The 121,896-nt window shown below is 37.9% G+C and overlaps 2 protein-coding genes across 6 annotated transcripts; one reads left to right on the top strand and one right to left on the bottom strand.

Annotated features, from left to right (window-relative positions):
* Positions 1-9,367: 9,367 nt before the first annotated feature.
* On the top strand, positions 9,368-12,407 carry LOC129738104 (dynein regulatory complex subunit 7-like). The gene is made up of 2 exons (XM_055729289.1): positions 9,368-9,979; positions 12,243-12,407. The coding sequence occupies exons 1-2, from the start codon at positions 9,395-9,397 to the stop codon at positions 12,405-12,407; spliced, it is 750 nt and encodes a 249-aa protein (XP_055585264.1). The 5' UTR covers positions 9,368-9,394.
* Positions 12,408-20,245: 7,838 nt separating this feature from the next.
* On the bottom strand, positions 20,246-80,645 carry LOC129738826 (protein distal antenna-like). Of its 5 annotated transcripts, none has more exons than XM_055730306.1 (3): positions 80,631-80,645; positions 48,007-48,629; positions 20,246-23,639 (listed from the first exon to the last, which is right to left on the bottom strand). In XM_055730306.1, exon 3 carries the CDS (start codon positions 23,611-23,613, stop codon positions 21,532-21,534), a length of 2,082 nt encoding a protein of 693 aa, XP_055586281.1. In that variant the 5' UTR covers positions 23,614-23,639; positions 48,007-48,629; positions 80,631-80,645; the 3' UTR covers positions 20,246-21,531. The 5 variants fall into 5 exon arrangements, with proteins under 5 accessions (XP_055586281.1, XP_055586424.1, XP_055586139.1 ...); XM_055730449.1 differs by lacking the exon at positions 80,631-80,645 and having other exon boundaries at positions 20,246-22,646; positions 22,713-23,639; positions 48,007-50,362; XM_055730164.1 differs by lacking the exon at positions 80,631-80,645 and adding an exon at positions 48,863-50,361.
* Between the last annotated feature and the right edge of the window lie 41,251 nt (positions 80,646-121,896).

The following is a 121,896-nucleotide window of genomic DNA, read 5'->3' as shown; positions in this document are numbered from 1 at the left end:
TTAGTTTTTGAGTTATGTATAAAAATATGAAAGAGGGCCCTTCCCCATTTCAACTGCAAAGAGGGAGGGGTCTCAAATAATCATTGAAATATTTTTCGTATCAAAATACCTATCCATGCCAAATTTGGTTCCAATATCTTGATTAGTTTTCGAGTTATATGAAAAATTCTAAGGTAGCCCCCCTCCCCCCTTCCTATCACCCCACTGAGAGGAGGGAGGGGTACCTTATATTCATATAAATATTCCCCGTCCCCAAATACCACCCCATGCCAAATTTGATACCATTTACTTGATGCGTTCTCGATTTATGCGAAAAATTGACTTTTGCTTGGGAGGCCCCTCCCCCCCTCCATGAGAAAGGGAGGGGTCTCAAACCATAATAGGAACCTTCCCCTGCCTCCAATACCCCCACCTACCAAGTTTCACGCAAATCGGTTCAGTAGTTTTCGAGTCTATAGGGAACAGACAGACAGACAGACAGACAGACAGACAGACAGAAATTCATTTTTATATATATAGATTTTTGAATTGCAATTCGGAGCTCCAGCTGCAGCTCAGCTCTCATTTCAAAGTTGTTGAATCTGAACTATGATGAGATTTGATTTTAAAAAATGCTTACAAAAATCTAAATTTGAATAAATTTTTACAAATTACATTTATTTTTGGAAGGTGTAGCAAAGCACACCAGGTCAGCTAGTCTATATATATAAAAATGAATTTCTGTCTGTCTGTCTGTCTGTCTGTCTGTCTGTCTGTTCCCTATAGACTCGAAAACTACTGAACCGATTTGCGTGAAACTTGGTAGGTGGGGGTATTGGAGGCAGGGGAAGGTTCCTATTATGGTTTGAGACCCCTCCCTTTCTCATGGAGGGGGGGAGGGGCCTCCCAAGCAAAAGTCAATTTTTCGCATAAATCGAGAACGCATCAAGTAAATGGTATCAAATTTGGCATGGGGTGGTATTTGGGGACGGGGAATATTTATATGAATATAAGGTACCCCTCCCTCCTCTCAGTGGGGTGATAGGAAGGGGGGAGGGGGGCTACCTTAGAATTTTTCATATAACTCGAAAACTAATCAAGATGTTGGAACCAAATTTGGCATGGATAGGTATTTTGATACGAAAAATATTTCAATGATTATTTGAGACCCCTCCCTCTTTGCAGTTGAAATGGGGAAGGGCCCTCTTTCATATTTTTATACATAACTCAAAAACTAATAAAGCAAATGGAACCAAATTTGGCATGGGAGGGTATTTGGATACGACAAATATTACTATGATTATCTGGGACCCCTCCCTCTTTCCAGTAGGGAGATATAAAGGGGAGAGGGGGCCTCTTTTATAATTTTTACATAACTCAATAACTAATTAAGCAAATGGAACGAAATTTGGCATGGGCGGGTATTTGGGAACGTGACATATTCTTATGATTATTTAAGACCCCTTTTTTTCCAGCGGGTGAAAGGAAAGAGGGAGGGAAGTTTCATACAGTTATTACTGCATTTCTCAAAAACTACAACAGCAAATGAAGCCAAATTTGGCATGGAACGATATTTGGGTACGAGAAATTCTTCTATGAATATTTGGTATCCCTCACTCCTTCAAAGAGGTGGATGAAAAGGGGGAGAAGAGGTCTCCCTTACAATTTTCAGTATAACTAGAGAGTTGATCGATCAAATTGAACCATATTTGGCATGTGAGGATATTTGGATACGAGAAATGTTTCTATTATAAATTGAGGCCCCATCTTTTTTAGCGGAAAGATATAAAGGAGGAAAGGGGGGCTTCCATACAATGTTTTTGCATAACTCGAGAATTAATCGCGCAAATGAAACCAAATTTGGCATCAAAAAGCATTTGAGTACGAACAATACTTTTTCTATGTGAAACAATTCCTTTCTTGCAATAGGATGATAGAATTAGGAATATAGGAGGGGAAGAGGAGGCTTACATTTAACTTTTTTTTTTACAAAATCCGAGAAATGGACAAAACTTAACATGAAAATCTTTTTGGTATGATTCTATGATTATATGACACACTTTCAGTGAGTAGGTACAAAGGAGGAGGGAGGTTAGCCCAATACAATTTTATTAGCATAAGTTCTCAACGAATAAGTTCTAACGAAACCAACAAATGTACACAAATATGACATGGAAAAGTACTTGGTTACGAGATATGTTTCTACGATTGTTTTAGACCCTTACGCTTTACAGTGTAGAGAGAGGAAGAAAGGAGAAGGCTCCATATACATTTCGTTGTAAAGCTTAAAAACTTATCAACCAATCAATGGAACTATATTTGATATAAGAGGATTTTCGGGAACGAAAAAAATGGGTATGATTATTAAAGATCACGACCACCATTTAACAGGAGATGAAAGAAAGAACAGGGGAGGGGGCTCTCTTATCAGTTTTTAGCATAAATCTAGAACATATCAAGCAAAAACAACCATATTTTATAAGTTAGATTGTTTGCGTACGAATATTTGGGCCCTCCCAGCTCAGGGTGAAGTTTAAAGAAACAGATTAAAATTATCAGATCTTTAACACAAATTTATAGCTCAAGATTCAAAAAATTTGTTTTAGTCATCTTTGTACTGCAATTCAAAACTCCAGCTGCAGCCCTCATTTTATAGCGGTTGCTTTAGAATTATGTTATAATTTGATTTAAAATAATGCCAACAAAACAATAAAAATTTGGATAGTTTCTGAAAATACTATTTGTTTTTAAAAGGTGTAGCAAAGCACACCGGGTCAGCTAGTACTAAATAAAAGTAAGAAAGAATATTATTTAATTCTAAATCTTCTGTACTCAAAAACTGATAATTACTGTTACTTATTCAAATTTTGACAAAGCTAAGAAAAAGTCATGTTTCATGTTGAAAATGCTTCAAAATCAAAACCTGTACATAGTACCGTAAAACGAGGTAACATTGATCATCGGGGTAGCTTTGATCAACATAAAATTTTGCCACATAAAATCATCAATAACTAAGTCTTAAGTTAAAATATCTTAAAAGTTTTTTCTGCGTTTAAAAACCCACACAATGAGTTTCAAATTGGGTAAAACTTGGTTTGTTTTTGAAAATTTCTAATGTAAGTTTAAATGTTATATCAAAATCTTGAAATATCTATTTTTTGAAGGCTCGCAAACAAACACCCTTCCTGATGAAATCAAAGCGTTTAGAAGCAACAGGTTGATTTAAGTGACAGTTCAACTTTTTTCTTTACCAAATTTATAGTTCTGGTGTAGTTTTTTTTTGTATTTTGTGGTAAATTTTTTATATTTAAAAAATAAGGACATTTTTCAAGAGTAAGCCAGTCTAGGACAAAAGGCTAGAAAACCCATCAAATGGTAAAGTTTGAAGGAAAAAATTAAAGAGGAATAGTGCGTAGGCCTAGAGAATTGAATGAAGGCAAATTTTTTATTGTAGTTAAGCCCCTTAATTTCTGCAGCATCATGATCCATCTTTCGAATTTAATTGTTGTTCGGCCTTAACACACGAACTGCCTTAGTTTATCAATTTATTACTAGCATTTGTAAACATTATGAAGATGTTTTGTATCCTCTATGATCAACAAAACTCGTGAAAACCGTCAAAATAGATACTGATCAATGTTACCCCAAAGCATCAAATTCTAAACAAAGACGAAATCGACTTTAAAATCAAATTTGAAGTATTCTTATTAATTTCTGCAATCATTTTTTACGTTCAAAAGGAGTTCAGTAGGGGAGATGAGGGCATAACGAGCACCCAGGGCATAATGAGCACTACTCTTTTCTACGAAAGTACGTATTTTCTTAAATACATTTTCATGAGGATTTGTTTCGTACTTCCTATAGTATTAATTTTTCACAAAAAAAGGAATCTCCTTATCATCTTTACAGAGATATTTAAAAAAAAGTAGCTTGGTTCTCAAGTAACGAAAATATTATAATTTTTGAGCACCACGAAATAAGCTCTTATGATCTTAAAATAACCTTGATCTATAATGTACGCACTGCTACATGATGTACACATTGTTTCTCAATTTTTACCATCATAAATTTTTTGATTTTCAACTTTTATCAATTCTAAAACACGTTTTTACTTAAATTTGTTGACTAGGGGCATATAGAGCACCATATTATCGAGGCATAATGAGCATTTTCTGCCGTAGAATCTAGCAGCGAATTAAAATTGATTTATAGCGCCACACCTTGACTAGTTTTCATCCGACGATTTAGCCTATTGGCAAGGTGTCGGAGAGGTAATCAAAAGACTAGAGTAAGATTTCTGTTCGAGGTGATTTTTTTCCATTTACAATTCATGATCGATTTTTTTATTGTTACATTATACGGCTAGTAGCATCATCCTCCAAACAAAGCACATAATGTATGAGCGTGCGTGAATTGTTTGTATTCTACAAACAGACCTAGATTATTTTGTTATTGCTTTGTTTGATGAAACTACGACTCACCTGACTTCATCGAATTTAATTCGCTGCTAGATTCCCCGGCAGAAAACGCACATCTTGCCCTGATTAATGGTGCTCATTAGACCGCTGCAAAAACTGACTTTTTACTCCCATGTGTTTTTTCGATTCTATTTTGCTCTCCAATCATCTCTGTTAAATATAAAAGGATTTGGTTCATCCCTGAATTAGCGCAACGGGTTTTAAATTTGTATGGAAATTAGTATGGGGAAAGTTTTTTTTTCCGATTAAAATCGCTAGGGAAGCGATTTTGGATTTTATGCAAAAAATAACTTCTTCAATGGGTTACTGTATTCTTAAACTTCAATTTTTACTAAGGTTACTTTCAGCTAGATGCCACCAGAAAAAAGTTAAAGCAATCTGTAAAAAAAAATCATTCATAGTAGATCAACATTGGGCTTGTGATATAGCTCAGTTGGCAAGTCTGTTGTCTCCTGAGCCGATGTCCGCGAGTTCGAGCCCAAGAGTAAACATCGAACACAGTTGTACCGGATAGTTTTTCAATAACGATCCGCCAACTGTAACGTTGATAAAGTCGCGAATGCCATAAAGATGGTAAAACGACTATAATCGAAACAAAAAAAAAAAAAAGTAGATCAACAGTCAGAACTGTCAGCAGCACTGGAAACCTGAACTTGCATGCAATATTTCTAGATGAATTCTTGAATACAAGCTAATGCGTGGCATACACAAAGGCGTTTTTAATCGGGTAACGCAGATAGAAAAACATGCATACCGCGAGCGGTCAAATGACGGCAAACACTTTCCCCTAAAACTCTCTTGTTTCTCGACCGATTTCTACAAAGTTTATAGTTTTGGAAAACTCGTAATGTGACTCAAATACGATTTTCAAACAAAATTTAGCTACAATTATTTTTCTCAAAGTTATTCAAAATCAAAGAAAAAAATTTCGAAAAACAGGCTTCGGAAAAAGGCTATAAATCAGTTATTAAGTACTCGGAAATAATTTCACTTAGTGCCTGAAAACGCTGCGCTCCAGTGCAAAGCCAAATCTAGGTGCTAGAGTAGTCTCAGAAAAGGCAGATTGATAAAAAGCAAAAAAAAGAAACAGCTACCTTTGAAAAGTCGTCAAAAATTCTGTGTTTAAGAAATCTAAAGATGCCAAAATGTCAATTACGTCAAATTTCCAGTTCACTTTACAAGAATTTTCTACTGTAACGAGAACAGCTTTGGTAGTTGATTTAATAAAAATTACGATTTTTACACCACTTTTTTACATTTTTATTGGCCATGATCTTAAGAAATTTTCAAAAAATATTTCCATATGTGTAACATATAGCTTCTAACTTCAGCGTTCTCAGACACTAAGTGAATTTTTTTTTTCGAGTAGTTAATAACTGATTTATAGCCTTTTTCCCGAAGGCTGTTTTTTCGATTTTTTTTCTTCAACTTTGAATAACCGTATTTGAGTCTCATTACGAGCTTCCCAAAACTATAAACTTTGTAGAAATCGGTAAAGAAACAAGAGAGTTTTAGCGGAAAAAATATGACTAATCGCGGTATGAATAGGTATATAAAAAATGTCGGTATGTTTAGTGTTAAATTTGCAATTGATCATCTGAACTTCATTTTTGGGTAAATTTAACACAATACACACAGTATTTGTGAATTAATGATAGAAAACACGATAAATAACGCATTTTTTTTTAGAAAAAATCAACTTTAGTTATGGTTTTGGACCTGATTTTAACATTTGAAAAAAAATCATTTCCTGTGGATTCTGTGAATCAGTAAAAACAAATGATTCAAGAGGTTTTTTACCGAAATCGATTGAAAATTATATAAGTTATGATTTTTTTCAGTGTAATAATGGTGCTTTTTCTCTAAATAATACCACCATAGTGTAAAGTAAAGTTACTAAACTAGTTTATGAAGAATTCAACATTATAAATCTTCACATGTTAAACGGACTGACTTTGGACTAAATTCTGACCGATTTCGGGCCGATTCGGGATCGTTTCTTCGATCTGGGAAGGAATAATTTGCATGCAAGTTTTCAGCCAGCGATGCCATGAGTGAAGTAAACTTGTCTGAGTTTTTAATAAATATTTTCTAAATTCCAAATATCTTTGTTGTGTTACAACTAAGCATCATAGTACCTTCACATCATTTGTAGAGATTAACTCGAGGAATAGTATTCAGCCTCTTCTTTATTTTTCCGAAGTTTCTGTAAATCTGTAGCGATTTTTGAATAAAAAAAATTGATTCCCCATGTAATTCTCCATACAAAATTAAAACTCGTTGCGCTAAATCAGGACTCAATGTATCGCTTCCAAACTTTACGGAGATTTTTGTGTGTAAAAATCCCGTCAAAAAATGGTATGGGAATTGTGATAACTTATAAATTTCAGATTTCCTATACAAAGCCTGCAGCGGTCTAGTGCTCATACTGCCTCAGGGGGGGTTCTCATTATGCCCCTACAGTGGCTGGTTTTAAGCTTTTGGCAGAAATTTTTAAAATGCATTTTTTAACGTTTTCATCTAGTTTTTCACGTTTCAGCCCGTTAGGGAATAGACTTTTCAAGTGTCTGAACACGAAACAATAATGTAACCTCCATATTATAGCTATTTTCTACGGTTAAATAACCGTTTTCCTTAAGGTGGCCATTATGCCCCCATCTCCCCTAATGGTTTTAAAAATATGAAAAATGCAACATTCCCCTTAACAGAAAAATTATTGAGAAACATTGAAAAAAGTGATCAATCTTACCCCGTTTTGCGGTACTCTCTCTGTGGGCTGGTGGTGTTAGCTTTAGTAAGATGCTAAACCATTATATCCTTAAAAGATGTACGCTTTAGTCTAAAGTAGATTTTAGATATTTTCAAACAAACATGAAGTTTCACTGAGATTCTATACGTGTGTGTGTTCGTTGAAAACAAAAACAAATTACACAAATTTTCACCAACAGTTATGCAAAAATATTAATTGTGGAATAGTGATAATGAATCCGTACACTCATGGTAGAAACATTTTACTCATAAAAAACCATTTAAAATCAACAATATGATGTATAATTTATTAGAAAAATGTTAAAAATGTCTACTTCAACGAAAATGAGGCGAAACCTTGCACCCGTAGTAAATTACCGCTTTCACTAAACATGATTTTTTTATACAAATCGATAATGTGCTTTATGTTTTTGATAGTTTTTTCAAAAACTCAATTAACAGCATCCAAGCAATTGTCAGGATTGGGAAAATGAGGTGTTTCCTTGCATGCATGGTAATTATTTTTCCATTTTATGACTTAAATATTCTTTAATATTATATAAAAAAAAAATGGAAGCGTTTTCATTGTAACACCGTTACGTATAAATGGGTGGTTGGAACGAAATCCCACTTGTATCCGAGGGTTTTCGGGTTAATATGGTTTGTATGATAGTTTCAAGAATTCCACTTTTTTGAGAGGCGCTCTCATACAAATTCAACTTTAAACGGGGCACAACTCTAACCATTAAAATACGATTTTTATAAACATATGTTCACGAGCACCGGGTCACTTAGTAAGTTATAAACTATGTATGTCCGAAGAGAAAAGTTCTAAATATTGTACAGACCCCGTTCGTTTTTGGCAACATTCGATTTTGGCAACATTCGATTTTGGCACATGTGCCAAAATCGAACGGTTTTTAGCAGCGACATTACCTTTAAGTTTTTTCTATAACAGGACCAATATAATTTTGACAAACACCAAAAATACGTTTTCAGGTTCAGAAATGGTGATAGAATACAACAATAAAAACAAAAAATAATTTAAAAAAATTATAAAGTACTCAAAAATTACAAAAAGATAAAAATTTAAAAAAAATGAAAAACAAATACAAACAAAAGATTAAAAATGATAAAATCAACTTAAAAATGATGAAGAATGACAAAAACAGCAAAAATGACAAAGGAAAACAAAGATTATAAATAAAACAAAATTAGTGCAAAATGCATCAAAAACATGAGAAAAAAAACTATAAAAATTCCAAAAATGGTCGGAAATTGACTTAGAATAACGTTAATGATAAAAAAAATAGTTTTTTGTATAAATAGGAGAAAAAAAAATTCCGAAAATAAACGTTCAATTTTGGCAACATTCGATTTTGGCAACACAAAATGTTCGGGCATGTTGCTAAAAACGAACGGGGTCTGTATTACCTATTAAAAAATTTCCCCTTTACCAGGCATTTTGAGTGAACGATAAGAAAGTTATTCAGCCGAATATAAAAGATACTGCAGGCAGACAATTTTGGATAAATGGTCAGCAAATTCATCGCCTCGTGGAGGGGAGGGGGGGAGGTTGTGGTTGTGAAGTCAACACAAAAACAAAATTTTTATGCACAGCTACTGTTGATAGTTTGTAAGCGAACATTGAAAAATTATTTTAATTTTCCAGTAATTTTTCAGTCATCATTGACAATGACGAAATGTTAAATTGTTTTATTGGATTCAATCAATAAGCGATGAAATCGCTGACGAATTTGTGTAATGGTTTCGCGTTATTGCAAGTGGGATGCAGCTAAAATTTCACCCAACTTTTAGCAGATTTTACGGGTTTTTCATCGCCCATTGTGGGTTTCTCGCTTAAAACTTTCTCTAGCAGCATCGAAGTCTCCGCTTGAGATCGCCAGAAAGCTTTCCTCGATGCACTTCGCTGCTGAAAAAAAGAGACAACCATATTGACGATGTCGGCGCTTCAAGCGGGGCGTCGAAATTCGAGGGAACTCACGCGTCGTCACTCACGGTTGGTGAAGGAAAAAAAAAGCAAAGGAATCCACGTGTTCGTTAGCAGTAAAGTTGCCATGAAAACCACGTTGCCATGGGTGTTGATGACTTGTTTATCGGCAAAGAAAATTATTTTCCAAGCATTTATTGCGAAATCTGGTTCGGTTAATCGCACTTAATTCGTCAAAATGAGCAAGAAAAAGTCCATCGGATTTCCGATGCTAAGTGGTTATTCGGTCCTGCTTCAGTGTCAGGAACCGAAAGTGTCCAGCAAGTTAACCGAAATCCTACAGGGAAAACTACGCGCCATTCGTTCCGTTCCGAAAATCGAACGTCAGCCCCCGCGAACTCCCGGCAAACCGCGAGATCCAGCCGAATCTGAATCGGTTCCAATATCGGGCGAAACGATACGCGGAGTGAAAGCCAAACTCGGGCTCGTCGATATGTGCTTTCCGGAAGCGGGTCCGGTATCGGGAAGCTTGCATGAACTGGGTCTGGTCGAGTTTCCGGAATCCTACCGGCGGCTTAGCGCCAAGGAAAAGTTGGTGCTGCTGTTTGCGGAAAGCTTCCGGCGCCAGTACAAGGAGCAGTTTCGGCACCGGAAGCCACCGATCCTGGCCCTGGGCAACGAGTGCGGGGTCCAGAAATTTGTCTGTTCCACCGTGAAACCGGCAATTTTGCAATACTCGGAACTGATCGGTTCCTGGCAGGCGATTGCCTCGTTTGTGGCCGATTATGTGGTGTTCGAACCGCTTCAGGATCAGATCAATATGGTGAGTACCGGGACCAAATGTTTTCCCCATTATACAGTAGAAGCACTATTTAGTTATTGAACAATGGGGTGAATTGAAAATTTTTTTGACTATTTTTTTATATATCTGTCTAATGATGCTCTTCTAGCACTCGATTTGTTCAAGATGGTGTTTTTTTCCTTGACCCAAACTTAATCAAAGAAAAACAAAAAAATTAAAGGGTTTTAGACTACCATTTTTAAACATTAATTTTCGTTCACCCCCCGAATGGGGTGGATAGGGTCAGTAACTTACTTATTGAGAAACTCATAGAAACTCTGCAACTATTAGAAAAAAAAAAATGTGTTCATTTTAGCTTCCATAATTTAAAAAGCAAATCAGTGCATAGTTTATTGCATTGGAGTTTTTTTTTCCTATTTCCAGCCCTTTTTCTCACCTATACTTACATTCGAAGAAATATTCATGATGATGCCTAACTGCAGGAACACTTAAATAAAACTTACATTTTTATTTCTTCCTGCGAAAACCCTATTCTCTAGAATCAAATTGAAAATAAATTTTCCTCTGTTTTACATAATTTTCCACAATCTTGGGGATTTTGAAAACAACTATGGACTTCTTAGGATTACCCCACGATTCGTGGGCCAACGAAGGTTTGGTTAAATGTAAATGTTAAAAGCAGTTTGAGCCAATTATTTTCCTTTTTTCGTCAAAATCATGTTTTAAAAAATCTTCACCATTTGTCATGTCACATCATTATGTGAAGTGATGCCAAACAGCATTTGTCAAGGTATGACATTTGGTGATTTTTTTTTTCATGTTCCAAACAACCATTTATTAAATTTACTCAAGTAATATTAAGTAAATTTAATTTATATTTTCTTTAACGCAATAAATCAAGGAACGTTTTGGTCCTGAAAGGAGAGAGAAACAAATATTGATATTTGAATCATAATAATTTTCCCATTTTCCATATCCCTATTCACCTCATTTAATGGTAATGTTAAAATTCGATACAATTTAAACTATAACAAAAGACAGACAAAAAACAAATATCTTTGTGCCAGTAAATAGGAGTTTTTAATCCTCTTTGTTTGAACATTTTTCAAAAATTACGAATTCTAACAGTAATTATCAGCGAAATTAGAACATCTTATCGAAATTTGACGTGGCCTTAAGAAAAAAGAAAGCAGTATATTTTTTGCTTGGGAGGAAAATTAAATAACAGATCTGTTATTAAACATTAAATAAATTTAAAAATGCTACTGAATGGTTTTTAATCTGTCCATATTGAATTTTGAAGCGTCTATACTGCCTGTAGGGTAATGTAATTATTTGGTTTTATAGTTTCCATTATCTCATACCGTCAACTGAGGCAACATGCAACACTTTTCAACTTCAAAGGCTTCTAAAATCCTAATGCTTACAGATAATCATACCTCTTGTACATCAAAAGTTTTATGGTTGATGGGACACAAAGCTGACGTAGTCAGAAAAATTATTGGTTTTACCAGTTATTTTTAAATTTACAAAAACATGCGATTTTCACCCTACTCAGAAAAAGGGGTAAGTTGCAACAAACTATGTAATTAATGAAAAATCAAATGAAAACGTTTGAAAATTTAAAGATTTTGATAAATTTGTGATGTCGTCGCATAAAGCACCAAATGCAGTAATTTTTGGTTTTGTTCGAATAAAATTTTACATTTTTTCTGTCAAAAATGTTTTTAAGAAAAAAGTGTTAATCTGCTTCATAAGTTTAGGGGTAAAAATACTACAAAACATTCTATTACCTTATATCATGTAAATAAATCTTAGGATGGACGAAATTTTAATATTAACAAACGCATAATACAAAACAATCATATGGAAACGCGATTTATAAAATTTAGTTCTGATTTGCAATTTGTTGCATTTTGCCCCAGTCAGCTAACTGAATTAAAAAAATATTCATTAAAAAAAAATTGGTGACTGACCGAAAAATATTTATACACCAACAGGGTTGGCATTGGATAATGAAAGCAATATAAAGTTTGTAGGTGATATCATTAAACCAATCCGTGATACGAGGTAAAGTTTTTTACGGCATCGAAAAATGTATAAAATTGTACATCTATTGTCGATTTTTTAAATTTTTCATAAAAATCCAAAACTTTAAAAAACTCTTTCACGATGTTAAAAACTATGTCATCATCAATTTGTAATCATTCAATGATAACTTGATTACAGTATATTGAAATAAAAATTGAATAAGTGTTGGTGTTGGTCGGTATCTATCCTACAGTCCGCATCAAGGGTCCGTATCAAGGTCCGCATCCGCAAAATGAGTGCCAAACTGGAGAAGACCGGAAAAAGGATCAGCACTAATGCCGATCTGAGACGTGGTGTGTCGGCAAAACAAGCCACAAATCACGACACTGCCGTTCTAAGTAAAACTGTCCCCCCATGACTTTTAAATCATTTTCGTTTTTTTTTGCTCGGGCCAATTTTCCGATGATTAGATAAGTCGATCCGATGTGGTAGATAAGTCCTCCATAAGAGTTGTATAAAAATAATATTGATAAAAATTAAATCAAAATATGGTTTTAAAACAACTTTAAAATAAATTAGCTCTTCATGATGCGACTCTTGTATGTTGGTTGCTATCTGAAAACTTGGCCGCGTAAATGAGGTAATATATGTGGAAGATAAGGCTTCTAAAAGAGTTGTATATACAGAAAAATGATAAAAATTCAAAATAGGGTTTTGAGGAAAGCATTAATACAAACTAGCCTTTTATGCGAGCGGCTCTTATACGATTTACCTGAATGCTTGGTTGCGTAAATGAGGTTATATGGATTAACATTTGATTCATTATTAAAAGTTATAAAATGCTTTCAAATATACTAATAATGACTACAGATATATAAGCGTGTAAATGTTGGATAAGCATATTGGATGAACTTGAGTGTCACGTTGAAAAAAAGAGTGAGTGTATACGTGCGAGAGAGTTGATTGACGAGAAGATGAATGGATCGACTATGAATGGTCATTCTATAATCCAAATTAGAGAAGAAAAGGTTGTGCTTTTCGAGCTAAATTTTGTTAAGCACGCTTATTGTGAATAAGAGGCGCAAATTGAAGAGAAATTGTGCTTCAAAAAGAACGGTTACCACACATTCTTATATATAAGATTTAAAAAAAAAAATCAAAGCTACAATCAGAGCCAAAGCAAAGATTGCTAAAAAGGTGAATTTCAATTTTATATCTTCGAAACACAAAAAATAACATTTTCATGAGATGTTTATGAATATGATTCTCATCAGATAAAAACATTGTTATTAAATTGAAATGAAAAAAGAGTTTCATTTGATGCCCTCAAAGCCAAAGGGGTATAAGTGCAGAAATGATTGAAAAAAAATCAGAATAGAGATAAAATGATTCAAACACAGAATCAGTTACCATTGAAAAAAGTCAGATAAGGAATCCAAATGAGTTCAGTACCTTGAACAAAGATCCTGAGTTTAAAATTCAGAAAAACCATGAAACTGAACTTCAGTAACTTAGGAAACAACACAAGACTTGAAAGTCTTAATGACTAGAATCTGGATAGCAATAAGATTAAAAACTTAGAAATATTCATGTTAAGAGAATCACTCAATAATATTTGCAACTTAACTATGAGATCGTTTTCACGATAATTTGAGAATGATAATTTGGAAAATGATATGCTGACTTCAAGATATTAACATCAGTAGATCATGAAATTTTGGTTAAATCAGTTGAAAATGTTTCAATACGAATTTCAAGTCTAAGACAGACATTAGGATGGATATTGAATAAAGAAACTGTGTTGTCGATTGGTCCAATTTAGGCAACTACAGTTTTTTGAATGATTTTATTATCAAAAATAGGGAAAAAAGGTTTAGAATTTATGAACCAACGGAAATTTCAATAATAACACTAGTTTATAAAATTTAAAAAAAATCGTGAACTTTATTGACCGACCTATATTTTTAATGTGAAATCGGACGTTGAATCCGAAAATGAAATTCAAAAAATTCTCAGTAGAACAGTTTTTGAGTTATACTCCGAATATGAAAATTTTAAAAATTAAAAAAGTACTCTTACTAAGATTGAAATATCTCGAACTGCATAGCAGTTATTTGAAATCGCTTTATTGCGTATTTAAGGTGAATGAATTTTCTATCGATCATGTGAACATCATTTTTGCGTGTAATCCACAGTATTGTTGATATTCGTGACTTTATGATTTTATATTTGTATTTCAAAAACTGTTCTACTGAGAATTTTTTGAATTTCATTTTTAGATTCAGCGCCCGATTTCACATTAAAAATGACCTTCAGTTTACTTAGTTCAAAAATGTTGTAAACTAGTCCAATGATCGAAAGTGAAAATACTACCTGGGTAAAATTCTGAAATGTTTACCATAAAGCATCTCTGTTTTCTCTTAGCACTGTGAGTCAGTTCTGTGAAATTAGCTGCTATAAATAATAAAAATTATGTTTGTGTGTAATGAAAATCAGTAGATGTTTTTTTTTCCCGTTCTGTTCAGAATATCCTGACTGTTATGTTTCGATAAAAATAATTAAACTTTGAGCTATTTTGCCTAATATTCTTCGTAATTTTTGTTTCGAATTCGGTTCACATTATTTTAGTCCAGATTTTAGGTTTAAATTTTGAAATTCAATACCATTTTGATATTCTTAACCCGCAAAATGCCGGAGAATTCCTTCACTGCTTACTCTTGGAGGCCTCCTTAACTTATGCAAGAGAATAAAACTATTCTCTATATTATTTCACGGGGGCTATTTTAGTTGTTATATTTCAAGTTTTTATTCCGATTTTCTAGTTTTGATTTCTTTTCATAGATTTGTAGAATTTGAAGTAGTATGAATAAAGAAATGTTAAAACTTGTTTTCCTTCGGGGGGCCCCTCTTAGCCGGGGGGCCCGGGGCAATTTCCCCTTTTGCCCCTCCCTTAATCCGCCCTTGACTGCTTATTGCAGAGAGTAGAACAAAGTTGTTTTCTCACGGGAGAACAAATTTGGGAACATGGCGGACTTCTAATCATATCCGATTCATACCGACTTTAAGTAACCATTTTTACGATCGTTTTCTTATTTGGTAGGAATTGCGATTAACATTGTTAACGATTTGAGCTATCATTTCTAATGCCATTTTATGATTGCGTGGTCTATATTTTCAAATGTTTTTAGTTTCATCAAATTCACGATTTCGCAATTTTCACGGTTAAATTTTTATTGAGCGTGATAAAGTCGAAAGATACTGTATGTATCATAAATAACATTGATCATATCCTCTAGGACGAGAAGCGATAGAGATAAACATAAGTTTACCTTAATCCTTTTGACATTATTGAGGAAAACATCTTTGTTTTTTTACTTATATCCTTCGGTTTTAAGCTATAAGGTTTCCAGAATTCTTTGCGCACGTATCTGGGCTATTTTATCAAAAAACCTTGCAAATCTGGTCAACTGGCTTCAAAATTTACAATCTATAATCCGGGCAATATCCGGGAAAATTGGGTCAAAATCCATAGCAAAAATCATAAAAGAAAACCCTCGAAACATTTGTTTTTCTTTTTCATCGAAACTCATAAACAGATTTTAAAAAGTTTCATAATAAGGTTTTCAGAATGTTTACCGAATGTATACGAACCGGGCAATTTTCTTTAAAACCTGGCAAAATCCGGGCTATTAACTCCAAAATTTTCAACTCAAAATTCGGGCAATTTCCTGAAATATTTGGAGAAAAGCGAATTAAAAGCTTTTTCTAGTCGGTATACCCTTGAATTTCCTAAGTTTTCTTTATTTATCAAGCAAAGGAGGTTTTGCAGTTAAATTTACATTTTGGTATGATCAACTTTCCCAAAGGCGCTTCAGAAACGTAGGACTTTTACTGGCAGTCTAACTATCGTATCTTCCTTAACCTTTTTATCTTGATATGTTAAGTTTGTTACCATTATTTAATGTTAAACATTAAAAACCCAATATTTTTTTCTGAAAAACATTACCGTTACGAAAACATATTTTACATTTTCTTAAACGACTTAATAAAATTGGCTTAATAACTTGATATCTTTTTCAGTAGCAAATATTGAACATATTTGTCGATTTGTTGTCGTTTTTCTCAACCCCGCATCAGACGTCGTTTATATTTCTTTTTTTCTTCGTAACAAAGAATCATTTAAAAAAAGAAAAAAAAGGTAAGCTATAGACCTAATTGTCAATAGCTATTAAAGATTAAAAAAACCAAATAGATCGAGGATTTGTGACGCTATTAAAATAATAAATTTTCAAAAAAGGGCCTTTTTTAGTTTTTTTCAGGTTTTTAATCATTTCTTAGATAAAGCTTAGACCATTAGTATGGATTGTTAGATCAACATGGCATGGGTAATGCTGATTTTCGTAAACCTCGTTTATAAGCGCGATAAGTTTTTCGAGGGTTAATAAAATTAAATTTCAATTTTTTTAACAAAGTAACAAATTTTAAACAGACATGTTAAACATAGAATGGTAACAACATTTTTTTTTTCGTTAATGCATATCACTGTCTATTAAACAACATTAAAATTGAACAATTAAAATGATCGAAATGAAGGGATTCATTATTTTTTGTGAAAACCTTTCATTGAACTTCAATTAGTATGAGTTTCATGGCACAATTTTTATAACAAGTCCCGATTTGGACAGAAAACATCTCAAAACCTCATTAAAAAAAGACAAGACATTCAGCTCCAGAAAACAAAAACACACCCAAAACTATAACACTAGTTAACGAAATTTGAAAAAAAAATCGACTCGCCCATGGGTCTTCGAATGTGAACATGCAGCCGAATCCAAAAATGATTCATGGAATGAAATATTGTGATTTATGATAAAAAAACGCATTTTTCATGACAAAATTAATGTTTTCGACGGTTTTGGACTAAATTTTATCATTTTTTTTATCTATGAACCTTGAATGTCAGTGAAAAAAGAATTCAAGTGATAACCAGAAATAAAAAAAGCTTCTTATCGCAATATAAAAGAATAAAACATAATTAATCTTACGCGCTGAAGACTAAAATTGATTATTGGCTTTTCAGAAGGGCGAATGCCAAGATATGTCTACAGGAAAAAGTTATTTTGCTAATCAAAAAAATTTAGTGACCGATTTTACATTAAAAACAATTTTTGGTTTCCTTAATTCATAATTTCAAATGCTGTAAACTAATGTAATTTAAAGTATTCCGTTCTCAGTCGACTTTTTTTTGAAACGAAGTAGGTAATCGTTCGAAAGAACTTTAAGCAATTTTCGACCAACTCGACTGGGTGTAAGGATTCACACTAATCATATCGTCAATGAATTCGAATTGTAATTCGTCAGGTTTTGTCTCTCACCTCTAGTTTTGAATCGATGGCTCAGGAAAATTTTAAAATTTACCTTATTGAAATCAGTTAATGATAACTTATAAGCTAATAACCTAACATAAAACCAAACACTGATTTTAAAGCTTTTTATCATCCTTTATTTTATTAAGGATCCAGATTTGGTCTTAGTTTTCTAGTTTCAAAGATAAAATTGCAAGAAAATTTATTGAAAAAAAACTATTTCTGACATCACAAAGGGCGTTATAAAGTTTTTTTATATTCAAGAGTTAAGTTTATTTAACAACTTTGTTAAGACTGCCAATGACATTTGGGATTCAAATTTTTTTTTAAATTTCGTCAAAATCCTAGATTTTCGCTAAATTTGAAAAAAAAAAAACTAACGTAGCTTTTATCAGAAGTCAAAATTACTCGCAATCATCAAGTAAGTTCATTAAAAATCTGTATTAACGTGAACGAATTAATTTAATCAAACTTTACTTTTTTCAGATGCTTGCCTTGTATCTTATAAACGAAAGCTGATAAAATGGAATAAAATGCAAATTTGGATTTAGTACTCTCAATTCAGTCAAAAGAGGGCTCTAAAAATGTTTGCACCTTGAAAAATGTGAATTTGGTTGCTTTGTGTATCAGAAAATCGATCCTACATTTTCTGATTTTTAATTTATTCTAAAAAAATCGTTTTATTAATTGGGGATGATGTGTTATTCAAGGAATAAAATACATTTTTTCTATTTACTCATACATTCATTGATGGAAATTTGTTACATTCGAAACGAAGGATTAATATTTTGTTTATTTCATTTCAGATTAAATATAGTTAAAATCTAGGAGGAAACCTTCAATTTAAAATCCCAGATAAAAAAAAAACAAAAAACAAAATCTTCAAACTCAAAAGCAATTAGTCAAAGCTCTAGATTCAAAATCATATTGAATTATTTGATTGCAGAGTTTTAATTAAGATCAAGTAGAAAAATTCTTCCAACACATTTTGCAATGAGAAATGAATTTAAAAATTGATAAAAACAAAAACGATATTTCTGAATCACTATGCAGTTATCTATAACAGAATGAGAAAAAAAAGAGTTTTAAAATAAGTTTTAAGTTCAAAGCAGTATTTTTCAAAAACGTTTTTCAAATTTAAGCTTTTTTGAAACGAACACAAACACATACGATTCGAAATTCATCAGAATGGAAGTTTCAAATCATTTCTTTTTCTGGTAAACCATGAAAAAATGTCAAAATGATGTACCTTATTCTGAAATTAGAATTTTGCTTCGAATCATTTTTCGAATTTTTCATAGATTCATTAAAAAATATTATTAATTCGAAAAAAAAGTTTTTTAATTATAAAACAAGTTAAGAGTTTATGATTTTTTAAGGTCAGGTTCAAGCACAAGGTTCAAGTTGAAGTTTACAATTTGAAGCTTTTTTCAGATATTTTGTTGCCGGCAATTTTTTTCTTAACGATAATTTAGAATTATAAAGAAGATTATGTTTCCAAAACACGCAAAATTCGGAATTGAAAAGCATAGTCAGTTACTTAAAAATAAATTAAAATAAATAAAACAGTGGTACTTTAGATCTCGATAAATTAATTTGAGAGTATGAAATTGAAAAAGATTAGATGGCAACATTCAAGAATATTTGTTGAATTTTGTGCAATAAAAACGTCTAAACACTTTAAGAACCCATTTATAAAATTTAATTGATAACTTAAAGAACACCATGTTTGGTGTCTGTGTTTCAATAATTGATTTGGAAGATTTTGACGCCCTAAACTCGGATCTCTTTTTGTCGTTCACCTCTGATTGAAGATATGGCGATTTTAAATTTAAAAATCGATCAGATTTGGGTGAAATCAATCATTGATAACTGTTGAAGATTTGTTAATTATCCTCCATTCAATCAAGGAATAATATTTAGCCTAGATTTCAGAAACAAAATTAAATTATTATTAATTTAAAAAGCTAAATTCTATAATCTTCATAAATTCGGAAAGACATCATTACAAGTTTTTCTAACATTACTAAAAAAAAGAGTTTAAAAAAGGCCTAATTTCATTTTACAAAGTTATTGAAGCTTGCAAAACGATTAGATATTTGCTTTAAAAATATACTCAAGTCAATTTGGTTTAAAATGTCTTTAAAAATCCATTACAAATTCTCGTATTTTTTATAACGAGAATGCGGAGCTTTTTGATTTTTTGACATGTTTGTTAACACTTATTTAAAAACACCTTTCAAGATCAATTAAGTTTACGCTACTACGTTAAATTCATTTCTCGAACTGAATATTTTACTTGAAGAAAATCTCCATGAAAGTGAAGGGGGTTTCATCACCTATCCGATGACCCTCCTTCTTGAGTTCGGACGATTTGTTCCGAAACCAGAGGAGTCGTTGGACGATCGTTCTTCCGGCGTTGAAGTAGATTTCTTTCCAAATGTCAATCTGGAGCCGCTGCCTGTGGCATAGCTGCTCCAAAATTGACTAAACGTACTACATTGAAAATTTGACAAACTATCAGGGGACAACTTTTCTTTTCCGTTCCAAGCAAATCGAACACATGGGAAGTTTTTTTTTTTTTTTTGATATATTGAGAAATCATTTGATAATTTATTTTTCATATTACTTCTAAGGTGTGTCATCTCAGGTTCTTTTTCCATAATAATAATTACCATAATTAGCTTGTTTTTTTGCATTAAATTTAACATTTTTATTCATTTAAAATTGTTTACTTCATTTAATAGTTTCTTCGAATGTTTTTGAGTTTTTTTCGTCTGTCGATCACCCTCCTGCATCTACGGATTTCGTTTCGATTCAAATATTTTTCCAACATTCACGATTTTCTTTCGTTTCTTCTTGTCAACGATGATGCTGGAGTGTTTATGGATCGATCTTTCCATTTTTGTGTTTTTTTTTTCTTGCGTTTTTAGGAATTATAGTTTAAATCACATAGAATTCTTCTTCCCTTTCCGTTAGACTCACATTCACATCTAGATTGTGTAATATATTCTGTGTTCGCGTTTCTATTTTTATTTTCTTTTCGTGTTTCCTGATATAACTTTCCAAAAGTTGTCACTGATTTCTATTTTGTTTTTTTTTTTGGATTTCACAAGTGCTGCATCCTATTTACTTGAGCTTAACTCAATGACGACGACATTCAAAACTAATTTAGGAATGATTAGAGTTTGTGTTGATGTTGCTTTGCTTACTTTGCGCGCACTTTTCCTGTAATTCGTTTTTTGTTTTGTTTAGTTTCCGTTTTTTGTAATTCTCTTATTTTTGGAGCATTCTTACGATTCTAGAAAGGATGAGACAGCAAACTAAGGAGATGATTGAGTTGAAATTTGGCAAAAGCATTCTCCCGGGATGCTTTTCTTTGGACTGTTTGATTTTCCATCGTCGGTTACGATAAAATCTGGTTATCTTTTTTTTGTGGTTGAGTATTTTCAAGGTGTTTTCTTTTTGTTGTTGACATTTGAGCAGTTCAGTGAGAGTGTCTGTTGTTTTTGGTTGGCTGTGTGTAGGTGAGTGTTCGGGATGATTTGGATGGTTTGTATCATATTTTCGATTCGGGATCGTTCTGTGTTAAGAAACAAACAAACGAGATCGTTACTGAGACCAATGTATTACTTATTTACCAATTTAATCATGTTTTCCTATCGTTTCGAACAACTTCTGCAAGAGGAGTTTCTAGTTAGCTTACAGTTACTCTAATATTAGCGTTTTATGGTAAAGATTAATATCTCGATAACTTGTACATTTGGCATGTTGGTTTTCTTTTTTTTTTTGTTTATAGTCAAAATGATTTTCTTTATCAAGTGTTTTAGTTCTCGTTTGATATCGACTTTTTTTTTCTTTAAACAAATAGTATTTACACAGTCAGCGTGATAAATAATGGAAATAAGTATCTTCCTCTTTTCCGATGACAACTCTAAAACCGTTGTCATTTTATGATAGTTGAGTTCTCTGTTTACATTTTGTTTGTATATAAAATAATAAACAAAAATAATAGACTTCATAAAAAAATGGGGAAAAATTTAACTACTTATATCAATAGATTTTGCATCTACTACTTCTCTGGCTCTGGCTGCTGCTACTAGTGATATAGATTTTGTTTTTTTGATTTAGACTGGACCTTCGGGCTATTTACAGGAGTTCGGGAGGTTCAGGGATCTACTTTCGTCGCCTCCGAGTGCTGCGGTCTTCCGCGCTGGTGGAGGCGCTTTGCAGTTGCCGTTCTGCGCTAAGTTTGATGCTGTTGAGCAAATACTTGAACTGCATGACTTGCATGGCCGTGACGTTGGGGTCGCTGCAAGCTTCCAACCATTTGAGGAACTTTTCTCCGTGTTCGACAGCTTCGGCGGAACTTTTGATGTCCAGGGCAGCACCGTGAGAGTCTTCCGAGATTTCGCTCTTGACATCCGGGTGCTCGGTTCCGATGCCGTTGCTGGTGATGGCTTCTTCAATGTCTTCCTTGTCCTGGTTGGAGTCCGCTGGGTTCATATCGACGGGGCTGAGGGAGTGCCGTGGAGAGTTTGACGTCTGGAGGGCATCAGCAGGGCTGGCTCGATCGTTGCTGTTCTGATTGTGGTACAGTATGTTGTCCAGCACTTCTTTGACTTTGCCGTTGCACTTGGCGATGGACTCTTCGCCGTTGATGGTGTGTTCCTCGTCCTCGTCGTCGGGTTTCAGTTCCGATTTGACCGTGGTCGAAGGACTAGGATTGTAGCGTTGATGTTCTTCCGTTGCAATGGCATTGGCAGAGGAGTGATTGTGGTGGTTGGAGAGATCCTCCGGTTCGGATTTGAGATTGTCCTCCGGACTGTTGGATCTGTTGATGTTCAGATTGATTGGTTGAGCATTGTTGTTGAGCGAATCGGAGTTTTGGCCCTTGGTCAGTTGAGAGTAGAGGATGTTTTCGTATCCGGAGGGCTTGGAATTAGCGTTAGCGTTGATAGTGTTGTTGTTAGACTTGTCTCCGGGTACGAGGGATGCGCCGAATGTTTTGTACCATTGCCAGAACCAGGATGAGTTCTTGGTATCTTCCGGGGTGAGGGACGGTGCTGATGACGGTGGCGTGGGTTGTGGTGTGGATACAATCGGCGGCGTGGGTGTTTGTGTCGATGGATGATGCTGCACCTGCTGATGTTGTTGAGGCGGCGATGAACTTTGCTGCGGGCTTGACGGTCGGGGCATCGATGAGTATAGATTGTTCAGCCCAAGCATCGCTTGTTGGGATTTGAGCCAGTACCAGAGCGCTTCGTCGACCGGGGCATTTGGATCACGACCTAGAGGGGCAGCAGATGGTGGTTGTTGTTTAAATTTGTCGGATAGATTAATACCATGAATCATACCGTTACCGAGATCGTTGGACGTTTTCTGCTGTAATTTGGCCAGGTTGCGAACCGTAAGCGATGGCGTTTTGTCTCCGTTGGCGTCCGCTAAACTCGAAGTGCGCGGGCTCTGACTAGCATTGGCTTTGGGGCGAGCATTCCGCAGAGACTGTGCCGCGGTAAGTCCTCCCAGATTTGACATGGTTGCCAGCTGATGATTGTTGTTCAATTGAGCAATCAAATTCAAATTGTTGGCAATGTCGTTGAAGCTCAATGCAAGAGGGCTCTGACCCAGTCCGGACATTCCGGACAAGTGACTTAGACTGGTCAGAGGACTGATCGCTGCTACCGAAAGATCGGCTTTGGACGGATCCCCATGTTTGCTCAGATCAGCGCCATAGCCTTTAAGGTTCATTTCTTTGGATTTGCTTAGAGCTGAAATCTCGGCAGCAGTTTTGGCGAACTGACTGAAATCGGCCCCGTGTAGCCCATTCATGATTATATCTCCACCGGATACTCCCAATCCTTTATCGCCCCCGCTCAGATCTAAGCCGTTCATGGAACCCCGGGAGGCTTTGTAGAAGCTGTCATCGTATTTGAGTTTTCCGTTCCCAAACAAACCTTGTTCCAGCTTAAGCCGTTTCTCCGGGGGTCCGTTGAACAGTTCGGCTGCGGCTACTGCCGTCAATGCCGCGGCCGTGGCTTCACTCGTCAGCTTGTCTGCATTTTCCGCCGACTGACGGGACATGTAGCGCAGCTTTTCCTCATTCTTGCACCATCCGCGCAGCGTGGATTCCGGAACTCCGATGTCTCGAGCGACCGATGCCTTGGACTCGCCGTCGTGAATCCGCTGGATTGCATCGACCTTGTCGGTCGCGGTGAGGTGCCTCAGGGGCCGTTTTCCCTTCGTTGCCATCATCATCTTGAAGTGCGTCGTCGTGCGTGAGTCTGTAATCGGGAGAACAAAAACAAAACCAACCGGTTAGTGATTCGTGTTGATTATTGGTAGGTGGGGTTCCTAATGACCAACTTCTTCAAACATTGCTACCGAGTAAAGGTGCGTGATACGCACATCGAATCAAGCTCTACCTATAAGACGCGCAATGGTTCTACCTATCCCTGGTCTCAGTAAATCATGTCCATTCACGTTTGATCCCTCCTTCTAGTTTTTCTACCTAGGCAAACGCAGTGCCTCGCCGGAAAGCAAAAGGAAACCTGCTATGCAACACAGGCTAAAGTTTACCCGTTGATGCGAGCAGGAGCAAGAGATCTGCACCAGTGGCCTCGGATGCTCTCTTAGAAAGTGCAGTTGCAGTTGCACATACCCCTCTTGGAGTGCAGAAAAAAACCAACCGAGCTATGCACATGGCCTTTTTTGCGCCCCAATTTCGTTTCGCACTCCCATAAAAAAGATACCCCCCCGGAAAGCCTTAAGATTTTGAGACAGTACAGTGAAGGAAGGGGGGGGGATGCATTCGGTTCCCGCCCACCAAGAAAAGAAAAGAGCTTTCTACGCGCGTATATGGTTTTCCTTTGCTGGCAAAAAGTAAGAAGCAACCCGAAGGGTGTATAGTCGTCTTACTCGCAACGGGCACACGCACGCATTTTTCGAGCGGGGCGCCCTAGATCCGTCTCTTTCGCTCCGTCCACGTTAAGAGCAATAGTACGTCGCCAGAAAGACACGGGGACCGCGGAATGTGCATTTCGGTGTGTGCGCGCATCTTTCCGAGGATGTTGCACCAAACCATGTGCTTTTTTGGTCAAACAACATCCTGCTGCCGGGCGCTTTTCTCCCGGTAAGCCGCGAATCAGAGCTGGGTGGTGCGGCAAATAACACGTTTCGCTGTAGGAGATGAATCACGTCGATATGTTGTAAGAGAATTTATGTTTTCATGTTGTTGTTCCAAAGAGCGAGAGAGAAATGAGAGTAAGAAGCTGTGCTGAGAGCGAGCTCTTTTTCCGAAGCGTTCGGGTTTCGGCCGAGCGGGACACTTCGGTTCGGGTGTACGTTCATTCATAAAAATTTCGCTTGTTGTGACATTTGGAAGTTACGTACACGGTACCAACACACACTGAAACCAATCGGAGTAGCAAGGATCTTTGGATGTTTATGGCACTTTGTATTCTGAGCGGGTGTAGTAGTGGGCCACCTTCGAAAGTTTTTTTTTTCTTCTCTTGAATCCGAACTTCGGCTCCGACTCGGAATGTTGTTTACAATTTGCACATAAAATCCTGCCGAGCGGGTACCGGATTTGTGTGTATGTGCGGGCACTTATGTGTGACTTTTCTAAGGATTTCGGTTTTGAGGGGCAGCGGCGGGTGGTGGTCTTTTGATTATTTTTCCTGTACGGTTGGACTGGTCATCGCAGAACCACACAACTGCTTGATGGAAGCCCAGTACATAAGGATCGGAAGGACATTCTGCCTGCCTGTCGTAGATTTTTGCACACATAGTGGCGACCGTCTTCGGGCTGCGCCAGTGTTGGTGTAGAGTGAAAAATTATCGCTTCTTGGCGATTTTCGCTTCTTTTCATTTTTGTTGTTGTGTTGCTAGCTGCCGCCTTCCCAAAGTTCAATAGACATAATGCATAGAGTTACCATGTCTAGAATTTACGAACGTTAAACTTAGGTTTTGTTCTCATGATTTGAGCGGTAATGATCGAGTTGATTTTGCTTTGTGTTGACTCAAACGATGGATAATGTTGTTCTTCTTGGAGCTATTCAATATTTTGGAACATTTCCAAAAATCAAAAGAATTATAAGTAAAATAATACACGAGGTAAATACGTTTGTGTAGCGTGTGTGTGTATGCCAGTTTTTGTTCACACGATTTTAGCTGAACTGGTCCAGCCGATTTAGCTGCATTTGGTCTCAAATCATAGCTCTGGTTGTTCTTTATAGAGCTACCGAATTTTGTTGAAAATTATGGAAAATCTGAAGAGTTACAGGCAAAACACTTTTGCCTTTTTTGGAGTGAAAACTCTAGGTGTTATCAGTAAAACAGTGACCAATCGGATGGTATCCCTAATAATGCAGAAGATGACCTGCACATGCTACCACCCTCGGAGTTCTGGGAGATTTTTCTAGGAGTTAAAAAGGCCGCTAGGACGAGAGGGGTCGGCGACCGTTGGAAAAGCTGGCGAAAGAGCGAGGACTGAAATTGGTTGGTCAAGGCATTCTCCGGGTAGTAGCAGCAGCAATGCTAGGCCGTGATGGGTCACCCGTTGCCAGGAGCACAACTCGTGGAAGAAGCCAACGACGATTTCCTCTATATTGACGATGATTCCTGACGATGGTAGAGAAATAAATTTGCGCAGGGGTCCGCACACACATTGGCGACCGTGGCAGATCGAGGAACGTCAACGGGAGTCCGTTTTGTTGGGAAAAGGAAGGGAACGGCCGGGCAGAACGGTGACGGATGCCGGATTCCCCCTCATACCGAAGATTTTTGGCACAGTTCTGTGTTTTCATTTTTCAGCTGATGTTTTTATGTTTTCTGATTTTTCTTGATTTTTGCGCTCTGCGTTTTGCTTGCTGCTGCAGCGCTTCTTGGGACTTTTTTTGTCCTTTTTTCGGAATCGGAGCTAGAGGGGTGGTGTATGACGTATCGGTCCTGCTGGTTCCAATGTGTGAGTAATTTTTTATACTGTTTTTTTTTTTGATAAAAATCGCAGCTGAATTTCCACATTGACATCAGTGCAATAACTTGGAAGCCAAGGTGAGAGCTAGATAGAAACTAGCGGGGAGCAAAGAGGAACGGGTGTCCTTTTTCCTAGCCGGGAGGTTTTTTTCTACTCTTCTTAGCATGCCGTTGTCCGTCTTTCTTCCTTTCTTGTGAGGAGAGAGATTGTGTTTTTTTTGCAGAGTGCAGAAAATTGTTTTTGTTCCAATCGATTCTGGATTCTGTGCACGTCCCGACGGAACTCTGGTTCTCAGAGTTTGGTCGAGGAGTCCCGACGCCCCGGCAGGACCGGTATAGGAGAAGGCTGCGGCAGATGACGTAAGGACCATTGGTACAACTAGTGTCGGATAAGGTTCGTTCGGTCTCTTTGTGTGTGGCTGGTCTGGCGCTGCAGGGAAAAAGTAGCTAAGTTCGTTTAGTTTTTTTTTCGTCCGTATTTTTGCTCTTCTCTGTGCTTTGCTTTTTTAATGCGCCAGCTACTACTAGTCGCATTAATTTATAGAACTTTTACTTTCGTTCGTTGTAAATTATTGCCCCAGTTTTGCTGCCTCTGCGGTGGTGCCGGGATTGCTATCTTGCTTTCTTGTTTTGCTTGCGCCTCGGCACGTTGACATTGAAAAGTGATGGTCTGGATGTTTGTTTTCGTGCATTTGAACCTCCACCGGAATTAAATTTTCTCCGGGAGCTATTCCGTTTAATGAAACATTATCAGCTTTAATTGGTACTACGGCATCAGAGATTTAAGAACAAAACAATTCAGGAACAAACAATTTAAGTCATTTTCGCTACTTCAAAGTTTCTGATCAAAGATTTGGGAGCTTTGCTCAGCTATTTTGGAACTTAAAAGGCGGAAATTTCCTCATACCTAATAAACTTAATATTCTCAAAGGAGACCCCGGACATGCGGCTGAAGAAGTTAAGCCGAAAGATGAAAAATGTACTAATTTCGGCTGAATGAATACTTGATGAACTTTTTTGTGTCGTCAGGTAGAATTTTCGTTTATCCGCAAAATCCCTATAATTTTTGTTCGATAATCCGTAGGAAATGCTGAAAATACGTAGATTTCGAGCATCGATCCGTAGATCCGTAGAAGTGCATAAAATCCGTAGATCTACGGAGAAATGCAACGGTGTTTCTAGGCCGAAGCAGAAGGTTAGCAGGCCGAAGGTTATTCGGATGAACACGTGAGCAGGCCGAAGGTTATTCGGATGAACGCGTCAGTAGGCCGAAGGTTTTTCAGCCGAAGATCTTTAGGCTGATTGAATGTGCTGAGCCGCCCGAGTAGCCGCTAAGCCAAATAAACGTTCGACCAACTGGATGCTAGGCGCTATGGGACAAAAATAAGGAGAAAACTTTTGACGTTAAAAAATATACTGCTTTTTTGCGACTTTTCAGAATGGTCGCTCCTAAGGGTGTTCAAATTTTTAATAAATCATTACTACACCAACGACGGGAACAGTGCGTCGAATGTGTAATTCAAAACTAACAGTTCGAAAAACTTTGCTACGTTCCCAAAAAATTTGCTCCGGGCGCCAATTTTCTGGGCTCGGAACGAAAAACCGTCAATCCCAGCCAGACTACTGCCCGGGACACCTCGAAGCCATCAACGTTGATTAACGTCAATCTGGCGGCAACCGCCAAAAGCGGGACCAAGATTATAATCATCAGCAGCAGCACCAAAAAGCTGAAAGCCGCGAAACTTGAGAGGACAAAACATATTACCGAAGGAAGGGGAAAAAACAAGTAATCTCGCTGCCGTTTCTGCGCCTTTTTTTTCTTGTACGGTTCTTTTCGCGAAAGGATTTGTGTAACACAATCGGCGGACAAGTCGCGGTAAGGACAGGTACCAGAAGGAAGCGCAGAAAAAAACGTAAACAAATTACCCATCGCGAGACTGCCGGCCAAAAACACAACTGAGAGTTCTACCGTCCTTGCCGGAGCAACCTGTCCCTTTTTTCCCGAAGGCACGCCGCGTATTTCCGCGCCTAATTTAAATTCTAATGCTGCATGAAACCGTCTATGCAAATTATGTTTGCTAGAGAACGTACCGCGTCGCGATGTTAGTTTGTTTGAGGCGACAAAAGCCTGGTGTTTTGGACCGGACAAATTCCTTTCGTTCGAAATTTCGATACCGGGAAAAAGACTCGAAAAGGAAAAATAAGAAGAGTGGAAAAGAAGAGCGCTACCGACCCCCCTGCCATCCTCCCATCGTCAATTGGGCAAGGTTAGAAAAGAATAACAGAAAAATATAATTAACTAGCAACCTGTTGAATGTGCTTTCACAGAGTTGCTACCGTATTTGCGCTCATCTATGTAACAAACGAAGCCGACGAGACGGAAACGACTAGGGCTGGCAACGAGAGAAAACTTGCAGTTCAAAACAGGAAGGAAAAAGTAGAACAGAGAGCTGTGCGAGAAAAAAAATAACAAATAAATCAAATCGTAAAAATATACACATAACTTTTATATCACGTTGTGCTGATGTTCGTTTTCACTCTCGGTGGAGAACAGCCCAGCATTCGGGGGGAGCCGGAGCCTCAACCTAGCGAAGCATAGGGAAAGATACCCTCTTATCCCTGGAGTTCTGGGACGAGACAGCCGAACAAACGAAAGGAAAATTTAGTCGTCTCTGCTCTCTTTTTTGTTTCTTCCTCGGTTTAGCAATCCTAAATCAATCCGGCTAACTAGCTTAGGATTGCCATTAAATAGAATCTTTAATGACCCTGAAACTACTCTCCCTATTGGCCTCGATTGTAATCGATAGCTTTAACGGGCGCTGGAACCTCTCCTGGAGGTAGTTCCGGTGCCTCAGGAAATGCACCGGACCATCATTAGACAAAATAGAAACAGGAACCACCTCAACGGTCAGTAGGCCGGCTGACCTACAGGAGATCCATCCGAAATTCTCTTTATATCCATAAGACTGTTTGATCCAATCCACAGAGACCCTTTTAGAAGTAGGTGGGGGGGGGGGGGGGAAACAAACAACAGACTGGACCAACTCAAGCAAAAAACCTATCGAGGGAAGCCGCAAAAATCACATGCACCAGCCTAGTTAATATTTAATGCGCTATGATCGTCTTCGCTTTTATTATGGGCATCTTCCGTTCTTCGTCGTCGTCGTCGGCGCTAACATAACCTAGAAGATTGTGTACCGAAAGCGGAGGGGGCTTGCCTCAGGTTTCCGCCGTTTTCTTAATAGCTGACGGGTTTCGTTTTCTTTTCTGTTTTTTTTTTACTTCTTCTCGGCTCCCTCTGATGGTTAGGAATTCCGGAAAAGATTGGTCCAGGAATCGTAGGAGTAGTTTGTCATATTTATGAGTCCAAGGGCAGACGCACCAAAGCCGGTTGGGTGAAGGAGTATCTGAACGATTAACGTCTCCTCTGTCTAGTGCCGTTTGCCGGAATCGGTTTGTCGGAACCGGCTGAATTCTTTTTGCTACATCGTAAAGTGAAGCAAACTGACCTAGGGTACCGATTCGAATGCTAATAAATTTTTGCTGCTGAAACAAACTAGCAATCGCTAGAGCAACATATGGTTATGTAAGGAATTGACTAAAGGCTGATCAAAAAGAGATAACCTATTCCCTAACACTTAAAACTGTTGGCTAAAACATTGAACTAACCATTCCTTAAAGAATTGTCCAGGCAGTGTTGACAACATCTTTTTCTTTAATTCCGTAAGATTCAAATTTGTCAAGTCAAGTACTCCAATAATGAACTTCCTTCAAGATGGAATTATCGGTATAAAATTCTATGCCGGACCGGCATTAACAAGCTTTCTAATCACTTGGCTTAGAAACAAAAATCATTCTTTGTTTCCAACCGCCGGCCAAAAAAACACCAGCCAAGTTAAGCTGTGCGTGTGTATGTAAATCGGCCGGCAAAAGAAAACAGTTTCTAGTTTCCCTCTCCACCCCATTTTCATCCCTTTCCCAACAAAGAGAAAGGAGGATGAAACAAAAACATCGGCTAAACGGCAGACGTCCAATGCAGTGTGTTTTTTTTTGTGATCGGCAGTGGCAAAAAACAACAACAAAAAACTTTCGTTTGCTAATCGACTCAGTTGGTGCACTGGGAAAGATATCGGACTAGAAAGCCGAGATGAGAAATTGCAGTGAGTTCGATTCTCACTAACATTTTTTTTTTTGGGATGAATTATGCAATAGGATGGAAATCCCCTAAAATGTGTTTCTTGTTTCGCTTGAATGAAGAGGTCATGCATCATTTTTCTTGGGAGTTTAAGTTTTTATGCCAGTAGTGCTTTTCCAATCATGACATCTTTGGCACAGAACACTTTTCAGCGCATTTTCGGCACAGAGATTTTCGGCATAGGATTTTTGCAACCTCTTCTACGGGTGATTATATAAAAATAGATTTTTGTCTGTTTGTCTGTTCCCCATAGACCCGGAAACTACTGAACCAATTCGCGTGAAACTTGGCAGCAGGGTGGCCCTCCTCCTCACAGGAAAAGGGGAGGGGGCCTCCCTAACAAATGAAACCAGTTTGAATAACTCGAGAACCAATAATGCAAATGGAACCAAATTTGGCATGCGAGGATATTTGACTAGGAGAAATATTTCAAGGATGGTCTTCAACCCCTCCCTCCTTCGAGTGGGTAGGTATAAAGAAGGGGGGGCGGGGCTCTTATAAATTTTTTTCTATAAATCTGAGAACTGATCGATCAAATCGAACCAAATTTGGCATGGGAGGGTATTTGGTTATGAAAAAATTTCTATGATTGTTATAAACCCCTCCCAAAACAAAGGACATTGAAAGAAGGGAGGGAGCCCCCAAAAAATTTGGTTGCATGTTCCAAATACGAATGCGAAAAGTTTTTAGTAAATTTGGTAAGGGAGGGTATTTGGGTACGAGAAATATTTCTCTGATTGGCGGAGACCCTCCCTCTTTCGAGAAAACATTACATTGCTTGATTTCCAGTCAACTACATCGCCAATCACATTAAGTTGCTGTTCGGTCATTGAACACACCTAATATTATTGTTTTTGTTTACCTTACTAGGACATGTGAAAAATAAGTGATTCTGTGACGGTTTTCTGTGATGAAAAAAGCATTGATTTCATGAAAAAGTCATTAGAAATTGTGTCTCTTTTACATTAAACTTGAGAAAAATTAATACACTTATCATGACTTTCCAATACAAAATTAGAAATCCAAGATTAATGTTGACATCAAAGATAAGAATTTATAAATCACGTTAAAAAAAATCTAAAAATCCTTTAAATCTGTAAATTTTTGAAAATTCTGTGTTTTGTAACACAGATTCTGTGATAAAAATTTGCTCAAAATTCAGTGATATTATAGACTTTTCTGTGATTTCGGCAACCTTGGCGTCATCCGAAAATATGTTTCACCAGAGCGCGGTTTTGGACCAAAACAGTATCCGATTCCGGGCCGATTTTCCTGATAAACGGATGAAAATCGAGCTGATTTTCATACTTTTTCCGGTCTGGGTACAGAAAGATTTCAGTTCATCATCACTACATTGTTAAAACACGGACAGTAGACTGCCCCAAATTTGTAAAGGAAGTTTGAAACTTGTGAAATGTTACGTGCTGCACACTAAAATTGATCCTAAACTTAGTCCAAGATCTCATGCCAAGTTTGGGCTAGATCTGAGCACGGGAAGGGGTCGCTCAACGAGCCTGAAGTTTGCATGGGATTTTGAGTCATTTTGTTCCGAAGGAACATGATAACCAGTTTTTTATCAATAACTTTGGTCTCCTTAGACCGATTTCTTTTGAATACGATTTTTCTCAAAGCCTGAATTATGACAAATATTCCATTCGGAGACTGCATTTCGATTTGAATTAAGGTAAAAAAGATATTAGGCTTCAAAAATGGGCAAAATATTTTAAGGGTGATATTCAGCATTGTCATTACTGCATCAAAATGTTCGACCCTAAGAAATAGCCCAGTTTTGAAGCCCTATAACTTTTTTATCTTAACTCGAATCGAAATGCAATTGGAATAAAATATTTGTCTTAATTAAGGCTTTACGAAAAACTGTATTCAAAGGAAATCGGTTCGAGTGGAAAAAAGTTATTGATGAAAAACTGGATTTTCATGTTTCCATAAAAATTTAAGGAACTTTGAGCGACCGCTTCTGATCCGATCTGGCCCAAAATTTGGCATTAGATCTTGTACTAGGCCTAGGATCAATTTTAGCCTGCACCGCATAACTTTTTCAAAAGTCGAGTCATTTGGGGCGCTCAGGTTAGTAAAATTTTCTAAGTGATCTGACAGAATGACAACCTAGAAACTTATCTGGCAATAGTTCTGTTCAATGTTTAGAAAAAAACTGTGAAAATCGTCCAGATCTCTCTGTCAGTAATAGTCCAAAATTTTTGTTTAAGAGAATTTTTTGTCACCGTTGTGCTATGAAAACATGAAAAAATCAGTTGATCGTTTAACAACCCAAGAAGATGTGAATTCTCATCGTCAGTAATAGTTCTGTTCAATGATTAAAAAAAAAAATATCTTCAAAATTAGCAAAGTTATTGAAAATGTCAAAACATTCATCAGATTTTATTAAAAAAAACACAATTTTAAAAAAATGGGAACCGCAATATTCCTCCCTTCCTTAATTAGCATATGTCCTGTCCCGGAATCACGCAATCATCCAAAACCTGACTTGGCCGGCGAAACCTTGAACTGGCGGACATGTCGTCCTGCATCATCGATCGAAATTCGACCGAAAGCCACAACACGATGAGTCCAAAACTTTGCTTGGGGAACCATACGGTGATCGATGAAGCGCTACGCGCTAAGCTGTACCCTTAAGGTGGGGGGAGATCGGCATTGAGTTTTTGTGACCAGACGACGACTTCGATCGAAAAATTTAGAAAATTATAGCTCAAATTTCAATATTGCCGGGTCTTTTGGTTATACAGACACCCAAAAGAGTGGCCCAGGTTGATAGTGGCCTGGGGGGATGTGTGGAGAGGGCGGCGGGTTGACAGGTTGCATTTTTTTTCATATTTGGTTTCGAGTCCTGGTCCGGAGACATGCGATGGCCCGGCCGACCATTTAGAGCTTGCAGTTAGGGAAAGAATAACGGTAATTTTTGGTCGAAAAACTTCTTTCTGTAGCCCGAAGGAAGGGGGAGATCGCGCGCTAATTTCGCGCTAAAGTTCTGCAGCATGGACACCGCGCGTTGCTTTGGCAGGGCTTCAGCTGCAGGTCACGCTAAGTAGGGCTGGCCGGAGCCAAAAAACACACATAGTTGGAAAAGAACCCTCGTTTGCCTGAAAACAGGGAAAAAAAAGGAAAGAGGTTCTGCTGCGGCAGATATCTGCAGGACGCGATGTCGCGACTACGACGCGAAATTAAAATCAATATAAAAGTGGTTGCCTTGCCGGCCATAAAAAAAAACACACAGAAACGGAACACACAACCGACCGGCCGCTGAATTAAGGAGAACGGAGTAGGAATCTCGCTGTACCAGCCGGTGTGCGTGCAAATTGCAGCTTGAGGAAGTCGTTGGATTTGGTGGGCTAAAAAAAACGGCGACGCCGCCGTCCGACGACGATGACGATGTTTTGAGGGGTCGAATTTCTGCGCGAGACATTGGAAGGTTCCCCGCTCCCGGACAACCACTTCCGCCTGGCCCTGAAAGCGAAATCAGCGAAAGGATCTCCCCGTTCGCTTCTTCTAATGGTGGTCAGTCAGCCGGCAGTTCTGAGTAGCGAAGAAGAGAACCGCTTTTCAGCTTCGTAGAAAGTGTTTTTGCAGGGTTTTTTTTTCTCGCACAGCTCATTTCGTATTTGGACAGGTTGAGCGGTTAATTATAATTCATTAGGGTCCCTCGGCTGGCGACCGGGGGGTGTGTTGAAGTTGTAGGAAAACTGCGCCCGTTTGCGTGACGTCGTAGACTGGCGCGCGATGTGGCAGATTGATGGGACAACGTTTGGGAAAACCTATAAAAAAATTGGCCGGTTGCCACGGGGCACAATTTGGCCAAGATTAGGATCATTAGGGATGCAAATAGGGTCCGGTGGAATGCGCCGGCCAGCTTCAAGGACAAAGTTGCATCCCGTTAGGTTGTCTGCCAATGTTATAATCATTCGAAATTTACTGCACAAATTTGGGGAAGTTCCGTTGCTGCAGAAATATCTCGAAACGGTACAGTACCGTCAAGATGTGATTCGCAAAGAAGCGTTCAATTATCGCTACTGGAAGACGACGGCCCACATCTACAGAGAGCACGTGTGTTCTTTGGTGACGCGCGCGAAAAAAAAAAACCGTACGTGTCCTTTTTGGCGGTGGATCGATTTTCACCCCTCATCCCGCATCGTTCTTTCTGCCATCCTGTTTGAGGGAACCTTTGTTGTATGGTCGAGAGTTTTCTCGCAAGTTAACGAATCAGCAGAAAAAAAAACTGCTTCTCCTCCCACTCGAAAACTGGCAGCTACTTCTGGCGATTTCTGCTGCAGCACGTGTATCTTCCCTAGCGCTAGTGTGTGTATACTTTGACCTGGCCGAGAACGTGCTCAGGTGTCCAGCAGCGGCCAGCCCTTTTCCTAACGGACTTTTCGGTCCGAAACGAGAAATTCTTAAGTTTGTCCCCCAACTCCTGCCTGGCTAGGCGCGCAGAGGCTGAAGTTCGCGTTTTTTGCCGGATCTGACCCCGCGGGGATTCTACTTTCTTTTTCGTGCGCTGTCCCACCGTTGTCGATTTTCCGACCAAGAAGGGTGTCCAATAGCTCGCTCGCGTGTGTGTATGTGTGTTTGCGTATGTGTGCAAACTCTGTGTCCACTACTTTGTCAGCCATCCAAACAGTAGGATTAAATAACTCATGAGTGGAGATGTTTTCGCTTTCGCTTCTTCCTGACGTTCTTCGTAATCGGTCCACGTTGCCCTTCGTCAAACGCGCCACCCCCTCGTCTCTGGTGCGCCTAGCTACTGCCAGATAGCATCCCGTGCTAGCCGTTGCCAAGTTAGAACACGGTCCGGCCGTCGTCCACACACTCACACACGTGGCACACATGAACCCAAGCTGGCCATTTACTTCAATTTGTGAAATTTTCCTCCGTTTTCTGCCGAGACTTTTTTGCTTCCATTTCTCGCGAGCTACTTCTTGGCAGTTTTCTTCCTACGGCCGTGTTTTTTTCTGCTTCTCGGGACACAACGACGTTGTCGCAGCAGGACTTGCCGTTATCCTTCTTGGCTCCGGTCGCTGGACTCGTTGCTTTGGACTTCGGACGGACATGTTTGGCTCCCTCCTCCCAAGCCCGCGTCTCCTGCTGCCATCTCTCAATTCGGGCTAATGGGATCCCGGAGCCCAGTGGCCAGCAAGGCCGCGTCCGTCCCTTTATCCAATCTTGACACAATCTATTCCGGCCGAATGCTGCGACAACTGGCCTGACCGGTCGATACCATACTTAGGCTTCTGCCGCCAAGGAAGGGCAAGGCGGAAGTAGAACACTACTATTCCACCAAATGAAATTTCGCGACAACTAGCTGCGCCCCCAGAAGACGGGCGCAAAATACCCCTGGAGAGAGAACAGAAATCAAGATGGCGCAATGTGTATTGAAAAAAAAAAACGAAACGTTCGGATTATGTCACAGTCCTAGAACATGTCACCGACAGTATTTAAAATTCTAAGAAAAATTCTCTCCTCTGGCTAGGTGTATTTTTCGAAAGCTATAAAATCATTTTTCCAAAACGTCCCGTTCACTCAATTGTTGGTAACAGGTAGTTACCGAAGGGATTAGTATTCATAAGTTTCTAGGAACCAGTCCAAAACACACAGCAGTCGATCCCCGAAGGCAAACGTCGACTGCAGCCATGCTGCTGCATTTCCTCGAATCTCGGACATTTCGGGGCCCCCCTAATAACCATCGACCTTCAGCCGGCACCCATGATAGGACCTAATACCTCAGTAATGATGGCTAACGGTCTTTCTGGTGCCTAATTTGTTAGGGCAGCAGCAGCCTCATCGATTCCGAGAAACCGAACCGAAAATTTTTACACCCCAAAAAAGGGGCATAGCACCAAGAGGTCGCCAAAACGGTATACTTATGCACGTGCGAACCTTTGTTTTTTTTTTGGTTCGAAACTTTTGAATGCAACCGTGCTGCTATTTTGACGTCGAAAAAAGGGTTTCGCGATTCGTTTTTTTTTTCTTTTGCACGTCCCTGATACTTTTGAAGAGTTCCCCCCGTTTCGCGAAACTCGCGGAAAGTTAGCAACCTTCTCATTAGTGGTGCTTTTGTCTCGTTTTAAGGAAGTTAACGTTGAACATTAGCTATAAGCTTAATTTCACCGAACGTCAGCTTTTTCTCCTGTTATTCTCGAGATTTTTAGCGGTACCATATGATATCACTCATGGTAGGACCACATTTGGTCATTTTTGTGGAGAAAAGCGTTGCCAAATATGAAATAGTTGAAAGAATGCTGTCTTTTTCATATTTTTAAATTTGAAATTTTATGTTATGACTGTTGAAAAGAGTGAAAACTATCGTAGAATTCACTTAAATATGTCTACACCCACGAATCATACTGTACACCAATAATGAACTTCCTTGGAGGTGGAATTATCGGCATAAGATTCTATGCCGGAACGGCATTAGCAAGCTTTCTCATCGCTGGCATGGTCCTGCCAGCGCAACCGCATTGCATATGTCTGAAAGAAACCAAATAAAATATATGCCATATCCCATCACAAGACAAAGCAGGATGGAAACAATCAGCCAACAAGGATATTGTCGAATAATGAACCGAGCGCTGTGTGATTTTATTCTCATAGCATACCGTCTCACGACATAATTTGATGAACATAATTCCAAAAATGCAGCTGTGTGAGTATGTAGATCAACCGTCATTAGACAATTAAAACATTCTTTATTTCCAACCACCGGCTAAGATGCCCGGTTGTAAGCAGCTGTGCGTGTGTAACAATCGGCAATAGAAAACAGTTTCTCGTTTCCTATTCCCATGGAAGAAAAAGGAGGATGAAAACAAACCACCGGCCATACGACAGACCGCCAACGCAGTTTTTTGGTAGTCGGGTGTGGCCAAAGACAACGACAATAAACTTTTATTTGCTAACTGACTCAGTTGGTGCACTGATTAAGTTATCGGACTGGCAAGTCGAAATAAGAATGTTGCGTTGGGTTCGATTCTCACTTTTTTTTGTTATTTTTGAATAAATTATCCGATAGGATGAAAAGCCCATGAAATGTTCTTCTTGTTCCGCTAGAATGTAGTGGTCATGCATCATTTGGATTGGGAGCTCGAGTCTTTACGCCAGTAGTGCTTTTCCAATCATATCATCTTTGGTACAGTACACTTTTCTGCGCTTTTTTGACATAGAGTTACCGCCAAACGGCATTGAAATTTAGCAACCTTTTCTTTGGGTGTATCAACATTTGTTTCACGAGTATTTTTTGTTTCAATTTGAATATTCGAGAAAGACAACAACAAATTTGTTCAAGCACGAGCCCAGCTCAAGGCTTTGGTTGTTGACAACAATTGATTACCACGAGCCAGACTCGTGGTCTGTTTTATCCGGTAAGGTTTTAGGATCTGTCACTGTGTGCGTATATATTCGCTTTCCTAAGCTTAGGCCTTCTGTTTGCTTGTTTAGAATGTCCTGAACACCCCACCTTGAGAGATGGTCACGAGCCAGACTCGTGGGGACTTCGCAAATGGTACAAACTCTGCCTCAAGTTCAGTCTAAGCCGATGTTAGCCAAATCGTTCGCATAATTTTCAACATATCGATGAGAAGTTACGATCATAAGGTTTATAAACAGAAGCCCAACTGGTTTTTGAAAAAGATTGGTTACCACGAGCCAGACTCGTGGCATGTTCAATTCGAAAAAGCTACCAATACCTTGCAAATGGTTTCGCTTTCTTAAGCTTATACCTTGTTTGGGTGATGGTCACGAGTCAGACTCGTGGGGGTACAGCCAAAACAGTTTGGCTTTCAAAACATAAACCATTAAATAAAGAAAAATTTTCCTCACGCGTTCTCTTGGAGAGCAGGAATAGAAATAAAAACTAACAAATTTGCCGAATGTTGCCTCTCGAAAAATGAACCCCGCAAACCAACCAAGCAGCAGAAACTTACCCAAACGTACTCAAAACTGATGTGATCGGCATCAACAGAATGTAAAAAAAAACTCGTAATCAGCATAGCAAAACCACTGTGTAACTTCTACTGACATCGAAAAGAGTAAGAAAAAAACAGCTTAACTCGAGAGAGTTTTGAATCCGTTATTTTTTTTCTCTCAATACCGGAGGAGTGCAATAGAGAGAGAGAATTGTTTGCATTAAGAATGGTAATGATCAAAATTCCAAAACTGCTTCACAAATTGCAACATATTCTCTCTCTCTCTCTCTCTCTGAGCACTGGTTTCTCTCATTTTAACTCAAATTTATTCATTTTTCCGCACGATTGGCTACAATTTACCACAATTTCTATCATTGCCTGTACACAGAAAAAAAAATTTGACTATTGCGTGTCAGTGAAACTGCAACCTTTAAAATAAATCAACCTGTAATTAACAAAACCTGTAATTTTAAATTGTTTCCTTGAAAGTTAACGAAGATTCATTTATTATTACAGCAAATGTCCTGTAAAAAAGTTGTACACTGAAAATTAAATGTCACGTAATTTGTTTTTCGACATGTTAAATTACGGTAAATGTCCTGCTTCTTCTTTTTGTTATAAGACATTTGCGTTTTTTTACAGGAAATAATTTTTTGCTGTGTACAACTTGTGAGATCATTAACTTATCTTCTGTCTTTATCTTAGTCCCCCGCTCAAAACACTCTCGAGCAGGGTTGCCATTTTTTTTTACAAAATACATGAGCCATTCAATGTTCAAATCAGCATAAATCAGGCTACTGTTGGGGTAAGAAACCATTGGAAGAATGCAGAACAGAGGCAAAATGAGTTTTCGCATGAAATACTGCTCTTATTCTTATCAGCAGGGTTGGAGGACTCCTCCCAAACAACAAAGAGCAGAGAGACTGTTTGAAGTTCGGCTCTCTCTCTTTTGCTGATCGTGCTCCACTCATCCGTGATTACACGAGCTGTAAGCAGGGTTGTCAAAATTTTTTTTTCGAAAATCAGAGAATGATGAAAATACAAATCAGGCTACCTAAAAGTACGGAAGTTTCGCTCAAGGTGAGGACCTTTTTCTTAGGTCCTCGCTTAACACTTTTACTTCAGCAATGGTATCTAACGCAGTTCTTTACTACTCATTTTCATCACGTTCCCAAAAATCAGGCTTATTTTTAAGAATATCGGGGAAATCCTATGGCTTATCAGGTTGTTAGACTTAATCTCAAAAAATCAGGCACATTGGCATCTCTGGCTGTAAGCGACTCGGACAGCAAGCAGAGGTGCCAGGTATCCTGATTTATCAGGATTTGTCCTGATTTCCGAGAGACCGTCCTGATTTTTTCAAAAACTCTTGAGTTGTTCTGATTTTTGAAAATTGGTCTCTAAAATGTACTGAATTGTCCTGATTTTCATAAGAACTTCTCAAATATAATCGAAACTGTAATTAAGCTATGAGGCAATCGAATAAATCTGTAATATAATAGTTGAACCCATTTAACAGATTTAACAGTTCAAATGATGTTTTTGATATGAACTGCAGGCCAGCCAAGAAGCTGCGTGCTGTTGTTGCATAAATCGAGGCGTTTATAGCAGCTGTATTGCGCCTTTATTTTTTCAATCTAAGAAGAGCTGCTTATTATTTCCATGAATCTAGAAGTGTCCTGAAAAAAATGCTGATTATTAGCTTCGCGTTGTTCTGATTTTTGACGAAACCTCCTGGCACCTCTGACAGCAAGTGTGATTCTGCGCGAGCTATCTCGGTGAGAGAAAGAGAATTCTAGCCAAAAGCACCCCCAGTGCAGAGATGCAAATGTAACTGGTATTTTCAGATTTTTATGATTTTTCACAGCCCAACCTGATTAGCCATTGGATTTTCCTGATTTTTTAAAATAAACCTCATTTCGCCTAATTTCAACGAATGTGTTGAAAAATAAGTAGTAAGTAACCGCATAAGATACTATTGTTGAAGTGAAAAAACGGATCGACGGCCAAAAAAAAAGGTCATCACTTTGAGCGAAATTCCGTAGCTTTGACGTAGCCTGATTTTTATTTTACAAGTCCAGGATTTTTGAAAAAAAAAAATTTGGCAACCCTGCCACAGTGTTAGAGATGGAGACAGGGGTGTCAGGTGTGCTAATTTTTCAGGATTTGTCCTGATTTTCGAGAGGCCGTCCTGATTTTTCAAAAACGCTTGAATTGTCCTGATTTTTGAAAAATGACTTTTAAAATGTCCTGATTTGTCCTGACTTTAAACAAAAATATCAAAATTATAACTAAATTTTTACTTTGTTGGTGAAAAAATCTTTAATAAAACAAGTTGACCAGTTAAGCCGATGATAATCTTTGGTTCAAATGATATTTAAAAAGTGTTTTTCGATATTAACTTCAGGACGGCAAAGGTTCTTATCGCTAATTTGAGGCGTCTTCTGCACCTGTATTTCGCCTTTAGTTATGCAATTTCAGCAGAGCTGCATGTTATTTTCATTAATTAAGTGGTGTCCTGAAAAATCCTGATTTTTTCATCGCGGTGTCCTGATTTTTATCGAAAGTACCTGGCACCCCTGGATGGAGATAAAAATTGTTTTGAATCTTTACCACACAACCAGGTCCCAGGTGTCCTGATTTTTAAGGATTTGTCCTGTTTTTTGAGTGCCGTGTTTTTTCTAATGTTCAAATTAGCCTGATTTTCTAAAAATAGTGTTATAAATGTACTGATATGTCCAAATAAAAAAATCTATATTACAGATGAATTTGTGATTAAATTATGAGGACATCAAACAAAATTGTAACAAAATAGTTTAACCCATTGCACCGATGAGAATCTTCTGTTCAGATGAAGTTGGAGTGGTGATTTTCGATATAAACTGCTGGTCAGCCTATTCGTTACAGTTACGTATGCTAAGGCGTTTAAAGTTCCTTTATCCGCCTTTGTAAATGCAATCAAAGTATATTTTTAATCCTTTTTTTCGCTGTGTCTTGTTTTGTGCAAAACCACCTGGCATCACTTCACACAACGAACAAAATCTGCACTAAGCATTCGAAATCCTAAAAATCCAACTTTTTACGTACAGGATCTATTTGTTTTATTGGATAAACCAGTAACTTGTAGAAAATTGTCAACGCTGTTTGATTTTGCTTCTTCAAAAAATGAATGTCAAAGGAAACGTTCGTAGCAGCGCGTCTTTCTCGCCTACAAAAAAATGTGTTTGCTCTGAGATTTCTCCTCTGCACAGTGTGCAATAGAATTTTCCGGAGAAGGGAGTTCTCTTCAAAAGCAGATGTGAATGCTCTCGCTTACGCTTGTGTGTAGACAAACTCACTCTTGTTGGCAGTGCGATTTATCTCTCTCCGCACAGATTAGGGGAATAGTAGAAACAATATTGCACTCTCTTTCATTGAACAAGCTGAACTGAAGAGTAATGCCAACCATGTTAATCAGTTTATCTGCTTATTATAGAGTTTTTTTTTATCTTTGCAGAGAAGTCTTCGGAAAAACAATTGAACCAGGCTTTAAATAGCAGAAAGCTCGTCTCTAATAAACAATTTTCCGCAAAACTAAAGAATCCAAATTGTTGATACCCTAGGAGAAAAACAAAATTCAAATCGGAAATAAAGGGTGTCCACGATGAAATTGCCACACTCCGAAATTGCTCCAACTTTTTAACCGTTGGGTAGAATTTACTGAAAATTTGGGTGGATTTAGTTCATAGTGCATTGTTTACATCCTGCAAGTTTTAAAGTCCTGTGATCAAAACTCGCGGAAACGGAGTCGAAAGAACAGCTCGTGGGTGATAAAATCTTGCGCATTCATCACGAGAACAAGGATCTCTTGCATCGTTCCATCGCTAAAACGTTGGGGATGGCGAATTCCACTTTGTCGGGAGTGATTAAGCGGTTCGAGGAACGATTGACCACCAATTGGAAGTCCAGAAGTGAAGGAAAAAGTATTCCGTACAACACCAAAAATCACAACCGCGTAGTTGGGGCCTTCAACCAAAATCAGAACGCCTCCGTTCGGGATGTGGCTAGGAAGCTGCACCTAAGCCGAAGTTTTGTCCAGAAGGCCAAAACTAAGGCTGGGCTTCGAACTTTCAAGGTACAAAAGGCCCCTAATCGCGACGAGAAGCAAAACAAATCTGCCCAAATCTGAATGCTGCATCATGGACGACGAAACATATGTGAAGGCCGACTTCAAACAGATCCCCGGCAATCTGAAGTACTGGGCGATTTTGAAGTAGCACCTTTTTAACGACTTTAGAGGTAGTGAAGACAGTCCAGGAACTGAAGAAAGTATGGGTTTACACGCAAAAAACGGTTGATCAAAGGTTGTGCAGAATCTTATGGCCGGGGTTAAGGCCAAGGTGCGGGCATTTGCGTATGGACTGTAAAATGAAGTTTAATAGTTATTTTTCAATCCGTTTTTGTGTGTGGCAATTTCATCGTGGACACCCTTCAGCGAATCCGTGAGTTGTTTCTTCAAAACATTCCGGGGGTATTTTTTCACAGAAAGGGATGTTAAAGAAAACAATTGCATCAGATTTTCAACGGCCGTTGGTCCACTCGATAAGGTATCACTTTTGGAGCCATCGATCCCGAGTTCAATCCCAGTGTATACCTTGGATCAATTATTATTCGATCCAACTGAATCCAAAACTTTAAGAGTGGTTTAACGAGCAAAATTCGTTTCAAAGGTAGTTGCAAGTTTTTTCGAGGGATCCTTTTCCTAGAAGCACGCTATCTGCCACATGTGTTGGAGAAAGCATTTTTTTTTTCAACGCGATTGTCCTTCGGCATTCTTGGAAAAAATGACTCACATAGCCTCCAGCTTCGACCGAACGGCTCTAGTAGTAGGGTGCCCAGTTTGGCGGCTCTTGGACCGGGTCGGGTGGAAAGGTGCAGCCCAGAAACGAAAATCCGCCAGAGAACAAACACAAGCTGGGGCAGGTCCGTGTGTGTTCCTCACCACAGGCTACCAGCAGCAGCAGTTTCGGACGTGAAGAACGAGCCAGGAAAAAAAACGAACGACAAGCGAAAAAAAATGTGCGAAGGCAGGATGTCAGAAAAACATAAGAAGTAGCTTGAGTTCGGCGAAGGTGGTCTGTGCGAGGTGGTTTTCGCCAAAAAAAATCTTTTCAGTTTTAATGCATCAATGCCACGGACGACGGTAGCCGTTCGCCGTAGCGCTGAAACCCGCATTCGTCGTCACTCTGTACAGTCCCCGAGACGTCTATGGACACACACACACAAACCCACCAAATTTTTTGATCTCTAAGCCAAACCGGGGCACCGAGATTCGTCGGTATCGCACTGCGTCTTTTGTTTTTGTACAAATAAATCCCTCTGGAGCTTCCCGAGAGTGAGTGTATATTAGGAAGTTCTAGCCTTGGCTAGGGCGCAGAAGATTCGCAAAAGAATCCGGGAAGAAAAAGTGACGAAAATAATGAGTCCCGAAAAAAAAGTAACCCAACTATCCCTCGACAGGCCGAAGAACAACGAAGATGAACAATGAACGGCTAGTAACGAAATCGCATGTGTGAGGCCCTTTCAGGTATGCATTTGGGACCCAGAAACGAACCTGGTCCGAAACAAAAGAAGACAATAACGAAAGCCTTGACGACGACGACTCGGTGACTCGTCTCGGAAGGGATTAACGAATCTGTGTCCATTTTTCCAGCACCTCGCCGTCTCCATTTGCTACCTGGACGGTTCCCAGGAGGAGGTTGATGCACCCAACTCCAACAAACAACAAACCGGAGCCATTCGAGCCGAGTCGGACCGAGTCCCGTTTGTATTTTGTTTCCGTTTCTCGGGTTTCTCCACAAATCTCCCATTTTTCCTTCTCAACTTGAATGAGCAAAACGCGCAAATTCGCTTGGGCCCAAAACGAAGGCGAAAAATAAAACAACAAACAACTTAATTGTTGTATTCGAGCAACAGAAAAAAAAAACAGAAAATTATCAATCGACCTTCGATGGAATGTTCCGGACGAGCCATTGGGACCCCAAAACGCACCGAAGATTTATGGCCCTTACGCCCAACGTTAGGCGTGTTCAACTGCTTAGCAGAGGTCACATTATTTCGTTTGTCAGACAACCTTGTCCTTCGGAATCGCTTCGAATGATTTTATTGCTCTGAGGAATGGATCGGTAAGGTTCGCTTCCAAGAAAACCAATTTTTGGGATTTTTTTCTTTCTCAGAAGACAAATTTCACTGGCGCATAAAACATGATTTCGCATTGAACAGTACTGAGTCAATGAACATTATAAGTTAATATTGTGCATTCAAATCAAATTTTTGGAATCGTCGTTTGTGAACTGACAGACTTCCGACAATCTAATACATAATTTTTCTTTGTCAAAAGTCAGTCAGAAGTCGGAAGTTCGGACTTCCGAAGTAAAATTTAGAGCTGGCGCGTCAATAAGGTATTTTAAGACATCTAAGGCTATCCGCTGATTCTTCCTGTTTTCCTAAATGGAATATCGTAATAAAATTACGATAGCATTCAGCCTAATCTTTAATCAGATATCAACCACATTATTATAATATTCGTCATGATAGCACGATAAATGTCTGGAACAAAGCTAAGAAAACCTAAGTTGATTTGATCAAAACAAAGCCATAAGTAAAAAAATCAATGTCTGAATCTGAATTCTGAATCTGAATTTGGAATCTGAATTCTGAATCTGAATTCTGAATTCTGAATCTGAATTCTGAATCTGAATTCTGAATCTGAATTCTGAATTCGGAATCTGAATTCGGAATCTGAATTCTGAATCTGAATTCTGAATCTGAATTCTGAATCTGAATTCTGAATCTGAATTCTGAATCTGAATTCTGAATCTGAATTCTGAATCTGAATTCTGAATCTGAATTCTGAATCTGAATTCTGAATTCTGAATCTGAATCTGAATCTGAATTCTGAATCTGAATTCTGAATCTGAATTCTGAATCTGAATTCTGAATCTGAATTCTGAATCTGAATTCTGAATCTGAATTCTGAATCTGAATTCTGAATCTGAATTCTGAATCTGAATTCTGAATCTGAATTCTGAATCTGAATTCTGAATCTGAATCTGAATTCTGAATCTGAATTCTGAATCTGAATTCTGAATTCTGAATCTGAATTCTGAATCTGAATTCTGAATCTGAATTCTGAATCTGAATTCTGAATCTGAATTCTGAATCTGAATTCTGAATCTGAATTCTGAATTTTAAATCTGAATTCTGAATCTGAATTCTGAATCTGAATTCTGAATCTGAATTCTGAATCAGAATTCTGAATCTGAATTCTGAATCTGAATTCTGAATCTGAATTCTGAATCTGAATTCTGAATCTGAATTCTGAATCTGAATTCTGAATCTGAATTCTGAATCTAAATTCTGAATTCTGAATCTGAATTCTGAATCTGAATTCTGAATCTGAATTCTGAATCTGAATTCTGAATCTGAATTCTGAATCTGAATTCTGAATCTGAATTCTGAATCTGAATTCTGAATCTGAATTCTGAATCTGAATTCTGAATCTGAATTCTGAATCTGAATTCTGAATCTGAATTCTGAATCTGAATTCTGAATCTGAATTCTGAATCTGAATTCTGAATCTGAATTCTGAATCTGAATTCTGAATCTGAATTCTGAATCTGAATTCTGAATCTGAATTCTGAATCTGAATTCTGAATCTGAATTCTGAATCTGAATTCTGAATCTGAATTCTGAATCTGAATTCTGAATCTGAATTCTGAATCTGAATTCTGAATCTGAATTCTGAATCTGAATTTCGAATCTGAATTCTGAATCTGAATTCTGAATCTGAATTCTGAATCTGCGAATTCTGAATTCTGAATCTGAATTCTGAATCTGAATTCTGAATCTTAATTCTGAATCTGAACTCTGAATCTGAATCTGAATTCTGAATCTGAATTCTGAATCTCAATTCTGAATCTGAATTTGGAATCTGAATTCTGAATCTGAATTCTGAATCTGAATTCTGAATTCTGAATCTGAATTCTGAAACTGAATTCTGAATCTGAATTCTGAATCTGAATTCTGAATCCGAATTCTGAATCTGAATTCTGAATCTGAATTCTGAATCTGAATTCTGAATCTGAATTCTGAATCTGAATTCTGAATCTGAATTCTGAATCTGAATTCTGAATCTGAATTCTGATCCTGAATTTTGAATCTGAATTCTAAATCTGAATTCTGTTTCTGTATCCTGGATTCTGAATCTGAATTTTGAATATGAATTTTTTATTAGAATTCTGAATATGAGTTCTGAATCTGCCTTCTAATGATAAATTTTGAATCTGAATTGCAAATCTGGTTTCTGAAGTTGTGTTTTGGATATTTATCAATAGTTTCACGTACGTATTCGGAATATATATTCTACCCTCCATCAAATTTCTTTATTTCAAATTTCGATCCTGAACTTGAAATTTAGAATTTCATATCCTGAATCTTAATTTTGAATCTGTGTACTAAATCTGAATAATATTTCCATGGATTGTTTTGGAGTCTTTCTTAATCCGAATTCTCAATCTGAGTTCTTGCTGAACTATATGAATTCAAAATCTCATAATTTTTCAACTCTTTTCGGTCTAAAGTTTGAAAATCCATTTCTGAAATATCTATGTAGGAATCGAAATATGCGATTAAGGAAAGACCTGAAAATGAATTATGGTTAGAATTTCTAAATCTTATGTCAGCAAATCTTATTTTTTAATAACAAATTATATCTGCATGCTGGATTCTGAATCTGATCTTTGAACCTCAACCTGCACCTGAAGTCCTAATATAAAAATTACATTCCAATTTTCATCAGCTTTTTAAATTTGAAATCGAAAACTGGAATTCAAATTTGATTTTTTTTTATTCCCAGGGAATTCTTATTCCGAACGAATCTGAGATTTGACTACTGAATACGAATTCCATTTTCCAAAAATAAACTTTAAATTTCGAATTAAGTTCAAAACAAAAAAAAATAGTCGTGATGAATCATCCAAACTAATTGAAAATCACAGAGAAAAAAAATTTGTCGGGAAAAGCAACGACGAACAATAATTGAGAGAATGCTCTTTCCAAATATCAACTTTGCTAGTCCGAACGCTGTAATATCCTTTCAAATTCATATTAATTGATTTAATAAGTGACAGTTGATTAAAACAAAATCAAAACAAGTGTTTATTAATTAATTTGTTGTTGAGGGTATGCTAGATCATTTAAAAATATTCTTCCTAAGAAATAGGGAACAAACCACAAAACATCTAATAGGTAAAACCCAGCTGTTAGTCAAATCCAAAATCCAAGTGTTTTTAGGAAGCAAATACCTGAGAGGAATGCCCCTTTTAAATTGAACTGCATTGTAGAATTCCTGTATACCACAGATCATATCAGTTGATTTTATGTAGGTAATCTAATGAGTCTTATTGATAAGGATGTTGGGGATAAACAAAAATAACAAAAAAAAAAAACAAATAACAAAAATGTATCGTAAGATAAGCTACTACGGTAGAGTGTGTTACTATTTGCACTTACATAGATTACAGTCCCAGGCAGCACGCGGGTGCTGCTGCTGCTGTTGCTGCACTAAGCCCGGATGCTGGTGGTGGCTACCGGAAGCAGCCAAGGATCCTGCTCCGGCTCCGGCGGCCAGTGGCGGCGGGGGCGGGGGATGCAACGTCGTCGTGGCCACCGTTGTCGATGTCGGGAGCCCCACCGGATGGAGCGTTGGGTGCGGATTCGGGAGGTGGAACAGTGACGATGAATACCGTTGCTGCTGCTGCTGATGGCGCAGTAATGTTGGAGAAGGCTGATGCCTTGCCGGCTGCTGATGGTCCACGATGGTGGCCTGGTTTGGCGCTGGGCACTGCGTTCTGAGAGCCGAAAAACCTTGGCCCAAACAACAAATATAACGACACTGCTGGTGGTTAGATACCTTCGCAGGGAACCCACACGGTTCAAGTTCTTCCTAACCTTGTGTGCTACAATAGTGCACCGATTTTTTCCTGTTGTTTTCTGGTGATGCCCAGAAGCAGCCTCGGGATTGAGAGGTGTTTTGCGACAAGGGGGGAAAGGACACTGAGCACCAATTTACTTAAGCATACACACCGGTAAAACACAGCGAGTTCGCGCGTTCGTCTTCCGCGGCAACGACACTGCTAACGAAATTGCAGGAGGGAAGAAAAAATCTTGTGTTATTTTGGCGCTTCGACTGTCTTGCTTTTTCTTCTGGGGTATTTTTCGGTCTTGTATTTTTTTTTGCTCGTGTATGGGGAAGGGGATAGCGATTCGTTGAGTGGCAAGGGACTCGCGGGGAAACACTTCACTAATTTTTTTACTCGGCTCGGTGTTGTTACTTGGGCCTTCCACTGGCTTTTACGTTAATGCTCACCTCCGGCCTTTGCGCGATGATATTGCGGCGAAATTTTTCGCTGAATCCTCACGTCCTCACGAGAGTCAACCCCGGAACGTGGCACGGTAAGAAAGCACCGAGAAAAAAAAGGACGACTGAGCCAAGAAACTCGGTAGGTAGGTCGGTCGTTGATTTGGGGTTACCGAAGGAATCTTGTTTGTTCGCAGCGCCTTGCTGCAGTGTAGTGTTGCTAGAGGGATAATCCTTTGGAGACTTTTAAATTATTTTTTTTGCTACCTTTTTGTGACAATTCTTAACATCTCTTCTTGGGAGGAACTTCTTTTTTTTTGGTTGGGTCTGTGACAATGGTCACCGGAGAACCATTTGCCAATGTTTACCGAGAAAATCACTGACAACACTCAACACATTTGCCTGTAAGTGGCGAAATCTTGCCTTATTTCTACCGATCAAAACTATGAATGCCGTTTCCAAAATATCCAGTTATCCGATCAACGGAGCAGTACCGAACTCTTATCCAAACACACCAACACGCGGCTGCTTCTCAAAACAATAGAAAACCGCGAACACTTGCCGCTGCAATAATCAAGACAAAAGAGTGAACACGCTACACTCACACAAAAATCGCGCCCTAATTGTTTCCGCTTATTTGGTCCAACACTTCTTGAGGTTGGCGCGAATGCAACCGCTAAACACTAAACTCACAGTTCTCAAAGGCGGTTTTTCAAAATACACGGATCGTTTCGCGCTCCCACTACCTAGCTAGTAGCGTTCAGATTTCGCACATCCTTCGCGGCACGTTTCTCGAGCACAACTAAATTTGAATAAGCGTACGAAAGACAGACGGCCGTCTTCGCCGTCAACCAGCCAAGATCTGAACAGAAGATGCGTTTTGCAGTTTCGCGTACCGACCGACGAACTAGAGACCGCGTGTGCTTCTCTCGTGCGCGCTCCTTTCGCTCTACCCGACCGTCGACATCACGTACGTCCTCGGCCGCTGCACCACGGCCAGCCGAAAACGGAGGACAAAAAAACTACACAACATCAACGCAGGCAGGCATTCAAGGAAAGTCCTTTCGGGGCCGGTTTCGCGCTCCCTCTCTCGCGGCGGCTATTCAAAAAAAACCTCGGCTCGCATCGGGAACACACACCGTGTGTGCGGCAGTACCTCTAGTTCTCGCGTCCACATACCAACAAACAGGATAGAAATCAACCAGCCGTCCGTCGATCCTTCTCTCATTCGTCGTCCAGCCAGGCGGCAAAGGAACACATTCTCGCTCTCGCAAACGCGCTCCCGCTCTCCGTAGCTCTCCAGTCGCTCTGAATCACGCGCATACACCAACAACAAACAGCCCAACATCAAAATAGGTACTCGCTCGCAGCAGCAACAAACAACAAAGAGCAAGTACATAATCTTCGCCTAAACACCGAGCGAGCGAACCAACGATGCTACCTTCCCATACCTACTCTCTCCCCAAAAACAACACACGCACCAGAGCCAGTGTCCAGCAGAAGAAGCGCAGCGATTTAAAAATCACCCACCCACCCATCGGCAAGACTCTTCTTCGGCGAACCGATCAACAAACCCCAGCCCAACAACCGTTTTCCCGAAAAAAGACGAAGAGGGGAGACACTTTTCGCGATGTCTTCTTACCCGTGTGCCGATGCATGCATGCTCTAGCCAAGCTTCAAGCTTGTTTTCCCGTTCCAGGCACTCTTATGTGTTTTCCATACCAACCAAACCAACCGAAGAAAACGTGATAGTGCGTAGGTAGCGGTCCGGTACTCTGCCTACCACACCAAACCACGCAAAGCAAACCCCGAGGAAGAGGATGAGAGTAGATACTCGACTCGACCGGACTGGGCCCACCTTACTCCCCCATGAACGAAAACGCTGCCAAGCGAGAGCAAAAGCCAGAGCAGGTAGCAATGACAACAATAAGAAAAACAAACCTTTCCGTCTTTGCTTGCACTTAGATGAGGAGCGTAGGGTAGAAGCATTCTTCCTTTCTGAAGGCAGGCTGCTGCAATCGGGAAATGAGAAACGAAAGTCCAAGAAAAAGCCAAGTGGGGATCAAGGTTTTTTGCTAGTTTGTCTCGTTGCTAGGATGAATGCTGGAAGCCAGCGAGTCAGGTATATTTTGCATTTGGGCATGCACAAATTACCTTCTTGTAGGTATTTCGATCATCAAGCCGGTCCCTGTTGCAAAAAAGGAGTTAGTGATGGGCGGTTCAAAGTTTGGTTAGAGCGTTCTTCTTTTTTAAGTTTTACACCTTGACGACTGAAACCTCCCTCTTCTCTGCTTCCTCGTAAAGCGATGCACCGAGAGGAGCGCTGCAGGTAAAACAATAAAAATAAGCAACAAGTGTGTGCTTGGTAAGGTCATGATTCGATGCGAGGTAATTCCAAAAACGATAGGACCGAAAGCGTAATAATGATTTCATTGATACGAGCGAATCGGGAAGTAAAGGCGCGTCCAGATTTCAATTACCTTAAAGGTACCAACTAAGAAACCAATTGAACGAGGAACAGTTTTTGTGTGTAGGTATTCAAGCACACGAAAAACGGATTAAGGAAGTTCCTACAAATGCAAAGCGAGAAGTTTTTAATTCTCTTTACAAAAGTTATAAAAATCTTAAAAAATGACTTTTTGAACACCTTGAGTTAATTGGGCAATCATTCATTACGTAACACTCCTAGGGGGGAGGGAGTAAGATCGAGCGTTTAAAATTTTGACATAGGGGAGGGGGAGGTATGATCATCGTTACGTAACGATTTTTACCTTCGAAAATTTTTATTTTAATCGCAGCTATTTTGATGTAATGCAATTTTTGCAGGGGAATGATGAGCAAACCAAATTTGTTTAATTTGTAAGCTTCAACATCTCCAAAGCCGCAATCCGTGGCGTAGAGGATAGCCTTCAAGTCTTCTTAGCCAACGAGTATGAGATCGAATCCCGGTCACGACGTACATAGTATACACTTTCGGTGGGTTGATGGTATCAGCATTTGTAATCATACGCTTTGAGTAAGGTTGCCCAAAATTTTTCAGCACATATCCGGGCCGGACAAATCCTGGCAATTTTATATAAAAACCTGGCAAAATCCGGGCATTTAATTTCAAAATTGACGATAAAAAATCCGGACAAATTTTGTCAACATCCAGAAATTACTCAACAAAAATCAAGAAAAAAAAATGAACATAATTGCTTTCTTCAAAACTCATTGACAGATTTAAAATCGTTGTTAAGGCTCCTTAAAAACCTTTCATGATTATTTTTGCAAAACTTGCACAAAAAACTTCGTTTTGGAGACATCAAATAAAAAAAAAAAATTAAGACACAATTTGTTTTTTTTTGTTTGATTTGCCAAATGTAGCGAATAAATCAAAATCCGGGCAACCGGGCCTAGATTCAACTTGCTTCATTGAACGACGACCTGACTAGTTTCTACTAAAACATTGGCTCATTGAAGAACTAAAAGTTGACAGAAACCAATTTCGAATCTATTATTAACTATTAAGAAGCGATCTGGACAGATATTAACTGTATTTATTTTGTTGTATGTATTTTGAAAAATATTAAAAAGTATTATGTTAAAATTCTTTCTTCATACAAATTAAAAATATGGGGGGAGGGGTATTTATCAGCGTTATGTAATTTTCAGAGGGGGGTGCGTCGCATTTATGATTTGTGACAATCGGAGGGGGAGGGGGGGGGGTTTGTGTTACCTAATTAATGGATGCCGTCTTAACATAACTGTCTATATCAGGTATGAGCAACCTTTTGAAGCAACGGGCCAATTCTAATTTGAAATGTTTTCGGCGGGCCGCACTCATATAATTTTTGAGGTTTGGAAAAATAAAAAAATATCTGCAAACGAAAAAAAATATACACTGATTTGCTTATTGATGATGTACAGTTCTTGAGCTTACGAGTTTCTCAATAAATAAGAAAATCCCCAACGGGATAGGAGAAGGGTGAACAAAAACAAGGTTTAGAATTAAAATTAGATAGTAAAAACCCTTACTTTCTTTTTTTTCCTTTGATTCAGTTCGAATCTGGCCCATAAAATATACCAATCTTAAGCTGCTCGGGAGTATTTAAAGCTGTATTTGACAGAAACATTACGAAAATAGTCCAAAAATTGTCCCGATGTACCCCTATTTACGGTTTTAATTAAATGCAAGGTGAATAATATCCACCAAAATTGAGTCTATGATCAATTTTAAATAGTTTAAAATTTTGAATTGACTTAATCTTTTTCGCGAATATTCATAAACATTATTTATTTATTCCGCCAAACAGTGTAGGCTACATATATATAATAACTTAAACCTAGAGATTACAATGTTCAAATAAGCTTAATAATAATAATTTTTCTTTACATTTACAAAGTCAGGTTCTTCGGTGCCTGTTACCGTAAAAACCTTTTTTCAGCTGATGTTTTGACATAGTTAAGTCTATATTCTCATAATGTTTATTATAACTATACATTAAACAATTAACAGGACTATATTTTCCATAATCAGTTCGAGTAGAGGTTATATTGAAAAGATTTCTTGTTCTTAAATGACGGCAAGGACAATAAAAGTTTAATTGATTTAGTAGATAAGCAGACTGAACGCGCTGATTAATTATGTCGTTTACAAAACAGATTGCAGCAAACTCTCTTCTTACACTTAATGTTTCCATGTTTATAAGCAGGCAACGTGATTCATAGCTAGGTAATTGGTTCTGAGACCATCCTAAATTTCGTAAAGCGAATAGAACAAATTGTTTCTGGACTGATTCCAAACGGTTTTTATGTAAAATTTGAAAAGGCGACCACACAACGCTACAATACTCAAGAATAGATCTAACATAAGCTGTGTACAATGTTTTGATTGTGTATGGGTCTTTAAAATTATAACTGAAACGTTTTATAAATGCTAACATACCGTTTGATTTCTGGATTATTGAGTTATAGTGATCTACAAAGGTAAGTTTTGAGTCCAATATAACTCCAAGGTCTCTAATCTTGTTGACTCTCTCGACAGGATCATCTCCCAATTTGACAATTTCATATGACTGACATTTTCTTCTGGTAAATACAATATTTGAACATTTTGCCACGTCAAGTTTGAGCAGACTTTTAATGCACCATTTGTTAAATACATTAACTTCGTTTTGAAAGATTCTAAAGTCTTCTTCGCTATTCACTTTCATATAAAGTTTCATATCATCAGCATAAATTAGCACATTTGACTGCTTGAGAAGACAAGTTATATCATTTACGTATAAAATAAATAATAAGGGGCCGAGATGGGAGCCTTGAGGCACACCAGAAGTAACGGAGATACTTTTTGAAAGTGAACCATTAAATCTAACAACTTGTGAGCGGTTCGTTAAATAGGACCTTATCCATTTCAGTAGGTGTGAACTGAAACCCTGTTTATTTAATTTAAAAATTAACATGGGGATGTCAATTCTGTCAAAAGCTTTACTGAAGTCCGTGTATAAAGCCTGTACAGAATTACCGCGATCCATACAGCTAATATTATAGGTAACAAACTCGAGTAAATTAGTGGCTGTAGATCTTCCTTTAACAAATCCATGTTGCTTTTCAGTAATGAGTGTTTTAATTTGGTTATATATTTTTGCATTCACTATAGCTTCGAAAAGTTTTGGTATGCACGATAAAATGGCTATGCCCCTGTAATTGTTTATGTCAGATTTTTTTTCCTGACTTGAATATGGGTACAAGAAATGATTCTTTCCATACTTGAGGAAAAACACCTGATTTCAATGAAGAGTTAAATAGAAGAAACAATGGCATACTCAGTTCATTTACTAGATTTTTTAAAAGAAGTGGAGGAATTCCATCAGGCCCGGGCCCTTTAGTGCTGTCTAAGGAAGAAATGGTTTTACATATTTCTTCAAAGGAAATTGATTCTACTACAGTAAGTACCGTTGAATCAGAGAGATAACTAAAAAACGAAGTATCACGATCTTGCTCGGAAAAACTAGTGTAAACATTTTGGAAAAAGTCGGCGAATAGATTACAAATTTCGTCGGAATTTTGACCTTCTACGCTGCCAAAGTGCATGCGAGATGGAAAACTATTATTTTTTAATTTTGTATTGACATATCTAAAAAAGTTTCTTGGGTTCGATTTTATGTTTTGCTCAATTTTTATATTATAGTCTTGGAAAGAAGTATTTAAGCGTATTGCTAGTCGATTACTGGCTTCTTGGTGTTCTAACTTAGTGACTAATGATGGATTCTTTTTCCAGTTTTTATGTGCCTTCTGCTTTTTATTTCTTAAATGCACAAGCTCTTTCGTGAACCATGGCGGATTTTTGTTATTATTTGTTCGTCGCTTTAATTTTGTTGGAACGTATTCATTGAGAATATTAACAAGAATTTTGTAAAAAATCTCCACTTGATTGTCTGTTGAGTTTTCAGCTCGGAATATTGTTTGCCAATCAACAACTTGTAATTTTGTTTTAATCATATTATAGTTTGCATGAAAAAAGTCAAACGTCTCTATAAACTCGTAATCATCTGGTAAACGTTTTTGATCAGGACATATGATTGAGAATTCGATAGCAGTGTGGAAGACCTCGTTTTTCCAGATTGGATCTGAAGCTTCTACAACACAAAAATCATCAGTCAAATTGGAAAATAATAAGTCCAGATATCGACTACAGGCATTTTTTACATGATTTATTTGATTAAGACACAAAGAAGCCAGATTATCAAAAAGAATTTGCAGTGTTTCATTATCACCACAGATCGGCAAGAGAATGCTTTCATTAACTTCATCAATTAAGAATTGGAGACTTGATTGGTTAAAGTCGCCATAAAGGTGTATTTTAAATTCGGGCTCAAAATTTGCGAACATTTCAGTAATGTCATTGCTTCCTTTTTCAATTAAAACGAACATATTTGAAGACATTTTCATGAAGACATTTTCAAGGTCTTAACCGTTTCCTAGGAAAAACCCTTTTGTCATGGAGCTAAATCCCTGCGATAATTTGAAGTGAAAAAAATAAGAGTGTGAGAATTGTAAATGAGATTTATTGACCTGAAACGCACATTTTAAAAAAAAATTTCTTTTCTAAGAAAAGTTTTTATCGATTTTTGTAAATAAATTTTCGACGTGTCGGTGAAAATATATATTCTTGGAGAAAGAATATATTTTGTAAATTTATTTTCGGCATATCAGTGAAAATGTTTATTCTTGGAGAAAGAAAATCAGAATTGAAAATCGATACTTAATTGAAGATTTTATTGTTTTTTTTCTACGAACGGTAAAAAAACTGTATTTCATTATGAATTTGAATGCATTGTTGCATGTTAAGTAAGGTTGCATAGTTCATAATTTTAAAATATTTTCAAGCCAATTTCTTTAAAGCTTTCATCCTTGATTTAAAGAATTTTTAACAGATTTCATGGATTTAAAAAAAAAATAAATAAGGATACTGCTGAGATAAGCTTTCAAAATCTGATTCATGAAAATCGTATGGCTTTGGTAACGTGGATTGCTTTTTGCAAATAAAACGACTCAATCTGTCGATGTTTGGCATGATTTTCCGATCAATTTCTAAAAGCACAACAGTCGTCACAAACAGTTCAGGTCAAATCACAGAATTATAGATATTGTTCTTGTCAAAATTCAGAATTTTGTACGGAAACTTTGATACTGACTCATGTCGATAAAAAAATCCGAAATCGTTCACCCAGTCTTCACTATTCAACTTTCCTCATTTTCGTCAATATTCAAGAACGAAAATATTGAACTTGTTAATGGTTCTTCTTTTTTGTTCAGAATTTTATGGAATGATGATTTTTTTTAAATTATCTGCTGAGAATATTCTTCAGACAACTCTATCCTTTCTTGAAACGAAAAAAATAAGTACTTTGACATTAAAAGTTTTCGTATTAAGTCGTCATAACTTTAGAAAAATTAGTCCTCAACCTTGAAGGTGAGCTAAGTTCACTTTCATCGATGGTTAAAATCTTTGAATTTGTTTAAGAGTCTGGTAGATCAAACTTAGTTGGATTGGGCATAAAATAAGTTTTTTAAGAAAGTCTTCAATTTCTTAAAAATTACTTATTCTATACTCAAATCAAACAAGCACAATCTTCCAAACTAATTTGCAAATTCAATGATTTTAACCTTTGATGAAAATAAATCAAATTTTCAACAAAAAGTAAGAGATAAAATCATAAGATTTTCGGATCAAATTTTCTTGATGCAAACTTGAACCAAATTAATGATTTTAGTATGAAATTTGGCTTTAAAAAAACTGCAATATTAACACATCGCGGACCAAATACGAGATATCTCGTTTTTCCCTTGTCGCTAGTATGCTTCATTGAAAAGCATAATTCAAACGATATGAACCTAATAATGAAACCTCATTCTACAAAATTCAACATAACGCTTCCCGTTGCCCAAATATCTATAGTATATACATTATGTTGAATTTTGTTCATTGGTTTCTGAAACATAAATTGCCGAATTGTGGTGTGTTAATAATGTTAAACAATACACTGTTAAAATATAGAATTTTTTGCAGATTTTTTAGGTGAAGATGTTCTTTTACAGTAAATATTTTACATAAAAAATCTATTCCATATTGAAAATCCTGTGGATGATTTTTAAAATTTTGGTTTTTTCGGATAAAACAAAAAAATTTAAATTCTACCTTTTATTTGCGATTTTCAGCTGAATTGTGTTTACAAAATTATTTTGTTTAAAATATTGAAATCTGGAAATTGAATTGACAAGCAATCGAAACAGATTTAGGATCGCGAGAAAATCTATGACGAGGACGAGAAACACCGAAATTCGGCATTCTATACTTCAGCATTTTTAAATTACGGCAAATGTTAGTGTTTGATTTTGTCGAATAAAGTTCAATCCATTCGAGTTATATTTCGAAGTGAAGCACACTGGTACAAGCGAAAAAAACGATATTTCTCGTATTTGGTCCGCAATGTGTACAGTTCATGATCTCTTGAATACCTCAACAATCTGAATTCTGAACTCAAAATGTGCTTTGAATCTGTATTATTTATTTTTAATCTGTATTGAGAATTAGAATTAAAATATGAATTTACAAAGAACGGAATCTGACACTTCATTTTTGGATTGCCATTTCGAAGCTCTAAATTTTTGAATTTTTGTAAGAATTAAGTTTAAGAACTTCGAATCTATATATAACTAGCAGGCCCGGTAAACTTCGTCTTACCATGTTCTTTTTTTATGGGATGGGAGTTTAACACTGAGTTCCCTAGTCCAATCTTATCATGTTCAACTTGGCGTCCATTTTCCATTTTTCCTAGTTTTTTTTTACGTTTCTCTCCTTTCCCTTTACTCGAATCGTCCGGCTTAATTCTATAAAAATAAAAACCAAAGAATTTTAACTCAATTCTACGGGTCTTATAAAATCCACTTTTTGTTACTTGTTCCATAAATAACTGTATGTTGATAATATGTATGTTTCATTTGTTGTACTCCATTCAGATGATTTCTTCCGTTTTGTTCGAGTTCGCATTACGGTTTAAACCGAAACAAAAAGTTTCTATTTAATTGGAATATATTGCGTATGAATCTTTTTTAAAATATAATTTTGAATATCGGGACAATTTTAGGAGTATTTGCCGTATATTTTGCCTAACGCAGCGCTTTCATCTCTAAATTAGCTTTGGATTTAGAGCTGAAGAAACGAAAAACATAAGAACAGATTTTTTACTAACCATTTTCAAACAGCTTTTTATTCACCATCCTCATCCTTCGAAGCAGTTTGAATTAAAATCCATATTTTCACCAAAATCATGTTCAAAAAAGTTTCGCCTGATACTAAACTTATAGACTTTACACATTTCAATTTTAAGTGTTCCCAAACAGCACTTGTCATGACATTAAATCTGTCTATTTTGTAAACACAAATTCCTTTTTTTTATTTATTCCAGCAAAAAATACAAATTAATTCCTTTGGACTTTAACCCAATGAATCAAAGAAACGATTGGTTTTGAAAAGCGGAAAAAATATGTTTAGTTATGTTCACTATTGTTCACCCATTATTTTAAAGATTCTAATTGAAGCATTGCGATGTTCTGATTTCAAAGTTTCCTGAACATTGTTGGTGATGATCTGCGATTTCATTCAGGATTATGTAATATTTTTAAAACTTTATAAAATTTTATTGAAAAGCAGATTTTTTAAAATGAATTAGATCGAAAAGAATAAGAATAATCTGTTCAGGCTTCGTTGGTTTCATCAGTTCATTTTATTTCCTGGAAATTATCATATAAACAAAACCTTAATAAAAATTAGGTGTTTTTTTTAACTGTAAATCTTAATTTTCAAAAATGAAACACCGGGGCAAATGCAAACGAATATCACCACAGTTCAACTTTCATAATCTCTGAAAAAAATATTAGTTATGTTGACAAAAAGAAATATCGGAGCATACATTTGTCCCATTTATTGGGGCAAGTGAAAACACATAGGTCTTTTTCAGATGCGTCTGTGAAAAGACTTTAAAATGAATTTAATACTTGTTCTTGTTTGTCTATTTTATCAACTTTCATTTATATATCCTAAGTTTTTCTCCGGAATAAATTAACTTCACTGAATGCTGTTCAACCAAAAATCCTTGGTTTACAAAGACCTTTATAATAATTTTGAATATCCGCTTCAGATTCAACACTCGGGATATCGTTTCTGGCTATTTGAGAGATAAAATTCTTAAATGGTAGATGTTTCATTGCCAAATGGCGAGTTTTCACTTATTTCACCTAAGAAATTGCAGGAGTTAATACTATTTTTAACACTTTCAGGTCATATTAAAAGTTCATCATAAAAATCTGCTGCCCCTGGAATATCAATCACAAAAAAACTTTTCAACAAAAAAGTGAATCAAAAGTCTCTTCTATGTAGCCAAAATATTTAAAACAAAAACACACTTTTCATGTTAAGAACGGACTTGAGTTGAATGTGCAGAAAACGTGCAAACAGTTTTTTGGTGAATGATTTAAAAAAAAAGTTGAGTTTTTTAAATCATATTGTTTTTTTGGGCCCAACAATTTTTAGACGAAATTCGTAAAAGTTGAAAGTTTGCACTTGCTCTAGTCTACTTTCTTAATTGAAAATTCTTCCGGAAAATGCATATCATAACTTTTTGTTATTTAAAAGTAGATTATTTTAATGATAACTTCAACTTACGTTTGCAGAAAATCAAAAAGTTCATTCGGCCTTTAAAAACTTCAATCCTATCTAATCTATTTCAAAGGACAGACTCTTGTTCAGTTAATGTGTCTAGCGTTCTAGGCGTATTTGATCATACGAAATTGAATGTAAAGCATACCAATTAGCTTAGCTTAGCTTAGTTGACTATGTAAAGCTTTCCAATTTCTTTCGCAAAGTGTCATAACATTATTTTATTAGCATCATTACCAAATTCAAATTTTTCGGACAACAATTTACTACTTAAATTAACACGAATTAAAAATGGTTTTAATATTTGAAATCGTTTATATGTTTTTGATTCGATCGGAAAAATATCAATCCGTGTCACATCTAGGCGTCATTTATAACCATGTGCTGCTTGGGAAAAACCCATCTAGGTTGCATATCGCCCCACGTGCATAAGAAATATAGGTACTTGGTTGAGAATCAGGCGCCTAATTTTTAAATTTTTCCAGCGATCAATGAACAGTATGCTTTGGTTACTATTATCTTGCAACGACGTTTGCTCGCGACGCCTCGCCTATGGAGACGAATAACAAACCCCTCAAAAAAAAAGAAAATATCTAAAATTGTATGCCTGACTTTTCAATATTAAATTTTTGCTAAACATAAAGAATATGTTTTATTCGATCGACAAAATGTCGATCTGAGTCACGTCTAGGCGTCATTCATAACCATGTGCTATACAAATGAGCTAGGAATATAAAAGAAAAAAAAATCACATCAAGGCTTCATTTCGCCACCCCTTACATTGAAAATATGCTCACTGATCAGTATGCTATGCCATGGTTACTATCTTTTAACGACGTCTGCTCGCGACGCCTCGACCTTGGAGACAAAAAACAAACCGCCCAAAGGGAAAAAAATCTCAAAAAAATGGAAGCCATGACTTGTATTTCATTCAAAGAACTACAAATTTAATTATTACGGACAACTGATGCGACTTTGTGTTGTTTTTATTCGATACAAACCGATTCGCATGGCTACAGAATATTCTTAAAATAATTTCATTCGAATCGTTTGGGTCATTTCAGAGGAGTAGTACTACAAACACCGTTACAAGAGGATTTTTTATAATAGCCTAGCTGACCCGGTGTGCATTGCTACACCTTGCAAATATAAATGTTATTTGTAAAAATTTATTCAAATTCAGATTTTGTAAGCATTTTTTTTAAATCAAACCTCATCATGGTTTAGAACCAACAACTTTGAAATGAGAGCTGCAGTTGGAGTACCGAATTGCAATTCAAAGATGGTATATAATATTTACTGAAGCTTGATCTCGAAACTTGTTTTTCAAGATCTGAAATTTGCACTCTGCTTTTAAAGCTTCATAATGACTCAAATAATGCCAATATTTATGGATTTTCTACCTTTTTTTCCCAAAGTGGGAAGTTACGAACTTTCATAAAAACATTTGTCACATCTATTTTTGAGTTATGCCAAATATCCGTACGCAAAAAACCCTCTTTTACAATATGGTCCCTTCTTTGAAAAGCTCTATATCTTAAACTTACATGGGAGTCCCCCCTCCTTTCCTATTTTGTCCCCCACTGCTTGAAGAAGGTAGGCTGATTTACCTGGCTCAAGTATACATAAATTCCTAATTGAAAGAAAACGATTCGCACATTGGAATTTATTGCACATTGTACTTTATGTAAATAGAATTTTGAAAACCGATCAATAACGTGAATCGGGACAGTTTTTTGAGTATATTCCAAAAATTTCGTATTATGAGCACTTCCAGACCCTGATTAGCTTTAGATGATGTATTTTTTGGAGTTTAAAAAATAAGCTATCGAAATTTGAAGAAAAAAAAAAACGATGAAAAGGATTTTTAATAAGCATTTTCAAACAGTTGTTGTAGTTTTCCCAAACAACACTTATCATGGTTTGAAAATTATCGATTTTATACAGTGAAATTTTCTTTTTTTAATAAATTAATTATAGCAAAATATTACAGTTGCATCACTAAATAATTTCTCCGCGTTTTTTATTTTCTCTTTAAAAGTCAAATATTCAAAAATGTTGGCAAAAACAAATTTCTAAGTTAACATTTGTCTCGTATATTGGGGCAAGTATAAATGCAAAGCTTATTTTCAGATGTGTCAGAGTAATGGCTTAAAAATGGATTTAATACGCCTAGTTGTTTGTTTGTTTTATTAAGTTTCATTGATATACCTGTAGAATTCCAGCAGTAGAAATTTATGTTTGTTATTCCACTTTTAACGAATGCTGTGCAAAGCAAATGACCATCATTTACAAAGACATTTAAGAATTTTAAATATCAGCTTTAGTTTCAACATTCGGAATACCCTTCTGGTCTTTCCAACATATTGAATCATTTTGAAGACAAATTTCTCAAAAGTTCGACGTTTACCCTTGCCCCACCGTGTAAGTTGACAGGAGGGAATTTTGTTTTGAACACTTAAAAATTCTCATTAAATTTCTCAAAGAAATTTTGCTTCCGGTTGAATATCAGTTCTAAGGTCTCATTTTTCAAAAAAGAAGCGGATCAAAAGTCTCTTTTATGCAGCCATGTAACACAAAAACACTTTTCATGTCAAGTACGTACTCGAATTGGTATGTAAGCTAAAAGTACGAGGTTTTTTTTTCAGAATTATTAAAAATAAAAAGCTCCCATTTTCATTTCTAAATTCGTTTCAGTTGTGTATTTTGGCCGAAATAACAATTTTTAGAAGAAAACATTTTTTTTTTTGTAACAGAGAACAGAGTGTTCCTTGAATGAAAATTCTTTCGGAAAATGAATTCCCTCACTTTTGGTCAATAAAAATCAGTTTATTTCACTAATACCTATATGATCTATTTTAAACAAAAGGCTCTTGATCAATTCATTTGTCGGATCGGATTGTTTTATCTTTTTTCTCAGTTATGTACACTTTTATATGTTCAACAAAATGTTTCCGATCTACCTCTGTAGAAAACATCTCATTAATATTTCTGTTATCAATATGATTCAAATATAACCTTGTAGGCAAAACGGGTTAAAAATTGTAAGTAAATTATAATCTTTGACTATTTTTTTTCAATTGTCCGCAAAGTTTCATACCAATATTTCATGAGCATCAGAACTAAATTTGTATTTTTTAACAATAAATGCTATTTGGACAACAAATATGGAAGTATTTTTGCAAATCTTTCAATTGCTTTTGATTCGATTGATAAAATACCAATCCGTGTCACATCTAGGCGTAATTTATTTCCACGTGCTGTGTACAATTAAGCAAGAAAAAACACATCTAGGTTACATATTGCCCCCACGCGCATAAGAAATATAGGTACTTGGTTGAGAAACAGGCGCCTAATTGTTAAATTTTTCCAGCGATCAATGGTTATTATCCACTTGCGACGGCGTTTGCTCGGCCATAGAGACGAAAGACAAACCCCTCAAAGAAAAGAAAATCTCTAAAAATGAATGCCATGCAATTTCAATTTCAGATTTTGGCAAAAAAAAATGTAAATGTCTAATTCGATCGGCAAAATGTCAATCTGGATCACATCTAGGCGTCATTCATAACCATGTGCTGTACAAATGAGCTAGGAATGAAGTAGAAAAAAAAACATCAAGGCTTCATATCGCCACCCCTTGCATTGAAAATATGCTTGGTAGAGAAATTCGCGCCAAAATATTCCCACTGATCAGTATGCTATGCCATGGTTACTATCCTCTCACGAAGTTGGCTTGCGACGCCTCGACCATGGAGACGAAAAACAAACCGCCCTAAGGAAAAAAAAATCTCGAGAAAATGGATGTCATGACTTTAATTTGTTTCGAAAAACTACAAATTTTGTATGGAAGCCCCCTCTCCCTTAAGTCTGAGCGGTTTGTAACTATCATAGAAACCATCTCTGGCCCCAAAAACCCTCAGATGCCAAGTTTCACGATGATCGGTTCAGTAGTTTCCGAGTCTATAGGGAACAGACAGACATTCATTTTTATATATATATAGATACTAGCTGACCCGGTGTGCGTTGCTACACTTTCCAAAATGAAATGATATTTTCAAATATTATTAAAATTTTTATTGTTTTGTTGGCATAATTTTAAACCAAATTATAAAATCATTCATAAGCAATCGCTATAAATGAGAGCTGCAGCTGGAGTTTCGAATTGCAACACAAAGATAACTTAAAATTATATTCTGAATCTTGATCTATAAATTTGTTTTAAAGATCTGATAATTTAAATCCACTCAAAAAAAAGGAGGGTCTCAAATTAATTGTATGCAATGAATCTAACTTATAAAATATGGTTGATTTCACTTGGTATGTTGTAGATTTATGCAAAAAAAAAACTAATAAGAGAGCCCTCCTGTCCTTCCTTTCACCCCCTGCTGAATGGAGGTCGTGATCTTTAATAATCATACCCATTTTTTTATCGTTCCCAAAAATCCTCTTATATCAAATAAAGTTCCATTGGTTGATAGGTTTTTAAGCTTTACAACAAATTTTATATGGAGCCCCCTCCTTTCTTCCCCTCTCTACACTGTAAAGCATAAGGGTCTACAACAATCATAGAAATATATCTCGTAACCAAATACCATTCCAAGCCATATTTGTTTCCATTTGTTGGCTTCATTAGCATAAATTGAGAACTTATGCTAATAAAATTGTATTGGGCTCACCTCCCTCCTCTTATGTACCTACTCACAGAAAGAAGGATGGGGTGTCAGATAATCATAGAATCATACCAAAATGATTTTCCATGTTAATTTTTGTCCTTTTCTCGGATTTTGTAAAAAAAAAAGTTAAATGTAAGCTTTCCTCTTACCTTCCTATATTTTCAATTATATCATCCAACTGCAAGAAAGCAATTGTTTCACATAGAAAAATTTCTCGTATTGATATACCATCCCATACCAAATTTGGTTTTATTTGCGTAGTAAATTCTTGAGTTATGCATAAACTTGAAAGGAAGTACCATCCCTTCTTCCGTTCTCCCCATTGAATGGAGGGGAGAGCTTAATATTCATGAAGTATTTTTCGTACTCATATACTCTTTGATGCCAAATTTGGTTTCATATGCTCGATTAATTCTCGAGCTATGCAAAAAAAAAATTATATGGAAGCCCCCCTTTCCTCCTTTAAATCTTTCAGCTGAAAAAAGGTGGGACTTCAATTTATGATAGAAACATTTCTCGTATTCAAATACTCTCATATGCCAAATATAATACAATTTGCTCGATCAACTCTCTAGTTATACTGAAAATTGTAAAGGAGACCTCTCCTTCCCCTTTTCATCCACCTCTTTGAAGGAGTGAGGGATACCAAATATTCATAGAAGCGTTTCTCGTACCCAAATATCGTTCCATGCCAAATTTGGTTTCATTTGCTGTTGTAGTTTTTGAGTTTTGCTGTAAAAATATTATGAAACTTCCCTCCCTCTTTCCTTTCTCCCCGCTGGAAGAAGGAAAGGATCTCAAACAATCATTAGAACATGTCACGTTCCCAAATACCCGCCCATGCCAAATTAGGTTCCATTTGCATAATTAGTTTTTGAGTTGTGTAAAAAATTATAAAAGAGGCCCCTCCCCCCTTTATTTTTCCCTACTGGAAAGAGGGATGGGTCTCAAATAATCATAGAAATATTTTTCGTATCCAAACACCCTCCCATGCCAAATTCGGTTCCTTTTGATTTATTAGTTTTTGAGTTATGTAAAAAACATGAAAAAGGCCCCCTCCTCTTTTCTACTGGAAAGAGGTAGGGGTCTCAAATAATCATTGAAATATTTTTCTTATCCAAATACCTTCCCGTGCCAAATTTGGTTCCAATATCTTGATTAGTTTTCGAGCTATATGAAAAATTGTAAGGTAGCCCCCCTCCCCCCTTCCTATCGCCCCACTGAGAGGAGGGAGGGGTACCTTATATTCATAGAAATATTCCTCGTACTCGAATACCACCCCATGCCAAATTTGATACCATTTGCTTGATGGGTGCTCGAGTTATGCAAAAAATTGACTTTTGTTTGGGAGGCCTCTCCTTCCCTTAATGAGAGAGGGAGGGGTCTCAAACCATAATAGAAACCTTCCCCTGCCTCCAATACCTCCACCTGCCATGTTTCACGCAAATCGGTTTAGTAGTTTCCGAGTCTATAGGGAACAGACAGACAGACAGACAGACAGACAGAAATTCATTTTTATATATATAGGGTGAATGTACCCAATCTTGGCCCCTAAGGCATGGTTGACTAGATTTCCCATGATTGCAGTCTACCTGTAATGTGTACCTTCAAAAGTCCTTCGACAAATATGATTGCTTACTAGCCTGAAATGCAGTAAAAATATGTCCTTGCTTGAAAATGGTTGATAATTTAAGATAAACCTGATCAAACTTTTGATCGAAATGCTCCTTATTGTAGCCCCCGCGCCGAATTTTGGCCCTTTATGAGTTCCTTAAATTGGCCGTCTCTAGGAAAAACTTGCCTCACTAATACAACAACAGCCCCCACGAATTCATTGAAAATATCCCGGAAGGAAGCACATCAATGTTCTGTATTGTTTTCAAAAAGTCGGAAGTACGAAATGTCAATCAATTTTTATAATTGATATTTGCATTTAAAATTATAATCTTACGTCAAAAAGCATTACTAGTTTATTTCAGTTTTTGTGTATTCATAATTTCTATTATAAGTTCCAAACTATGGCATAAACATATTCCTTTCCAACAGAGACCAAACGTCATCACCTCCTGCTGATGCACAGTGATCTATAATTAAAAACAAACTTGGTCAAAATATTATTTTTGATTTCACATGAAACTGCAAACAATAAAAATTCAAGTTCGTTACAACGTAGTATTTCAACATTGCAGTGCAATAATTTTTTTTAAAAGAACATAATATTTAGAGTGTCATAATTTGAGCTTTATAACAATTTCTTTCAAAGCGACATATATGCAGCAAATCAAATTAAATCAAAATATGTTAAACCTCATTTCCAAATGTGGAATTTTTTGGGTATGGATATAGTAACTTTAACATTGAGATCCCAGATATCAATTCGGATTCGGATCCGGTAAATTAATTTATTGAGAGGTAAATTTTATTGAGAAGAAAAGCTCTCGAAATTTACCATAAAAGAGCAGCTCAAATTGTAGCACTATAATTCCAACTAAGATGCCAAATAAGCTTGAGTTGACTTGAGAGATAAATGAATTAATTTTAGTCCAAAATACATTCATGATATTTTAAATTTATTTCAATCATTCATTTTACTTTTGACCGGCTTTTCAATTTCCAGACCACTGTGCACCGTCGGCCGACGAACGGCCGCCGGCTGCCGGCTGCCGACTGCCTGCTGATGTCGTTTTCACACATACATACACACTTCTATTTGTGGAATTGCATGCCAAGATTAGGCAAAAAAAAATGTTTATATTTTCTTAAATTTTAGATAAAAATGTACGTAGTTTGGAGTAAATAATAATTTTATATTTTTTGCCATGTTTCGCTGTAACCAACGGTGATTTTTAGTGATTTTTCCGTGAAGAGGTGTGTTTTTAAAATCAATCCGAAGTTGGCAGATGCAGTAGCAAGGTAGGTTCATTTAAGATTTTTTCCGAAGATCGTAATTTTATTTGCAGTTTGTCATGTGAAAAAAATTTATTTCGTAGTCATTTGAATTCAATTGTGAACAAATTCTATGCAGAATGTTGCAATATGCGATTTTCTGTTATGTTTGATATTTTTTTCATTTTTCGGCGTATGTTTGACATCAAAAACACCAAAATGCATTTTGGCAGGCCAAGATAAGGAGCATGCCAAATTAAGGCTCACTTACCCTAGATAAAACAGGAAGAGAGACAGAAATGTACGAAAACGCAAAACTCGTCACTGGATCATGCGATTTGCATGCGATTTTTTTTGTTGTGTTCGTCTTCACACGAAGAAAAACACAACGAATAGATAATTTCAAAAATGTTTTTGTGGAATTTGAAAATTAATTTTTAGTTTTTATTCGTATTAAATAAATGTCATGGCACCCAATTTCCATTTTTTTTTTCATTCGAATCACCCAGAGTTGGAAGGCGCCAAAAGCAATCAAGGCTTACTAATGTTCATCCATGAATCTATAGGAAGTTTTGGCGCCCATTTTCATTGCCAGTGTACTTTTCACGTGGCACCAGTAAAATGGATACTTGGATATGATTGTGCCTATGGGGTTCTGCCACTAAACGGTTAGAAGCATATTTACGAAATTTGTTTTTTGTGCATAAGAATCAAGGCAATTCTAATATTTACTTAGATGATTGTTCGTGCACCGTTATTTTTTTTAAATGTCATATTCTTTTAGCAACTCAAACAATAGGATTGTAAAATTTTCGATAGACTCAAAACATAACCATTACCAAATCATTTTTGATGAGTTTTGATAACACCAATAGAAAGTCATAGAACTGATAAAAAAATCACCTTCATTTATTTTAGGTTGATTTTTAGAAGATGTTAGGAATTTATCCAGTCAGTATGAGAATTGAATGTCCAAGTAAATTGCATCACTATCATAAGAACGGATTGGAGGAACAGGAAACATTGAAAAATGCACACAACCTTTTATGCTCAGTGGTTAAAAGGAACTTTTCCAAAGTTTAGCTTTATAGGACTTCAACTTGATATTAGATCCAACTCTCAGTTTCAAAAGTCAGAAAAAAAGGATCGTAATAAAAAATATCATTAAACTTGAAAAAAATATAAAAATTTAACATTTAAGTAAAAAGCATGCCACCTAAAATTTCGAAACATTTAAGTATAGAGAAAATCTGAACCAATACACAAAAATACAAAAAAAAGTTTCAGACCAGATATCAGATCAAAAAAACAATTTGCACAAGTGAGTTTAAGAAAATAAACAACTGAAGCTCTGTCAATTCACAATAAGATTCAATTGGTGTATTTAGTACAAAGTCCGAATAAAACGACATTTGAAATAATGAAAAAAAAAATAAAAATTAAGTTTATTTTCATTATTCTTCAAATGTTCTGATTTTGCCCAATTCATTTTTTAATTTTTCTATTCTGACGATCATGCTTAAAGAACACTTCAATGTATTTAAATACAGAGGTAAACACAAATCGAAAAAAGCTCAGTTTATGACGACTCCAGCAAAAAAGCTCCATTTTCTGTTCAAATCAATCTTCAACGATTGTAAAATACTTGATCAGATGGAGTTTTTGAATAGGAATGATGGCTAAACTAAATTGAAACTTGATAGATTAGACGTTCTTAAGTAACCGGAAGAAAATAAGTTCGCTAACCAAAAGTTAGATAATTTATTTGTATATTGAACTATAATTCTGGATTTTTTTCTGACACAAGGGTATCTACAGTGCTAAAATATAAAAAAAATCTCAAAAATACAGGCTCAACAAAGTTTGCCGGGTCAGCTAGTTTGAATATAAAACAAAATTTAACTTTTTCATATTGGGAAAACTATTATCCAAATATTGAAAATGCATATGATATCGGAAAACAGGATTCAAATTTGATATGAATTGCAAAACCAAATTTGAACCAGGATTTAAAAGCAGCCGCCCATTTCTAATTTCTTATGATTATTCGAACTGAAAATCAAGAATTCTGAACAGGATACTGAATCCGAAATACGAAAATAGGAATACAATTTTGGGATAGGGAGTTATGGAATCAAAACCTCCGAAATGGGTTTAACTTAATTCAAAAGTTAATATTCTGGCCTGAATTTCTATGAACAAGTGAGAAAATTTTGAAAAAATGTAGCAGAATTTAGGACTTGGAATGGGGTTTAGAGGTTTTGGCTTCAGTTTTTAGCCTAGATTGTTACTCTTGATGAATCTTTATATTTTATCATAATTTGGTTCTGAATTCAAAATTTTGAGTCTAGAGCTTGCAATTTTGGATCCTCAAAGGAGGAGGGGTTAATCCCCAAAAGCCCCCCCCCCCTGTTGCTGCGCCCATGATCTGAACAAAAAAAAAATCCAATATTACGTTCAGCTAATAAATAGTATTGCATGTTAGCCTTTAAAAGAACACATCATTATTAACAATGTATTGTAAAAAATCGTAGAATAAATTCAATTTGAGAAAAGCTCCGCGGGCCGCAAAAACATGCAGCGGGTTGCGCTTCCCTGGTCTATATCCATGTTATAAGTAAATTCTGTTTTTTTTTGTCTGTTGTTTATTTGTTTCATTCTTTTTGGTGTGGTTAGTTATCCAATAAGAAAAACATCGATATGTTCCGATAAGAGATTTTAATAACTTAAACATACATTTTATTTGATCCACACGAAAAAAAAATAGAATTCTATAAATTTTCACGAATACCGTTTTTTTGCTATTCCCCCGACGACGGCAACGGCGATTGACATGTTGGTAGGAAAATAAGTTGTCATGCCCTTGGGGTAACCCAGTCGAGCTTTCGTTATACCGAAAAATTACCGAACAGTTTAACGATTTACACATTACCGAACTCGGTAATTTTCGTTTACTGTGTACGCTTAGAGTTAAGTGAAAGGAATCTCTTCGAGGAAACATCAAGTTTCATTGAAATTCTATATGTGTTTGTGTTGGTTTAAAAAAAAACAAAAGTCGATATGAAACGTTTTATGAGTAAGCGCGTCACTGAACAAGGCAATACCAATACCACAATCTCAATAGAAACTTTTTTTTTTCTTTTTGATAGGAGTTTAACCCGTTAAGGTCATTCTTCCTCGAACTCAAAAGAAACCCCATCACCTCAACGTAAAAGAAACAATTTTAATTCAGTATGAAAAGGTCAAATTTTGTGTTTGTTTTTAACCTATAGGTACATTAGACTGCCCCAAATGACCCGACTTTTGAAAAAGTTATACGCTGCAGGCTAAAGTTGATCATGGGCCTAGTACAAGATCTCATGCCAAATTTGGGCCAGATCGGACCACGGGAAGGGGTCGCTCAACGAGCCTGAAGTTTGAATGGAATTTTGAGACATTTTGTTGTGAAATGCATTCCGTTTCGTCAAATAATGACCGATTTTAAACATTGTTGTTGCGCTCGATTGCAATTTTTTATGTTTTTCAAATATTTGAATTTGGATGATATTCACTTGATAGTTCGGAAAGAAGTAAGAGTGGAAAAATGCTTGACAACTTGAAAAAAAATTGCATAACCACAGGGGCTAAGGAACATGACTGGACGATTTGTGATGCCAATAAAAAAAAACAGTCTTTCATCGATAACTTTGGTTCCCGCCGGCCGATTTCTTTCAAAAACAATTTTTCTAAAAGCTTAAATTATGAAAAATATTCCATAAGATGACTGCATTTCGATAAGAGTTAAGATAAAAAAAAAAGTTATTAGGCTTCAAAAATGGGCTAACCTTTTTACGGTGGTATTCATGACATATTATTACAGCGACCAAAGTTATTGATGAAAAACTGGTTTTTCATGCTTCTTCCAAGCAAAATGTCTCAAAATCCCATACAAACTTCAGACTCATTGAGCGACTCCTTCCCGTGATCCGATCTTGCCCATATTTGGAGTGAGATCTTGTACTAGGACTAGAATCAATTTTAGCCTGCAGCTCATAACATTTCACAGGTTTTGAATTTCCCATACAAGTTTGGGGCAGTTTATTGTACATATTTCCGCCTTAGGGCGGGGTTTATGTTTAATCTTGTCTACCTAACTCAGGATCTTTTTTTTCCCCAAAAAATCTATTCAGAATGGTTGTTACTCTCAGACCCAACCGCAAACAATTTTTTTTAGATTGAAAAACACATGGACCAACGCTTTATAATGCCAATAATTTGCTAATTTTTCGAAAAAAGGTCCTTTTACATTTTCTCACGTTTTTATTATATTAGCTGTAGCTTTCTTTTGATAGAGAATGGAGGTGAATATTTTTATCTACATCACAAATCGTCCAGTCATGTTCCTTAGCCCCTGTGGTTATGCATTTTTTTTTTAAATTGCCAAGCATTTTTCCCCTCTTACTTCTTTCCGAACTATCAAGTGAATATCATCCAAACAAGCGCAACAAAAATGCTTAAAATCGGTCCTTATTTGACGAAACGGCATGCATTTCACATTGAGTGTTCTGGTCGGACATTTAGTCGCCTCATTAAAACAGTGATGAATATCACCCTTAAAAAAGTTAGCAAATTTTTGAAGCTTAATAACATATTTATCTTAACTCTAATTGACATGCAACCTTCAGATGAAATATTTGGCATAGTTTAGGCTTTTAGAAAACCTGTTTTTGAAAGAAATCGGTCGAAGGAGACAAAAGTTATTGACAAAAAACTTGTTTTTCATGTTCTTCTCGAACAAAATGTTTCAGAATCCCATACAAACTTCAGGCTCGTTGAGCGACCCCTTCCCGTGGTCCGATCTGGTCCAAATTTGGCATGAGACCTTGTTCTAGGCCTAGGATCAATTTAAGCCTGCAGCGCATAACATTTCCCAGGTTTTAAATTTCCCATACAAATTTGGGGCAGTCTAATGGCTACTCTTTAAAAAGTCTTATTTTTATTAAAAAAAAATATGTGTAATCTAAAATTAATGATTTCGACACAACAAATACCTACGCTTTCTTCGATTTTGCCAGCTGTAACATCTTTGGTTCAATTTGTGGCAGTTGCAGCCTGACGTCTGATTCCGCGTTAAGTCGGGATTGGTATTTTGTCTTCGTTACGAGATATGTGGAAAATCTAGACTCACATAGATAAGTTGTGGAAAACGGCAGAAGAATAAATTTTGCTTTAGGACAAAATTTAAAATTCATTTTTCAGTTGACACCAAAACTCCTCAAACGACTTTTCGTATGCGAATCTTGCCTGAAGTTTTGAATCCGATGTCATATCTATCAAGCATTCATATTCTTGTAATGTTAACGATCCTGGTTTCTTTGACACCGAAAAAGGCTGTTTCACCCATTTCAAGTCTTCGATCTTTTCATGATATTTTTCGGGGAAATATTGCTGGAAGCTGTTCAACAAATTCTGAGGAAAAACTTTGTAATTGTAATTGTAAATGACTGTATTAGATACGTGGGCCTATTAGTTTAACTTTACATCAAGGCATAGAAAAAAATATTATAAACGAAAAGTGTTGTGATTGTCATAATACGTATCTGCAAATGTTTGAATGATAACTTCGAGGTTGTTTCTGGTTGATTCTGTTCAAAATTTTATTTTGATTTTAAAGGCAATGATTTTGCCGATTGAATCGAAGATTGTCTTTCATTTTATAAAAAGTATCAGCCAAGTAAATCAACCTGAAGAGTAGAATGTCCATTTCCCGACTATTTTAACATTTCCGGGATTCGGGAAATCTGATCATCCTATTCCCGGGAGTTCCCGGGATCGCGGGGAAAAGCTGAAATAGGAGATTATTGACCCTTTCTAATGCGTGGGTACGAAATTATAGATATATGGTATTCTGTACTTACTTTTCTAGCCTTATTCTTTTTTTTTAACTTATAAAACTATTTAAATATCTCAAAAATCCAAAAAGCAATTATTAAACCAACAAAAAACATATTTACAAAATAGATACTATTTTTTATTTTTAAACTTTTTTCATCAAATAAATAAATTTTTAAGAATTTCGACTAAGCATAAATTTCTTAGTTAGAGGTAAACAAAGTTATTACCACCAACGAAAAAATTGTATTACTTCTGTCATAATTCATGCAGCAGACGGTTGAAACAATAATGATTTATTATAAATCCCGTTATTCGAAAAAAACTACATGAAATTAATCATAATACAAGAATGAAATTTGTTTCTTGACAAAATTTTGGTAGTTTTAAGAAAAGTTCTAAGTAAAGAATAATTTTTATTTACTGCGATGAGCTATAATCAAGCCAATCTACTAAATTTCATGCATATGTTATGGTTTACATTGGTTTTAATTGATTTTAAATAAAAAATAAATAGGAAAATGCCTTAAAACTATTTTTTTGGATGTTGCCAAAAACGAAATGTTCAAAACGGATTCGAATTCGTATTCGAATGAACAGTCGCCTAAAATTTCGGTCGGCGCAATTCATCAACTCTCCGTTTTATGAAATTACAGTCGTTGGGAATTGTACGGGATTATGGTGCACTTCCTGACTTATAATTCCAAAAGAAGCTAGATCTCCCATTTCCATACTTCAGACTATGAAATCTCTTAAAAGCGGTTTAAACGGATGACGCCAAAATCGAATGTTGCCAAAATCGAACGGACTCTGTAGTATTTTAACAAACATTATTGACTGCTTCTGTCTGCCAAAATTGTTCAAGTTGACGACTAGGCTTTACTCGCCAGTAAAAACAAACTAAACAAAATTTATTCACTCGTACTAAATGCCTTGTGATTTTTTTTCTAATGCTTCGATAAAAATGAAACGATAAAAAAATCAGAGTTTTTCAAGGTTGGTTTATAATTTTCGTTGCGTACGTCGCGGAGCACTTTCAAAAGCTTCGCGGAGCACGATCTGAAAACCCCTGCTTTAACGCATCTGAAAATAAGCTTTGAATTTACACTTGCTCCAATATACGGGACAAATGTTAACTAAGAAATTTGTTTTTGCCAACATTTTTGAATATTTGACTTTCAAAAAGACAATAAAAAACGCTGAGAATTAATTTAGTGATGCAACTGATATTTTTTAAAATTTTTATCTTTTTGGCTTTGATAAAATTTATTTAAAAAAAGAAATTTGCACTGTATAAATCGATAATTTTCAAACCATGACAAGTGCTGTTTGGGAAAACTTCAAGCTGTAATGTCTCATGTCCACGAGTTTGACATATGGCGAAACATTTTTTTAACATAATTTTGGCTCAAAAAGGATAGATATTCAAACTGCTTCAAAGGGCGAGGATGGTGAAAAAAGCGCTTTGAAAATGGTTATTGAAAATCCTTTTCATCGTTTTTTTTTATTTCTTTAGCTTATTTTTTCAACTCCAAAAAATACACCATCTAAAGCTTATCAGGAGCTGGAAGAGCTAATAATACAGACTATTAGGAATACACTCAAAAAACTGTCCCGATTCACGCTATTGATCGGTTTTCAAAATTCTATCTCCATAAAACACAATATGCAATAAATTCCAACATGCGAATCTTTTTCTTTCGATTAGAAATTTATGTAAACTCGAGCCGGGTAAATCAGCCTACCTTCTTCAAGCAGTGGGGGACAAAATTGGAAAAGATGGGGGAGATCCCATGTGAATTTAAGATAAAGAGCTTTTCAAAGAAAGGATCAAATTTTATAAGAGAGTTTTTTTGCGTACGGATATTTGGCATAGCTCCAAAATAGATGTGACAAATATTTTTATGGAAGTTCGTAACTTCCCACTTTGGGAAAAAAAGGTGGAAAATCCATAAATTTTGACATTATTTATGTCATTATGAAGCTTTTAAAACAGAGTACAAATTTCAGATCTTGAAAAACAAATTAAGAGATCAAGTTTCAGTAAATATTAGATATATACCATCTTTGAAATGCAATTCGGAACTTCAGCTGCAGCTCTCTTTTCAAAGTTGTTGGTTCTGAACTATGATGAGGTTCGACTAAAAAAAATGCTTACAAAAATCTGAATTTGAATAGCTCAGCTAGTTATATATATTTAAAAAAAATTCTAGCAAAAAATTCCCACTTTTTATGGATGATAACTATTAATAAACTTATTTTCGTTCAAAGACGCTTTTTCTTGACTTATTTTTACAAAGTTTCGTCCTTAATATTTTTTGTTGATTTTCAACCCTATTCCGCTGTTGAATGTCAATATTACACTATCGGAAGTTTGACGGCTTGTAACTTTATTCGGGTGCATCCAAATAAAAAAAATCTTCGGGGACTTTTTTATGGTCGCACTCTGAGAGCACAGGAAAAGAAACTCCCTAATCAGACCCTGAGTGTCAATTTGACACTCTTCGCTTAAAACCGCTATAGCTCTTTTGTTACCCAACCGATTTTTAAATAATTTATAGTTTTCGAAACCTCTAGTGTTACTAAAATATGGTTTTCAGACAATATTCAACTACAATAGTTCAGTTTTCCGTTTTTCAAAGTCTAAGAATAAAAATCCAAAAAAAAAAAATGCTTCAGAATAAAGATTGTAGATCAGCTAAGGAATGCTCAAAAAATTAACTTTGTATCAAATAAAGCTGAACGCAGAAGCTATTTATACGTTGCACACAAGGATATATTTTTTTCAAATTTTCTAAGATCATGACCACAAAAATGTAAAAAAGTGAAGTAAAAACCGTACTTTTCAATCAATGAACCGTCAAAATTGTTTAAGTCACACCAAAAAAATTATACTTTGAAAAGAGGATTGAAAAGTAGTCGTGATTTAAAATATTTTTGCATCTTTAGATTTAAAAAAAACGAAACACAGAATTTTCAAAAGAAGCTGATTTTTAAACTTTTTGTCAATTTTCAATTTCTTAGATTTTCTTGCACTTTAATCCAACTTTGCACTAGATTTTGAGTATCGCAGGGCTTATGAATTACATATGAAATTTATTTTCTGGAAAATGTAAATTTATAACGGAATTCTCGCATTAATATACTCAAAATCCAGTGCAAATTTGAATTTAAGTCTTAGAAAATTTGAGAAATTACGAATTGACAAAAGGTTAAAAAACAGCTACCTTCGAAAACTTTCGTCAATAATTCTGTGTTTCGTATTTAAAAAAATCTAAAAATGCGAAAATGTGTCAAAGTACGGCAACTTTCCAGTCCTCTTTTCAAAATTTATCTGGTGTGACTCAAACAATTATGACAATTCATTGTTTGAAAAGTACGGTTTTTACACCACTTTTTACATTTTTTGTGGTCATGAACTTGAAAAATTTGAAAAAATATAACCTTATGTGATATGTATAGCTTCTAACTTCAGCTTTCTTGGACACTAAGTGAAATTTTGTTGAGCATTCCATAGCTGATCAACAGTCTTTTTTCCGGAGCATGTTTTTCGGATTATTTTTTTTTGGACTTTGAATAACAGGAAACTATAGTTTTGTCGGTAAATGATGTCTTCAAAATCATATTTGAGTCCCTCTAATATGTGTTGTGAGCCTACTTGGTTGAATGATTCTACTAGATCAAAGTAATCGAAAGATTCCCTTCAATTCAACCACGGTAAATGAAAGTTCAGATACAGGTATTTAGTAGTAAGTTGCTATCGAAAAATCTGTATTTGAACTTTTCATTCAACGTGGTTGAATTTAAGGGAATTTTAAGATTGCTTTGATTCAGAATATTTGAGTTACATTACGAGGTTTCCAAAACTATAAATTATGTAAAAGTCGGTTGGAAACAAGAGATCTATATTGGTTTTAGTCGGGTTTTCCGGTTTTACCGGTTTTGATAAAAATTAAATCCCAAATACTGGTTTTGGGAAAAGGGAAAGCTTTAGATGCCAATTTCGATTGAAAGTTTTCTTCTTCTTACCATACATATTCATGAACTTCTCAACTGAATTTCATCTCCGGGCTAAAATTTTTACAATGGATGAGGATTTTCTAATGTAAATTAGAAAGCCAATTTCGAACCTCGAAGTAGGGTTAGTTGCCCTACTTTGGACCCTTTAAGCGGTGGTTTATATAAACATATGTTTTTCTCATACATGGACTGGTGTTATGTAATTTTTTGAAAACCCATTTGTAGTTAATGGTCTCAACTGCAAGTTTCAACGAGAATTTTTATCCTTGGTTATGCCGTTTTTGATAGAATTACCAAGATATGGATGATCCAGATTTCCTACTTTGAACCTTCCTGTTATGGTGCTGAACTTGTACTCTTTATTAGACCTAGATATAAAATGCCAGTAAAATGTTTAATTTCTCGAAAAAATATCTAAACCTTATTAAACATTTTATTTTAATCAAAAAAATGTCATGAACTAATATTAGAGATTTTTTGCGATTAAATAAAAACCTTAATTTCTGTTTTGAATATCTCAAACTTTTTCTTCATTAGCATATTTCTCAACAGCATAATAGTTAAAAAGTTTTTTTTGTTTACTTGTAGATTATTTACATAAAACTGACAGAAAATGTTCGAAATGCTCAATATAGGATTCTTATTATGCCTCTATGAAAATTTGAATCTTAATAGATTTGTTATAATTGAAAAATTGATGTCAGGTCTATAAAGGGAGAATCGTTGCCGAAAGTGTCCTATTTTTGGGCCCTTTACCTATTTTCCGGGTTTTCCAATAATTTTTTTTATTTTTTAAAGAAAAATAGATAGTATAGTTCATATTCATCACAGCAATGGTAGTTTTCCTATAAAATTCGGCTTTGCCTGTGAAATGGGGATCTAAGTAGTCAACGCTACAAGAAGGACGTGTTTGACAGAGGCTCCGAAAATTTGAAGAGTTTTTAGGAACAATCGTGTTGGTGTAGTGAAAAAATGATACCCAATTTCCGAAACGGGTCCCAAACTGCTCTGTGGACCTAGGACACCAAGCGAAAGGAATGGACTGCTGAACCAACGATATTTTCAACAAGAAAATGATGGAAGAATTTGGTGTGATCGATCCTTGATTATTCTTACCTGTTAGGTTCCCGATTCCTGACTTGAATGGTTTCCCTCCAGGAATGCTCTTCATTAGAAAACCTGATACTATCAGCTAGATTGCACAAAGCTAAGTTTTTTTTTAATTTTTTGTCTTTGAGTAAGGTAAGAATTTGATAAATCACAGTTCCTAAATTGTGATACAATTTTAGCTTTTAATGGAAAACTTTGACTTCATTTTCGTCGGGTTTATCGGTTTAAGATAATCGCTTAGTTATGTTTCTGATTATCGATGATAATATTTATTAAATGCAGTTACATACATACATATATTGTTAATCTACATCACTTTTTTCTATCACGAAATTGACTTTGAATAAACTACAGAATTCATCGGCGTTAAAGTGCATTTTCGGAAGTAAAAAATTGGCAAAAAGTTGCAGTTTTGATTGGAGTTCCAATTTTTGTAGGATCATAAATCCCGGATTCCATAATTTTAAAATTTGGCTAAACCTTTAATGGATGATTAACTTTTTTGGTAACACAATAGTAATATTTTCATAAAGTAAAATAAGTTTTGACAATATTGAAAAGGACTAATCTGATACATATTTTTTATGTTTAGATTAAATTTAGTATCTTGAAGGTTAAAGAAACGAAAGACAGTCACCATCGTTTTATCAAAAGATTTTTTTTTAAGAATGATATCATTTTTTTCTTCAATAATGGAAGTTAATGTATAAAAACATTATGCATTTTTATACTTTTGAGTGTCAATAGGGAAGAACAATAGCATAGTACAATGTATAGTATTTGGTTTTTCACATCATTACACTAGTCAAAAGTGTATCCTGCTCATGTACTTTTCTCCCAAACCTCCAACTTTAAATTATTTTGCTAGGATGCAGAGGTAACCTCGGTCCTAAAGCACAAAATTGATCTTTCATCCTTTTCTACGTTTTCCAATCTATCCATTGACTACTAGGACGTGGCCGGCGCCGTTATTGATGTTAAAAGAGAGAGCATCTGTTTTGTGCATTGAGGATGAGCTGCTAATCCCAAGCACCATTCTTTTGACCTTTGAGCAAAACTGATGGCCTCGGTCAATCACGGAGTAGCAACCATTGGCGATGTGGAATTCGTTCTACTGAGCCACGCCTGCGACAATGGAGTTCGAAATGCATTAAAAGTAATGTGGAAGCAAAAATGGATTCACCTAATGATAAATAAATTCAAGATGAAGTATTTCGGGTTCCATAGTTCAAAGGTAGATGTGAGTAGTCAATCAAGCTAAGCTAAGCTAAGCTAAAATTCGGCTTTGCCTGTGAAATAAAGTGATTTATTCTTAATCTCTCTGATTTCTCGAAATGCTTCCCACTAATTGAGCTATTTATTTTATCACTAAAGAGAAAGCACTTTTTTTAAAAACGTTGAAAAATTCATCAGAATTACTTTTTATGGCGAATAGCGGTAAGATAAGATAAAGGAAGAATGAGAATTCATTATTTGCATATGAGTGTCTTGATTCCATGCAAACAAAATGAGTTATTTACGGTTTACGGCATTTTAGGACTAAAGTAGGCTCTAGGTCCAAAGTAGGAGCACTCACCCTACCTATGTAAAATGTTTCATTGGGGGTAACTTATTAGAACATATGTTAACCTTCAGTTGTAAACATTACATAATTATTACGTTTCAAGTAGAAACTTAAGCTAAGTGCAAAGTTTTTGCCGACAACGTTACCTGCTGGTGCCATGCCATGATTCACTACCACTCGCAGAAACCATTCACTCGCGCGCGCATCCATTTTTCAAATCTTCTCCCACCCACACACAAACTGACGGCGGCACCGGAACGGAACAGGATAGTTAGGATTCCCTCAAACCGACACCAACTGAGCCAGGACCAACGGAATGGAATCACGTTTTGCGAAAACGCGGGAACATCTCTAACCGGGAGCGTTTGGCTGGATGCGGCTGAAGGAAATGTACGTAACAACGGAATAAAATTCAAAGGCACAGGGAAAAGGGGAAAACGAATTACTCACAACTTGGCTTGACTTTTTGCTTTGTGAAAAACTTTTTTGAGAGTGGGTGGACCTTTTGGCCACCTTTCTTTTGGAGCAATCGCGCACTTTTATAATTTCTATTTTCTTTCCGCAGTAACTGGGTAACTTATTTGATTGATGCTTGATGAGGGCCAAGCTGTAATTTTAAATCTGGGGTTTTTGAATGCCTGATTTTTCCACAAAGGATCCGCCAGCAAAAGTAACTACTTCGATGGTACCGCGTCCAGTATCTGACTGAATGATTTTCGAACGTTGATTAGTCAAGCAGTTGGGCTCCAAGCTCACTCTTGGAAGAAGGCCGGACCCGTACGACAAAGATCTTAAGGAACTCCGGCCGGACCGATTGGGCTCCGAACCTGACCAAGAGGCTTCTCGGACGGCTCAAGGAAGCAGAAGCATGTAGGCTCACCAAACATGCATCCTCCAACGGCTTTGCTCCAAGCCGGAATTTTTCTGCTGCTGGGGGTTGAGATGGGAGTCCCCATTTCGAACCCCAACTACACGACGAATACATACGGACGATACGAACGCACAATGCTGCTGCTGCACTTTGCTCCTGTCGTCTCTTTGGGTTGCTGCCCCGAGAACTTCCGTCCTACACACATGTGGCAAAGTGTCCTTCCTCAAGGAGGCTTTGTGCTGTGCTGTGGTGCAGTTTTCTGGATGTGCTAACTAAAAGTGTGTTCCTCCCGATTTCTAATCGGATGCACTTGCCAGCATCAACGGGCAAGGGAATGGGAAGAAGATCTCCTTTGCCATCGCCGGGCTGTTAAATGGGGATACAACCTATAGACCTAAACTGGCACCGGTTTTGCAAAGGCTCTTGGACGGCTATGACGAAGACGATGACGGCGACGATGAGGACGATGTGTGTGCATAATATGTAAGAGGCTGATAGCAACCAAAACTATGACCCCTCGCAGACCTATCATCTGGAGGAAATCTGACTGGTTGGTACACGCGGTGTGCTCAATCTGGATAGCAAACGTTATTTCCACGTGTACCAGTTTCAGTGTACGTTGGCTTCGGAAACAAAAATTTGAAAAATTCATCTTCTACACTTAAAAGTATAAAATTACAACCGAGATTAGAAAAAAATATAACAACTTATACTTCGTGTTCCATATTTGAAATCAGAATACGTAATAGGGTGGTCCAAAATAGCAATGTTTATTGCAGTTAAAATTTGTGAAGTGTGGCACTCTACGCAACGCTCGCTAGTGAAAATAAGATTATCAACACGTAGATTGAGCCTACAATCTTTGGGTCAGTTGCACCACATCCCCGAGCGTCTGTTCTCCAGGTCAGAGGCGGCTCAAACAGCGTCGGATTTTATACTGGGCGGCTGAATAGATGAAATTCAGCTCTCGCTAAAGTCTTCACTTGGTCCCAGGCGACAGTTCTGACAACTTCTTGGTCTATCTTTCCTCCGGCATCCTTCTGGATTCCTCTTGAGTGCTTTTCTGCAGAACTCGTTCACATCTTTTCACACCATTTGTCCAATCCATCTTCTCTTACGCTCTCGAATCGCAATATATAGAGCCTTTAGATGGTTACGGCGATGTAGTTCTACATTCTAGATCCAGTTGCTAGACCACCAAGCGCGGATTATATTCTCCAAGCAGTGATATACAAAAACTTGCAGTTTTCGTGAAACCACCGCATATGTGCACCAAATTTCGCACCCGTACAACAACACGGCTTTGACGTTTGAGTTGAAGATTCGTATTTTCGTTCGTAGAGAGATTTCTCGTGACTGCCATATGTTTCGGAGACTCGCAAACGCGAATAGCGACTTCCGAATCATGGTATCGATTTGTTTCTTGATATTGCCATTGGTTTCCTTTTGAGTCCGCAGGTCTATGCGGAAATCATTAGATGGGAACCGATAAACGAAAGAATGATCGTAGCCAGATTCAGAACACGTTAAAAATCTTACGACGGCCAAATTTTATGCGCCAAATGGAATAAATCCTAGGGTTGGCAGCCAAAAGAAGAAAAGAAGATCGGACAACGGTCGGAGTAGACGGACTCCATGAAGGGCCGTCTAGTAGAGTCATAAGAGGAGAGATCAGTCAACAAAAGGAGAGATGTGAGTGCAAAACTCGAGTCGTTACGAAGAGAAGACAGATCTCGAGTTGTCAGGGGACAGATCTGGCCTTGAGTCGTGTAGGAGAGAGGTTACCTCGATTCATTGCAAGGAAGGATCGGATCTCGAGTCGTTCGAAGAGATCAGGCAGCCGACAGGCCGCCGAGAGGAGAGGTGCGAATGATCAGCGGAAGTCGTGCTTACTATGGACTCCACAGATAACTGCGGTAGAGAAGATTAAGCTCCTCTACGGGCACAAGACGTGGATGTTGCTGCAAACACACGGAGTATTCGAGAGATGAGTGTTCAAAACCATCTTTAGCGGCGTGTAGAAGAACGGAGTTTGGAGGCAAAGGACGGATCACGAGCTTAGGCGACTCTACGGTGAACCCAGTATTCAGAAGGTGGCGAAAGCTTGACGGATACGCTGGGCAGGACATGTTGTGAGAATGCCGTCACATAAAAAATGGGTGAAGCTCTCTTACTCATATTAGTCGCTCTGTTACGCCATGCGTTGGAAACAGTGGAGTTCACTTTCATTACTTTCACGCTCCGAACATTTTTATAAGCTTGGTAAGTAAAACTACCAATCCCAAACCGAACTAAAATCTATGTATTGCTCTAACCTCGGAAGTTCAATAGGGTTCCATACTCGGACAAGATCTCTGTAATGCCATGTACAGTGAGGTAGAAATACTGAAACTATTAGCAGCTACGAAGATAGCTGGATTCGCGGACGATATCGTTCTCACGAATCTTGCATTCTTGGTGTTTGTAGAAAGATTCGGATGGAAGGAGTTATGCTTCAGTTATGCTAATCCTGACCAATTAGAAAGATGAGCCACACTGGAAGATTACTGTCGGAGGACACACGAAATTTTCAAACAACAGCTGAAAAACATCGGAGTAATGATACTATACCCAGTGAACATTTTGGTCTGTATATTTTAGTTGTTTCTGAGATATACACACTTTTGTACAATCTGAAAAAGTTGTATAGAATATTATTTATGAGCCTATACGTACCAAAGTTGAGGTAATATACGGACCAAATTTGGCTCACCTTGAAAATACAAAACTTTGTTTTGCGTTTTCAACAATTTGATAACGTCCTTAACTTTAACTGTTGGTTTAATAATGCATATGTTGTTGATCAATCTTCCCTCAGTCTCGAACTCACAACGTTCCGATCCCTGTACTTCGATACTTCCTCGGCGCCATCTCATGTTGATACAAACAAGCAAGTTTGTTCATGTACAGTTGAGAGTTCCGTTTAAAAATCAGTTGATCGTATAAAATACCACTAACTGCATCATTTAGGACTCCAAATCTATTTATAGATGCCGTTTTTTGATATACAACTTTATCCCACCTCATAAACGATTCTATTACAATCAACAATTGTATTCAGCGGTGTGCAATCTTAGCTAGCTATTTACTGTACTGTTAAACAATTCGACAAATCTGCAGATTGTTTAAATTCCATTATACGATGTTCTTACAATTACTGTACGACCTTTCATGGAAATAATATGTCATCATAGATCCCAAGCATGGAAGATTGCTTTATTGTACAGTGGGATTAAATATTGAGCTTTACACAATTCTACTGCGATTCAAAACAACTTTATTGATCTTTCTATACGATTAACAAAATGTTATCGTTTATAATGAACTATACAAACCATAAACGATAAAATATAACTTGGTTTAGCGACAACATGATGTTTATACAATTCCAATCTAAACTGGATGTTTATACAATCTACAATGGACACTACTTTACGATTTCTGGTAATCTGGGTAGTGATAATTCATTAAAAGTATGAATATGCCGAACTGCCAGAGGTTTCGTTGCGAGCGAAACACTTTGGAAACTTCGAAACAGAAGAGAGGCCTGATGCTCCAACCAAGAGACAACCAACAGATCAAAATTACATTGGCTGGTAGCCATGCGAGCTTCCTCGGCACAATTCCGATTGACAAAACTCTGGCTGAGGATACGGAGTGTTACGAAATAAGATGGATTGGACACACGCTTTGAACGATCAGACGAAGTTTGCATAAAATTCTTTGAAGAAAAAGCAAGTCCAGGAGCTCATGAAGATATAGTTTAACTGCTGAAATAGGAATTGCTGACAAGAATGCTCTTCCCGATATTCTTTACCTCCGCGCTGGCCACCGGAATATGGAAAGCTTGAGATGCGTGATTCTGTATTTGCATTTCCCACCTCCAACCAAATCTTCATCTGAAATTTCCTGTCAGTTCATTATTTATCTGGGAGAGCTTTGAAATATCATTTCCGGTGGTAAGGATATCATCCTCCAAGTAGGATCTGTGAACCTGTAAAGAGAAACAAGAGAAGAGAGAAAAAAACAAGAGAAAAGAGAGAAGAGACAAGAGACAATAGACAAGAGACAAGAGACAAGAGACAAGAGACAAGAGACAAGAGACACAAGAGACACAAGAGACACAAGAGACACAAGAGACACAAGAGACACAAGAGACACAAGAGACACAAGAGACACAAGAGACACAAGAGACACAAGAGACACAAGAGACACAAGAGACACAAGAGACACAAGAGACACAAGAGACACAAGAGACACAAGAGACACAAGAGACACAAGAGACACAAGAGACACAAGAGACACAAGAGACACAAGAGACACAAGAGACACAAGAGACACAAGAGACACAAGAGACACAAGAGACACAAGAGACACAAGAGACACAAGAGACACAAGAGACACAAGAGACACAAGAGACACAAGAGACACAAGAGACACAAGAGACACAAGAGACACAAGAGACACAAGAGACACAAGAGACACGAGAGACACAAGAGATACAAGAGACACGAGAAACACGAGAGAGACAAGAGACAAGAGATAATAAATAAGAGACCAAAATAACCAAAAGATCATCAGTCAGAAAATTACAAACACAAAAATCATTTTTCCCATCCTACTATAGTTGAATGAAAACGCAACCGCAAGATGAATGCTGCCGAGTTTTACTAGATTGCAGTTCTCATTTCGCTAGCTTCCTTCACCGCGTTGATGATCTCTTGGGCCTAGAAAGGACAATATCTCCGGGTAGATGTCTCAACCATTCACTTTTTGTTACCCATCCTGCTCACGGAATGGGACTGAATCGTGTTGCCGCCTTCGTTAGATCGCCGGAGAATTGCGGGTTCACCAAAATAATCAACCGCGGGGAACCGGGGGTGGGGGTCGAGATGAGTTGGTCAACCTGCTAATAACCAAGCGAGCGGTTACGAAACGCAAAATCCTTCGCCGTGTCATGCGAAGGGTTTTGAAAGGGATGTTGGGGTGTGTTGGATGATTTGCAGTATAAAACAGATTTTTTATTTGTTTTGAATGTAGAAAATAACTTACTTACTAACTTACTTACTTACTTACTTACTTACTTACTTACTTACTTACTTACTTACTTACTTACTTACTTACTTACTTACTTACTTTCTTACTTACTTACTTACTTACTTACTTACTTACTTACTTACTTACTTACTTACTTACTTACTTACTTACTTACTTACTTACTTACTTACTTACTTACTCACTTACTCACTTACTTACTTACTTACTTATTTACTTACTTACTTACTTACTTACTTACTTACTTACTTACTTACTTACTAACTTACAATAAGTAAGTAAGGTAGTAAGGTATACTCACTTATTGATAGTGGTAGCTATCCAAAGCCTACATTTCAAGCCAGCGTCTCCACTTGATGCCAATCAAGATTATTGTCAATAGTTCTAATTTCTGAGGCAAGGTGTTGTCCACGGAACCAACTCCAGCATATACTGATCCTCATCACGACTCGACGTCGCCTACACCGTTAATGGTCTGCTACAGACTTAAACTCTACAAGACTTCTAACATCCATATGTATCTACGTGTTTGAACTGGTTAGAGTACTTCATGAAGCATACCTGACGAAGAACTGTGTCATGTTGAAGCTGTATTCAGGTCATTTTCCCCATTTCAGAACTGTCTCACAGCTGCTGCAAGTTGACCATCAAGACTTCTAGCGTATTCCTACACTTTTAGCGTGTCTATGTTGTCGGAACAACAAGATTACTTTTTTTTTGTTTTGATTATAGTCGTTTTACCATCTTTATGACATTCGCGACTTTATCAACGTTGCAGTTGGCGGATCGCAATTGAAAAACTATCCGGTACAACTGTGTTCGATGTTTACTCTTGGGCTCGAACTCGCGGACCTCGGATCAGGAGACAACAGACTTGCCAACTGAGCTATATCACAAGCTTCGACAGAGATTTTCGACATACTAAAGGTGAATTTCGAAGCTTAGTAGCATCGATCGTGAATTCCGCTTGAGTGAGTCCCGCTGACTGCCTTATCGTCGTTATTGACCTGCCGCGCTGCCTGTTACAGTAATCGAACCTTGTAGAACACCTGCTGTGTGACGTTCAGCGTCTTCTTTCTCTCTTTGATCATTTACTGTATTTGGCAATGGTATAAGTAGCCTGTACCAGCCTACGGACATATGCCGGGAGCGACGACACTATAGCTGTGCAACTGAGGCTGTTAAAGCCGTCTCTGACACCTTACTAGCTCAACTTTCCACCTCTTCCATACATCGAGAAATACTCTCTCCCTGGCGTTTTCAACGTTTCATGTTCGTGGCCTTCACTGTAGCGTTCGAAGAGCAGTATGAATCCAGTTATTTTTTGGTTTCGGTTGAAGAAGTGCCTCCATCTATATTCGATCTTCTTAGCTCGAATTCCAATATTATGGCGATACTGGCCAGGTGGTTACACTGTGTTGTGAAAACAACTCGTAGGTTTTTTCCCGTAGTTTATTCGAGCGTTATGCGTAGTAGTTCAAAACCAAAAACAAACTCAGTTTGCTTTTGTGTAGCGACTATCGATAGCGTAATACGAGGTTTCGGTTTCAAGGTTAAGGAGGAACCGTCGTAGCGTTCAAAGTCCCGAATAAGTGAGTTTGAAGCTTGACAGATAAAGCAACAACTTCTGCGTAGTGGATGCCGTGGGTATTCCGCGTTCTTGCGTAGGATGCTCCACCGTCGGGAAGTATCCGAATAGTGCGATTCCCAACGACCGAAGCTGCGGGGAAAATACCTAATCTTATTCACAGTGGAAATCGTTGGAAAAGGGTTATTCCACGATCGGGGAATACCCACGGGTAGAGTGGCTCTCGACGCCGGGTGAGCCATTCGAGTCGGAGTAGGATGACGTCTTCGTCGGAAATCATCCGAGTTATTGCGTTAAGTCCCGCGCGTGTCTAGGATAAGCTGCACTCGATCGGCACACGACGGCCATAAAGGTGACAAACCTCGAATCCTGGAGATGAGAGCTAGGGCTCAGAGTCGTTAGAAGAGAGGTCAGGACTCGAGTCTCCCGGAGGAGAAATCGGATCTTGAGTTGTGCAGAGGAGAGGTGTGTGTGTCAACCTCAACCGTCAACTTAGAGTCGATGCCAGGAGGAGTCGGATATCGAAAAGGAGAGGTTTATGTGGGAATCTCGAGTCATTGCGAGGAGATGTCAGTTCTCAAGTCGTTAGAGGAGAGTTCAGACGTCGAGGCGTAAGGATAAGAGGTTTTGCTGAAAGTGGTCTCGTCTATGAGTATTGCTTGGAGCGCACTAACGCGAATAAACCTCCCACTATTGAAGCATGGTGCGTTTTACAGTTCGAGGTGAAAATTAGGTCTGAGGCCCCAGGCGGAGTTTGGGGAGCAGGAGATATACATGGGGTATATCATGAGGTACGTCTCGGTGGTCGAGTGGTTAGCGTGGTAAGACGTTAATCGCTAGCCCACTGATGGTATGGGTTCGATTCCCATCTCGGTACTGGGTGTTAAGTGTTAATTAAGTTGTTCATGTCATTTATTCAGTCTGTAAAGCCTAAATCGGCTAAGATTGTGTATGTCTTTTAATGAGTCTTTTCATTGTACCCATGAACCCAGAGTAGCAAACTAGGGGAACAATCCTTAAACCGGAATCTACCACTTGTGAGAGAAAGATTTAAACCTGAAATAATAGTTTTGTCCAAAATGCCCCAACTTCCACTCAAAACGCAGCGCTACGACTTGAAAAACGGAGTCGCATCCTTCAGGCCACATTTCATCAACGGGAACGTGTGTGCACTCATATTCAGGACTTTGTATTAGATATTCCAACGTGCACCGTCTTTTAATCTCGTCCTTTCCGCGTGGGCATCACAGTCTTGTTTCTCTTCAGGGAATGTGCGAAACAAAACGGGGGTTCGGGACAGTGAAACCTTTACTTCCCGCGAGTTAGACCTGTCGCCGAGCCGAGTCTTTCAATGAAGCGGCTAGCCCTCCCCACGCCTATGCCGGACCGGAATGGTTTTGATCCCTAAATGAAAGGACACGACGGAACGCAACATCATCCCCCATTCATCCCAATCAATGCAAAAACAAGTAGCTCGGGTCGGGTGGACTCTTTGTCATCGGATGATTCACTGACACATGCAATCGTTGATACTTTTTGTTTGTTTTTTTTTTGTTTTTAAAGAGTTTTGATACAGTCTACTATGTTTTATAGAGTTAAAAAGTTAACACAAAAAATTATAAAAACAAATATATATATAACTTCTTACCCATTTTGTAATCATTTTTGTAATCTCCTGGTCCAAAATACGTCAAACAAAAACAAAATATCACTTCATCCATCAAGCGGGAAAAGAAACTCCCGAAACTGAACCCAAAACGCGCGGCTCCACATCACGGGCAACAGCATCCAGCAGTTCCAGTTTCAGAAGTCTCCTTGTCCCAGCCGCCTCCTGCACAAATCGTCTTCTTGCTACTCACTAGTCGTCCTGTTTTCTGGTCCTTATTTCCGTCAGTGCTGGCCATCAGCCTTCTGACGGCGGCTTCGGTCTTCTGCAGGGCAGCAACAAATGTGTGTATGTGTGCCGGCGTATGTGTGCTTGTGTATGCACCGAGACGTTCGGGGCATCGAATGTGTGGTGTCCGTCCATCCCTGTGCTCGCTCCTCGGACGGGGAATGAAAAACGACACAAGAATAAGAAGGACCAGGACCACGACGACGACGACGACGTCGTTGGACGTTGTTGATACGCGCCGCGATATGCTTGCTAGCTGCCGGAGGGAGTGGGTGGGTGAGTAGGCGAGTGGGCAGGTGTGGAAATAAAGGACTGCTCCTAGCAGAAAAGGACACGACGGCTTTTCGCGTCGCACGTTTTGCCGCTTTCGCGAGATTACGGTAAATGCTGGGCTGGTTCGGTTTTCGGTTGACGGCAATGAACCCCGGTCCTGTGTGGGATAAGGCAGAAGGCGCGGAAAAAGTGGGGGTGGAGAGGGTCGCGTCCTACCCTACGGACGCGCGTAGTCTTTGGTAGAGGTAGCTTTTTGTTTGGTCGCAATTTCTCGTTTTTTCGGGAACGAGTAGTTTAGGGACAGAAGAGAGAAGAAAAAAAAAGGTTTCAAGTTCTTGCGATGATTGTTGGGTGGATGCTGGGGTGGGTTTTGTTGATTACGGTTTCAGGAATGGGGGTCGGCAGACTCGCGCTAGATCTACATGCCGCTGCAGGAATCGCGAGTTTTTGTTTTTTGTCAGGACACGGTGGGGTTGGCGGGGTGGCTCGTGAGGAACTTTGCCTGGCCGATGCCTGCCCAAGCATGTATGTGAAAGGTGGACGTCGTTGTCGTGAAAGAAAATCCGTACTCCTCGCGTGTTTTCGTTCAGGAACACATGGCCTCGGAAGCAGCATAATCGCACCGAGCATCGAGGCGGAAGTGAGGAAGAGCACGTGAACAGGAAAGAGCAACGTGGTGGTAGTGCGCCCATGTGCTGCAAAGGTACCATACACACCATACATCTAGTCTACTACTGCGGGACACTTGGAGATTTGGAGTGCTGAGTCCGAGAGTTTCGGTTCGCCTTGTTTCGGTTCATTTCCAACTATACTGCCGGTAGCGGTACGGTCGAGTTTTCGAGGATGTTATATATTTGCTGGCCACGTTCGAGATGCTGGACTGCCTCTGGCCGTCGGAAAGATTTAGGAAAGGCATTGTTGGCAGCTGTGATTTTAAAGATCTCATATACTTGTTTTTATAAACAATCATTAGTACAGTAAAATTTAAATGATTTTTTTTTCAACTTTAAATTAGTTGAGGTAAAATTTTATGTTGTTAATATTATTATGAACCTTAATTTTTAACCCCCACACTATAATCAAATCTTCAACTAAACGCGGAAAATCGAATGCTTAGGCCAAGTCTTGCAGTACTATATGATAGAACTTCGGACAATTGTCCATTTGAATCCTTTAACCTTGATCCCACTTCAGTAGATCCCTAAAGAACTTTACTTCAAAGTAAGAGATCACACTCGCGTTAAGGCGCCTACGGCAGCTATATCCATAGACAAAGCTCTCCTCAAGGTCCGGTTTCTACTCGCAATGAATCCGGTCTATCCTCGTAATGACTCAACATTTAATCTCTCGTCTACTCATCTACGACGACTACTATTACCATTGGAAGTCACAGGTCCTGAACTCACAAGCCATTTGACAGCACTTCTCTTTACCTAGTAATAACCATCGACCATTTGAGTGCACTGCTCAAATGATTCCCTATCAAAAATGCATACTGCAGTGCCCAAGACTGAATCGGCATCGAACGACATCTTACTCTTAAGGCATTCTTTGTCAGACAGTTTCGCTAGCACGAAACGCTCCTTTGACATCTTCTCACTTCCTCCTCAGATGATCCTTGGTTGAGGCATCATTCTACATTTAAACAGCTCCGTCCGCAAAATACTCTCTCCCCTAGCTTTCTCTCCTGTGGGGAATATGAACTTTGAAGGAGTGACGTCACTCCTAAGAAACTATTCATGAACGAGTCCTACCCACGACATCTACTAACTGTCTTCGTAGATTTAACGTAGGGATCTGACACACAACAACTATCGTGGCAATTCTGCTCTACGCGCTGTTGTGGATTCAGGGGGTAGTTTATCAAGTTCAAAGATAGAAGGTTTTACCAATTGCTGTTTGTTGGTACACCAGCAGCGGGTACTCCCAGGGGTGATCGATCCTTAGCGCTATTGGTGATGTGGTTCACTACTTCTCCACAGCCAACGATTCGGGAGCAAAGTTTTATTGCATTAGCATTAGTATCATTAGCTACGGAGACCCCTGAGCCCTTCGACTCAGTTGCGCTGTTTCCTGCCAGTGACATCAGTCGTCCCGGCCCTGAGTTCGTCTGTGGTGAAGGGGTTCTCCAGCCTGCGCTTTCAGGCAAGTACGCTGTTATCGACTGTTCTTCTCCGCGTGATGGAATTTGCATTTCCAGGGATCTTCGTTCTTATTCTGCACCAGACACAACTAAGCCTATCAACGTTTACTACCAGAACGTCGGCGGTGTCAATTCCTGTCTGGTTGACTATCTCCTTGCCACGTCAAGTTCCTGCTACGAAATCATCGCCTTTACAGAAACATGGCTAAACGACCGCACCTTATCCAGTCAAATTATCGGCTCAGACTATGTAGTATTCCGTTGCGATCGAAGGCCCCTGAACAGCAAAAAATCAACTGGAGGTGAAGTTTTATTTGCCGTAAAGTCCAGATTCACGGCTCAGCTGATCGAAGACAGTTCCTGGAACGATTTGGAACTTCTTTGGGCATTGATCTCGGTGACCGGAAACTCTTCCCACGGTGCCTTTTTGTTCCCTGATCCTATGCGTTCCTATTTCTCGACTCCGTCCAACATCTCCCTGGACTCTTTGAGCACCGCGACTCTTCGCCAGATCAACAGCTTCGGAAACGAAAACGGCCGTATGCTAGACCTCTGCTTCGTAAACGAAGGCTTCAGGAATCCGACAATTGATTTAGCTCCTGCTCCTCTCGTCAAAGTTGTGCCTCATCATCCAGCTTTAGTGGTCTCACTCGATGTCGTTAACATTGCCGGGACTTAAAAAACGTCGATTATGAAGCTATCTCCTTCGTCCTAGGTTCCATCGAATGGGAGAACGAGCTCGATCTCTCTAACCCCAATGCTGCCGCTGGGACTTTTTCAAACATACTGAACTACATAATCGATCGTCATGTTTCGAAACGTAGCTTACCTTCCAAACCTCGAGCTCCCTGGGTCACTAACCAACTGCGACAATTGAAGACGGCTAAAAACCGTGCTCTTCGATACTACAGCAAGCACAAATCCCTCTGCACAAATGAAGAATATCGCAAGCTAAACACAGCGAACAAAAAAAAAGCAGCAGGCGTTGCTACCAGAACTATCTTCACTGGTACAGCGCAATTTTAAAACCAACCCGAAATCTTTCTGGAAGTACGTCAAAAATCAGCGGAAAGAATCCGGACTTCCTTCTCAAATGTTCTTGAACGGCTACTCAGCAAACACCGATCCTGAAATATGTAATCTTTTTGCTGAGAAATTCACAAGCGTTTTCACAACGGGGCCCATTTCCTCAGAGCAACTGGACATGGCTGTAAGAAATATTACACCTCAAGATTCTTCCTTAAACAGTATCACATTCGATGACGCAGCCATTCTGAAGGCGACAGCTAAGCTTAAGAATTCATCATCTACAGGTCCGGACGGGATACCAGCTATCTTCTTGAAACGTTTCATGCCACACTTACTGACTCCCATTAGGCATATTTTTCGAGCTTTGCTGGACCTCGCAATCGTTCCCTCGCTTTGGAAAGAAGCTTACATGTTCCCTGTTCACAAAAAAAGAGATAAGAAAGATACCTATAAACAACTACCGCGGCATTTCAGCTCTCTGTTCAATAGCAAAACTGTTCGAATTGGTTGTTCTGGGTTCGATTTCTTCCACGAAGCAATACTTTTCCAACGATCAACACGGATTTTTGCCAAAACGATCCACGATTTGCTGACTTCCACATCGTTCGTGCAGCTTTGCCATGAAGTCTCAAACTGACGCCATCTATACTGATTTGTCTGCTGCTTTCGATAAAGTAAATCACGATATTGCAATCGCTAAACTCAAACGATTAGGATTCTGTGGATCTTTACTGGACTGGTTTCGAAGCTTCTTAACGGGACGAAAGTTATCAGTTCAAACTGGAAATTTTTTCTCAAGACAATTCTCCGCTTGTTCAGGCGTCCCTCAGGGAAGCAATTTGGGACCGATAATTTTTGTCATCTATTTTAACGATGTACTCACTGTCCTTGATGGACCTAAGCTTGCGTATGCTGATGACCTCAAACTTTTCCACACCATCAATGGCCAAAAGGACATCGATTTCTTACAAAAGCAGTTCAATACCTTCGCTCACTGGTGTGACACCAACTGCCTGCCTCTGAATGTGCTGTCATTTCATTTTCTCGCAAGCGGAACTCTATTCACGCTCTTGGTAACGAAACCATCGCCCGGGTGAACCACATAAACGATCTGGGCGTTATCCTAGACCATTGGCTGGAGTTCAAGACTCATACGAATTACATCGTCGATAGAGCTTCTAGAAGTCTTGGCTTCTTATTTCGCGTAACCAAGGAGTTTGAAGATGTGTACTGCCTAAAAAGCTTGTATTGCAGCATAGTTCGCTCAACTCTCGAATATGCATCAGCAGTTTGATGCCCATTTTACCAGAATGGATCCGAACGAATTGAGGCTATCCTGCGGCGCTTCATGCGCTATGCTCTAATACACTTGAACTGGCTTGATCCGTTTCGCTTACCCAGTTATGAAAGCCGTTGCAGCTCAATTGATTTGGACACTCTTTATGTCTGCCAAAACGCTGCACGTGTTTTAGTCGTAGCGGATCTCCTCGCGTCGAGAATTGACACTCCCGTGTTGCTAGAAGCTATTCCCCTCAGTGTGCGACCCCGAGGATTGAGGAACCAAAATCTGCAGCTCTATGTTCCAATCCGAGTGAACAACTACGGAGCCAACAGCGCTCTAATAGGAATTTTTAGATCTTTTAACCGCTTTGCCGAGTACTTTGATTTCGACGTTTCAAGGGCCACTTTCCGAAGAAAAATTTTAATGGATCGAGTACTGTGTAGATTAAGGTAGTTTTTTTTTCAACTTAATTGTAATTCATTACTGTAAATATTAAGCTATCATTAGGATCAACATTTGATCCGTTGATGTTTTTACACAAATAAACACAAATAGACGACCGGTTCACAAGAAGTAAAACACCACTTTATTAACTGTACTCGATCGACGGAACAAACAACACGGAGACGATGCTGTCACCTCAAGATTTATTTTCAACTAATGCCGTATTTGTTCTTACCCTGGTGGTGCACTAGTTGTGCACTAAGTGCTGTCAGAGCGTTTTTTATATGAAGATGACAGCAGTTAGTGCACAACTAGTGCGCTACCAGATAAAAATAAATCTGGTATAACTTATGTTGTATTTTTGTTGTTGCATCAGCTGGTTGGTGAGTTACCGTGGCAAAACAATTCATCCGGTAACTCACTGCTATGCTGTTTCTTGCACTAGGGTTTATCACTTTAAAGCGTTTCACAATTAACAGAAAATAATTATAGAAATTTTACACATACTTTAAACTAGAGGTATTTAAATTGTGTTATGATGTTTGGTGTTACTTTACTTGACGATATTTGGCAAGGTATTGATTTTAGGTTTAGTTACAAACGTTCCGGTCTACTCGAAATGGCACGGATATTTCAACACAAATTCCGATGACATTGGGAAGCCTTCATCGGTTTCCTTTACGTGGACTGCGTGAACCAACAGAACGCATCATGGCACCAGGGGAAGCAGGAGGAACGATTCGAACTGGGCGGTACGGACATCATCTGGAGCTTTGCTTTATGGACCAAAGAGGAACCCAGTAGACCAACAAACATACCTACAGTAGAAGGATTGGAATCGCAATCACCTGGTGCTCATGGTTTTCATTCAGGAGCTTACTTAGAGTGTAGCTCTACTTATATAAGCTGCGACCACCGACTTCTACTTCCAATCAGCCAGCCCTAGAAATCCGATGGGAAAGGATTTCCACCTCACGAAGCCGGTAACGATGAAGTGCGACCTCACTTGGAGCGTTGATTTCTGCGAAGCAAGAAGAAACCGAGTTTGCTTCCAGCCTTCGTCGGAGTCGGATGTTTCTAACTCTCGATTCTCGATAAAAAGGCAGTGTTTTTTTTCTATCGATAAAGTGTGTTAAAGCGCGTGATGATGAGCCCATCACCGGGTGACCATCCAAACCGGACTATTCCGGAATGGATGGATGCCCAAAGTTTGCACGTAACCGACTGTTTAACGCTACAAGGTGCTAAGGGAAAACAACTACCAACAAGCCCGTTCTTGATTGGACGTTCCATCGAGAACTTTGCGGGTAAAATTGAAGGAGCCTTCTACAAAAAATTCCGGAACTGGTACGTGCTCAAGATAAGAAATAAGAACCAAGGAAGACAGCTGACAACATTAACTACCCTATTTGTGACCCTCGGCAAATTATTACTTTTATATTTAAGTCAAATGCCTTATAAACGTATATTAAAAAAAAAAAAGAAGAAACCCAGTAGCAAAACATACAAAATATGGGGATATTGATTAATTTTTAAAATTGTTGTACAGGAACTAACTTAGAGTGTAGCTCTACTCATTCAGGCTGCAACCGGCGACTACTGGTTTTAGGAGGTCCGCAATGTATAGGCGGAGACGACGAAAAGTAACACCATCTGGAGCTTGAATCTGGGAATCAAAAGGGAACCAAGTAGACCAACAAACAACGTTTTAAAGTATTGGAACCGCAATCACCTGATTCATGAAATTCTGTGCAGGAGCTGCCTTAGGATGCAGTTCTACTCATTGGTTGTGCTTAGGAGTTGCTTAGGAGGCTAGATACCATCCAGGCCAGATTCGTTGGAACCGTTTCTGCGTTAGCTTCCAATACGACAGTTGATTGTTTGGAACGGTTGCGAAGTCTTCTTCGGGTGGAGATCGTAGGTTTTCACCGACAAGAAAATGTCCAGGTTCGTGACCATTGGAAAGGCGGTAACCGGAGCCATGGAGAGCCAATTTACCAAAGCGGATGATGGACGAGCTCGGGTGGACTTATCCAGCAGGATAGTACATCGGCTGGATTCGATTCTTCGCGATCATGCATCCACAAATTCACATCGGTCGTATTCTGAATCTTAGACAATCGGTTGGCCACAAATGTCTTCCAGCGATTAGGTCGTGATTGTAACAACTGGAGAACCGTTAAGGAATCAGTCCAAACAAACACTTTGGCAGACAGTTTGAGAGCACGATTGATCTTCTCGGATAGGCTGACAAACAGAACGGCTCCACAAAGTTCCTAGCGGGTAATACTACGGTGGCTCTTCAGCGCTGCGACCTTCTACTTCGATGTCAGCAATATGACACGGACGACTCCATCACATTCGGACCGAATGTAGCAGCAGCCTTCCAATCGGCCTGGTACAACGCTGGTAGTGGACGAACCCATTCGAAAGATTCTCCGTCCCCTGTTCGAAGTCCCCACAAATCTCTGCATGAACAGTTCTGTGACGTTTATGATCGGTCTAACAAAACCCAGTGGATCGAAAATCTGGGCGATGTATGAAATGATCTTGTGCTTAGTGAGTACAGGAGCTGATAGTGACAAACGGACACGAAAACGTAGAATGTCAGACCTTGTTTCCCAAACAAGTCCAAGAATAGAGACAGCCTGATCGTCCTGCGCAATCCTGTGGATTACGGATACGGACAAATCTTCTGGAGGAATACCACGAAGCGCTTCAGGAACATTGGATGCCCATTTCTTGATTGATAAACCGCCAGAAGCAGCTAGAATGTTGTGAATGAAATGTGTCGCGAAGAACCTTCATGGCAAACTATTAACGATGAGATTTCGCAGATCATATGTGATCTGATACGGATCAGGAGAGAGAATGAACGGAGAGAAATAGAAAGTCAACATAACTTTACAAGTTAAAGGAACTTTTTGGGCTTTGTATGACACCGCTAATCAAATGAAACGCAATCTTAGGGCGCGGCATAACCCTAATCTGGACCTATACGTGTGGTGAGGCTTGAAAGGTCTCACAAACTCAGCTACGATCTTTCCTACAGCAAGAGGAACTTTAAAAGGAAAAAGGGTGGATGTACAAGTGCATTAACGCAGCCTACTCCTTGATGTAGTAACATAGGGTGAATCCACGGGGCACTTCAGGCACACGAATCCCAAGGTGGTTTTAGTGGGACGAACCCACCCACGCAGCAAACCTATTCGGCTGTTATAGTTTGAAGTCAAATTTCCATCTTGTAAATAAAAAAAATTGTCCAGGAATCCCACGAGCGGATCACGGGACCAGGTTATTTGCTCCTTTCTTTGCAAAGGCACCACACTTTTGCATTTCCCAACCCTTCCAGTAAGATTCGGACGGAAGGAAGGAGACGTCAAAAACGCCACACAGGTCAACAGATCAAGTACTCCGAATACTCTAGTTACCAAGGTACCTACACATATAAATATAAAGTATCCTCCAATACCTCCAGCCAACCGCGACAGAAAGAAGCCTTAAAGAAGGAAAAGCAGAAAAGGCTCGTGAAGGTTAGCACAAGCTATCATGACAAGCTAAGACGACTGATATTAATTGAAGCCTCTTGAAGGCGGTCCTTTCTTTTCCCATTTTCGTTTCTTTCCGGCTTTTCCTAATGCTCGTGAGCGAGCTTTCTCGATGCCAAAGGAAGGTCCATTGGGCAAGCATGTCCGCGAGCACCGCAGCAGAAGAGCAGGTGGCGATGCTTTAGCATCAAGCGCTGTTGGATGTGTCGAGGTGGAGTTATTCAACATCTGGAAGAAAGAACGCACCAGTAACAACAACAAGTGATGAAAGGAGCACTGCAAGGATCATCCTTAGTCGAGCGTCCATACGCAAATGCCCAAACCTTGGCCTTAGTCCCGGCCATATGTTAACCTATACCTTCTCCAGTTCCTCGACTGTCTTCACTACCTTAGGTTGTTTAAGAAGTTGCTGCTTCATAATCGCCCAGTACTTCTCGATGCAGCGGAGCTCCGGAGTGTTGAGAGGGTTGAACATTTTCGGCATGAAATCGACCTTATTGACCGCATACCACTTCAGCACGTCCTTGGAGAAGTGGCATGAGGACAAATCCGGCCAGAAGATTGATGGTACGTTATGGGCCTTCAGGAGAGGAAGTAGCCGCTTCTGGAGGCACTCTTTCATGTACACCTGTCCATTCATCGTGTCCTGGGTCACGAAAAGTTCACAACGCTTCCCGCACGTGCAGATGGCTTGCCAAACCAGGAATTTATCCGCAAATTTGGACATCTTCTGAAAGCGGACATGCTCCGGAACGCTAAACTTATCCTCGGCCGTAAAAAAAAGGTTACCGGGGATCTGTTTTAAGTCGGCCTTCACATATGTTTCGCCGTCCATGATACGCATTCAACTTTCGGCAGCATATTGAGGTACAACTTCCTGGCACGGATTTTGGCGGACTTGTTTTGCTTCTCGTCGCGATTAGGGGCCTTTTGTACCTTGAACGTTCGAAGCCCAGCCTTAGTTTTGTCCTTCTGGACAAAACTTCGGCTTAGGTGCAGCTTCTTAGCCACATCCCGAAAGGAGGCGTTCGGGTTTCGGTTGAAGGCCCCAACTACGCGGTTGTGATTTTTGGTGTTGTACGGAATACTTTTTCCTTCATTTCTGGGCTTCCGATCGGTGGTCAATCGTTCCTTGAATCGATTAATCAATCGCGACACTGTGGAATTCGCGATTCCCAACGTTTTAGCAATGGAACGATGCGAGAGATCCTTGTTCTCGTGATGAATGCGCAAGGTTTTATCACGCACGAGCTGTTCTTTCGACTCCATTTCCGCGACTTTTGATCACAGGACTTTAAAACTTGCAGGATGTAAACAATGCACTATGAACTAAGTTCACCCAAATTTTTATCAAATTCTACCCAACGGTTAAAAAGTTAGAGCAATTTCATAGTGTGGCAATTTCACCGCGGACACCCTTTAGTACAGGGTTCGCCTGGGCCCTAATCTTCCACTGATAATCTGCAGATTGGTTCCTGCAGATTTCGGGTGTGTTAAATGTCTTACATTGATTCAATACTGCAGCCTACTATTTTTTTAATTGTTGATTGATTACCAAGATAGTAAATATTTGTTTACGGATTGCAGTCCTGGACAAAGCGACCCACTGCGTCACCACAGTTCGCTAATCTGTATTCGTGGGCGTAAAGGGATGGCTCATAGTATACTCACGTGTAACCAACTCATGTGTGACCAACCAAATACCAACTCCCTTAAGTCAAACTGGAGCCTTGGATCTTGAATCTAAGTGTCGAATAGCTATTTTTTTAATGGTGGGTTATAAATGAATCCCCTTTCAGCAATACGTTTTCTCTTGACGACTCGAGACCTGATCTTGCCTCTATCAACTTGAGATCTGACCTTTTCTTGTAATGACTTGAGGTTTTACACACCAACCACTCCTCCAGGTGACTCGAAGCCTCACCTCTCCCCTATCGATACTCGATGTCATACAATATTTCAAGAATCATGTGCTTCAACCCAATTCAATAGTTCAGTAGTTCTACGACCTTTGTTAAATGAGACCTTTATACCTGTCCACTGTTTATCAAATCCGTTTTATTCCAAATCTTGTTTCACTTGTTTTTGTTGAATACTACTAAAGAAACTATAGTAAACAAAGAAGCGCAATCTGATCCCTTTCGAAATAATGTGCTTGCAACCCTGCTGTAGGTTTACTATAGGCTCGTTAAAATACTACCATAAAATCTACAATGCTGGTGGCAACACTGTCTGCCCCGCAAAAGTCTATCGCCGTCAAGGAGCAGTTCTGGCGACCACGTAGGACATGGCACAGCCGAGATCCTCTTCTTGCGCGATTGGTAGGAAAGTGGGGGCTTGGAATATTGAAGTGGCCGAGGGTCCAGCTGCCGTTTCTACTGGCCAAAGGGGGATACGGGGTCGCCACGCGCGACGAAGAGGATGAACAAACTGACCGGTGAGTAAAGTTAAGAAAATTTATTTGCTTGTGTTTGTAACCATCCCCCTTTTTCTCGTGTGGTGTACGTCGGTCTTGGTCAAAGTCGTTTTCGTTTTCGTCCGTCGTCGTCGTCGTTTGGCGTGGACGTCGACAGCAGCGATGTTGATTATATTGCTGCTGCTGCTTCTTCTGCGGGGACTTTAGAAAATGAAAATTTCTCTCGTTCGGTTGTATTTCTTCCTCCACACTTTGCCGCGCGTTGTCGTCGTCAGTTGCGGGGCACCCTCGCGCTTCCGGTGTAGAGTTTTTGGTATGGTTCAGAGTGTGTTTTGCATGGCTTCGTCCGGTTGCTGATGCTGGCAGCAGGATGGGGTCACTTTTTTAGATTGGTGGGTGGTTGGGCGTCCGGTTAGGGAATATCTGCAACACACGTTTTCTCCTGATGTGTGGCGGCCGGAAGAGTTACGGAGAAAACGCGCTGTGGTCAGCTAGAGAAAGATGTGTGCCGGGCCTTTGCTTGTCCCGGAAAGATTTTGAACCGGACCCGGAAGCTGGTTGGACGACGGACGCCGGGGAAGGTTGATTTGAAACAGAAATTGCGCCTCTGCAGGTGCGGGCCAAGAAGAATGGTGTTCTCCAGGAGGATTATCGGCTCTGGTTTCGGCATGAGAAGGGTCAGAAAATTCATTTTAAATATTGTGCGAGTATGTAGATGAGACAGCATTCGGAACGGGTAGTCGACGTCGTCGTCATCCTTTCGTACTTCTTAGCTTTACCAGGACTTACCGAACTTATTTACCCTCCAGAATTACGAAACATTCTTCCGAGATTGGTACATACATGTGCGGAGCTATGCAAGTCGTCCACTGGACGATGGTTTTGTTCTTATCGGAGGAGATGCTCTTAGGCCAGATAGAGGATACACCTCTCCGAATTGGAAAGAATACGAACGGGTGACCGGATGATGGCATGTTTGGGGCTGAGAGACTTGCATGGCCATGGCAACCTGCACACATAAATCTCGATATGGAAGAATCTGAACGCTCCGTCGTCGTGCGTTGTCGTTGTCTTGGCGGATATCCGAGTCGATTGAAGCAAGCTGGCGAAAAGTTTACCTATTTTGCTCGCTATGCGAAATTTTCGATCCGAAGGCTGTTCAGAGTTAATTTTTTTTTTGGGTGGAGAAATGTTAGGGTGTTTCTCATGCAAAACAAATAGTTGAATTCATCCTTTTCATCCTTTCTCTACGAGTCAGACTCGTCGTAAAGAATTAAAATGATAAGGGAAAATACACTTTCGCTTTTCACGAGTCTCACTCGTGTTAGAAGATTTGAGCCACTCGTGGTAGTATCCAATATAGCTTAATCCTTAAAAAAAAGTATATTGCCATTCATCTGAAAGAGTTTTCCAATGCTCTAATCTGGACATGCTAAAAAAAACTCTCACAAACTTCCAAACACAAGCCACACTCGTATTTGTGGTATAAACATAAATCACGAGTGTGACTCGTGGTTCAATCCCGTTAAATACATAAACAAAATAATTAAAAAAAAAACACTATTTCAACTCGGGGTTATTAATTAATGTTTCACATCCAGTCAGTCAAGAGTTGAAATTATATATTTTTTGAACGGACTGTGACATACCCGTTAATCGGCTTTAGAAAACATCATTAAGGGATGATGATTGCAAAAATTTTAGCACTTCAAATCCAGTTCTTAATATTGAAATCGTTTTAACCCAACATAACAAATGTAACACTGCAAAAACAGAACCACCCCCACGGATTACCGATGGCCCAAGACTTTCTTCAGTTCCACTGCTATTAGTACGACATTTCAACTCCAGCAGCCCAAAAAAGTCCAGCTAGAATATCGCCTGCCATTGAACTACTCGGTTCCAATATGGGTTAAGTGACAACCAACCGACTGGCAAGGGAATAGGTTTTGTGGGTAAGCAAAAGAGCCAACTGCAGGGAGGGCCAAGCAACTGGAGGCAAGACGATAGATCCGGGCCGAGTCTTTTCTGAAAGGATGCAAAGGAAACGTCCACGATGACGACGACGACGACGACGGTCCGGCCATCGAAACGACGGATGGGAGCTAAAAATAAGATCATACCAGGTCCGAGTATTCCGAGATATTAGCATAACACACGCTCCCATACGCTCAGATACAAAACTGCCACCCATACTCCGCCACTCACCCATCCACCCACAATAAGTCGTCACACAGCAGTTCTTAGCGCGGATGCGATGGAGTACTACTATACTTTGTTGCTAGCAGCGCAGTCGAAAGAGTTTCGCTACGACAGAACACAAGCCTCACTGGCCAAGCGAGCCGGAGTACTACAGTAAGAGGCAAATTACTTGAAACCCGTTCGAACACTGTTTAAAATTGGTTAAACATTAGTTTTTTTTCGTTAATTTGAAATTCCTGACTGAAATCACAGTGTCCCTCTTAGTCTGGGCTTTAGGGAGCACCCATAGAAAAATGGTTGGGGTGGGATGCGGTTTCAGAATCGTTCAGGTTTGATAGCAGTCAACTTTTGCATCACTTAAAGGCTTTTGATGGAATAAGAGGAGTGTCTACCCGTACAATTCATATATGCGACCCATTGTGATGAGGAATTTAAGAAGTGAAACCGGCAGGGTGTTTTTATTCACCCTGACCACGGTGACCTCAATAGAACCACCTTGGTTTTCAAGCATGATATGTCTCAAGGATTCACTCTATTTAGAACACTACCTAAAAGGTACGCTTTGTTCCTACGCTTACACAACGCCCCATATTTGATTTTTATCCGCTATTCGTCATGGTACTTCTCGAAGGTAACTTTCTTAAAAATCAGAGCAGTAAGGTCAACGATGAGTATTGAGTGTACTATCAATTCCTCCGTATCCACGCATTCCGAAGGAGAATTTTGCTTCATGCAAATCCTTCTATTTCGTGGAAGCTGGGCAATAAGTTTAAAAATTTCATCAGGTTCTGCACAGTAGCTTTTGTGCATTTCCAGGATGTAGCCTTCCAATTTTTCTCGAATTCTTCCATGTTTTGGGAAACTGTCCTTGAACTTGAGCATTTATTGTAACTTTTGTGAAGAAAATACTTGACCGCACACCACAGGTACAAATAGCTTGCCATACTAAAACCTTTAACCCGAATTTTTCCATCGCAATCGTGCAGTCGGCAGCTTCTCGTCCGTCGACTTTGTATAAATTGTGGCCCGGGAAACGTTCGTGGATCCTTTTTGACGAAGGTTTCGTCGTCCATTTATTCAACAGCATGCTCAGAATCCTTTTGTAAAATTTCCGTGCCCTTATTTTTGCTCGAGATTGTTTTTCTTCTGATTCTTAGGTACTTTTCGCTTCTTGAACGTCTTCAAGAAATTCCTGGCCTTGATTCCTGAACCATCTCAATGCTGGTTTCGATCTTTTTAGTCAGATCACGTGTAGATACCGATTGATTACGTTTGGTATGAGTTACTACTATAGCATCCAACAGGAGTTGACTGGAACTAGGTTTTCTTCCGGATCTCGGATCCAAGAACGACTCGTTGCCATATTAGTCGATGATATTTTGCACGCTTGTGTGGTGCACCTTGAACCGTTAAGAGATTTCCGATAATCCGAAAAAAATGATTACACAACACTTTTGAAGAATGTAAACAAACTTTTGCTTGCATGCACACAGAAAAAAGTTCACTAATTTTTGATTGCACTAGTTTTAAAAGTTGTTAATGAATTTTCTTTACAGTTCTTCAGAGGGTAACTCATATCGCCAGAGCCCAGCAAACATTTTTGAAGCTATATTCTTATGCCGTTTTGATATACAGTACCGTTCATAATTGTATAGAAATTGGAAGCACGCGCACTGTCACTTCGACTTTGAACTTCCATAACTTTTTACTGTGATGATATTTTTTGATCAAACTTTTTGCGTTAGATAGATGAACTATACTTCTATTATATTACAAAATTTGAGCTTTCTGGAGTTTGTGTGGCCTGAGAAACAGTAATTCTACGAAAATCGGACTTTTTGGACTATACTCATTCAAACTGCAATATCTTTGAAACAACCCAACATTTTTAATTGAAATTTTGCAGAGTGATTGTTGAAACATAAAGCTAGCATGTCTGAAGTTTTCGAAAAGTTTTATCGATGAGATCAAAAGTTACGCGAGGTGCAATATTTTAGACATGAACCTAGAAGTGCGATTTCTATAGAATTTTGGACGAATGTTTCCATAGGAAAATCATATTCTCTGTTTAACAACCAGTAAATCTATTTCAACCAAAAAATCAAAACAATATCGCGAGATTCTGATTTCAAAACACAAATGGATCATTTATACCTTTTTTTCTTTTCTTCATTGCTTTTGCCAGACATTTTTTTTCCGATTGTTGGATGGAAACGATATTGTTCTCATGAATCGTCCAAAATTGTATAGAAATCGCATTTCTAGGTTCATGCCTGAAATATTGCACCTCGCGTAATTTTTGATCTCATAGATAAAACTTCGAAAACTTCAGACATGCTAGCTTTATATTTCAACAATCACTCTACAAAATTTCGATAAAAAATGTAGGGTAGTTTCAGAGATATTGCAGTTTAAATGAGAAAAGTCCAAAAAGTCCGATTTTCGTAGAATTTCTGTATCTCAGGCCACACAAACTCCAGAAAGATCAAATTTTGTGATATAACAGTATGATAGTTGATCTATCTAAAGGTGCATTTACAGTTCTTTCGAACGTGAAAATGAAAAAACTTATATTCTTCAAAAACTCGACTATGCTGCATTTCATGGCTGCGAAACTAGGTGGAATAGATGCGGAATGGTTGAACGATTATTTTTGAACTGATTTGCTTGTTCAAAACCCTTTAACATTAATTTTATTTCAATTCCCCCGATTTTCATTGCGGAATATTTTTTCCGCGTTCACTGACATTCCGCTCGAAGTGTAAACGCACTGAGCGAACGTGAAAACGGAAAACGAACAAGAGTGGTGAATATAAATTCCGCGTTCATTTTCACGTCCAAATGGCAATGTGCATTCTGAAAAAAATTTCACCGATGCACAGTGGTCCAAAATACGAAAAACGTGATCGTTGCTTATAACTTTTTTAGATCACATTTGAGCATATTGGTGTCTTCGGAGAAGTTTGTCAGTAAAATCAGCTCTATAATAAAAAACTATTATTTTTCTGATTAATCCCCCTACAAGTGAGATAAAATTTCTAACTTCTCTGTTATAGGTTTTAGCTCTTTGATGTCTTCGACAAACTTGTTTAAAATCAAATTTGTTACAACTTTGCCTCAGATGCCAAGTTTCTAAAATAATTAATATCCGAGATATCGGCCAAATAAGAAACTTAGCCTCTAAAAATCAGTTTATTAATAATAACTTTTCTCAGTTAATTTTAAGTTTAATAATATGTTCCACAAAGTTGTTTGTCTTACTAAAATACACTACTTTGTTGAACATTTCAAGTTTGGAAAATGTGATACTGCAGAGCTATGTTAAAAAAATTACCGAAAATAGGGCTTTTTCATGCGTTATTTTACAAACACCGGGCAACATCGGGCAGCCCGCTTTAGATGCAAAATAAAGTAGAAGATTTTGTCTACAAGATGCAGGTACAATCGTCAGTATCCAAGCGAGATACATCAATTTTAATTTTCCATGTTTGCATTAAAAACAACGATTTCTATGAAACTACTTATAGCGCATTCTACCACGTGTGTTTTCTTCTAGTTTTTCCCTGCGCGATGTCAGAAGCAAAGGTTTGGAAGAGCATTTGTATTATTAGCATCAGGTTATTGTGTGTTCAATTGAAATAGATATCCTTTACAAGCTGGAGATGCTAATAATACAAATGCTCTTCCAAACCTTTGCTACTGACATCGCGCAGGGAAAAACTAGAAGAAAACACACGTGGTAGAATGCGCTATAAGTAGTTTCATAGAAATCGTTGTTTTTAATGCAAACATGGAAAATTAAAATTGATGTATCTCGCTTGGATACAAGTGGATACTGACGGTTGTACCTGCATCTTGTAGACAAAATCTTCTACTTTATTTTGCATCTAAAGCGGGCTGCCCGATGTTGCCCGGTGTTTGTAAAATAACGCATGAAAAAGCCCTATTTTCGGTAATTTTTTTAACATAGCTCTGCAGTATCACATTTTCCAAACTTGAAATGTTCAACAAAGTAGTGTATTTTAGTAAGACAAACAACTTTGTGGAACATATTATTAAACTTAAAATTAACTGAGAAAAGTTATTATTAATAAACTGATTTTTAGAGGCTAAGTTTCTTATTTGGCCGATATCTCGGATATTAATTATTTTAGAAACTTGGCATCTGAGGCAAAGTTGTAACAAATTTGATTTTAAACAAGTTTGTCGAAGACATCAAAGAGCTAAAACCTATAACAGAGAAGTTAGAAATTTTATCTCACTTGTAGGGGGATTAATCAGAAAAATAATAGTTTTTTATTATAGAGCTGATTTTACTGACAAACTTCTCCGAAGACACCAATATGCTCAAATGTGACCTAAAAAAGTTATAAGCAACGATCACGTTTTTCGTATTTTGGACCACTGTGCGATGACGGAAAAATTTTTGCTTCATAAAAATTAGTTTTTTAATTTGTAAGCAGATTTGAAGGCAATTTAAGGCTTAAAATACTACGAGTTTGAAATGAAACGCATACGATTTTTTTTTAAACTTTAAAAACCGCTTGGGCATCATTTAATTGTACCTGTTGGAAGAGTTTCTCGACGAATAAATGTACCTGTTGGAAGAGCTTCTCAACGAATAAATGTAAATGAAGATCATCGAATGGCCAGATTCCATTGAAATAAAAAAAATAGATTCCGCTTTGTTCAAATGTGTGCTTCAGAAAAGGTATGGAGATAATTATAAAAATTTATGAAATCATTCAAAAATAATGTGTTCTAAGGAGAACTGAAAAGCAGAAAAATTAACAAACAAAAGAGTACTGATGCATTTTAATTAAATAAAAACCTTTTCAATTGTTTCACTAATTAAAAGTAATTTTGAAATATTTGTTTGTCAATTTTTAACAAGAACAAAAAATGGCTTTTTTGTAGAAGCTATAGAGTAAGGTGGGGTAAAAGTACGAGTCGGGTAAAAGTACGTTTTGGGATTATCACAAACCGAGAACAGTAAAATTCAAAACTCTGGCGTGGATTGATAGTGATTTGAACTGCCAACAACCAGCCATAATTTTTTTTCGTAGAAGTTGAAAATACCCCGAAAAATGAGGTAATGTAGCTTTTTTGCTTGAATGATGTAATATTTCAAAAAACGGCAAACATGTTTATGTAATCAAAAGTCTGGCTTTCAATGAAAGTTTTAATGTGTCTTTTTAGTTGTTTTTAATCACTAGCAAATGCCGAAGAAAGAATTTAATTACTATTTCTCTATTCATCAAAATGAACTGTGAATCATAAGAAACCTTGAAGGGGCAAAAGTACGAACTGCAAATGGGGCAAAAGTACGAAGGGTTTTCTGAAGTAAATCGGAAGGGAAAATTTTAACTTCTTTTTTAAATGCTCTGGAAACATCAGCGCATATTTTTGTTTCTTCAAGACTTGTTCGCGCGAAAAATTGCTCAAATACGATGAGAACTGGATTTCGAAAACCTGCTGAATATGGACAGTTAGTGGAGAACTTCAAATTCGCACAGGTTATTTGCCCATGTATAGGATTTGTATCAGAAGCGAACAAAGATGCTGCTGCTGTAAGCAGAGTCTAATACAAAATAATTTTCCTGTTGACTTCATGCAGAATTGTGGAATTTTGAATGGTCGTACTTTTACCCCACATCATTCGAACTTTTGCCCCAGAGGTGGGGTAAAAGTACGTTTCGATAGCAGTTAGACATTTTCACTACTGCTATCAAATGCGTCGACCGATTATCTTCGTAATTTTGTAGAAGAGAGATAAAAGTCTAAAGAATCAAATGCTGTTCTTGTTTTTATGGAAAACAACCGGCAAAATTTTCTAAAAATAGGATAGCACTAAGGTCGTACTTTTACCCCACCATACTCTATTCATAACGTCCTTTCCATAAATTTTTCAAAAGAAACGAATCGCTAAAGCTCGTTACTCCTTGATCGATAAATACTTTTTGGGAGTACTTTAAATTCATAAAATTAAATTTAAATTCATTGTATTCAAAGATAAGAACTTTGGGATTATTTTATTAAATCAATCGTTTTCAAAGCTGAATATGTTTTGAAGAAGAACAATATGTTTTTTTGAGAAATTTGAGTTTAAATTTGAGCATTGGTTCGACAAGTATCGATCAAAACATTGCACTCAGCCGAAAAGGAAACGTTAAATTCACCTAGATTTTCACGTAGGCACTCATTACGTGAATTTTTGCTTGGTTTACGTGAAGCACTTGGAAGCTAATACGAAATCACTTAATCCTTACATGAAATACCCATAGTTGTCATGCTTCAAAACAAAGACACGTTCGATTTACGTGAAAATCCAGTGAACCGCCAATCACAAACGGGTTTGTTGAATTCTATGTGATGTTCACTTAGCTCTGAATGGCCCATTTTCGTAAAATCTATGTGAAAGAACAAAGGTACCCAATATGGCGCGCGTGAATTCAAGTGCTATCGACTGTCGTAAAGAGCAGTTTTTATTGCGATGGAGTAGCTGTATTTTCGTAAGTAGTAAAAATATCATTCTTTGGTTGTTGTTTACATATTTTGCCATTTCAACAGGATGCGGAGTTGGAGCAGCTGGGACGATCATATGAATGAAATAAAATTTTGTGGAGACTTTGTGGAGTGAAGAAATGTAAGTGAAGTTAAATTGTGAATAGTTGTGTAAACTTATTAATGAGGGTAACTAAAAAGTTATTGTGATGATATAAATTCAGGTAAATAAAATCTTTTTTCCGAATAAATTATTTATTATTTCATTGATGCGAAATACAACACACGTTCATATTTTAATTAAATCTACGTGAGTATGCAGTAGATCGAATCCTTAGTCACATCCAATCTACGTTTTTTTCCCGTACGCTTCACTTACAACTCATATGAAAATTACGTGAATTCTGCTTGCTGCGCGGGTTCTGTTCGCTACCTGAAATTCACGTAGATTTCACGTGATTTTCATGGTGGCAAAAATCTATGTACATTTTCACGTAGCGTTCATGTGAAAAGTTTTTTCGGTGTGGTTGAATGATCTGTCATTTTCCGATCGAAACCAATTTCTACCCGCAGTTGAACAAACCTCTTACTAATTTTGAAGATTTGACCGATTTGACATTTCACTGCGGAATATTTTTTCACTGTGGTGAGTTCACGTTCACGTTCGAGTTCGAGTTCACAAGAACTGTAAACCGAGCTTAACGCAAAAAATCAATCAAAATGATCAAAAAATATCATCACAGTAAAAAATTATGAAAGTTCAAAGTCGAAATGACAGTGCGCGTGCTTCCAATTTCTATACAATTATGAACGGTACTGTACGTTCCATATACATACACCCAAAATAATCCGCACGTCGTGGTTACGTGAAACACACATATTTTTTATCCAATTGATTTTCACGTAGCTTCTACGAGTAAAACATGTGAACGCACGTCAATAAGAATTCGCATGCTATAGACTCAGCTGCAATTTATGTGAATTTTCAGTATGTTCGACGGAATGGGATGATGAAAGCGTCATGAATTAATTTTAGTTTCGCAATGAAATTTGGGTCGATTTGTTCGATGCTTTTTCTTTTATTGTTTTTCATAAATAACAACGAATATGAAATTTAATCAATTTTATTACCACCATTATTATTCAACACAACACTTACTGTCACTACAATTTTTTGTGATGAGAACTCCGCGGACTCTGCATGCTTATGGCCTTCTATTTCCTTTTGTGGTTTGCTTCCTTTAGAGATCCCGGTTGACTGGTCTGAAAACATTCACAAAATTAGAATTCGAAACCAATAAACTATAAAATAACTTGCATTGAACTCACCAGGATGCAACGATTTCTAGAAGCCACTAATCGGAGTTTACCAAAGATGACTTTCCTTCTCGATGCGCCGGAACTTCTCAAACCCAATCACTTTCCGTAGCAGAATGAATTCTCTTATTGCGCGAAACTTCGAAATAACCCGTAAACTGCTGACGGATATTAGCTTCAATTCTTATAAGAATTTACTAGCACGCTTGAGAAAAATATCCTCTTAGATTGTACGTGAAAATCATGAGTAAGTTATGTGGAAATAAAGTAATTACTACCAAGGCGTCCTTTATACACTGTGGTTACTAAAAGATTCACGTAAAATCGATATGATGCAACAAAATCGAAGTTTACGTGAAAAATCCCGTATAAATAATTTCCTTATTATTTTGGGGGTAATAAAGAATGATCGCATGAAAGTTGAAAAAACAGCACTTACCTACCGAAGTGGAGGCAATATACATTACTAAAGTTAATTTCTTTCTAAAGCGATGAAAACTATACCAATTGGGCGTTATCTGACACCTATTCGTACCTATTGGAAGAATGCAAGAGAGCGCAAGATTTTACTCTCAAAGCTTTTAAATCGTTGAGAGCGACAATATTTTCCAATTCTCTGATTGGTCAATATTTCTCAGTTTCCAACTGATTTTATCCATCTGGATGTACTATTGGTTGCAGATAGAACATGACGATGATTTTCTCACTTGTAGCTCGCGTGGGAGCAAAATCATTTCAAAATTTACAAACATGGCGAACTTTCTATCATATTTGATTAAAACTTACTTCAGACGACATTTTATACAATCTTTTCACTATTCAGTTGGAATTGCGATTTGCAGCACCATAATAAACGACTTAAGTTATTAATTCTGATACGATTCATGTTTGCTGGGAGGGATCGCAACGATCCCGCTAGCAATTTTGCACCATCTTATCGACCGAGAGGAACACATCACATGCGTTTCTCGGGTGAGTGCCACGATATAATTTTAGACACGCTTACAGGGAAACACACGAAAACGATCCGAATCGTGTTCGTATGTTCCGTATGTTCGGCTGTGAAGAGAATCTCGTTTGTCAAAAATGTCTCTCTTTAGCCACTGTGAGTGTTTAGCCATTTGTGACGGCCTTCGGCAATTTTAGACGACCATCGGTAATTTGTGCTGAAGAAACGAGAAAGATTGTGGCGATTCCATGATGCCTCAATACGAGAGAGATTGCTGCAAATCATCACGAAACACGCATTCCCAAGGAAGTCTCGCTTCATCGCGTACTTCTCTATTTTTAGCATGCTCTGTCGATCGCTGAGAGGACGCGCGAACTGGTATAGGACCATGGTCCGATTCTGCTTCGTCTGCGTTTTCTTGGTTGCTGTGTTGCCCTGCGTTCGACTTTATCTGCTGACGTGGAGGCGTTCTTATCGGTTTCGTTGATCGGTCGGTTTCGCCAAATCGGTTTTTGGTTTCAAGGCTAGGTATTCGACTTGATAGTTGCTGTAGAATTTGGAGGAAAGTTGGAGAAAATGGGGAGGAAGATGATCGATCCTCACCCTTCTCTTCCCTGGTTTCCAACTCCGTTGCTCTTCCTCAAACGGTAATTCGCTGAAAGGCGTATTGGATATTTTGCCTTCAAATGATCACGAAAAGCACTTATTCTGGGGTCCGGCGTATTACTGTCTTGCTTGGAAATCGAACAAATTGACTATGATCGGCAATTCTTCCGCTACCTCCATATGTATGCCCCTGACTCCGTTACAATTGGGAAGTCCCGGTTCGGTACCATATCTTTCCCTTATCATGCGATATATTTTCTCATATTTTCATATGACCTGTTCAATCTCAAAATTCAATACGTTTGGAGGTAGACCGAAAATCCATGTTACTTCATCTTGTTGCTAGCAATTGGTACGGTGAGTGTGAGCGGAAAATCGATGAAAACCGGATTCCCAGTTATCTTAGAGTTGGCTGCATTCATTTCTTCATCGGATCGGAACATTCCGTACAGTGTGTACTCTTGGAGCCCTTCATAGATGGCCTTAACGTTCTCGGCCACAAATTCAACCTTCCTTTAAAAGGTGAAAAACTCCTCTTCTGTGGGCATAGGCTTGTCTGTGAAATTCTCCTTTTTTCATTCTATTTTTTCAAGTCCGAAATTTTCAGTGATACAACAAAACCACAGGAAAAAGCAAAAAAACGTCTTCTCCCAACGGCTTGCGAACGTGAACTGTATTCAGCAATAGAATGGTCGATCCTCAAGAGGGTTACTCTTCACCCTAGCAGTGATCGAACTCGGGGAAGGTCATCATCTGAGAGAAAAAATAAACTATAACCCGCACCCGAAGAAGACAATTGCGCCATACCGAAGAAGGAGCTCACAGAGGTTGTCGGGTCTGTATAGTAGTGGTTGTTAGTAACGGCTGTCCAGAATTGCGTATGCGATAGTAGACCATAGGTTATCTGTGTGAAGGCACACGTGTTTTTCGTTTCTCTGATTGCTTTGTGGAGCGCATTTTCCTCGATTTCTGCTGTCCAGGAAGTAATCCTTCCCCAGATCGACAAACCGACCCAAATTCGATCCGGATTTGGTCCGTTCAACCGGTGTATTGGTCCAGAAAGAGTCCTGACAAAGGAAATTATTTACTACGGTCCGTTTCTAGACTGAAATTTTCCTGTATTGGATCCTAAATCGGTCTGTTTACGGTTCAAAATTCGTTAGATTTCTAATATCCAATGCGCTCTACGGATGTTCTTCCGGCTGGGACCCAACTATTTTTTCCGAAAAATATGGAAAATTTGAAAAAAAAAATCTCGAACTTCAAAGTACTGAACGAACAAGTTGGGTAGCTCATTTCGGATCTCATTCGGCATATCGATATGCATCCCTAGCAGTAAACTTCTTGTAATACTACACACGAATGACGTCATCAGTTTCTAGCAGCCGATGAGCTATTTTGATGTATCGAATCTGTTGCAAACGCAGGTTCCAGTGGTGAAATAGAGTTAATCTTAACTTTCTTTGTCATGTCCTTAAACGATGGCTATTTACATTACACACTTTGTTTGTTTTGATGTTTTATTTAGGATTTAAAGCCTTATTTATCACAACATTATACACTGAAGTGATATCCTCACTTATTAGTTATTGCTTTTTCGTGTAATATTCTGAGCTAACTACTCAAAATATTTTGCAACACTGGTGAGCTACCACAAACCTAAATTGAGTCACTCTGTTGTGTTGTGAGCCTACTTGGTTGAATGATTCAACTGAATCAAAGCAATCGAAAGATTCCTTTTAATTCAACCTAGATCTGCAGTAGCTTTACACATGTGTGAATCTGGTCACTCTATTGATCGAGGAAATGTCTCGCTGATCCGGTCTTTGAATAGTAATTCGCTTAAATTGGATGTTGCTGAAAGCATTGAAATCATCAATGGAAAAATCAGTTCATCTCTTAAATTGAGACACCGGACCAGGGCACACTTGGTTGTTCAAATTCTTAGGTAAAAAGAAATACAATAATTTACCTGACAATGCCCAAAAACGGGTAGAAAATAATTTAGCACTACCAGAAAACACCCAGAATAGGGTAGATAGACCCAAAAAACAGACAACGGCACAACTGCCGAGCATTCGGAGGTTCTCAGCTCTCCCGAAACAGATTGAAGTTACCGAGTAGCGCATATTTTTAATTGCGGACATTGTTTTTAGAAAGATCGGAGATGAGTTCACCCAACTGCGGTAGTTTTTTCCCGGCTGCTTATAATTTTCGATTACTACATCGGAACGTTTCTCTTGGGAAGGACACTGAAATTATGGACCGTAAATATCGAACAATTATTAAGCACAACAACCAAAATTTACCTGCTCTTGGCCAATGACTGGAACTGAAAAATAAAAATGGCGGACCGCTCACAAAAGTTTATGCTTAAATTTTTAACCATTATTCTGATTTTCCACTAGTACTCGGAAAACGGTTGAAATTTAACATTGCATTATGGTTGAATAATAACAATAATCGAAGTTTTCAGAAGAACCCCATTAAACGGTTGAAAAAAACTCGATAATGGTTATAAAAAAATGAGCGTGTAAATATTTTGTACCGTGTTTATCATTATCAGCTGTCATCATCAATCATCAATTCATAAACGGAGAATCATCGTCAATGATCAAACAAATTTGGCAGCCAATGATTGAATTTGTTATAATTTGTGGCAATTTGTTAGAGAGAATTAGAAGGTTTGAGTTAAAATGAGAGAAACCGGTGCTAAGAGAGAGTGAAAATGTGCTAATTGTTGCAAATTGTTGCAATTTGTTAGGCAGTTGTTGAATTTTGATCATTACCATTCTAAATGAAAAGAATTCTCTCTCCACTGCAATCCCTCGATTGTCTCAATTGCGAATTTCACATAGCGAAGGGACAGAACCAAAACTAGTGTTTTGGTTCTGTCCCTTCGCTACGCTACAACAGCAGATTCCTTCTGCTGCAGGATGCTAGATCATCCGGAGCCTATACGAACCGTTAATATCAACAGAATCAAATAACTTACAAAATCTATTTAGATGGGTAAGTTTTTAGTTTTTTACCATAGCTGGACTAACCAAAAAATCTTCTATATTGAACCAATTATGGCATGTAACGTTATTTTGTTACGAAAAATGGTTGTATGGTATAGTTCGAGACTCTCCTTAGATTGGAATAGGAAGAAGATGGAGTGTAAAAAATGAAATCGTAAAACACTTATATTGTTTTTAGATAAAACTTTACAAAAAAAAAACAAACATGTAGTTAAAGATGTTGCATTTCATTTACGTCGCACTGCCTCAGAGACACTGGGCAGCTCCGTGAAAAGTGTACTGTACTATTGCGGATCGGAAAAAGGTCCCGGATCCATGTATGCGCTTTCACAAAGCTGGAAAACATTGTCAGGAACGGAGAAGGTGGAGGTGGTCACATAAGGCATCTTTTCTTTTGCCAAAGCAATCGCCAGTAGAGATGGGTCCTGTTCCACGACGAACTCGCATCAGCTAAGACTACTAGCAACGACAACAACAACAACATCAACGACAAAAAGGACGACCGACGACGATGACCACGCTAAGGATATACCTACCTAGGCACATCTCGAAGCAGTCCGAACGAAAACGTTAGGACGGCTCGAAGGCCTGATGTGGGTTCACAAATTCTACATATCTTGCTTTCTTCTGCATGCACAAGACTCGATGGAGCAGCAGCTATTTTGCCTTAGCAGCAGCATCCACTTGGAGTAGGAAAGAGTTTTTCTGAAACCGTCCGCTAGTTTCCTTGGTCCTGGAAAGAGGATCCCCTTCGAGAGGGAGGAGGTAAAAGAGTACACATACTATATGACCACCCAGGCGTCCGGACGTTTCGCTTCCTTTCATCCGCTTCAATCACCCTCACGAGTGGGTGGTCATCCTATGTGTAAGAGAACTAGTCTTGCTCCTTGTCTTCGGTCGGCTACTTATACAAATAAATTTGAATGTAGGTACCCGGCGACGAAAGAAACGACAAAGGCGAAGACGAAGGCGAAGTATTGTAGATTGGATTGGACCGGTCAGCCGCCGTCCGTGAGTCGCAGATTTTGCATCGTGGATGGGTTTTTGTGAGTAGCAACCGAGAGATGGCTTCCGCGGAAAAAGCAGAACACAACGCGGGAGAAATGCTTTGGCGAAGCGGGATGTTGCACTGCGAAAAAATCCATAGCATTTTAAAATGAAAGTTGTGTTTTCTTTTCGAATAAGAATCATTTGAAATCGATCACGTTTTACCGGAAAAAATGTTATTGAATCTATAAATATAAAAATCAATTTCTGTTTGTTTGTTTGTTTGCTTGTTTGTCTCTATGTTTGTTTGTTTGTCCTCTATAGACTCAGCCGTCTTAAGAGCTAGAGGTCTGAAATTTGACATGGATGCTCATTAGGATCAGGAATGATGAAAAATTGTTGAATTAAATGGTTCAGCAACGAGGTTTTTGGTTATTTATTCATTTCTGTTCGTCAAGTCCTTACAAGACCTATAGTGATAACAATCTTGTCGCTTATCCTAAGTGATTCTCAACTCTGAATCATTCCTTAAATACTATTATATTCTGGGCTATCCACCCAGAATAAAGTGCCAACACTGCAGGGTCACTCATAACCATAAGCTGTGTTGGCTGAGTTTAGCGTGCATGATGACAACATTTACATACATTGTTGTCATCATCATTGACCATCATCAACTGTCAACCGCTATTGTTCTCAATATGCGAATCGACGAAAGAGAACGAAACCAAAACAATCGGTTTTGTGGCCGCGAAAAATGGAGTTCGAAAAACCGTGAGTAGCTACAAAAATGTTTTCAGATTTTCGGGTGACACCTTCTAAAGGGGGTCGTCCATAGGAGATAAATATTGTTTTCGCGATATTGACGTTACTTTTCGTCGGATTGTGTTGAAAATTTGCACATGAGTGTTTTGAAAGACGAACAATCGATTTCAGGTGTCAAATTTATTTATAAAGGGTCAGCCGAAGGGGTCGTCCATATTAACTGTTCGTTGTTTTTGCGATATTAACGTTATTATACATCGTATTCAGATTAAAATTGGTGCTTGATAGTTTTGAGTGACGTGCAATAGATTTGAGGTATCAAACTCAGTGAAAAGGGCCGACAAAAGGAGTCGTCCATGTTAACTTTTGAATATCTTAGTGATATTGACGTTTTTATTTTTTTATTCGGATTGGGATAAAAATTTTCACATAGGAGTTATTAGGAACAAACCATTGATATCACTTATCCAAATTAAAGTCAGGGGTCGGCCAAAGGGGTCGTCCATATTAACTATTCACTGTTAATGCGATATTGTCGTTATTAAACATCGGATTCAGATGAAAATTGGTACACGAGAGTTTTGAGGGACGGGCAATCGATTTCAGGTATTAAATTCAGTATAAAGGGCCGGCAAAGGGGGTCGTCCGTATTAACCTTTCAATATTTTTGCAATATCGTCATTATTAAACATCTGAATGGGATGAAAATTTGCACGCGGTAGTTTCCAGGGACGGGCTATCGATTTCAATTGTCAAATGTTTTGCCATGGGTCGGCGAAAGGGGTCGACCATATTAATAATTTTCTTACTGTTTTTACCAATTTTGACGTTATTATGCAATGGATTGCTTGGAAAATATGCATACGAGAAATTTGAGGGAAGGGCAATTGATTTCAGATATCAAAGATTGTATAAGAGGCCACCGAAACAGGTTTTAATTTTTCAGGCAATAATTGCTTTGTTTTGCAACGATCGAGTCGAAATTTAAACACGGAGTTTTTTTTGGCACGGTCAGTTGATTTCTGATTTCAATTTTAGTAGCAGACGACAGAAAAAGTGATTGTTCAACATTTTTGCAATTATTGCTTAACAAATAATTCGGAAGTGAATCTGGAAAATGCTTGGCAATTGACTTTCATACAAACTGTTCATGGCATATTCCAAGTTGAAAGCGAAACGGAGTTCGTATGGGATCAGCTAGTGATCTATATAAATGGAAATCAGTTTTTGCTGAATTGCTTGTTTTTTTGTTTGGCCACAACAAGCTCAGCTGTCATAAGACCTATAGAGCTGAAATTTGGAACAGGAATTAGAATCAGGAATGATGCAAAATGTTTCCAGAATTAAAGAACAACCTTTTTGAAATGGGGTAGTTCATACATAGCAAATGCTGATTTGACGGTATTGACGATATAATTATACTAGTTTAAGATTTAATTCAGATGATAATTTGTTCATGTAAGTTAAGACAGACAGACAGTAGAATTAAGGAAGGCTGAACTGGCATCGGAATGAAATTCAAATTTATGGTTTTTTAGAGATGGTCAACTTAATTCGGCTGTTAAATTTTTAGTCAAGGGGTCGCGGAAGATATCGTCCTTATAAAGTGTGCCTTATTTTCAAAATATTGTCTTGAGAATACATCGGTTTTAAATGAAAATTTGCCCATGGAGGATGTGCTGGATGGAAAATGGAAGCAAATTCTGAATTTTGTAATGACGGCCGAGGAAAATCCATAGAACCAGGCTTCTTCGATTCTCTTGATTTTTACTCACTTTTTCTCATCTGCTTTTCGAACGCCTGAGAGAAATATGTTTTCTCACACTTAACACGTTCATCGCCATGGCACCCATATTCGGGTGTATTTCCTGGGGCGCCCCGTCACATCAAAAAACGCTCATTTAAAATCGACACACAATTACATATTAGAAGCAAAAAAGTTCACTGTCTCCTTATGGTCAAGATAAGCAAAATGAAGCCTGCATAGAACTAATATTTTTGCAATACTGAAGTAACGCTCATGGAGGATTCGTTAGGCAGCCAATCGATTCTAAACTCTGAATTTCGTTTTGATGGCCAGCGAAAAGGATCGTCCATATAAACAAATCAATACTTTTAACATTATATTTGCTATTTATGCGTCCGATCAAGACACAACTCTCACATCGGGGTTAAGACTATTGATCCTTGGTTATGAGTTTTGAGCTCAATTTCAGATGAGGAGGTCGTCTACAAAATTGTTTTAAGTTTTTGTGATATTTTCCTTATTTTTTTTATAGTGCAATGCAAGTCGGATATCTTATATGGAAGCGATTTCTTTAGAACACCATCACGTATAAATGGGTTCTAAGAATAACGCGAAATTATTGTTCTCATATTTATGCCCCTCATTAAAAAAGTTCTCAAAAAAATTAGTACAAAATGGCCCCTCATTGCTTCTTTATTTGATCATGATGTATAGAAAACTTAAACTATTACAATGGAATGCTAGAAGTATTGTGCCCAAAAAGGAATCATTAATGATTCTATTCAATATTGACATATTTTGTATTTGTGAAACATGGTTAGTGCTAGGTATGAACTTACAGATACCTGGTTTTAATATTTTAAGAGAAGACAGAGATACGCCTTATGGAGGAGTTCTTCTAGGGATTAAAAAAGGTATGGGGCCGTTCAAAAATTACGTAACGCAATTTTTGAGTATTTTCGACCCCCCTCCCCCCTACGTAACACATTGGTCTCGGAATTTCTAAGCAAAATCCACAAAGCGTAACAAACTGCTATACCCCCTCCCCTCCCCTAAAAGCGTTACGTAATATTTGAATGGTCCCTATTGAGTTTGAAAAATTGAATCTTCCAAAATTTTACAAATTAGAAGAAGTCTCAGTATTATGTAAAATAGGTAGTTTTCGTTTTGCAGTATCTTCATTATACATTCCACCAACTCCGTATAACTTAAATAGAGTACAAATCAAGACACTTGTCAATGCCATTCCTGAGCTTAAAATATTGCTAGGAGATTTCAATTCCCATGGTTGCGCTTGGGGAGAGAATTTTGATGATTCCAGAGCAATCACGCTGTATGAACTTTGTGACGAAGAAAACCTTACCATATTGAATGATGGACGTGTCACAAGAATAGGGGCTCCTAATTCTAGAGATTCAGCTATAGACTTAACACTATCTTCGAACGCTTTAGCTCTTGTTTGTAATTGGAATGTTTTAGAAGATTTGAATGGCAGTGATCATCTTCTAATAGTTATTGAAATTAAAAATGAGAATAATATTGAAGACATTTCGTTTATTTTTGATTTAACTAAAAATATAGATTGGAAAGTGTATCAAAATTCACTATCAGAAAAAATGTATGAGTACGAAATGTATCATCATTCGTTCAATATTTTAGATGAATACCAATTCTTATGCAAAACTATTATGGAATGTGCTAAGGAAGCGCAAAATAAGCCTATACATTCAGTTCTTGGTTCTAGAAGAAAAGGTCAACCGTGGTGGGATCAGGAATGTTAAAAAAAATACTTCGAAAAGAAAAATTCTTAGAATATCGCGTTCATTGGAATACTTTGAACAATGCCATAATATATGATCAATATCTTCATACCCATTCTCACAATCGCAAATATTTGTATTTGTTAAATTTATTCTGAATAAATGAACAGTCAAGTTGTAATGATTTGACATTAATCTAGAGAAAACTTTAATGAATGTTCGCCCAAGAGATTTATTACTAAACCAAGATTTCTCTTTCACTTCAGGAAAAATTGAAAAGCAGAACCTTCCAAACTCACTATTTAGCCACTTGCTCTGCCACATAGTCATTGATATAAAATGGGCAAAAGGATATAGTTCAGTTGGTTGATATCCTCTTAGATAGATATTATCGCTTACAGCACCTTGTTTAGCTAAAAGATCAGCCTTCTCGTTACCAACAATTCCACAATGTGAAGGAATCCAAAACAAACTAACTGTGTATCCTAATTTTTCTAACTCCATCAGAACCTTTTTGATTTTCAGAACAAATATATTGATATTTGATAATAATCTACCGGATGTAAGTGCTTTAGAGCTCATACTGTCTGAAAATATAAAGTACCTTGCTACAGGTAGACTTTTAATTAGCTCACAAGAGAAAAAAATTGCTATCAACTCGGCCACAAAAACTGTACATACATGGACTTTTTAATTTATAAAAATGGGAGGACTCGGAGTGATAAACACCAAAACCAGCTTCAAAATTTATTAAAGAACCGTCCGTAAAAATAAAACTGCGTGAATCAAATTCATCAAAAGTAGGGGAAGAGGGGGCATAATGCCCACGTTAAGAAGAAAGCCTTGTTTTAGAGTACATTTGAAAAGATTAGCTTTAATTTTCGATTGTGTTTGGAAGTTTGGTTTATTTTTTGTCTAAATCTGATAGTTAGAAAAACTGGAAGGTCAAAAAAGGTCACAATCTTAATGAAGTTTGAAGAGTAGGCTAAAAATTGGATTTCAGATTCAGTAGGGGCATAATGCGCATATGTGTGTACCCAATCGCGCCGTTTAACGTTTAATAAGTGTTTATTGATTCAAGCGCCTCCAAAAGTGTTTGCCAGGTAAAAACACTTCTATTCTACCTCGCAGATGGAATAATGTATTGCTACGCACAGTGTTGCCAGATATATTGAAATTCTTGTAAATAGTTAATTAAATCTTTATTAAATTTAGGAATTTTAAATATATACGTTTATATTCAAGTTATGTTTTCCAATACAACACATAAATAT

Source organism: Uranotaenia lowii, chromosome 1 (assembly GCF_029784155.1).
Source record: "Uranotaenia lowii strain MFRU-FL chromosome 1, ASM2978415v1, whole genome shotgun sequence".
NCBI lineage: Eukaryota > Metazoa > Arthropoda > Insecta > Diptera > Culicidae > Uranotaenia > Uranotaenia lowii.
This window is presented reverse-complemented; position numbering and strand designations above follow the sequence as displayed.

Bases quoted from the DNA above. Each gene is read 5' to 3' on its own strand.
- LOC129738104 (XM_055729289.1), top strand. From the start codon at position 9,395: ATGAGCAAGAAAAAGTCCATCGGATTTCCGATGCTAAGTGGTTATTCG. The intron at 9,980-12,242 runs GTGAGTACCGGG...TCTATCCTACAG, and splicing joins TTCAGGATCAGATCAATATG to TCCGCATCAAGGGTCCGTAT.
- LOC129738826 (XM_055730306.1), bottom strand. From the start codon at position 23,613: ATGATGATGGCAACGAAGGGAAAACGGCCCCTGAGGCACCTCACCGCG.